The 144,179-nt window shown below is 41.1% G+C and overlaps 1 protein-coding gene across 1 annotated transcript; it reads right to left on the bottom strand.

Moving 5' to 3' along the window:
• Nucleotides 1-29,917: 29,917 nt before the first annotated feature.
• Nucleotides 29,918-125,523, bottom strand: LOC121878414 (nephrin-like). Its single transcript, XM_042384640.1, has 17 exons — nt 125,440-125,523; nt 124,653-125,052; nt 68,297-68,429; nt 54,462-54,670; nt 53,961-54,071; nt 49,628-49,831; nt 48,658-48,809; nt 48,208-48,352; nt 47,828-47,958; nt 47,003-47,162; nt 46,748-46,856; nt 46,387-46,574; nt 44,635-44,973; nt 44,144-44,380; nt 41,320-41,717; nt 31,785-32,425; nt 29,918-30,929 (listed from the first exon to the last, which is right to left on the bottom strand). Exons 2-16 carry the CDS (start codon nt 124,735-124,737, stop codon nt 31,838-31,840), a joined length of 3,189 nt encoding a protein of 1,062 aa, XP_042240574.1. The 5' UTR covers nt 124,738-125,052; nt 125,440-125,523; the 3' UTR covers nt 29,918-30,929; nt 31,785-31,837.
• Nucleotides 125,524-144,179: the final 18,656 nt, after the last annotated feature.

Genomic DNA, 144,179 nt, shown 5'->3' with positions numbered 1-144,179 from the left:
GCTAAGTCGTGATAGATTAATTTGTTATATGAGCTTACAACACACAAACCCACCTGCAGTTACTTCTTCTGCAACAAAGGAAGTCTCACAACAGGAACCACCAAGACCTAACGCGAAAACTTTGCTTAAAAATCCACAGTTTCCGTCGGACTTGGTAACAGACTCACCGACACAACCACATAATTATAAATGCTCCCAAAACTTAACATGAATTTTTTTTTTCTTTTCAAGTTATGTGGTGTAGGGGGACGTACTTGGCTGAAATATTCGATTGAGAAAGATGCGTGCTTGTGTTGTGCACGTTGTAAATTTCTATAGTTCAGTGAGAGAGATCATGTGTTCCATATTACTTGTTGTCAGAAGCCTCAAGAAAGGAGATCGCAAGTCATTGTGCTTCTAAGTCACATCTGACCGTCATGGAACTTTGGACTAACTGCAAGTGAATTATACCAAACAAAATCATTGAGTAATCATTCTCCACAGACCAGATTCGTCGTGACAAGTATTACCCTTAAAAAATTAATGACATTGTTAAGTTGTTGAAAGTTAATGAGTTGCTATATAAAGGTGATGAACTAGCAAAGAAAATAATGTGGTGAAGTGGTGGAATTATTAATTGTGGCAGCGACTGGGCAACAAAGTGCGACCCAGAAAGAGCTTCATTATTGTGGGGAAATCATGTATGAGTTTCAGAGTCTCCTTAAGGCACCTGATAAAATATTACAGTCAATTTTTAGGAGATAATGTCTAAGATGGAAGGATGCCAGACACGACAAGCGCCTAAGAACACCAACTATATGATTACTTGTCGACTCAACAAACTGGCTACCGCCACCTCGTTGATCAACCATTCTTGTCCAATTACAACGAAATTGTTAACATCACTTCAGAATTGGAAGCTGATTTTATGAATATATTGCCTCCCTTATGAAAATCATTGTGTAGTTTATTGCCTTCATCAGAGAATTTTCGGGAATTTTGAGCAGTCACTTTCAATATGTTCGATGATTGGAAAGACGGGAGCGACGCACCATAAATCACTGCTGTGTCACGAGCTTCTTGCATAATAACACTATATTGTCAAAATTACCAGACGAGCCACAGTTTGTTGAACAATGTACACAGCTGGAGGGATTTGTGGAATGGTTCGACAAATATCAGTTAGCCTTCCGTGACGTTTATCCTCCACACTGATCTCCTGTGACCATTGGTGCTACGAATGCAACGGACGAGGAAGGCTTCTCAACAGTTACCTGGCTACAGTACGAACACCCTGGTATATATAGTGTATGGGCCACTGGGGCAGATCAGAAAATACCAAACTGTTCAACCAAGAGAAAACCGCAGCTGTCACTAGAGGATATCCCACCAGGATCTTCAACACAAACATGGAAACTAATAATTTGTTGTGTTTGTGTGTATTTTGTTTTTGTTTGATGCTGCTACTGTTTTTGTTGTTGTTGTTGTTGTTGTTGTTGTTTTTCTAAGATGCCCCAGGTAAATATTTATATATACATATATATATATATTTGAACATTGTACATGCTACATTGTTCATTAAACATTTCTGTCATTTTCTCTCATTCATTCTTTTCCATTCGCTTTTTTGTTACTTCATCGTCTAATCCAAACGTCAGGAGGCCTCACTAACCCTTCCTGGTGATGGTTCAGTCTAGGACAGATGGGAGCTAGCAAACGATCATAGCCATAGTCTCCGGCAATTAATCAGCGCGTGTGTTATGCTCTAGTGTGTGCTGCCATTGTTCAGGTTGATTGATTGTTTGATATATCTATATTGGATAGTTCTATCAGATATGATTAACTGGTACCCCTAGAGGTCCAGTGCGGCCATCCTCCATTTGTCCAGCGTCAGAACAAAAGAAAATCGGCTTTATACAGTAAAGTCACAATAGCCTTTCACATCCAGCTTAAGCGGGTATCGAATCCGAGTCAGCGTGAGAGATGAGCGGACTACTGCTGCACTGACACCTCATAATTACTGACACCCTAAATATAATCATAACTGTATTTATACTATAATTACTTAGTCTCACACAGAGGATGCCAATGAGAAGTGTACTTAACTAAAAATTTGACACGTAACTGACAGTGATTTACATAATCAACTTATTTAAAATATCAGCGCCAGTTACCTAGAGTTTCGTTGCCGTTATAATCAAACTTCTCAAACACCATGTAATTCCTGCCACTAGTTCCCCCCACCACTGGTTCCCTCCACCACTGGTTCCCTCCACCACTGGTTCCCTCCACCACTGGTTCCCTCCACCACTGGTTCCCTCCACCAAGATTTTAGTTCATTTATCGTAGTTTTGTTCTTATTTATACATAGAATTGAAATGTACAAATACTTAATTTACATTATTTTTTTCTTTAATACCCAATAAAAAGTAATGTATTGTGTATCAAAGTTATTACTTATTTGCGGAAACAACATGAAATAACCATTATCCCATAAATAAAAGTGTTTATCTTGACTTATAGCCTGGATATATTACCTTTGGTTTACTATTGTGTTTCCCAATTATAGTAAGAAAACACATAACCCGATTATCTGATTTACGTAAAGAATATATATTACGGATTATGTTTATATACTATCCAGATTTAACACATTACATTAGAAGTTTTCTCTCATTTACAGTATTGTTTACACAGCTTCCTCGTACACAGGTGTTGGCAGACCTGGTTTGGAAAATGAGTGTGTGAAGTGTGAGTGTGAGAGTGTGAGTGTGAGGGTAAAGCATGTGAGAGAGTGAGTATGAGGAGAGTTGTGAGAGGTGAGTGAGGGAGGGGTGAGGAAAATGGAGATGGAGTGTGTGTGTGCGTGTGTGTGTGTGTGTGTGTGTGTGTGCATGTGTGAGGGAGAGAGAGAGAGATGGAGTGTATCACATAGTGTTTATTTTCTCTCTTCAAAGTGAGGGAAGATGTAACGTAGATAGACAGACAGACAGACAGATAGACAGATACATAGAGAGAAGAGATCAAATGAGAGGGGAAGGGGAGACAGAAACATTCAGACAGAAAGATGGGAAAAAAACGATAAGATAGACAGAGACGCTGAGAGAGATTTGATGTTTACAAGCCATTCAACATCAGAGGAACTTCGTGATGTTGTTTTCTTCTCTCATCAATGGAGCCTTTTCATGTAAACTTCCTACCTACCTGCAGGCTGGAAGACAAGATTATTCCATAGATGAAAATGGTCAAATTCTGATGGTAAAACGAAAATCCAGACTTTTCTCAATCCCCCTCCCCACCTGAATCGCCCTCTATACCCCTTCCCCCTTAAATTCCCCTTCCCTCCTTAATCGTTCCCTATACCCCTTTCCCCTCAACCACCCCTCAACCACCCCTCAACCCCCCTCTCCCCCTTCAATCCCTCCTCTCCCCCTCAATCCCACTCCCCTCTCAAACCCCCTCTCTCTCCTCGAGAGAGAGAGAGAGAGAGAGAGAGAGAGAGAGAGAGAGAGATTCGTCAATATTGTAGGAAATGGTTCAGGAGATGGTCAAGACTTTCCCTACTACTGCTACTACTATTGCTACTACTACTGCTACTCCCTCACATGCATACATACATCAGTGGAAATCTGTTACAATGTGAGACAATTACTCATCGTCACAGTGGGGTAACTCTCTTAATATTTAAATTACACAAATACCATCACGACAGAGCCATTGCAAATTTCTTTTTTAATCATTGTTTCTATTTTTTTTTCGATGAAGACAATAGGATATTATTCTTACAGCAGAAGCTTAGTAGACCATCACCGCCAACCACTTCACTATGGGGGCGCCACTTTTAACATTTTATTTGGGTAACGATAGACGATTTTATTCAGCACAAAGTTACGATATATTTTCTCTAGAGGTTTTGGCATAGAAGAATCTTCATCATGCCGAACGAAGAGAGGATTTAAGGCTCCACTTTTTCTCTCGGTTAAAAAAAAGAAAGAAAATACAGCAACGTTCCGACAAAAGGCAAACGGTTTCAATCAACTCTACATGAAATACACATTTAAGTTGTACTGCACGTGGTCTATCACCATAACAAAGACACGGTGATTGTTTTGTCTCATCTGTTGTTGTTTTTCTCTGTAAGAATAAAATACAGAAAATGAGATACAGAAGCTGAAATTTCTCTATCAGATTTTATTGAAATTCATGACTACAACCTAAATGTATTTTTTAAGATGAAAAAAAAAAAACTGGTCTACAAATGTTATAATTTCCCATTCTTCAATAACAAGGAAAAGTAAACCACAAAAACAAAACGTTCCTTGTAGACCCAAACATTTTTTTAGATGAACTTTTACTGAAGTTCAATAGAGCGAGAAACAAACATCATTGTGCCGCACACTAGAATATTCATATATGTAAATTCCTGGTACAGGTAGCGGCCATATTGACAATTATTCCAGACGCCATACATGGACACTCTCGCCTCTGACTCATCAACCCTGTATAGGAATCTCTGCAGTTGTTGTTTATAATATCTTAAGACGTAGTTTGTGTGTGTGTGTGTGTGTGTGTGTGTGTGTGTGTGTGTGCCATGGCCAGTGCTAGACGGCCAGCAGCAGGGCCATCAACTACCTGATGCCCTCAACGCTGAAAGTTACAATTTACAGCAAACTTTCACCCCCACTGGTAGTTTTACTGTAGCAGTATTTCCAGGGTACTACAGCCAGCATCACTATCACTGTGTTTACCGGCAATTACCTGTGATAAATGCCACAGCCCAGGCGGCCGTGCCTCACTCCAACACCACAAAGCTAAACAAACATTCATCCTTTTTATCGGTATTGTGTCAATGCCTGATTCCTGCCTCCCTCTCTTTCCCCTGCCATTCATTCACTCCCACAGTGTGGTGGGCAGGGGGAACTTAGTTGACATTTTGTTGGTGTAAAGTTTAGTATGTTTTGACTGACGGTGCTGACGCTGAGGCTGTGTGACTTATGCCTTGTCATCGTCACACCTAAAACATGACTCAACATACAATAATAAAACAAAATTAATATGACAAATAAAATTAAATACAACACAGAACATCAAAACATTGAATTAGACAATTAATTGCTAAAAGTTACGACATTACATCTACAGAACAACATGACGAAGAGTAGTGTAAGCTTCGAACCTCATATAACGTTCATTGCTTTTTGAGGCTTAATTGGTGATTATTTAGCGTGACATCTATATAAATATATATATGTATATGTTTACCAATATCGGATGTCACTAGTGTATTATGGGTAATCAAGTTACTGAATCGCGGTATTTTAGTATTTTTTATTGTAGGGATCGTCAGTAAAAACTTAATCAAAAGGTCACTTAGAGAATAGGTACCCAAGCCTATTTTGCACTAACGTTAACCTAACCTAACCTAACCTAACCTAACCTAACCTAACCTAACCTAACCTAACCTAACCTAACCTAACCTAACCTAACCTAACCTAACCCCCATCCTCTTTCAGGTAGAACAAAGGTGTTTAATCATCTGGCCAATAAAATAAACTTAAATGCCTAATCGTCACATTCTCTCATCAAAAACGCTGGATGTTTTTGTTACACACTCGGGAAGTTTCACCAGACATATAGCGCACTCATTCTCCTTCACCAACATTCATTAAAAGGTTTTAGCGGCGGTGACAGTAGCTGAACCATCTATCAGCCTCCTGTCAGGTCCACACCATAAATTATAACCCCTATCTTTACTTGGTCAATAGACCATATGTTTGACCCCTGAAAGTCATTGTCTGTCTGTCTGTGGTGGGGTATAATTTTGTATTTTTTTTGCTGCGAGTTGTATTGATTTCACTAAAAAAATTAACTACCTGGAGAGAGAGAGAGAGAGAGAGAGAGAGAGAGAGAGAGAGAGAGAGAGAGAGAGAGAGAGAGAGAGAGAGAGAGCGCATCATTTACATATTTGTCAAATTTTACAAGCTCTCATCCCCCCTGTCCTCTGACTAGTCTCCATAGCGATTGTCAGTTAATTATGAGAAGGACCATACACATCCTTACCACAACCTAGAGACAGTGAGCAATGTTCAGTTGGGTGGTACAGTCGATGAAAAAAAAAGTTTTATCAGTCCTTCACCCCATCCATGAACCACTATAGAAACTCATGAACCTGTGAATCCGAGACGTCACTCAATACGCCATCTATGGGAACCAACAATGTGATGTGGTTGATGTCTCGGATTCAAAGGTTCACGAGTCTCTACAGTGGTTCATGGATGGAATGAAGGAATGACAGAATATTTGTTTCCTTGACATGTGGAGCTTTATTCCCTACGTGAAGTCTTGAATAACACGTCAATCTCTCCTTACTGTTTGTAGGTGGAGTCTAAGTTACTAGCCACATAAAGTCTTACTACAGTACTTGTGGCTGAAGTCCCTCACTCCTCGCTCTCTCTTGATCTCTCTGCGGTTTTCCACCATTGTGAAGACAGATGTGGACACAGTGTGGCTGAAAAAGTCAGGATTGTACACACAAAAAAAAATTAAGATTGTGAATGGTATGGATCCCTCGAGAGAAGTATTCCAAATATTCCCAGTTATGGTCACTGTTATTTTCACCTCAACGATCTAATATTGATCATATGTCTGGTATGACTGTCTACTCGGCAATTCCAGTATTGATTACCTATAGACGAGAGCTGCGGTAAGGTGTACAGGGCCGGGTGTAGTGAGGTGTGTTACGTCATTACACTCAATAACATTCATTATCTGGGTGTATTAGTAGTGAAGCCATTATATATGTGTGTGACGTCAATGATCACAGTTATGCTTGATTTAATGATAGTTTATGTCTAGTGATTCCTTATTAGTTTCCTGTAAGTTAACGTACATTTTATTCTGTACACAGTATATATTAGTTTGTATATCTGCACGGTCATAAAACTGAAAACATGTTAGAATATACAACTACTGTGTGTGTGTGTGTGTGTGTGTGTGTGTGTGTGTATAATTGTAAACTAACGTACAGTACAATCCAGCACAGCACATAAAGGGGAATCTTCAAGAAAGCTTCATCTAAAATAACATCATATACGGTACACTTACTGAGGAATGAAGTCGGAAATTTAGTTCAATAAATAGCGAGAACAATAAATTGAGAGAAAACTGCGGGTGGCAACATGACTCAGTAAATAACAAGGACAGTAAAATCGCAGTAAAGAGTAAGTGGGGAATAAATACCAGGAATTTTCGCTGTAGCTCTTTGAGGGATTTTAACCATTGTGGTGCACACGCTGTTGACTCAGACTGATCCCCCCCCCCCTTATTGTACAAACTATGTGTTCTGTTCCGATTGTTTTTACTCTTATATTTTTTGCTTTGTTTTTGTACTTAGTGAATTTTCCTCGTTGGTTTAATGTTGTGTTCTGCTGACCCCCATTGACTTGTGGGCTTGTTATTTGTCTTACCCTATCATGGAATACTCATTATTAAACATGTCTCCGTAGTGTCCACATTGTTCAGTTTTAATCTGCATATTATAGATTTCTCTCTTCATATAATCCGTGAGATGACAGTTTTACGTCTATCATAACCTTGATATAACGGACATTCATCTCCACATACTCCATTAAATAGAGGTTTCACTGTTTAAAAAAAAAATCACAAATCTTCATCCTAGATAGACACTTAACTTTTTGTTGAACATACACAAAACTTCAAGAATAAATGAAGTTCTAACAAATATTCTACAGTCATTAATCAATCGTTTCATTTGTTCGCAGAAGAAAGTATAACATTATCCAGGTATATGTTTTTTTTTTTGCAATTAACTTACTATCCAGTGACTAGTTAAGGTTAAGGACAGAAGTGAGTGGAAGTTGTTGTTCTCTGAGGCGTCACATTATCTATTCAGTCTATGTGTATTATATTTTGTTTCTTTGGTGGATGAATGAAACGTCCGTCCTTCAGAGAACCTCCTCTTATAGACACATCACTCACTTTAATTTACTCACTCCCTCTAGTGTCTATACCTTCCTCTTATGACCAATTGATTCTAGTGATCTGTTTACTTGACTAACAACATTACTCCCGTGACCACATTAGTGACTGTATTATTCCCGTGACCACATCAATGACCCTATTATTTCCGTGACCACATCATTGACCATATTATTCCCGTGACCACATCAATGACCATATTATTCCCGTGACCACATCATTGACCATATCATTCCCGTGACCACATCAGTCACCAATATTATTCCCGTGACCACATCAGTGACTATATTGCTCCAGAGAAAATTTAACCTATACTGACCATCATTCGCAGTTAATAAGAATGGGAGAAACTAGAAGCAAATAAATTGTAGTCACGAGTAGTCAGAGGTCAGGGTCAAGGTTACCAACATTTGCTAACGAAGATTAATATTTCTCCAAGAATCATCTCATAACCGACAGCCACTTTTTCCCGTTTCCCTCGCGGTGTCACTTGTCAGTCCATTCATCACGCTGACGGCTACTGCTGTGTGGATTGTGACCAGCAACAACAACCGAGAGATTTACAGTAAAGATCAGGCACAGTGTGAATACGAGAAGTACTGTGGGTATGGATCACACTTCTCTAAGGTCACAGAGTCACGGTTAGTCTAGAAGGTTTGGCGTCAGTGTCCCTCTTAGCCCAGGACTATATGTCACTCTCTTTACCAGCGGGCCTGAGGGTGATACTGCCTGGGCCATCCATCAATGTGTACATCAACAAGTGTGTGTGTGTGTGTGTGTGTGTGTGTGTGTGTGTGTGTGTGCCTCTGAAAAGTGCCCAAGACAATAGTTATGATTTCAATACATTATATATCTGTCCTCATTGTCACTGGTGGTTGATTGGCCAGGCTGACAATGAGGTTTAATATTATAATGATTTTATAAACAATGACACAACATTTGAGCTACTCATTCCTTCTGCTTCTATGAACGAGACTCACGATATAAATGCCCAATGCCTTACAGTCACACCAGAAACACTGATGTTTACGAAAATTCTTTTGCCTCAGAATCATACGATTTATTTACCGGTGTAACTGATATGAGCCACTGGGCTATTTTAGTCAGAGATGAACTTTTATTGAGATTCTGTCCAGTCTGACGTCTAGCAGAGTCAGAAATGTTGCAGTGGTGGAGGAGCGGCCGCTGTCAGCCTCAGACCCACACGGAATGTAAATATTCACCGTTGGCCCAAAACGCTCGGCTTGGCTGGGGAAGATCTCACGAAAATGCTGATTCCTCGCGCTGTTTTCTCAAGTGTTTTTCACTGTGATTTATTGTGACGAATTTGTTTTCTTGGTGCAATCCTTCAAGACACATGAACTTGGTGGCTTTACCAGGATTGACTCAAAACTGTATTTTTCCTGTATATTTGTGTTGGATTAGTGATGTAATTTTTTTCTGAGGGTTTTATCAGGACTGTATTATTTTGTATATTTCTCACCAGGACTCCTTAATGTTGTATAATTCTCACCAGGACTCCTTAATGTTGTATATTTCTCACCAGGACTCCTTAATGTTGAATATTTCTCATCAGGACTCCTTAATGTTGTATATTTCTCACCAAAACTCTTTAATGGTATATATATCTCACCAGGACTCCTTAATGTTGTATATTGCTCACCAGAACTGCTTAATGTTATATATTTCTCACCTGGACTCAAACGTCATATTTTTCTTACCATTGTTGGCTTACCATTATATTACTCTCATCAAGACTGGCTTAGGACTGCATCTTTCCCCTTCTCCAGAGTGGTAATCCCCTCTTGCTTCTCACCTACACTGGCTTCGTGCTGTATTTGTCTGGAAATTCTCACTAGCAGAGCCTTAGGTCTTTATCCTCTTCCTCAGTGCTGGCTTCTCACTGTATTCTTTCAATAACTTTCACTGGGGTTACCTTAGAACTGTATTTTACCTGTAGTTCTCATCATGACTGGCTTAGCACTGTATTTTACCTAGTTCTCGTTAGGAATGGCTTAGAATTATAATATTTTTGGTGTTACCCAGATTGGCATATTCTCTGCTTTTTACCAACATTGGTTTAGTGCTGATTTTTTTTCTTCTGAACTGTACGTTGAGGCAGGTTTCGCTCCTTTTCTCTTTCAGACCGTTACACTGTAGGTGGATCATCTCTCTCTCTCTCTCTCTCTCTCTCTCTCTCTCTCTCCAAGCCCTACACAGCTTCCCATCGACCACTATTGTGCGGTGCGTCATGTCAGCCCAATATATCCCTACCCAACAGCACAATTTTTCTCCTGTGACTCTCCGGGTTTTTTTTTTTTTTTTAGCTTCCCTTCGTTGGTGTCCAAACACAATACTGCCGCAGGGGAGAGAATCAATGATCTGTGAGACTCTTCCACTGGTAAACCTTGAGGCAATATATATGTAAAATCTCCACCACCGTCACTTTGCCGCTCTCCTGGGCGTCCCGGGCTGGGAGTCTCAAAGTCTCGTAACTTATTTTTGTTCCCCCTGCCGTAGAGTCTGTGTCTAGAATTTTTATATCATTTAAATAGTAAATCACCTTTTTATTGCTTAAATCGAGTTATTTAGTTTAATTTTCGTATTTCCCTCAAAAATATAAAAATAATTTGCGAATCATTACATATCCGAGTCCCCGCCTTCACACTCCTCTGTCGTTACTCTGACCATAAGTTTGTTTGGACTACAGAACATCATGGGTCAATGTTATATATTTATAGATTAAGTCACAATCTAGGGGGAAAGCTCTTATGAGACGAAATAATATCCATCTCTGTTTTAAGTTATTGGTGTAGTCTTTTAATGGGAATAGTTTATAGGAGACACGCGGCTAAAATAAGAGTGTCATAGTACCGTTTTAGAACACGTGTTTGATACAAGTACGGTACGTCCGTGTGTATCTCCTACGGTTAATGTAAGAAAAATGAAACTTGAAACATATTTAAACTGGTAACGTAAACCTTATGAAGACTGAAACATTGAATTGTTTTATACCTACACCAGTTACGTATTGATGTGTAAGTAGCGAGCAAGTGTGTGTGTGTGTGTACGTCAGTGAGTGTGTGTGTGTGTGTGTGTGTGTGTGTGTGTGTGTGTGTGTGTGTGTTCTAGCATGCTGTATATCTGTCTGTCTCTGTGAATTCTCTCGCGTACTGTACATCACTTCAACTAAATAAAGTAAACAGAGGAAACACACATAAGTTCTCTGATCCCCTTCAAGAAGTTCATGATAGTTACCTTCAATGGGGAAAGTCATGGGATTAGGTCACTTGGGATTCAGGAGATGTTATGGTGGTAGAGTGTCTGTAGTCAGGTGTGGCCAAGATCGGTGATTATTATGCAAAAGGAAATGCATCCAATACGAAGCGATATCAAGAAAATTCACCATGGAAATCTTACGAGAGATGGAAAGGTGTCTACAAGCTTCTCTTCAGGACAGTTCCCTCACAGACTTTGTTGGCTAGATTTAAAAGTCACTGCTAAGGAATGTGAGTTTCGAAGTCTTGTTAGATCTGGTTTCCTCCAACTTTTATATCTTCCATTGGTTAACAGCTGAGTTTCCTGGAAAAATACTGCCTCGGATGGCGCTGCGGTAAAGAGATTCCTAATGGTGTTCAAAATATACAGCGGTTTCATTATGGGATCACAATAATGGAGGAACAATGAGACAAATGTGTTGAGGTTACCTGAGGCTTTTTCTGTTATAATATTATCAGGCTTCACTTAGATTCCAGTTTGATTCAAAGGAGATTCGGAACTCCATAACCCAGACTGTCGGTCACACCAAGACTCAGTAATCTCAGTAAGAGAGATTGAAAAGTGGATCAACTCAAACAGGGTTAAAGAAGGTAATAACAGAGGCAGGGATGGTATATGAAGCCAGAACAGATTGTCAGTAAAGTTTGAGTTAAACAGAGAAATTGAAGAGAAGAATAGAAAAATAATAATTGAATTGACTCAAAAGAATTGCATTATAAAATAAAAACAAAAATTCAAATACAAAAGAGACATCAAACTGAAAAGGAATAGATTACAAGTTAAGCCCATGTGTACGAGCTCCCGTCTGTGTTGAATAAAATCGTCTGGCGTTAACGACCTACAATATTAAAAGTGGCGTCCCCGTAGCAAAGGAGTTAAAGGAAATTGGCTGAATAAATAAAAGGATATCAAATAAAATGATAAATAGGTATAATCTCCTACAAATACATTTCTTTGTATTACTGATATTTCATAATATCCACCACGCCAAGACTTCATCTGTCTATGTTGTTGTGGAGTTCCCAACACAAATACAGTGCATACAGCACATACAACTTTTTTTAATCGGTAATAATTCCACCAATACATCCAGCAGGCGTACCAAAAGGGAATTACATATTTGAAAAACAGTTCACTGAATGACATTTCAATAGTTTCTATAGATATTTTAGTGTCACCTGGCGGAATAATACTGCAATTGAACTGAACGAAACGAAAAATATATTTTATATCATATCCATATGTTGAATACTAGCTTCCACAGCCTTTATCTTTACAGTATATATATATATATATATATATATATATATATATATATATATATATATATATATATATATATATATATATATATATATATATATATATATATATATATATATATATATATATATATAATCACCTAGCTCAAAAATGTGGATGATAACAGTTTAACAAAGTGGGTAATAATTATGAAGTTAAAGTAATACTCAGTAATGGGAGACTTTCGTAAGAGCTTTCATCAAAACACAATGGAAAATATTTCCAAACTGCTCTTCGACATCGGAAAGATTAATAGGAGCCTGAAGGGGTGCCCGTCAAGGATTTGCATACAGAACGTTTCAAGTTTATCGTGACTGTGGGATAAATGTAACTCAGCAAATGTGACCGACCAAGAGTCAGATATGACACAAAAATAAACAGAAGGTTGTTGAAACGTTTACATGTCTAGATGGACAACAACTCTGTTTTAAATAATCACTAAATATTATTTTGTGTACCAGCATCTTGGCCTCACATGTTGGGAGTTAAACTACACTTTACCGAGTCCTCTAAAACGTGTAAACTAAGGACATATACAAATATCTTTCGGAGAATCATGTGTGGATGTTTATAGTGGGAGTGTACAACTGTAGTAGTGTGTGTGTGTATGGCAAACAATGAACAGTGAAGCCATCAGACTACTAATAACGTTCATAAGCATTATTCTTTATACCCTCAGTATTATAACTTTTTTAAAGTGTACCTTAATATAACTATCTTTATTTTCCATTCATCATCCCCGAGAGAAAGTCGAGATAATGATAATAATAAATGAGGAAGAATTAACTTTGCCATTTCTAGATGATATCAGTGCCCTGGGGTAAGATACTGACTAACATTTTCTCCACATGATAGAGTGTTCATTCTACTACATAATATTATTTGTTAATGAATGTCACCAACAACAGGTTAGGTTAGGTTAGGTTAGGTTAGGTTAGGTTTATACTTAACCGGTGACGAATTGTCCTAGAACTGGTCAGATAATCAGTGTGTTGAAGATAACAGAGTTTGGGGAGTAAATTATCGTATAAGAAGGATTTTTGTTAGCATGTGTCGTGAGTGAATAATGAAGGACCCCAAAAGTGAAAAGATGAAAGTCACCGCCTCAAACTTTATTCTTTCCCAGGAGTTGTGCAACACTTTTACCATTGTGCCAAGACATACTAACTTTGTTACCAATGTTCTCAAGTATGCAAACTCACATTCTCCAGGAGCAAAGTTGGCAGATTCATGAGAACCTAACTTGGGACAGATATTTACATTTTTCACGTAAAAGGTGGAAAAGTTGCTATATTTCAGTTGTCTTCCTGTAATGAGAGGTCCATAGGTCATGACTTTTAAAGAATTATACTAGTGATGAATGATGCCAGAGATCACTATTGTTATTGTATCACTTGGTGAGTTAAAAGGTCAGAGGTCAACATTTATTTTGTATCACTTGACATCGTCCCTATAGTTCAGAGGTCATCACCTTCGCTGTGCCACTGAGTAATGTTGTTGTTTCCAGAGGCCATCGTTGTTTTTGTACCACGATTGATAATGTAGGCCACCAGGTATTTTGTTGCTGTTCCTCGAGGTCATCACTCTTGCTGTACCCCGGGCCGCTGACAGCCCAGGAATAACAGCACTGCATTACCACCGTCTCCTGCGAGGGCTGGAGACCACCAAAGCTTAATGTGTAATTTGTTGATGCCAGGGAGTAATTCAGAGCACCTTCAAGTGTGGGCGTGCTGATGTCGGAATCTAGGAACAGGTGTGGGCGTTTTGACGTGCGGACTAGGACCAGGTGTGGGTGTGGAAATGTGGTTGTTATTACAAGTTTGTGTTGGTGTGGAGACGACGTGGTAGGTGAGGAGTAGGAGTAAGGTTAGTAACGAGGACGAGGATGTGGAAACGTGGGGAATGAGTAACAGGTGTGGCGAGTATTCGTGGGTTGAAGGACAAGTGTGGGCGAGTAAACAAAGGGGGTGAGAGACAGATGTGGACGAGGTAGACATGGGATGAAGAACAGGTGTGGGTAAATAGTCGGGGGAGGTGAAGGGTAGGTGTGGGCGAGGTAGACGTGGGGGTAAGAAACAGGTGTGAACATAGAGACGTGGGACCAAGGCTGGGATAGTGATGCATACGTGACTGATAAATGATGAAGAGCGCCTGTCCTCACCCTCACCTTTGACCTTTAACATCACCTGATAATTAATCTCACCTTGGCGGCTGACGGTATGATAAATTGCTAAAGGGACATTTTCTGGTCCAGGCCGAACAAAAAAATAAAATCTAATCGTTTCAAAGACAACAAAAATATAATATGTATGCATATATATATATATCAGAAACAAATTGACGAAAACCAATTACTGATCAGAGAAAAACATGTCAAAGAAACATTAGCTTTATCACTGTTACTCCTCTCACACCTCCACACACACACACACACACACACACACACACACACACACACACACACATACACTCACGTATATCATCCATATCTCTCACAAGTCACCACAGTATATTCATATGTCCCAGAGATCAGTATAATATATCTTCCATATCTCCAGGACATCTATCCAAAGTACCAATTTCTCATCACCCAGGGATTTATTCAATATCTCCGTTATATCTCCCCACTACTTCCTCAGTATCTCCACACACACTCTATATCTCCTTCAGAACTCTATAATATCTACTCTAGATGTCTCGCTGATTTCTATAATTTTTCCTCCAGAATTTTCACACATTTCTTCCCTCCCTGATCATAGAAACATCTCTGCTCTTGTCTCCCTCAAGTGTCCACAATATGTACAATGCGTCATATTTCGTGCTTCCTCTTTCACGCATTATACAAGTGTGTTCCATAATTACGTCCATCTTCCTCCTCCTGTTCCATATCTTCCTGCTCCTACTCCACATCTTCTTGCTCATGCTCCACATTTTCCTGCCCCTGCTCCACATCTTCCTGCCCCTGCTCCACTTCTTCTTGCCCCTGCTCCACTTCTTCTTGCCCCTGCTCCAATTCTTCCACGTCCTGCGCCACTAGTTGCATCCTAACCTACTACGACTCACCGTGTTCCTCCATCTTCTGCCGCTGCTCTCCTCCCTACCTTTATCAGGTCTTGTTATGGCGTCCAAAATTTGAGGACGTTTCTTTCATCTTCTTGAAGAATTTCTCAGGTTGTTTTTATTCCAAAATGGCTTCCCATATCCAGTCTCTTTTGAATATTTTTCGACTGTTCAACACAAGAAAATATACCAAGACGTATTCCATTCGGACTCAAGTTCACCTTGCTCAAAATTCACCATTTCTGAATACGTAAAGGCAACGAAAGAAATTTGGTAAACAAAACTCTCTAACAGGGAAAGTATAAAGTTCTGTTTATTTTTTTTCAAACAAACCGTCAGTTACATATCAGATTAATTAAAAAAATGTGAAGGAAATTATTAAAAATGTAAATAAATTGAATGAGTTAATTTTAGAGCGAGATACTTGGTTCATTAATATTGTACACAATCCCGAGGCCCAGAGTGTAAACACCCATGGTATTGTAAACAACCAGGTTGTCTATGGTAGTGTAAACAACTAGGCTGTTCTTGGCAGTGTAAACATACACAGGTTGTCCCTGACAGAGGTGTGTTTACCATCTTCAGGAAGGAGGCTACATTGATCATCTTAAAGATAACAGAACTGACTCACAACAGGTGATTGATCTTGAGTTGACACTATTACTAACAGCCATTGTATTTATTGTCAACACCGTCACCACTACCACCACCACTAGCCCACCACCATCATCACCACCACCATCACCACTAGCACCATCACCACCACCACCACCATCACTACCACTACCACCACCACTAATACCATTACCACCACTACCACTAACCTGACCCATATATAACCATTACTACCACCATTACCTCAGCCATACATCACCACCATCATCATCACACCACTACCTTCCTCTCCACTACTATTGGTGGCCCAGCCTTAACCTCACCCCGGACCACTAAGCACTCTGTGTATATTTTAAAGTTAATTAACTCTGTCAAAAGAGAAGATGAGATTAGGTTTGGGGGCTTCACTCGGCGTTAATAAACAGCCTAGCATCAACATACGACCATCCTTGTTGCACTTTAGTATGAAGCTTCAGTGGGGTGGCCAAGGGCTCTAGGTATAACTATATAACTATCTAAACCCAATACAACAACTAACCTAATGACCTCATGAACCTTACAGTAATGACACCATGATATTTATAGTGGCCCTTTGAGGTTAAACCCTGTGGATATTAATGATATAAGATTAACGTCATAACACAATTTATCTTACAATCACAAACCGAGGTGATAACACTAGGTATTTTAGTGTCAACATATAAATTGATAACACTATAGGAATCTTATCTTACAGTCACTAAGCTAAGCTGATGATACCGTGAATTCTTACAGTGACTGGCTACCGTGTTATGACCATTGATCCTCTACTGTAAAACAATAAACACCATGACTAGTACTCTACATAAGGTGTCAGGTATTAACACCATGCATGTAACTTATGGTTTGATATAACGGTGGGAAATTTGTAAGTTTAATAATCACAAAAGTAAGTAAAATAAGAGTAAAATGTCTTGAATGGGGAGGACATGAGTGGGCGACGGGAGGTAAGACGGGGACGAGAGGAGGTAGGAGGGGGTGATGGGGGAGGTTGGAGGGGGTGAGGGTTGAGGCAGGAGCGGGTGAGAGAGCCAGCCCCCAGGCATGAACTAGCAACTCGGCCGTCGTACTTGTTTTGTTGTTGTTCCTGGGTGATGTCCCATTATAAAGTTTCATATAATAAACTCCGATCATAGTTACTTTCTCAAAGTTATTCAGTGATTCAAACATACACCTAGGATGTCATACTACGGGACCTGAATATTGGGTGCCCTCACAGTGAGCGGGGGTGGGCGTGGGCACCTCACGCCAGACCTTGACATCTTGTGATAATCTGATTGGTGTTTGACAGCCCCGGTCTCAGGCAATCTGAACTGACGGAGATAAATCTTTCCCTATAAATTTTAACAGCATGCACTCTCGTGTGGTGATAACACCATGACTCTCGTGTGGTGATGTCCATGACTCTCGTGTGGTGATAACACCATGACTCTCGTGTGGTGATAACACCATGACTCTCGTGTGGTGATAACACCACTGTGTGGTGACACCATGACTCTCGTGTGGTGATAACACCATGACTCTCGTGTGGTGATAACACCATGACTCTCGTGTGGTGATAACACCATGACTCTCGTGTGGTGATAACACCATGACTCTCGTGTGGTGATAACACCATGACTCTCGTGTGGTGATAACACCATGACTCTCGTGTGGTGATAACACCATGACTCTCGTGTGGTGATAACACCATGACTCTCGTGTGGTGATAACACCATGACTCGTGTGGTGATAACACCATGACCCTTGTGTGGTGATAACACCATGACTCTAGTGTGGTGATAACACCATAACCCACGTGTGGTGATAACACCATGACCCTTGCGTGGTGATAACACCATGACTCTAGTGAAGTGATAACACCACAACCCACGTGTGGTGATAACACCATGACCCACGTGTGGTGTGAGGAAATGTCACCATAAATTTTTAGCTTTAGTGTCATTAAATCTGATAATAAGGTTTACATATATTATATATGTGTTGCCACAGTTGCCAGGTCAGTGGAAATTTTTGGGTGAATAATTCGACATAACATTCCTAACATAATGAACCAAGTTTTACTGAGTGTCAAGGTTAGGTTAGGTTAGTCAAAATAGCTTATGGTAATTTAAATTAGGTTAGATTAACGTAAGTTAGGTTATACCGGATATAGGTTAAGTTAGGTTAGGTTTATTTAGCGTTAGGGGTCTTTAAATCTTAAGGTGAAATGTGGTGGGGGTGCTAATCTTCAGGTGAATAATAACCACCAAACAATGACAACAAGTCCATAGTTTACACACCCAGCTTCTGCCAGAGATAAAGGGGTCAAACTCATGCTACCTTGGCGTGTCACTTCTGGGTCCTTCAAGGTTATAATGTGATGATTAATTTCCCTGTCAGCCGAGTAATTCATGCTCTGTGGATAACTCTGACTGTGGATATCTGATTCTGTGGATATCTGACTTTGTGGAAAACTGACTCTGTGGATAACTGACTGTGGATAACTCTGACTGTGTACATTTGACTGTGGATAACTGACTCCGTGGATAACTGACTCCGTGGATAACTGACTCTTTGGATAACTGACTCCGTGGATAATTGACTGTGGATAACTCTGACTTCCTAGATGTTTGTGATTTATCTATTTCTGTTAGTTAGATTCTCAGGAAGTTTCAGCATATAACTAAGACTTAATACATAAAGGGACTAATAATCTTCTATACTTCTTATAATAATGCTCTGTTAGTGTAAGTAGAGTTAAGGAAGATGTAACCCTAAGTTCCTGTTAACATTTCGATAACTTCTCAGTCCTGAATCCATTTTATATATTTTGGGTCACATTATAACACCAACCTTCCATTATCATTTACCTACGACATCTCTATCGGCCTCTATGATTTAATATACACAGGTAATTTGAGTTTAGATTTCGGCTGGGACCACTGACTGACCTTAGAGACAGTGACCAAAAATCACGTGTTGTTGAGGTGTCTGTATAATGATCTAGTGCAGGAAAGAATCGTTAACATCAAATCTCATTATCCAATATACAGGCTGGGGGAGGCAGTATCCAGGTTGAGAGAGGCAGTATACAGGTTGAAAGAGGCAGTATGCAGGCTGAGTGAGGCAGTATACAGGTTGAGAGAGGCAGTAAACAGGCTGGGTGAGGCAGTATACAGGTTGAGAGAAGCAGTAAACAGGCTGGGTGAGGCAGTATACAGGTTGAGAGAAGCAGTAAACAGGCTGGGTGAGGCAGTATACAGGTTGAGAGAAGCAGTAAACAGGCTGGGTGAGGCAGTATACAGGTTGAGAGAGGCAGTATGCAGGCTGAGATTATTCCTTCCCACACTCCAGGTTTATATACATTGGCTAAGTTCCCCAATCTGTGTTATTGCAGTGCCCGGTCGCCATACTAATAGCAAACAGCGAGTAAGTCTACGAATGATACCGAGGAATTAAAGTGATATCCAGCAGTTATTAAGCTTAATGGAATTGGTAAATGTTTCTTCATTGATTACGTGTTATGTTATGTTATGTTATGTTATGTTATGTTATGTTATGTTATATGTTATGTTATGTTATGTTATGTTATGTTATGTTATGTTATGTTATGTTATGTTATGAGGACGATCCAAAATAGAATTCGACCTACTGTACACTTAACACATAATATAAAATGTTGTGGAAAAAAAAGGAGAGATATTGCAAATTCATACAGACAGTTGTTGCAAATTCTTATCTGCAACTTGAACATGAAGTCATAGATTCAGTGTAAATATTTCGTACATAAAAATTGGCACACTTGAAGATTAGGTACGTAGGTTTATTTCACGTAATGATTAAAATCCCTAACGCTAATCTAACCTAACCTAACCTAATCTAACCTAACCTAACCTAACCTAACCTAACCTAACCTAACCTTATACAATCCTTCCTAACTTATCTTAACCCATTCTAAACTAACCTTTCCTAACCTAACTTAACTTAACCTAATTGAACAGAACCTAATCTCCCTACAGATAACGTTAGGAACTTTAATCAACAGGTTAAAAAAAGCAAATGTTGTCTCATGTTCACACGGTCCCAAACATTTACTGAACCACCTGTACCGTACGCTAATGAGAAGACCAGTGCGGACTAAACCACAACGCAGTACGAGCAAAACCTTCCTGGTGGATCCATCACACTGTCAGTTCGCAAAAAAGTCTAAATCAAGAAGACTGATGTTTTCGTTTAAAAGTTTTTAAGTGGGGAAGGAGTGAGTGAGTATGGCTGCACGCTCCCAGTTAAGACACCTCTGATGATATATCTTACCGAGACAACACACACACACGCACACACACACACACACACACACACACACACACACACACACACACAGACACACACACACACACACCGTGGGGAGAGTATCGATGTCTCTACTGATTAGGTGAAATATTTGCCGTTCTTACCTGTCCGTCCAGAGAAAGAGAGAGAGAGAGGCAGACACAGAGATAGAGAGACTGAGAAGAAAAAAACAAAACAATGTAAGTTATTAAAAGTTGCAATTTCTGATGTATTCCAATTAACTTCAAAAGTCAGAAATTAAAAGCTTTATTTTTAATCACCGTCAAAGTTGTGAATAAGAATATAAAACCCGTGAGTGGTGGTGTAGATGAGGCGTCTATCACCCTTTCTCCCCTTTTATTATGCAAACTAAAAAATGCCATTGTCGTGATGAAGTGTATTGAACAACGAGGACTTGTACTTCCTGCGTGACTCCCCGCCAGGTTACCTCTATAATCAGAGAAACTTGAGCTTTCTACTTTGAGGCTTTTAATTTGGACTCCAGTGGTTTGTAATTACCAGCAATATAGAGAAGTCTCATGTGCACTTTGTGGTCACCAGCCCACTGCTTACCCCCTGGCGCGTTTCACTAATGAAATATTGCTTGAAGAGATCCTGATAGTCACTCACCAGTTTTTATCCCATGTGAAATGTTCTTGTTGCTCCTTCCTCGTCTTGTCATTTATCCGAGTTTTCTGTGTGTTTTCTCTGTTAGTTTCCATTATATGTGACCTTCCTTCCATTTGTACATACGATCTCGATTGACGAGAAGTAATATTTTAGTTTTTTTTAATTCCAAGGAGACATCTAACACGGGTAATGGTTAACTGAATGAGATTAAATTTGATGATCAGAATGCCATATGTTGTAAAGACGAAAATACCGGTGTTAATACATTGTTTCAATCTCCCATCACCTAACATGGTCTAAATTATAGTTAATGGTTGATAATAAAAATTATTATCTTTACCAGTTTATGTTTTAGGATAAAGACCTTTGTCGTAGTAAGATTTTTGTTTTAAGTTTACCAATTAAATTTTACTTTAAGAAACTTTTGATTGAATATGATATGATTGACGATGTTGGCAATTCCTCAAGTGGACTAGCAGCCTGTCAAGGAGATGGAATAACATAATAGCTGTTGAATGCTCGTAATCAGACGTTCAGCGCCTGTGCTGCTACTGTGGATCATAGCAGGGAAAAGCTTTTACTGTAGGAAGAGACCCCCGAAGTCACCAGAGCCTCGAGTTACTTGTTTTAGCGACTCAGCATAGTAATACGGCGAAGGAATACTTGCTGAACATTGAGATCTCGTCCCTCTTAGAATTGTGATGTGTGTGTGAATATAAATCACAATAAATAAAAGTGCAAAAAAAATTATATAAGGGAGAATAAAAGACGATATTTACTCTAGAGTTCAGGGAAAATTATGTGTAAAAGAAAATATTTACAAGAGAAAAGATCAAACAACATTATAGAGATTACTAGCAATGAATGTAAACCTTAAACAATTTGAAATTATTAATATTCAAACTTACTCCTTTTTTATCTATTAATTTTATGGATTTTTTTTTAAACCCGCAATTGAATATTTTAACCAATTTCTAAAGTGTTTGGAGGTGTGGCGCTGAGTCACTTATAACATGGGAAGGTCTTAACATGTGTAAAACTATATCTTCCGCTCCTAATCTTGCCCATCCAGTAACACCCCTTCTCTCCTCCCCTCAAGTTGCGGTCATCTGGTGCTTTGCGGTCAGTGGGTGTAGTGCTGGCCTGGCATGTTTTTGTGTCTCCCTGTTTCCTCTCTGTCTTCCAGCAATTTCCAACATTATGCTCCTCTTATGCGCCTCCTCCAACCTCACTCTCCTCCTCCTCCTTCACCTCCTTATTTCTCATTGTATATGTCTATTTTATTTTATTTTATTTGAGAAACACAATAAGGTTTATTTAGAATCACAGGAACAGCGATACTGGTAGGGGGAACTCTGTGACTGGGACCACATTGCACCTATGCTTCCAGTGCAATCTCTCTTCTCCTCACAGATCAGATTCTTTTTTTTATCCCAGTCAATGGTACAATCAACAAATCTCCCACCTACCATTGGACTGAAATTCCCGTGACGTATATAGCAGAAGAGGAAGGAGAGGAGGGAGGTATGACCATTCATTCATAGACTGGCTAGGGATTTTAAGTCCTTAAGCCATTGTTCACATGGGAGCAATCAGACCCTACTACACTCACGGTCCTCTTCTGTAGGAATTCTCCGTCAATAAAGCTCTTTCTTCACCATGGGTTAAGTTCTGTGTGGCTCTACTTCCCTTGGTCAGGCAGTTGCTCCCAAAAATAAAAAATGGGGGGGAGGGGGGTCGGTGTCTTTTTCTCAATGATGCCGGCAGCAGTCTAATTCAGCGTTCTCTCGATGCATTTCTTTTGACAAACACACACACGTTCATTACAGAATGGATTGCTCCAAGAATTATATTATTTTATTATTTACAGTTTGACTATGATAATTTTCATATTACCTGATATATTTCACATAGTTCATAAATATTTTAAGATGGTGTGAGTACAGATTTATATTTATATTTAATTTTCCGTGGATCATCATCGAATGTGCGTTTCCTTCGTGGTTGAGGCCTCCCCATGTAAATATATAATTCTTTGTTTAACCTGCAACTCTAATAAGTCCTCTCGTCTTTCATTTCACCATCTTATCACACACTTGAGAGAGAAAAAAATCGTAACGTATTGTGATGGTTCGTCCTACGTCCAAACGGTCAGCTGACTGATAAACTGGTCTATAAAATACCATCTGTATTCCGTTTATTATCTTTATAATTATGAAACTTAATATAATTCTTACCATATTATAATGAAACTTCTATTTAACGGACCATGTGGAGAGGAAAATGCGTTATATCGATGGTCCGTTAGATGTGAAACCCCCATCTTACGACCTACTGTATATAGAGATGAAAGTCCGTAATATCGAGGTTCCGTTAGATGTGAAACTTCCAACTAATAACCTGTATAGAGATGAAAGTCCGTTATATCGAGGGTCCGTTTGTAAGAATGATCTAAACGACTGAAACTTAGGTGTAGAATGACTTGAGATAAAGGATGTAGAACAGGCGTTAGTGTCACATCCCTCGCCCCGTTCCTCCTCTTCAAGAAATAGTGGTCCTTTGGTATTTAATTTCGGTTATAGAGACAGATTTGTCCAAGGAACAAAGTAACTCAGGAACATTTACTAAACTATCTGTAGTTAAAAAGAATATATTTATAAATGTAGGTTTATGTGATGTTGTTAATAATTTAATTCTTTATTTTTCGGAACATTAATATAACATAAGGTTTTTCATTTCATTACTTTTATTTTCATATTCCAGTTTTCTACTATGATCACAGTGAAAATATGGTGTAACTCCTCTTTACACAGTTCAATATTTGTGTATCTCTCCTCGTGTACGTAGCCACTGTTTGTCTTACCCCCATGATAAATTCTAGCGTTTTTATTCCCATTTCTACTATATTCGATGTCTGCTTCTTGCCTCCCCCCCTCCCCCATGTCACCCACTCACCCATTATTATTTCCATTATCCCCCTCAACAATTCTATAAATGATTTGCATCTTTTTCTTTCATTGTATTTTAAGTTTTCCCTCGAATATGTGAAATGTTTGTATGTATCCTCTTGTGATTTTAGTTTCCCTCACAGCAGTTTTAATGATTTATATATCTTCTCTCTGTTTATGTCATCCTGCTCTCTCCCTCCCTCCATCTCTCTCTTTCTCTCTCTCTCTCTCTCTCTCTCTCTCTCTCTCTCTCTCCAGTATTTCAAGTCTTTTCTTAAATTCTCGGAGTTTACGGCACCCACCCATCAACATATGTGGAGTGAGGGCATGGCGCCAAACGTACACGAGGAAATTAATGTTTGTTTTTCTTCTTTTTGGGGGAGGGGGGTGTTTTCTCTGGTGGCTAGATGTTTCTCTGCCTTCTTGAGATAGGCTCCTTGTTTGAGGTAGACTCCTTGTTTGAGGTAGACTCCTTGCTTGATGAGGAAAGTTGTGGTCAATATGGAAGGTTAAGATTCACTTTATATAAATTGTATACAAGCGGAGGATATTAGAAGATGTTTGTGGAGTGTTAGTTTATCGTCTTATATCTCCGTCCCGTCGCTTCCCTCACGTTTCTCTCACGATTCTTGTTGTCTCATGCTCTCTTGTGGCAGTGGAGGAAAGATTATAGACAGATAAGCAGTAAAGATGAAAATATTAATGTTAACTGAGACAATATTAGTACTGTAGAGTCAGTGTTGTGTGTGGAGGGTACACCTGTAGGGCCAGTGTTGTGTGTGGAGGATACACCTGTAGGGCCAGTGTTGTGTGTGGAGGGTACACCTGTAGGGCCAGTGTTGTGTGTGGAGGGTACACCTGTAGGGCCAGTGTTGTGTGTGGAGGGTACACCTGTAGTGTTGTGTGTGGAGGTACAGGGCCAGTGTTGTGTGTGGAGGGGGTGTACACTGTATGTTGTGTGTGGAGGACCTGTAGGGCCAGTGTTGTGTGTGGAGGGTACACCTGTAGGGCCAGTGTTGTGTGTGGAGGGTACACCTGTAGGGCCAGTGTTGTGTGTGGAGGGTACACCTGTAGAGTCATCTGGATGTACAATATAAGTTACATTGTTTTAGAACACCAATTAAAAATGCATGCATATACAAATTGTCACTTATATTGAAAATTAATAAAACTAAGAACGATTTATGTTGCATTTGTGGATTTAGAAGTCCCTGTACTCCTCTCTCTCTCTCTCTCTCTCTCTCTACACACACACACACACACACACACACACACACACACACACATACACACACACTATACATATGTAACTAGCTAGGGAAAACACACACAACATTTTTCATAGTATTCACATTTCAAGCTTGCCGTCGGTGGCAGGATAGTATAATAGTTTGGGTCCGAACACCAATCAATTTGGGGATCAATTAGTGATATTGGTACGTGGGCTAATTGTTCTGCTTTTACAGGGAAACATTTGTGTAGCGTTGTATATCTGCCACGGAATGACCTACTTGTGCATCTGCCTGCCAATGCCGTGAGTGCGTGCATGTGTGTAGACGTAGGTGTGTGCATGTGTGTAGACGAGAGTGTGTGCATATGTGTAGACGTAGGTGTGTGCATGTGTGTAGACGAGAGTGTGTGCATGTGTGTAGACCAGAGTGTGTGCATGTATGTAGACGTGAGTGTGTGTATGTCTGTAAACGTGAGTGTGTGTATGTGTGTGTAGACGTGAGAGTGTGTATGTTTGTAGACATGAGTGAGTAAGTGTGTGTAGACGTGAGTGTGTTATGTGTGTAAAGGAGAGTGTGCATATGTGTGGACCTGAGTGTGTACATGTGTGTAAAGAGATACATATTGTATAAATCACATTCTGTTTAATACATTATAAAAGGTAATAATGGAATTCCCCAACAGACATCTCCCCTCTCCCACCAAACATTCCCCCACCAAACATTCCCCCACCAAACATTCCTCCACCAAACATTCCCCCACCAAACATTCCCCCACCAAACATTCCCCCACCAAACATTCCCCCAAAGAATTGACAGGTTTGGTTACATATCGTAGTCAGACACAACACAGGCAAGCAATAATGAGATAGGGATTCATCGTGTATGTGGGAAGTTCGTCAGTTAAAACCTTTTCCGCTGTTTTAGAAAAATATATATTTACATCAATGAATATTAACATAAAAAAAGAGAACAATCATTGTGAAAATTGTCGATTGTCTCTATTTTTAGTTACTCTGGCGTAACACTGTTCCCACAATTACTGATCACAGCATAAAGTTTGTATTCACTGGACATCAACTTTAGTACAACTCTTTTTTAACAACGAACAATATAATTTTAGAATAGTTTTATAACTGTAATTTGGACTCATCAGGGACATAAGCTTTTATTTCCCAACATTTTTAATATTAATTTGTATTTGCACTTTTCAGGAAGAGTTCATCAGGATATGCTCTACTCTCAGTATTACTGAGCGTGAAAAAAAAAATTTTAATTGCTGAAGTGAATTGATTCAAGTGAAAACATAACAGATTTTTCATAAAACTCCGCGTGAGCTCATTTTGTGAAGTCGACCAACAGCGAGATATTTGGCACCCCACAGCGTGAAGGTCTGGCACCCCACAGCGTGAAGGTCTGGCACCCCACAGCGTGAAAGTCTGGCACCCAGTAGCAGGAGATCTGGCACCCCCGCAGAGGAAGTACCTGGCAAGAATCCCTGCCTCCCCCCCAGGTATAATAATGGTTGCCCCTCATGTAACGAGGATGGCCGGCCCAAGGGCCACCTAGGCGTGAATTTGTTTAAGCTTTATGTTGAATTCCCTTTACGATTCACTTGCCGTGGCGCGAGGCAAGGACTCGTCAGAGGTGGACCTGTACCGGAGGTCCTGGGTCCGAGTAGTTTCTGGTGCAGACTTCTGTTTTTATGTCATAATTTCTTCAAGGAACATGTTTGTTTGTTACGCCAGGTAAATGAAAATTGAGCTGGCGTGATAAAAAGTGACCCTCGATGATATGGTCTAAATTTTAACACTGTTTTTAAGTTTAAGGGTCTAGCCGTTTTGTATACAGAGAGTGGTTAGCCCAGACTACCATTGTTTGGGCTTAAGGACCCCAAGTAGTGTCTTTTATGTTACTAGACAAGAGACGTCGTGAAATATACGTTCAAACACTTGAATACAAAACACATACAGGTGAACCTTCAGCGTAACCCCCTCGGGCCTAACGTAACGTCACGGTTCACAAACAGTATGGTATGGTAAAGCTTTATTTACTCCTTGTTATTTTGATATATGTGTCTAGAAATAATAAATAATGTTATATATTTTTATTATTTATATATTAAAAACTAAACAAACTAATTATGTCCTTCGCTCATTTGTCTCTGCTTACTCAGGCTCTCATATGTACGCAGTCTCCAAACTCTACTAATATTTACGTGGTACTTATTTCACCCGACACCGGTCCGCCATCCCTGGAATGGCCGTGTTTGCTCAGTTCTGTGTACTCCCTCCACTATGTGGTCATATATCATGACTCGGGGTGAAGGAGGTGTCCGGTGCTGGCCACACTTTTGCCCCGCCACAGCTACTGTGCCAGCGAGGGAGGGAGGGAGTAGTATGTTTGATCAACAAAGCTTGAGAGTCGGTATAGTGCACTTATCCTGTGATGGCCAAAGAAAGTGTACCTTTTAGGAACATGTATTCACCAAGACTATCATTTTACTGCTACCTCTACTATCTTGACTACCACTGTCATAGCTGTCTGTACCTCAATTATCTTATTAGTTTTTTACACAGTATCTCTTAATTATGTCAGTCTCTCCCTTATCTTCTCTCTCTCTCATTTTTTCTCGGTCACGTCGGCAGAAAACCGTGTCTCTCTCTCTCCCCCTCCCCTCTTAACACAACCACCTTCATCTTGTCAAATTGCAGTTGCTTCCGTCCGGCAGCTCCTCTGACGATCTTTATTTCCCACTTTGTCAACTCCCACGCTTCCGCAGCCTTGCATGCCTCAAGGGGTTGCCTGGGCTGGCTGCTCTCCGCTCTACTTTATGATGGCCGTCGTGGCTACCTCGTCTTCCCTTAGAGAGAGCAACTCCCCGCCGTCACTGTTACTCCTTGCTACTGCCTCGACCACTGTGAGAGACATGTCACACACGAGTCACGACACGTTCTTCTTTGTCTTCTTCTACCATTCTTTTAGTCTTTCATACTTTTCCATAGTTCTAGGGAGAATTTTGTTTTATCTTCACTACAGTTGTTGTTCTTTACCAAGGCTATATGAACCTACTTGCATGCCACATCTCCGTTGTTCAACGTACATCAGATACATCAAATCTCACTTGGCCATTTTCCTCAGGGTAACAAAGAGGATTATTGTGTTGGCAAAGATCGCAAAACACATAAATTCTCTCTGTGGTTCCCAAGTGATGATATGTCTTTTGGTTTCTTTGTCTACAGTGTTCCTACTTCCAGAGCCAGGCCCAGCTTTATAATGTACCCATGCATAAATTTTCTTTAAACTGCCTCTATTATGAGCTTTAGGTAAATAGATCTGTTACAGTGTTTTGATATATTTTATATATATTTCTAAGGTAACCCTATTTCGTCTACTTCCCATTAGGTTAGGGTTGGTTTGGTTAGGTTAGGTTAGGTTAGCATTAACTGACAGTTAACTTCTGGGAATATGTGACTTTTCAGAGTAGACGTAATGGGAGTAGACAAAGTGGGCATAATGTAAACCCTTTTTTAATTACTGAACCCAAATATATATGACCTCTCGTGTTCCAGCAGCACCGCTAACCCTACATATGGTCTTTCATGTATGCTTCGGGAGTCACTTGATTGACAAATATTCATGTAACATAAGTGATACAAATATGGTATATAATAACTAGGTGGGGAGAAGGTCATACTACAGGACATTTCAACGTAGTGACAGTGTAAAAACTAAGATGGATTTGGAGTGAACACTGGCTGACTAAGAGTTCTTGATAATTTTTACAATGGTTGGGACTGGGCTGTTCTTATAGCAATCGGTACGTGCTCGTATGGGCTGGATGCGGTTGTAGTATGCTAATCCTACTACATTTGGTAACCGAACATTTATTAATTACGTCGAAATGAATACACATTGCATTACTTTTTTGAGATACTGTACATAGCCCTAAGACGATATGCATTGCCTTAAAATTATTAAACCTGTCCCTGGGTGATTTTGATTGCCCAAGGAAATGATCAGTATTTCAAGATGATGTACATTTCGCCAAGAAACGTACGTTGTTTCAGAACAGAGTATATTGGTTCTGAAACACGTACAGTACTCCAAGAAAATGTTCAGTGTTCCAGAACAAGGTATCAGTATTATTATTATTGTAATTGTCATTATTATTATTATTATTATTATTATTATTATTATTATTATTATTATTATTATTATTATTATTATTATTATTATTATAATTATTATTATTATTATTATTGTCGTTGTCATTATCATTATTATTATTATTATTATTATTATTATTATTATTATTATTATTATTATTATTATTATTATTATTATTATTATTATTATTATTATTATTATTATTATTATTATTATTATTATTATTATTATTATTATTATCATTATCATTATCATTTCATTATTATTATTATTATTATTTTTATTACTTTATTTTTTTATTTTTTTTATTAATTGCATAGACATCCTTTGGTTTCTAAAGGGTAATAACACCAATTCTACTACATTTATCTTTATTCAAGAGCAGACAAGTACTGGATAATGAAGAGAGAAAGACATACAAAAGGAGAGAGAGAGAGAGAGAGAGAGAGAGAGAGAGAGAGAGAGAGAAAACAACAATCAAAAGAGGTTGGCTGGTTGGCAGGCTAGATAGAGTCAGTCAGTCAGTCAGCAACACCATAACAACACCTTGCTCCCTCAGTGCTGATGAAGGATCCTCTACACACCACACATACCCTACCACTGTACAGTAAACCTCGTCACCGCGGAAACTAGTGACGAGCTTCCCTCACTCCCACCCACCCCCCCCTTTTTTTACGCCAAGTTTCCTCTCTAGAAGGAAATGACATATTTCTCCCACGAAAATATTATTTCCTGAACACAAATATCCACATCATTGTCAAGGGGAGATTCTGTGTCCTTTGTCTTTTCTGATATAAAATATTGATGAGACTCACCTTCTTGTTTCTTTCTGAATAGCTAAAAATAAGTCTTTGTAAGGGTGTATCCATCAATGGTCTCTCACAGCAGGAGGATTATATGTCATCGTGATTCTCGCTACTGCACATAGTTATCAGAAAGTTTTTTTTTTTTATTAACATTTACAAATAATTATAAAATGTTTGTTTGTTGTTGTAAGATTTGTGCCGATGCTGTCCTCAGATAGTAATGCAGCTGTTGGCCTGGAGATCTGTGCAGCTGTTGGCTTGGAGATCTGTGAAGCTGTTGGCCTGGAGATCTGTGAAGCTGTTGGTCCTGGAGATCTGTGAAGCTGTTGGCTTGGAGATCTGTGCAGCTGTTGACTTGTATGTTGGTGCACTTGCTGACCCAGGAGATCGGTGCATCTGCTGACCCTGTAGATTGCAGCAACTGCTGACTTTGTAAACCGGTGCAGCTCCTGGCCATGGTAACTGTTGCAGCTGCTGTTTCTGGTGATTACTGCAGCTGCATTTCCGTGATGTTTCAGCTGCAGGCCATGGCTGCTGGTGATGATCTACTTATCTGAGATGATCTGAGCCAAAATGTAAGAAAGGGTAAAGAGAGCCAACATTATAAGGGAACACGGTGTTAATAACCTTCTGAAATAATATTTTTTTTACCTTGCCGGAATGCATATCACAGGTCCACTTTACGCCTTCATCCGAGAGTTGAAGCAAAGTATCTCAGTCACACAAAGTTTATATATTTTGAATTTAAAAAAATCGTCAACATATCAGTGAATCTATAGGGTATGATTTGCTAAGGAAGATCGAGTTGCAAGTAAACTTTAAATGACGTTGTAGTGCTGGTTTAGCCTCGCTGGTTCATTTATCTCTGACACATTCATACTGTCTATATTTCAGTGTAATATCTGTATATTGAAATAGTCATTTTCCGTGTTACAGGTGAAGCCTTCAAGATCTGTACTACGGAACGTTACGGTGTGCCAACACGAATTAGTATTGTAGAACTCTATATTAAATACGTCTCTGTTGTTGAGAGTCAGAGTGCATTCAAAAGGGAATTCAACACAGAGATGTTCCGAGTCATAACACCATTCTCTCCTTCATCAAAATATTTTATGTAGAAGGTAGCGACTGTTCATCTGAGCACGTGAGACGTCGTACAGTGAGAACACAAGAGACAAACACTGCCGTAGCTGCAGGAATTGACCGAAGGAGTGGATCTGTCGCCCCACAGCAGAAAGTGGTGTTGGCACACAAGTCTCGGGCGTGTACACCTCCAGAACCTTCCATGGTCATACAAGTTCCGTGTTGGCACATCATAATGTCCCATAGTTCAGAACTTCAGGGCTTCACCTGTAACGCGGAATAATAGTTATTTTAATATATCTCATAAATGTATATACTCAGGGTACGAGACTCACCTGAATCCTGACTGTTTAAGTCTGAGGACCCGACAGCTCTGACGACTCGGGAACTACACCGAACTCTCCCGCTGACTGGAGTTGATGTCTTCAGCCCTCCCGAGAGGACTGGCCAGCGGGCCGATGGGGAGGGGAGACTCATGGTCGGGGTTGAGGGCCACGGTGGACGCCGACCCGCGTCGTGTAGATGAGAAGGAAGGAGTTACCCGCTCTAAAGACAAAAGGTCGTTCCTGCCCAGGCTAAGACGGTGGTGGGCGTAGGAACGTGAAGGAAGACCCTGAGCATATGATGAGGAGGAGCCCATATCGCGGGAGTAGGACTTGGGAAGTGTTGTAGTAGAGAGGTGATGAGCGTAAGAGAGTGGTAGGAGGGACTGTCCCCGGGGGAAGGAGGGGGGGGTAGGGGTGTAAGACATGTCACGGGGGTAGGTCAGGGGCGCCTGCATGGACGACATATCGTGTGGGTATGACGGGGAGGTGGGTGTGGAAGACATGTCGTGGGGGTAGGTTGGGAGGGCATGACTTGAAGCTAGGTCGTGGGGGTAGGTGGTGGGTTGCATGATGCAGCCCGTGGGCGTGGAAGCCACCAGCGAGCGGCCCAGCAGCAGCAGTGGGTCGCCCTCCCTCGTGGGCAATGAGGCCTGCAACATAAACTCGGGGTCAGAGTCACAAACATGTAGTCAGCAACATAAACTCTTGGTGAGCAGCACAAAGACACGATCACCATTGCAAACACAATTATGTGGTCAGCAACACAAACATCATATTGGAAGCGTATACATATGATCAACAACACAAACACCTGTCATCAACGCAGATATTAGTTATATGCAATACAAACAGTTATGAACTTTTTTACACAGTCGCACGTGTACTCGGATCTCTGCTTAGCTATGCATTAATTGTGGGACGTTACACAGCTGTACGTTCACTGGGGGACGTTACACAGCTGTACGTTCATTGGGGGACGTTACACAGCCGTACGTTCACTTGGGGACGTTACACAGCTGTACGTTCATTGGGGGACGTTACACAGCCGTACGTTCACTGGGGGACGTTACACAGCCATACGTTCACTTGGGGAAGTTACACAGCTGTACGTTCACTGGGGTACGTTACACAGCCGTACGTTCACTGGGGGACGTTACACAGCCATACGTTCACTGGGGTACGTTACACAGCTGTACGTTCACTTGGGGACGTTACACAGCCATACGTTCACTGGGGTACGTTACACAGCCGTACGTTCATTGGGGGACGTTACACAGCCATACGTTCACTTGGGGACGTTACACAGCTATACGATCACTGGGGGACGTTCCAAAACCGTACGTTCACTGGGGGTATTCTACACAGACGTGAACGCACTATTGATTATCGGGAGCTGTGGAGGGAGGGGAAAGACACAGAGCCCCCCTTAAGGAATCTCACAGAAATTATTTGCCCGATAACAGTCGTCGTGGTGACGGATATTACGGTGCGGCCTTCTCGCTCTCAAAGGCTCATAGGCTATTTTTTCCCCAAACTGGAAGTGTGAGAACGCATCTAAAAGTCTTTTTTTAAAAATTGCAATATAAAGTTTATTTTCTCTAGGGTCCAAACGGTATACATTACTTCCTAAGCAAATATGAGAGAACGTATTTTACTACATTACTTAAGTTGCAACACAAAGGTGAATTCTTAAAGGATCGTAACATAAATTTGTTCTTTGTTTGGTGAACCGAGAACACATGTAACTGGTCCATTTCCATTACGGCACAAAAATGACTCTACAACTGCCTTGGGACAATAACGTAGGTGTATGAGTTATCTTATCAGCAGTTAATGTAAACATCTTACTATATGTATCTAAAGTGACGTGAAGTAGTCAGTATGTCAATGTGGCCTTCTTTAGTAGCCATATAGATGTCGTTTCCGGGTTGTATAGTGGTCAGTATCTCTTCTCCGGGTGTGTAATGGTCAGTGTGTCTAGTGCCTCGTGTAATGGTCATTAACTGTGACAATTCAGGTGCAAAACGAGAGTTCCTTAAACATCTTTATATCAAAATGAAAACCGGGGAAGTTAAACTAACAATATCCACAGATAATGACTGAAGTAACATTGATGAAACAGTAGATATTTACACTTACATGTTCATTCCCCTTCACTTTAATACGTCCTTCACCACCATTCTTCCATCTCCTTCTTGGTCTTTCCCTCTCCCTCTCCCTCTACCATCAACTACGTCGAGTATATACATTCTCAACCCATCTTCCACTTCCCATTCTCTTAGTATTTACACACCACCTTAACAAACTCTTATTATCTCTTTGTCCAACATTATTATTTATTTATTTTTCACTCCCTCATCTCCATATTTCTGTATTTAATAACCTGTTCATTCTATTCATCCCATAAATGTCTCTAAACCACATTTATTATTATTATTATCATTATTTTTATTATTATTATTATTGTTTTATTATTATTATTATTATTATTATTATTATTATTATTATTATTATTATTATTATTATTATTATTATTATTATTATTATTATTATTATTATTATTATTATTATTATTATTATTATTATTATTATTATTCTTGGTTTTGATTTACTTCCTCTGATCTTTGTATTATGTAGTTGCTATAGCAGACATCTTACCCTAACCTAACCTTCCACCGTTTGTTAATTTAACCCCGGGCCTCCTGTTCATTACAAGGGGTGGACCTGATGCATACATACACCTTGTTATAAAGCTCAACTATCTAGGGAGTCTTTGTTGGTCTGCTGTCATCCATTTTCTATCTGCCTATATGTATATCTATCTACAGTATCTATCTATCTATTCATCCATTCATCCATCGTTCCATCTATCTATCTATCTATCTATCTATCTATCTATCTATCTATCTATCTATCTATCTACACACACACACACACACTCTGCTATTCACCCACATGTCATAATATTTAACACTTCATTCACTCTCCACACCTGTGTCCTCATTAACCTGGTAAGGTGAGATTGTCAAGACTATTTCACCGTAGCCCCTGCAACTCTCTCTCCCTTTTATATCTCCCCTAATGACCCTATTTCCACTTACTTTACTTTTTTTTTATTTCACTTTCAAGAGCAACAGCTGCGTATGAGAGCCAACGATGTAAAGTCGTTTCTGAAGATCAATCAATCGTCAGTTTAATGTTCCAGTGTAACCTGTTTTAGTCCCTCCACCCCCATCCCCTCTGACTCCCTACATGACTATCCCCTCCTCCCCACATTACTATCGCTTGCCACCCCACACCACTATCCCCGCCTCCCCACACCACTGTCCCCCCCCCACACCACTATCCTCCTACCCACACCACTATCCTCTCCCCACACCCCCCCCCCACACACTATCCCTCCTACCCACACACCAACATCCCCGCCTCCCCACACCACTATCCTCGCCTCCCTACTACCCCTGACAAATGGCCTCACAGTTCACTCCTCCCCACCCCTCCCTTCACTTCACATCACCTGACATCCCCCAGCTGTGTATTGAACAGAACAACAGTGATCCAGGTGTTTCTGAACAGTGAACAACCAACACAGTTTTGCTCTAGTAACACACATACTTCCCTTTAGTCGTCTGTTTTTATCACTTGTGTATTTTCCCATGACCTCAGTCTGCCTCAAGATCTTTACTCACCCTACAGATTCACCATAACCCTTGAGTGCATACCCTTACACACACACACACACTCAATCCGACCTATAAAACTCGCCCACACTCTGTAACAGTATTGAGTGTATCTCCGTATCCACTTAGTTCGCCTCATAACACCCGCTTGATACACTCCATCACTGCTGAGTGTGTGTAGGAACATACACATTCGTCCATACTCTCCATCACTGTTGAGTTTATCTTCGTATACACTCAGTCTGCACCATTACACAAACCCGCACTATCCATCACTGTTGACTGTATCTGCACCGTACACACTCATCTGACGCCATAACACTCGACCACACACTGCATCACTGTTGAGTGTATCTCCACCGTACACACTCGTCTGACGCCATAAAAGTCACACTCATTCCTCATCACATACTTTCACACTCATACACACACACACACACACACACACACACACACACACACACACTGTTCCTCTCAACTTTACCTCTTACGGGAAAAGATCTTCTCAAACCAAACACCATTGTAGAAGTTGTATGATATTTTACACATCAACAGCGGCCAGAGTATTGTGTTTTTCCATTAGGACCCGACCATATATTGTGTGGTATTATTCAACAGATACATTCATATTGTCTCCTTGTGATTCTTGTAACCCAACACACACATACACACACACACACGTCAGTTGAAGGTCCCCTCTCATTCATATGTCAATTGTCTCTCAGGCTGAACTTTCACGGTATATCTAACGCAAGGAAATTATATTATATACGTTACATAACAGCCTTAACTACGCCTCTTGCCACTGTTGTTGACTTTTGATTTTCATTGCATATTCTATAATTTTTTTTGTTTGCTATACTATTTATGTTTGAGCTTCTTATGTAATTTTGTTATTTTATTTCAGTCTTCCTTCACTTTCCCTTTTCTTTTTATCTCTCTCTTCTTCTTCTTCTTCTTCTTCTTCTTCTTCTTCTTCTTTTTCCATCCTCTCCTTTCTTCTCCTTCTCTTCCTCCCTCTTTAAACTCTTGCTCGTCTTCCCCCTCCCTTACTTCTCTTTTCAACCTGTTCCTTTCATGTCCATCTCTTCTCGTTTTCCTCCCTTCCCTTTACCTCTTCTTTCTTTCTGCTTTTTCCTCCCCTCCAACTCCTCTTGACCAGCCACTCTGCCGTCATCTCCCAAATGATCACTCTTTCCCTCTCTTACTCCTGCCTGTCACGTTCTAAGCACCTCCTCCACCTGCAGCTTGCCTCCTCACGACTCAACTTTTGTATAGAATAACTTGATAAGATCCAGACTACTTGATCCGTGGAGCGAGACCCTAGAGAAAAATATTTTGCGGAACAGCTGCTGAACCTTTATTGTTGTCGAGGTTTTAAGAGGTGAGTTCTTACTTAAGCTGGTCATATCTTCTACCTTGGTCCTTGTGTGCCTATAGTGCCAGTAAGTGCCACATCCGGCCAGAACTATAGTAGATGGTTTTTGATGTCATAAGCAAAGGAGTCAACTTTTATGGTCATGGATGTGTGTTATATATTTTTACCGATCTATTGTCTGTGTTTGTCGTCCTTTTCGCTTTAAGTAACGGAGTGAATCATCCAAACAAAACTTGTATTTAATCGTGGGTCTTACTACTGACCGGTCTGTCTTTTCAAAGGATATTAGCATGACCCTTGGGGGTTATATCCTAATGTTATGTACTTTAGTTAATAATGTAATCAGAGCGCAGAGGAACAGAACGCTTAGAAGTAATGAAGACTGGAAGTAGAAATCTGATGAAACACACAACTATTATCGCAAAAAATCGTCTACTACTGAGCAATTTTTATTATAAAAATATTAAATTGGCTTTGTATATAAGTTGAGAGAAGAAAGCCTCCCACCTCACCTGTTTGGAAAGTCTCATAAAATGACTCCGTACTAAATGTAAACAGAGACTAGAACACTTGATAGAGCTGTTCACTCACTTTTTCACGGTTCACTAGTGGCTAAAGTAGGTGATTCCCCCCAGGTGACGCTGGTGGACTGAAGGTCAGCACACTGAAGCCAAATATGTGAATGTTAAGGAAGAAGTGATGTTCTGATTGGTTAATTACACGATATGTCAGAGGGGGATATTTTTACCTCTGTACAGGACGAGTAAATGGTGAAGGATGGTCTGAGAGCCAGCCAGTGGTAACTTTTCTCTACCACCCATTCATGTCTCCTGACCTGAATCCAGTTAGAACTTCTGGCTTAGGACTGAGAGTCTCGGAACATATTAATTGAACATAATCAATCATTCAAATATATGTGTGACCACTCGCCTCGTCAACGCCTTATACAACGTTCTGTGGATCTCATATCAGGGAAGGTGAACACCACAACTGGAACAGGTGGACGCTACACCGAGTACTAAAGTAAAATATATATTTTCTTTATGATAAATGAATAACTTAGGTTTCATAAACACCACCACTCTACCATATCTTCAATCACAGAAGTAGTTCTCTTTATACCAATTACTGTTATTATACCGTTAGCATAAAACTTGAACAACAGTAGTGGAAGGTGTCTCTGAATGCTGGCCCCTACCGAGGACAATCACTGCCCTGCCCGCTGGTGTGTTACCCGACAAGATGTTACCTTAACAATACACATAACAGTATTGTAAGTTTTGATTCATGAAACACTCCAGAAATGGGGAAACTCCAGTAGAATGTCGCAAGTTGATCAAATAATGAGAATGTCACCAATGAACACAACAGCACTAGACGGCCCTATATGATGTGGTTGCCTATTCTTAATTACCATCATGAGCAATATATATTCTTCCCTTTGACTTGATGTTTCCAAGAGGACAACCAACTTTAAGAAGAAGTGAAGAAAATGTCTAAATGTACCAATGTTTTTATCTGCATGATCAGTTGGTAGCCCTGCTGAGGTGTGTATTCTGCTGGACTCCTGTTGCTCCCCCACACTCCCACACACGTTTACACTCCCACACTTCTACTCCCCCCATATTTCTACTCCCCTACACTTCTACTTCCCACACTTCTAATCCCCACACTCCCACATTCCCACAATGCTTCAACACGCCCACACTACCATACTCCCACACTTCCACACTTCTGCACTCACACACTCCCACGTACAAACAATTAGAGAAAAAAAACGATAAAATTTCAAGAAAACACGAAATACCTGATGACATTCAAACAGTCATTACTACATTATGGTACAGGTAATTATCGTGCGGCTGGCAAGGACGGAATGCCATAGCGGTGTGCAGGTGAACCGTGTCTATCTGTTGTCCGAGTTAATCAATTATTCAGTTTTCATCGTCGCGTTTGACTAGCCATTTTGTTGTCCTAACCTGGCTATGGGACTGTATTGATGGCTCTGGGTTAAAAGTACAGAGTATTTTTTTCTTATTTATTACTACTACTACTACCTCTATTTCTACTACTACTACTACTACTACTACTACTACTACTACTACTACTACTACTACTACTACTACTACTACTACTTTTACTCCTTTTTTTCTTTTTTAAAACGTGACCTCCAGCCTCCCCCAATAGCCACACCTAAGCCGCCATTTTAATATCTTAAAATTAAATATCCTAATACAAAAGTAGCTACCCTAGCTGTGTTGAGTTAGTTAAGTCGCAGATCTATGCGGCATTCATTGACTGTTTCCTCAAAATCAATATCTGAGACCGTTGTCAGCTTTGGGGCCGAAGATCTCGTTCCCCTGAGGCAAAGCAATGCAGCCTTTAGCAGAGAGAAGGACAGTTCAACATCTCAACCAGGCTGCAAAGAAACTTCGGGGCTGCTGCTTCTGCTTGGATAACCCCTTAGCCAGTCTTACATAGAAACATCATGCACTTGGTCCCATCCGCCAGAGGTTGTGAACACCAGGGGAGTGAAGCTGCCTTGATGAACATTCTGAATTCTCTCCCCATAACCTCTGTTCTTGTCATTCTCGTCCTCTTGTATGCAGCATCGAGAGATAGATGAAGGTGACATGCGGCCATGGGGTCGAATATCCTGACGTCAAAGAAGGCTCGCTGTCCACGTGTCCAGATTCCTCGAGCTTCGTTGGATGTGTTGGAAGTCTTGTGATGGAGATTCTCACCGCTCAGTGAAAGGAGGGTCGGTTCCACCTTGACGTCGTGACAGATTTCCTTCATCATATTTCCTGTGAGATTTCTTACTTCGTCATGCTTCATGCATACGAAGCCCCCCTTCTTGCACACTATGGCGTGGTCAATATCGTAGGATAAGCCACACAAGCATTGGGAGGGCAAACCTTTTACTAGCCAACCATACCTAAGAGCAATGGCATTTGGAAATTTTTATTTATTAAGGCCTTTTGCCCCTATCGAAGTCCGTCATATGAACGTAACGTTAAGGAGGCTTGTGACAGCTGGCCTTCTTATTGGCGTTATAAAGCATTACTGCGCCTGAACAGCTATAAGGTCTTTAACTCTCGCTGTTAGACCACTCAAGACAGACATAGAGTCCTTTTTAGAGACTAAATTGACGACGCTCTTATTCCTGACGACTTTATCTAAAAAAAAAACATCCTAAATTTATCATCCAAGAACTATACGATTGAATTAACCTGAGCGATAATAAACAGGATAATAAACAATGGTGTCCAGGGTGCCGACATTACCATACATCTTGGTTTGTGTTTCAATTTGCTTCGATCGTTTTTTTTTATCAGCTGTCGAACCAATATCTGATTATACTTGGAACTATAGAGTAGTTTGAAATTTGCATGTATTTAACCCCTTGTGTACGGGATTCCTTCTCTTTTAGTCAAATAAAATATTAAAAAGTGGCGTCCCTGTAGTGATGGTAGTTATGGAAGGCTCAAAGATATAATAACTGCTAATGTTGTAAGTAAAATGAATTATTGTGTTATTCCATTAGTTAAAGTCTGCAATATATAAAACTGAAGTAGCAAAGTTTGCCCCCAAAATTTAATTTGATTTATATTAATTGGCAAATTCCACTGACGGAGCCGACCAAAGAAATTTCTGCTTTTGTTGCAACGGTTGTGTTATACATCACTATTAGTTTATTTCTTTTATGATAGAAATTGTCACAGCACCATTTTAAATATTCAATGACCATTTTCTTTTATTCATGAAGTGAATCCTTATGAACTGGGATGATCACATTGTACAGCCATGGAGAAAAGTTGTCAGTCCTCCGCCCCAACCATGACTCCTGAGACTCGTGTGTGTACCTGTGAATGAGAGACATCACACAGTGTTGGTCTTATATATACCTGTATGTGCAGGGAGAGCCAACCTAGTCATGGCAGTCATCTGTGGGCGCAGGATGGTTATCACACTGGGCTGGCAATCCATTAGTTCCAGTCCAGATTCAAATCCTCACTAAGTCATTATTCGAAGTACAGTTGAGCCATATTATCCCTTCCCTGGCTTGAGGAATATATATATATATATATATATATATATATATATATATATATATATATATATATATATATATATATATATATATATATATATATATATATATATATATATATATATATATATATATATATATATATATATATATATATATATAATGTGTGTGTGTTCTATCTCAACCTGCCTGTAATATCTGAGGCCAGACCCACGTGACACACACTGGTTAATTCGTTCATTCCACAGTGTACCGGACACGTCTAGAGTGATTATGTTCACATTGTCAGGACACAGTCATAATATAACCAACTCTCTCAGTTCATCACATACTAAAGAAAAACAGCTGAAGGACAAAGCTTTAAAATCTGGCCAACTGTGTGTGATGATGTGGGGATAAAATGATAATGCTAGTCAGGTGTGGGTGTCTTACCTGCCGGAGGAGCCTGCTGGGGTTCATGTAGTAGGGCCCGTAAGGCTCTTTCATCATCGGATCGTGTTGCTGCAGGTCGTACTGATGTATATCATGCTGCTGTATTTCACCCTGTGGGTCCCGATGTTGCAGGTTATTCTGAAGGTCGTCCTGCAAGTCACGTTGGTGCACATCATGTTGTTGCAAATCATCCTGCTGGTCACTGTGTTGCAGGTCACTCTGCAGGTCGTTTTGTTTGAAATCGTCCTGTAAATCATTCTGTTGCAGTTCATGTAGTTGCATATCGTGGTGCTGTAGTTCGTGCCGCTGCAGGTGGTGGAGGTGGTCGGGTTCCTGCGGCTGGGTGTCGGTCAGAGCCTCTTCACTGTACTCCTGGGTCGTGTCCTTCATCTGCTGGTCTGTTCAGAGTAAATTAATCTGTGTTATTACCTCTCACTCCACGATTACCTTTATATATTCTCACGGTGTATTGTATTGAAGGTCTAACTTAATCTGCACACTCACAGCAGACAGACAACAGACACACTCACAACAGACAGACAACAGACACACTCACAACAGACACACTCACAACAGACAGACAACAGACACACTCACAACAGACAGACAACAGACACACTCACAACAGACAGACACCAGACACACTCACAACAGACAGACAACAGACACACTCACAACAGAAAGACACCAGACACACTCACAGCAGACAGACACCAGACACACTCACAACAGACAGACAACAGACACACTCACAACAGACAGACAACAGACACACTCACAACAGACAGACAACAGACACACTCACAGCAGACAGACACCAGACACACTCACAACAGACAGACAACAGACACACTCACAACAGACAGACAACAGACACACTCACAACAGAAAGACACCAGACACACTCACAACACACACAGACAATTAAGAGATTGGTGATAATTAAAAAGAGACCAACGGGAAGTGTGGCCAGATCTTAACAGTCGTCTACATTTCATTCTTTGATGAGTTTCACTGAGAGGAGACCACCAGCCTCTTTATGACCCTAATTACTTCACAGGAGCTGACACACGCCTTTGTCTCTCTGTTGTGGCAATTCTCTCTCTCTCTCTCTCTCTCTCTCTCTCTCTCTCTCTCTCTCTCTCTCTCTCTCTCTCTCTCTCTCTCTGTTATTCGCTTTTCACTTGTCTTGTCCCCACAACAGGTAAAGATTTTTATTTTTTCTCCCTTTCATCCCACAGTCGTTTGGTATTCTCATTGTTGTTCGCTACCGAGACACTTTCCTTCAGAGTTTCCTCGACACATCCGCCGGAACTAATGCACTTAAAGATTTTTGTTGTAAAAGTAAAGGTTTTTATTATTTTCTAATGAGGATGAAACAGGTGTTGAAATTAGATGTTCTATAATTCATCATTTTTTTTTTTTTAATATTGTGGAAGTTACTTTGAATATCGTTTGTATTTGTATATGAACATATCAGACGGTTTTCAAGAAATGTGATTTTTTTATGATACCTTATTTACCATTACCTTGCAACAATAGATTTTGTTAATTTATAGACAATTGTTACGTTTGAAAACTTTTATATCATGTTTTCGTCGTTCAGATAATAACCGGAACACCTAATTCGCGGGTGTATTTTTTTTTTTTGGTCAATGAAATCAGTACAAGGAAATCCAGAAAAACACGTCTGTGATGTTATTGAAGGAATGGTTGGTATGTCGTGGCCTCCTCGCTGTTTGTCCTCTGGTGACTTGACAAAAAACATCACTGAGCAATATTTGATTTACTCAGGAACGAACCACTGAGCGATATAATATGTCCTCTATATTGGAATTATTCTGTGGTTCGTTCCTGCTAAAACCAGACGTAGTTCACTAAGAATTTTTGTCAATTCGTCGATGAGCTGAAACGTGAAGGCCACTACCTTTTTCAATGTAAATTAAAAATTCGTTTTTTCCTCGCCCCCACACAATTTGGAGTCAATTAATTGAAATGATATTCCGTGGAAATCCCGAGGAAAATAAACCATTATTAAGGCTGCAGAGTCATTCTCCGTATTTACCGCTATTTTTCTCGAACCTTCACCAACTTTGTGCTAAAGTTGTCTCGAATTTTCAATTTTTCAAGTCTTTTGAAATTTTTACTCCATCATTTCCCTGATATACTTCCTATCCTACCCTGCCATCGACACTGAACAAATTAAGATAGAAGGATAATGGGGAAGTTGTATTACGATATTAGAATATTGCCCGGCCACGCACGTCTTCCAATAATACTATATTGTATATTTTGAAACTGTCACGTAAACTGTTTATATCTCATATTATAATAAATGGATAAATGTTATAAAGAAGATTGATTTGCGACGGAATTATTAATAAAATGAAAAAAAATCTCAAAATGACTGAAAGTCTATGATTTAAAAGAATACATTATTCCTGACACATTTAACGTCAATATTTGATATTTTTTCATCAACAATAAAACTTTATATCTATCGATCTGTTTTGTGTAGCAGTAGTCTGACACTCACTAGATGAAACACTCACTAAATGAAACACTAGATGAAACAAACACTCACTAGATGAAACACTCACAGGATGAAACACTCACCAAATGAAACACTCACAGGACGAAACACTCACTAGATGAAACACTCACTAAATGAAACACTAGATGAAACAAACACTCACTAGATGAAACACTCACAGGATGAAACACTCACCAAATGAAACACTCACAGGACGAAACACTCACTAGATGAAACACTCACAGGATGAAACACTCACAGGACGAAACACTCACTAGATGAAACACTCACCATGGTTGACAGGGATCAGGTCAGGGTTTTGGTCGTCACTGTCTGGGGGTTCCTCTTGGCCCCTGAGCTGTGAGGGGCTACTGGACGCTTTGTCGTACACCATCTTCACCTCAGGCCGGGACACTCGCCGACGACGTGACTTCACCACTACCACTATTACCACACATGTCACCACCACCGATGTCACCACACCCACCACCACACCCACTATAGGCGTCAGGTTCACCATCCCTACACCTGCGAGGATACAACAAAGCACTAAAGTTAGTCGTCATTCACAACAAAGTTAAAAACAAGAAACAAAACAAAAAAATAATTGTTTGTCCCTTCATAATGTACAGCTCTTACATACACAAGAATGGTATTAATTTAACCTCAGTCCTTATGGGTAATTTCAATATGAAACACTAACACTAAAATATTATTCATTTTATACATTATTTGTTTATATCTTGAGTCTCTAACATGCACTGTCTATATCATCACATTACCTGGGCTGGTACGCTTCTCAGCCACATCCTTCAGGGTAAATATAGCCAGTCTGACGGGTTCACTCTGCCCCTTCTTGTTGACACCCAGGATAGTGAGGACATACTCGGTCCCAGCCTGAAGCCCCGCCAAATTAAACTCTGGTCGAGGGGAGGTGGAGGTGTTGGCCAGGACCCGTGGGGCCTTCTTGGTGTCGTGGCCGCGGGTATGAGCGCGGGCGTGACTGACGGAGAGAGTGAAGGTCTGGGTGAGCCCGCCATCCCACCCCGCTTGACACCTCACGCCCACGCTCGTCGAGCTGATGTTCTCTACAGTGCAGTTGTTGACAGGATCAGGGGGCGCTGTGGAGAAAATACCAGGGATCTCACTCTTGGGGAGGTGAGTCGTGGAGGAGGTGAGTCCTGGGAGGGAGGTGAGTCCTGGGAGGGAGGTGAGTCCTAGTAGGGGGTGAGTCCTGGGGGAAGGTGAGTTCAGGGGGAGGTGAGTCCTGGGGAGGTGAGTCCTGGGAGGGAGGTGAGTCCTAGTTGGGGTGAGTCCTGGGGTGAGGTGAGTCCTGCAGGGAGGTGAGTCCTGGGAGGTGAGTCCTAGTAGTGAGTCCTGGGGTGAGGTGAGTCCTGGGAGGAGGTGAGTCCTGGGAGGGAGGTGAGTCCTGGGGGACGGTGAGTCTTAGTAGGGGGTGAGTCCTGGGGGGCGGTGAGTTCTGGGAGAGGTGAGTCCAGGGGGAAGGTTCAGGAAAGCATAGAATAGTCAGGTTGCAGTGAGTCGCGAATGGTAAATCAAGATACAGTGAGGTATGGTACAGTGAGGCATGGTACAGTGAATCATGGTACAGTGAGTCATGGTATAGTGAGTCATGGTACAATGAATCATGGTACAGTGAGTCATGGTACAGTGAATCATGGTACAGTGAATCGTGGTACAGTGAATCATGGTACAGTGAATCATGGTACAGTGAGTCAAAATACAGTGTGTCGCCGGGAAGGTATAGTGAATATTTCCACAGAAATAAACATTGATAATAGGCTTAACTAAATCCCAGAGATAAAATGGTAAGTGGATTGGCTTAGGAAAACTGAGATCAAAGAGACGTGAAAAGTTTGAGAGGCAGTGTGGGAAGAGGTGAGTGTAGCGGCAGTATAGGTTGAGGAGAGGAGCTAGGAGCAGTGTAGGTTGAGAAGAATCTAGAAGCAGTTTAGGTTGAGAGAAGACTAGGAGCAGTGTTGGGTGGAGGAGAAAGGTTGACGAGCGTGTGATGGCTCAAGGCTCAACAGACGGTGATGGCAAAGGCAAAGAGTCAATTGTCTTCGTTGGAATATAGAAAAATAGATTGAAAAGAAATATGACAGAGAGGAGGGTGTTTGTAGAGATGAAAGACTCAAGTGGCTCACTTGGAATGGATAAAAGGTTAAAGAGTATAAGAGTCTATTCTAACAGAGGCTTGTGGTAGAGGAAAGAGGATCAAGAGTTTGTGTTGACAGAAGCAAAGTTCCAGTGTCTTTTTTTGGCAGAGGCAGTGTTCCAAGAGACAGTGTTACCATAGGCAGTGATCCAAGAGACAGTGTTACCATAGGCAGTGATCCTAGAGACAGTGTTACCATAGGCAGTGATCCTAGAGACAGTGTTACCATAGGCAGTGATCCTAGAGACAGTGTTACCATAGGCAGTGATCCTAGAGACAGTGTTATCAGATGCAGTGTCGTCGGAGTCATTCTTGAGATACTGGCAGGTAGTAACGGTGTGTATGACATACTCACAGGCGTGTATGATGTGATAGATGCAAGGTTGGTTCTGTCTGGAGACGTCATTGGTGGCCCAGCAGAGGAGGGATCCGTAGTCCAGGTGTGTGCGAGGTGTATAGGATACCTGGCTGACACCATCACCCAGCACCCACGTTTTACTACCAGGAATCTCCATCACTTCTGACGAGCTGTTGAACGCCCATCTGACACAGAAATTACTGTTAAACATTCAATTAACACAGTAAAACAGTAAACGCTCACCTCACACACACACACACACACACACACACACACACACACACACACACACACACACACACACACACACACACACACATCACTACTGAACGTCTACCTATCACTGAAGGAGGCGTACCTGAAGGTGGTGGGCTCTGGATGGGCCTCGACACTGCAGGTAACATTGAGTTGCTCGTGCTTCCCTGCACCGTACACCACCTTCTGACTCGGCCGACACGTGGGAGCGACTGTTTTTACCAGATAACGGAAATGCTCAAGATCATGTTTATAAAGTTATATTTGTTTGTTGTTCAAAGTATATCCAATAATTTTCACATCATGTAAAAGTAAATAACTTGTGATGGCATCGTCAGAAATAATAGAAAGTACTCACACTTGACACTAAGATGGACGGCGTTGGAGTCCCCAGAACCCTCCAGGTTGGCCGCGGAACAAGTATACTCCCCAGTGGAATCCCGACTGACTCGCTGCAGCACCAAACTCTGGTTACTTTTTATCACTCCCGCTGACACATTGTGGCTCAGCTCCAGGCCCTGGGAAGCACGGGACATACACACATTAGTCATGCCTTCAAAGTGCACCAGGAGTGTGGCGGTCGAATGGATACAGCGCTCGCCTTCTGTTCCATGACTCGGTGGTTTGATCCCCGGGCACTCCTAGTTCACCCAGCTGTAAATGGGTACCTAATTTATAACTTGGTCAAGTGAACACGGTCGAGTGCAGTATTGGCCATGCTGACCTTGTGTACCAAAAGCTTAGTATACAGCGTACTGTATCCACATTGTCCCGAATGGGGAAATGAACTTATGAATGTCAAACAACAGTCATCTCCACAAAAAGACCTCGCCTGCTTAAGTAAGTTGGGTGCACACAGCTTGTCTTCTTTCAATATTTCTAAAACAAATTACTAACTGTATTATTTAACAATAGTAGTACAATTCAACATAAATGTTGAAAACAGCATCATAGTCTCTCAATCGGTATATGAAGGCATCTGGAAAGGCCACTTAGCCATGCTGCTGAAATTACATTCTGCAGAAGCCCTTCCTACCAATCTCTCCTTACATGACGAACAAACATTCTCAGTTTTTATTTCGTGAAAAACAATATTTGGCTCTCCTTCTTTAAATGTCGGTCCTTACTAAAATCTGTTGACTGTTCTCCACTTACTTATCAACCAAGTCTCTCTGTGACTCACGTTATGAAACCACTGGACTTTGTAGACTCTAGGGTTGGCCTGGATACCACACTCGAAGTAAACGTCGTCGCCCTCCTTGATGTCCTCCATGTCCAAGTTCTGTCCAGCCGCCAAGGACAGTCTCGGTTTGTCTGTCCATGAGCAAAAACATTCATATCGACCGTCATCATTCAAAATAAACGATACCATCTGTTAACATGTGAATTATGTTTTAATACAGAAAATAAGTATATATTATGAAAGTATGCATGCAGTGAATATTGTAGGTTATACGTCTAAAAAAAATATATATATATATATATATATATATATATATATATATATATATATATATATATATACATATATATACATATATATAAACAGAGCAGTATACACACAGCGCACGTCAAGCTTGAGGACGTCTTCAATAACTTGAGCTGTCAATAGGGGGTTCTCAGCCCGACACGAAATATAAGTGTCGTGGTCTGCCAGTGTGGGTGTCAGCTGCAGCGTGGACCGGCTCACATTACCTTCTTGGTACACCTGTTGTTGATGAGCGAATAGTGGAAAACTTAATATTATGCCTATACTATATATCTCTCTATCACCCTGTCCACTTCCTATTTCCCATGTCTCTCTAAATCATCATCATTTCGCCTTTTCTAACACTCCTACTTCCACAATCAGTCACATTTTAATTTATGCACTGTGCATGCAAACAGATTACAATATTACATGTAATACAGTAGGAGAATTTATATTCTTTTTCCAATTTCTATTATTTATTTGGCTTAAGTAATCAGGTCAAGTTAGTGTATATGAAGTCTTTACAATAGGACAACATATACCTGCAAAGTGGCGTCTGTCATCAGCATGCCGTCCTTCCACCAAGTGATGTCAGCCTTGGGTCTACTGCCTGACGACTCACACACCATCTTGTACCGTTGACCCTCAGCTAGACTGTCAAGCGGCACCGCGATCTTAACACTGATTGGTGGAACTGTCAACACAAGCAGCATAGTGTCCAGTTAAAGTAGAATTAATCCATTCAACACAATAATAACCACACTATATATTATTTCACATTAACATTTCATTTTTGTTTTTTGTTTTAAGATACTGTAAGCCTTAAAAAGTTTGTTATAGTAATGCATCTTAGATTTGGACACAATATAGATACTTTCCATCACATTTCCGTAGTACTGTACAGGAATTGGTCTTTTTGATGTTAGGTTTATCCAGTTTCTGCTGACTTATTGAGACACCACCGGGCTGAGAGGGTCACATGCCAGTGTAGAGATATTCAAGTGAACCAATTGATGGTCTGAGAGGGGTTGGAATGTGTGTGTGTGTGTGTGTGTGTGTGTGTGTGTGTGTGTGTGTGTGTGTGTCTGTGTCTTAGTGTTGTGTTTGTTATACTGTTGTTGTGTTGTTATGCTATGTTGTTATTGTATTATGTTGTGTTGTGCAGTTATTCTTGTGTCGTGTTGTGTTGTTGTGCAGTTGTTGTGTTGTTATTGTGTTGTGCTGTGTGTGTGTGTGTGTGTGTGTGTGTGTGTGTGTGTGTGTGTGTGTGTGTGTGTGTGTGTGTGTGTGTGTGTGTGTGTGTGTGTGTGTGTGTGTGTGTGTGTGTGTGTGGTAGACTTTTCAATAATGAGCGAGCTGTCTTTGAAACAGGAATTTTATACCTTTTTCTTTTCTTACAATATATTCGTGAAAGTGAGCCAATATGTGAGTGTGTCGCTTGGTGAGTGTAAGTACAGTACATGGTATGATCATTATGAACCTCTACGGAACTCATAAAAAAAAAAGACTCACATGTCATGTCAATAGTGAGGCTCACCGCCATGGGAACCGAGAGCTTGGAGTTGACAGCCTGACAAGTGATAACACGATACAGGTCAGCTCGGGTGAGGGTAGGCAGAGTCAAGGTGTTCAGGATAACATCCCCTCGTCTTTCTTCACTCGAGTCGTCCAGCAGGGTCGTCTTAGTCCACCACGTTACCAAAGGAGGGGGTCGTCCTGAAGGCACCATAGTAGGCAATATGAACAGACACATTATAATATAGTCGGCATCTTTATCACTTTTAACACATGTCATATTCTTAATTTTGTCACCATTTTCAGACCTGTGACAAAAATAGTACTGTATCAATAGTACCATCATTATTAGATAGTGCTGTGATAGAGAGATAGTGCTTGATATACTGTCACCCTAATCAGCACCGTGACAGAGACAACACCACTATCATCAACTACATCGTCATCATCAGCACCATATTGTAAACACCTTAACTGCACTTTGTACCATTATCTATCAGTTACATTACTCCCCCCCCAAAAAAAGCCTAATATTTCACCACTTCCCATGAATATATCCAATAAATTTCAGATATATCTATGAATTATACTCACGAAGCTTGCTGGGCCCCCAGGTACACGAACTCATAAATTTAACTCAATGTAAAGTTCTGCTCCCTCGTTCAGATCTATTGTACCGCATCTGTCAATCGAACGTGACGATATTTTGTTTTTTTCCTGCCGCAGTTATATAGATGTTTTTATTTAACACCACAGAATATTTATGAATAGCGACCAATGTGTGTAAGCTTCCAACGACAACACCTACACTATCACCACACCAACACTATCACCACACCAACACTATCACCACCACCAACACTATCACCACACCAACACTATTACCACACCAACACTATCACCACACCAACACTATTATCACCGCCAACACTATCACCACCACCAACACTATCACCACACCAACACTATCACCACCACCAACACTATCACCACTCCAACACTATTACCACACCAACACTATCACCACACCAACACTATTATCACCGCCAACACTATCACCACCACCAACACTATCACCACACCATTACCACACCAACACTATCACCACACCAACACATTATCACCGCCAACACTATCACCACCACCAACACTATCACCACACCAACACCATCACCACCACCACTCACCACTTTACCACACCAACACTATCACCACACCAACACCACATCACCGCCAACACCATCACCACCACCAACACTATCACCACACCAACACCATCACCACCACCAACACTATCACCACACACCAACACCATTATCACCGCCAACACTCCATCACCACCACCAACACTATCACCACAATCAACACCATCACCAACACCAACACCATCACCACTCCAACACCATTATCACCGCCAACACTATCACCACCACCAACACTATCACCACCACACCAACACCATCGCCTCACACCAACACTATCACCACACCAACACTATTACCACCACCAACACTATCAACAATACCACACCAACACCATCACCACCACCAACACCATCACCACACCAACACCATCACCACCACCAACACCATCACTCACCACCAACACCATCACCACCCACCAACACCATCACCTCAAACCAACACTCCATCACCACACCAACACCATCACTCACACCAACACCATCACCACCCAACACCATTACCACCCCAACACTAGTCACCCAACACTATCACCACACCAACACTATCACCACACCAACACTATCACCACCACCAACACTATCACCACACCAACACTATCACCACACCAACACTATCACCACACCAACACTATCACCACACCAACACTATCACCACACCAACACTATTACCACCACCAACACTATCACCACATCAACACTATCACCACACCAACACTATCACCACACCAACACTATTACCACCACCAACACTATCACCACACCAACACTATCAAACAATCTCTAAGTGAGCAACTTATAAATAATGTAATGATACAAAAGTCAGTTTAAAAGGTCAAGATTCAGTGATTCAAGATTTAAGCCAAGGGGCCATCAAGAGGTCACCAAGCCACCTTCGGTCACAGTGGACTTCTCTAGACATAACAGTGGTGAGCCAGTTGACCAAACGCCTCGCACCAGCTGTATACATCTCGACAGTCACCACCCTGTGTGTACATTAGCGGTTCACACGAGTCATCCCCCTGACGAGAGACGCCATTTTGGAATTCGCCTTTCCTACAAACAATTAATGGGTCTACAGTCTCTCGACAGTATCTCTCGGACATCACAAGTTGTCGGAGGTGACTGCAGCTGAGACAACGAATTTTACCACGTTAAAGGAGCAGCCCTTCGGGAGGAGCAGCAGCGACCCAGTAACGAGACATAACCGATCAGCTTTACGGGATTTACACCAAAGTTCGTCTCTTGAGAGTAGTTTAGTCACGAAGAAACATTATTTTTTAAGACGACATAAATACAATGAAAATTAAAAAAAAAGCCTTGACGCCGATGGTCATGATAAAGTTAACAAATGCAGACCATGAGAGAGAACAATTAGTAGGAACTCCTCCCGCTAAGGGGCCCCACCTACTTCACTTAGACAAATTGCAAGCACAACTGCTTAGCTATGCACACATCCTGGTAACATGGTCAGGAACATGTAGGTTAATAACTGTGAGGGCTGGGTAAGGTGGTGCCGGAGCAGTGTTATAGCATCATTATGTATGTACAACAAACACCTTTATATACTACTTAACACCCCCCTCTCTCACAGATAGACTGGTTACGGTGGAGAACACGTAATCATCTCTCTCGCGGCAGCAAAATTACAGCTCCTGTAAATACTGTACGCATATATCTGTTAACATATATATTACCACAGATAAAGAGCAAACACTCAGCTGTAGTTCAACCAACTCCTTGACACATAAAGTGTCTTCAAATATTTGAGTGACTAATTATACAAGTCGCCATAAATACTAGGTGTTACAACTGACTTATCTTGTGGCATTTTTATATTCAATTAACCTAGTATATAAGTCGCCCCCTGTCTGAACAAACATACTTTGTTCACAAACACAACACAGTATGATGTAAACACCAGGTTGTCCTCTCCTTAATATGTGGTGAACGTTAACAAGGTTTTTAAAAACATAAGACATAATTTGAGAACTTAAAACCTAATAATGACCGCAGTTAGCCGCCTGGTCACGTCACTTGACGCCCCCTAAGAAACCTTCCTCTGTAATTGTCTTGACCACAGTGCAGAAGAGGACCGTAGGTTACAGGTGAAATATACTGTGTTCTTGTCGATCTACTTTCACTGAGACAAAGAACTACCAAATAAATGCCCTTTAAATGTCTCCCACGGAAGTAATGAAGTAAAAATACTTGGTTCTATAAGTTTCACAGATACAATCGTTCCGGTGAAGCCATATAACTTTCCAGTAATTTCCTGGCTGGACGAGACACCATCGTGATAGCAGTAAATATTGGCTCGCCAAATGAAGCGAACGCCTTCTCGACAGGCTGATGACAAACTCCGCCACACAAAAGGAAAAACCAATAAAAGACAAAATAAAACTATCTGCGGCGGTTCAGTGTAGCTGACGCTAGCAAACACATCCTGGTGTTGGCACCACTGTCAATCCCATCCAGGGTGACCTGGTGTTGGCACTACTGGCATTACCAGCCAGGGTGACCTGGTGTTGGTACTACTGACATTACCAGCCAGGGTGACCTGGTGTTGGCACTACTGACATTACCAGCCAGGGTGACCTGGTGTTGGCACTACTGACATTACCAGTCGGGTGATCTGTTGTTGGCACTACTGGTATTACAAGCCAATGTGTCCTGGTGTTGGCACTACTGGCACTGCCAGTCAGGGTCACATGGTGCTGGTACTAATGACACTACCAGCAAGGGAGACTGGGCGCTGGTACTGCCAAACGGGGTGAATCCATTTTGGCACTACAGAAGTAATGTTGTAACTATTCTCTACCAGACGGTATGATCTATTGTTAGTGCTCCTGGTACTGCCAGTAAAGGTGATTTTTGCTGGCACTGTGGGTACTGCCAACCATGGTGATTTAGTGCTGGCAATACCAGCCGAGCACAGCCAGGGTGACCTTTTGTTGTTACTCCGGCCACCGCTGACCTGGTTATTACACTGTTGGACAAGATGACCCCTTGATGATAATTGTAGCACTACCATCTACGATGACCCTTTTCGGGTCTCTCTCTCTCTCTCTCTCTCTCTCTCTCTCTCTCTCTCTCTCTCTCTCTCTCTCTCTCTCTCTCTCTACTCACCGTTCTCAGCCCTGCAGTGTAGGGTGAGGGAGGAGTCGACGGGGTAGGGCCCGATGACGCCGCTCACTTCCAGTCCCGCCTCACTCACCACCGTCAACCTCCGCGGCGGCACTGTCCCCCACAGTGAAACACTACATCATTACTCTCATCCAGTACCTTGTAGCCAAAGGACACTTTGTATTTATATTTTACCAATAAGAAAATCCAGAGTGAAACATCACTACAAGACAGGTGCCTATTATTAGACAAATGTCGCTGTATGGCTGTATTGGGGCTGATGTCCCTACATGCTATATTTAACACTGGTAACATATCATGTCTAGCCTCACATAACACAAATCTACACTCGACACCATTTTAATTTATAATTATTCATATTCAGTGTTACTCTGCACCTTTCTCGTTCCATAACATAATTCATTCTTACGGTAATTATGAACAATTTATTTTTCGCCGGTGTGTAAAGAAGAAAATATGAATCATCTGGACATCTGGACTTACCAACAACGCGCAGCTGGACGCGGACATTCCTAGTGGGGTGGGAGCGGTAGTCAACCCGACACCTGTACTGGTCGTGGTCTGAGGCCAGTACTGGTTGAACCACCAGACCGGGAGGACGGGTGGTAAGGTCTAAGTGGGCTCGGTTACCCAGTGCTGCCTCGGACGACCAGTGTTGACCTCCACTAACAGGACCATCACGTCCGTCGATACTAATGAAAAAAAGAAAGTGTTGTGTGGTTAGGGGAGATTCTCAAGCTGACCCGGCAGTAGTACATACCAAGTGGAGGATAACACCTAACCTAACCTAACAAACACCAACTAATGTTCTTTGGTCTACGTCATTATTCTGGTATTAGGATTTTGTCTGAGGGAGCGATTTTGCAATTAATAAACAAAGACAGCGAGTAGTTGTCTTAGTGTGGCCCGAGTATGTTACTGGAGGAGATCATTACAGGAGGCCATTAGAGACCACAGGAGGCCATTAGAGACCATTAGAAGAGACCACTAAAGACCACAGGAGATCATTAGAAGAGCCCACTAAAGACCATTGGAGCAGACCACTGAAGACAATTAGAAAATACCATTAGAGACAACTTGAAGAGACCATTAGAGACCATTAAAAGAGACCATTTGAGACTAATAAAGACCACTTGAAGAGATCACTGAAGACCACTAGAAGAGACCATAAGAGACCACTAGAAGAGACCATAAGAGACCACTAGAAGAGACCATAAGAGACCACTAGAAGAGACCACTAAAGACCAGATACCACTAGAAGAGAGAACACACTGTACAAGAGTAGGCTGATGTAGACATGACTAGATTCAAGAAAAGTGTAAACATGAAGATAGAAAGATGATAAACGAGAAGTTGATAAAATGGGGGGAAAAAATTCACACGATATTTGCCCCAAAACAACAAGACGGGGGAAGGAGGGGAGAGAGGGAGGGTGTAGTTCAGCAGAAAACATAGACGATACATTGATTTAAAAGATCCAAAAAAAAATTGAGAATAAATCTGTGTTACAGGATATATATATTGCCTTGTCACGATAAATCATTGCGTATAACACCTTTATGTTCACAGCTCCTCCCACCATGTATTATTTCTCAAATTTGGTCTACAAGTTTTTTTTAAGACTTTATTCTTGTCTAATTTCCATAAACACAATGAGAATTTAAACACCAAATTACAATAAAATAACAAAAACAACAGAGTTAAATTAACGAAGTAAATATACTTAGCAGTTACGAACACATTTGCGTGAATAAACTAATTATATTATTCTTACAGGAACATATTTATTGGGTAACGTTTATACAATATATATTGTCGTCATCAGACCTAAAACATAGAATAGACTACAATAGCATCATTATCAAAAGCTCTATATGACAAATCAAATTAATTACATCATTGAGTACATTAAGTGACTTACTAAAAATTATCATGCGCTTAACAATATATATAAAAAATCGTAGAAGCATCGACCTCATACCAAAGATGAATACAGAAAGATAAGCAAGTAACTTACACACCAACAAGAACAGCACATACTAGCTGGTGGTAAAGTAAGGAAGCAGAAGAGTCGTGGGTGTCCAGGGCTGGCTGTACTGAGTGAGTGATCCGTGTTATGTCGTCTGAGCAAGTGGTGAGGATGGTAAAACACTGTCTTATTTATAGGGTGATCGTACGCCTGGCTATGGTCTCTGGTTGCTGAATACGACGGGTTTAATATTAGTTGTTGTTGTTTTTTTTCTGAACGAGCATTCCCCGTGTCCGGTAAATCTGACCCTCAGTTATCGTTCAGTTTGACTGACATACGTCACATTACAGCGACTACCCTTGAATAAATAGACAATTGAAATTGCAGTTCATCGGGGACTCGATTAAATGTCAGCAAAGCTATAAATATGACCTATTTCTCAGAGCACGAGATGATTTATTAGTGAGAGGAATATAACCAAGAGAAAGACGGCGGAGACATCAGCGTGCGGTGGACAAACGGCCCTTTACCCTGGCTGTTTACGGGATACTTGGACCGAATCCATGCCCAGGTAGGAAGGACATAACAAAATACAAGCATAATCCACTGTGGGTGAAAAGCTTTATTGGCAGATGTCTGGTCCGGAATATAACCAGGAGTGTGGTGGGGTGTGTGTGTGTGTGGGGTCGCATGTGAACAATGGCTTAACCCACTTGCAATATCTGACAGGTACATGAACGGTCACTTCTTCTCTAACTCCCCCCCCCCTCCTCCTCCTCCTCCATCTCTGCTTGGATGTTCAAGCTTAATCAACCTGTTGACTCCACCATTGACTGAGACCCCGAAGATTCAGATCTATGTGTTCAGCAGAGCAGCCATGTGTTCAGCAAAGGGCCCACATGTTCTAAATTTGTTCTCCCCAGTTATCTTTAACTTCTTATCTTTACAGCTAAGGAACATAACTCTCGCACGAACATAAGGAAGTTCTCTGTTCGTGAGCCAGAGCCACACATGTCCGTTCAGGAGGAATGGACAGCTCTAAACCCGGAGCTATGGTTGGCTAATTCATGTTGGAAGAATGTGGTGGGCTAATATTAAACTCATTATTTTAAGACTACCAGTATTTTGGGATATTTTTATTTAACTAATTTATGCAGGATTTTGTAACATGTGTTTTGTTTCTCATGTGTATAATTCCAGCTTCTTCTTAATTTTATGTGGAAATCTATTCACGACATTAAAGCTCCCGCATTCTTTTATTTTTGTATCTCTGCAGGCCATGTATACAACTTTGGAAATATTTTACGCATCAACACGCATTATTTGGGTATTAATATAGATATATGTACTTATTAATGGTGCTGAAAGTGAGGCAAACTGAAATCTATATAAAAGTCAGTAACGACGGACTAAATCATCGTTAAGAAAAAACAAACAGAAAACAGGCGACTACTAATGGCCCATCACAGGTGAAGTATGTGACCAAAAACAATACTTTTACTATGATGGAAATATCCTCAGTAGTTGAACCACGTAAAAGAAAACACATCACCAACACCAACAACAACATCTTTGTTAAAACAGACAGGTTGTTGTGCTCCCCCGTGGCCGGGTTCCTTCTGTATGAATAAAAAGATTCAGTGAGAAGTATAGCAAGTGTCGCTCACACAGGCCTCTGTCTGTGAGCGCTGTTTCTGTGGAGGAACAGTCTCACACTCGGATGCATTTCCATAGTTTTGAAGATAAAGAACTTAAAGTTAAGAGGAGAGTGCGGGTGGCTAAGAGGATGGTTGCACACTATCATCCGTCCTTCCACCAGGGTGAAGCCGGGTAACTCACCAAGCACACACAGTATTTCAGTAAATTCATGTAATTCTGTTTAACTCAGGGACTTTACTACATTACTGAAATATCGTTATAATTTTTACACGATTTAACTGAATGGCTTTAAGCAATCTGTTGAGTCTACCATATCATTTATGCCGTGCTTCCTAATACACGTATACCTGAAACACCAAGTTGTTGAAGTAAGTGTGACTTGTCTCCTCCCAGTGAGTTTACCTACAGTCTGTATAACACATTAGTACAACACTGAAGTGAATAAGGATAATGTTATATAGTTTGTTTATTACGTTGTTTTGTGGTGATCTGTGTTGGTAGTCCTGCCTGGTGGACGTATTCGAAAGCTTTGGTTAAAAAAAAATTGTTTTCTTGTGTCACTTCTTAACGATTTGTGACTATCTATTATAATTGTGTTTTATCTCAATCTGTGTTTTGTTTATATTTTATACAGTTAATGAACTGATTCAAACAAAATAAAAACAAAATCCTCAAAGTTTCTCCACAGTTGATGACGACAGAGTTTGGAAGTGTTTTTTCAGAGGTTCTTGACCAGCGGTGTTCGTTACAGTGAACTCATTCATATGGGATAATTGTTTTATAATTGGAAAGGTAAAGGTTTCTTATGTGCATATAATAATTTATATTGAAAATAAAGTATTTCGTAAATTCAAAGAGAAAGATACAATCGAAGTCTTCTCACAGTAATGAGACAGTTTCATTCAGTCCCATGAAGCTCCGACACCCGTTTTGAGATGTTTTATGAATAGGTGTCATGACTCAAGACCGTCACGGTCAGTTTAGTTGCCGCGGTTGTCGCGTTAACAGTGACGTGTTAGTGTCATCGTTGTTGGTGGAATACAACATCAAGAGGTAAGTGGAGGTCAATACGAGTTGTATTTATTGAGGTTAATGTGTTAAATATGAGAATGCACAGATAATACAGTCCAGTTGGCTACACGGTGAGGAAGTAGTTGATGTGGGCCGGAGGTGATTCAGCCCATAAGAAAACCAACTGGTAAAACTATACAGTATAACATTACCTTATTTCCCTTCACTATAAACTCTTGCAAATCACTCTGCGAGAAAACAAATAACACTTCGCAAGGACGTACTTTCCAGAATACATAAATATATTACTAAAGTTAAATGGAAAATGAGCAACTTTGCTGCCAGTGTGTTTACATTATGACGTCTCGGTCCACTCTAAGGAATATCCAATAAGGAAGTATAACTCTTCCTTAAAGCCACTATTTTTAAGGAATTGCGACAGGGAGACCGTGGTTCAACTTGATGGCAGAGCAACCAACTATAAAATATGGGCAATTTGAGCTACATTTTTAATCTAAAAATAAAAAGAGGTATTCATGAAGGGCACAGGAGAAGTACTGTATTAAATGGGGTAATATTTTCGTTTCGGTCATCCCCCAATTTGGAAGCTGAAATTATGTATTTCTGAAAAACATAATTTCAAACTCACCTAATCTGCGTAATGCAGCACAGTAACAAACAAACTAACATACAGGAGCTATCTCGGACGGTGGTAACATAAAATCCTAAAATTCTCCGGATGACCAAAACGATAATAATACCTAAAATAGTTTACCTAGACTAATTTAACTGTATTGACCAGTTGTGCTCAACCTTTTTGCGTAAGTGGGCCATATTAGATGAGCAAACGTGTGATGAGGACCACACCTTGACGTTAATGTGAAAGTACATCTGCAGTTTCAGTCCCAACTACTGTTCGATCATAAATATGGGAAAAATTATCGTTTCGGTCATCGCAGCGAATTTTAGGATTTTATGTTTTGGAATCAGTGATTTAGACAATTATAAGACAGTATTCTTCTATAGCGTTTCCGTCGATAAAATTACCAATAATACTATTTGTTTAAAGTGGACAGGACTTTGAAGTAGAGGACAAATGTGTGGTAAAATACGAAAACACTAAAAATCCTAAAATTCGCTGGATAACCTGAACGATAATGCCTAAATTTTTGTTTGTCCCATGGTATTTAGTTTGATTCATACGAATTTGAGCTTCATTTCCGTCGCAAATGAATCGTTTTGTAGTTATCACCCCCCCCCCCCTCTCCATAAAACTTGATCTAACCAACCAAAAAAACCTACCTAACTTCTTAGCCGTCCCTGCAGTATCTGGTCCCAATGAGAGCAACTTGGTTAAAGCACCATGGTGTAAGTTTACATTTTCTTGTGGACGGGAGAGAAGCTGCCTGAAACGAGATCATAAACACACTGAACGGAGGACAAAGTCGCCTTACCGATTTATCGCCGCTTAATACGAAGTAGCGCTGCAGTACGAGCCTAAGGGACGTAAATATCTACCAAACGAAGCAGTTGCCCAAGAAATAAATATCTTATCCAAATTCAGCGATGAAAAGATCCATCAAAACAAAGTAGGGAGTTTTTCTATGATGTAAACAAACACAACTGCCACATCTCACAAAACGTGTCAACTACTGTAACAGGTGGAACTGAGGCTGGCTGTACCTGCCAAAGTCCTGACGGGAGGGGGAAGAATTTAATATTCATGTCTTAAGTCTTCCATTCGTCCTTTTCCATACAATTTCCATGTTAGTGTTGTTTCATCACTATTTTTCCTATCGACTGTGACGCTGGAGGAAGTGCAGGGTGGGGAGAGCCTGTCCTCGCCTGTCAAGAATAGTCGCTGATTTTTTTTTTTAGCTCTCTCTCTTTAGATTTGTCAAGCTTGATAATAAAGTGAAGAAGTTTGTAAATTGTGGCGTTTATCAAGAATACTCTCAGTTTGTGATGGGGGAAAGGCATAGAACCTGTGTCAATTATGTTATGTTAAGTAGAGCGGAAATAATGATGACGATATTACCCACTCGAGGATGTGTGGATGCAGTCTTGGTATCATCCGCTCAAGGGTGTATGGTTGGGGTCCTGATATCATCCAGTCGAGAGTGTGTGTGTGGTTGATGTGTCTGCCAAATAACACGACTTTTCTCCTTGCAAGATTTGAGCCTTGACTCCGTTACAAGGTTTATGATATACCCAGAGTAACTTTTAATACCTGCATACATAGTAAAAACGGTAGAACATTATATACTTAAGGGTAGACACACACAATACGTCATCTTACCTAGGGCGTCTCGCTCCTCCAGGTCGCACCTATCACTACATACCTCGTTTGTCCTCTCTCTTCCTCGTGTCCCTCGCCGTGTTCCTTAATGAAGTGTTCGATTGTTCCCTCTCAGCATGCGGGTGGTCCCCCTCGAGCCAACGCACCACTACATTGCCTCTACACCTCTCTATACTCTCCTCTACTCCTACAGCCTACCCATTTGTCCATACCATCTCAACGACCCTGTCTTCGCTAATTCCACCACTACACAATTTACACCGTCTGCCGTCTCTGCTATTCCAAACAATCCATATATAATTTACCGTTTCCCACTCTATCCTGGTAACGTCAGATGAAGCCGACAGGTAATTCATTTGTGTGAGTTGAATTTTAGACGTGCTGTGTTTTATACCGAGGCCATTTTTCACTGTTTTAAGTTAAGAAATACTATACTATCTCTGGAGTTATTCTTTACCTCTTAAATTACATTTTATTACCTTGATGTTTGTTCACAGGTTTCCTACACTCATCTTCCTCCCGTGTATTGTTCACCTTAATTCCATTCTCCTCTGTATCATTCCTATGTTCCATCACTTCCATATTCCTTCCCTTTACCTATTTTCAGGATTCAAGATAAGACCTCTGTTTATTTCGTAAAAAAAACAAAAAAAAAACACGACTAAACTTGTGTTTTCTCTGTATTCCAGTTGCCTCTTCTCCTGCTCCTCTTCCTTTACTGGTTGATCATCTTCCTGTTAGGTTTTTCTCCACGGTTTTCTCTCTCCCCTGCTGCCACTGTTGCTTCTATTTCTGTGTTCCACCACGTTCCTCCCTTCATTTATTTCTAACTAATCTCTTCCCACAACCAGACTCTACTGCCTCCCGTGTACCATGACTGTTCTCCTCCCGCCACCTTGTTTATGTCCGTGTTGTATTTCTTTTCTTTTACAGCCCCATTTAGCTCCTCCCCAGTCTTGGATATACTCTTGTTTAATCACAATAACCGACGTGAAATGAGTGATGGTGTCATTCTGTCCCTTGCAAGGTTCGTATTCCCGCCTCTCTAAATGGTAGGTGTGGGAGCTACCAGAAGAATCGCTTAAAAAGTAATTAGAAACTGATCTTATCACATAGGAAGGTGACTGAGACTTAATAACTGAGCACAGCAGAGTTTTAGCAAGAGACCTGCAATCACTAGAAGACAAATTAACTTTTAATGACATGTGATTAAAAGTGACGACGGGTCATTTGATGAAACTTTCTCCTCCTGTAATCAGTGACTTTAGTCCAGGTCAACTTCCTCTTTCCTATGTGACGATGACTTTAGGATCAAATAATTTTCAAGCCATTCATTATACAGTTCATATTGCCCTCACCTACCATTCAAGAGGCATTGGTTCGAATCGTGTAAGGGGCAAATTGGCCCTATATATATATTACACCATAAAAATTCAAAATAAAACAAATTTGATTGTTCATCCATCACAAACTTGAACCATTATAATATTTGTTTTTTATCTATCAAAACAACGTTCAAGTGTAATAGAAAACTTAGAAATGCATTGAGAAAAACACAAGATTATGTGAAATATTCCTTAATCCGTGAAGAGGTAAAACGCGGTCATTAGGACAAGTCTTTTTTCAGGGAATTTTAGCAGAACATCTCACAATTACTTTTAAAAGCTTTCTTAATTAGCCAAATGAGATAATGAGGGAGATGAAGCTCTGATGTGGAGAGAACCATAATTTTTAGCTTACTTCTCGTGGACTACCCTAGCGTGTCCTCGTTCTTTAAGGGATGAGAGAACTTTATTCTCTCAGAAATAGTATTTATTGAAAGTGTATTATGTATATTAAGTAGGTACAGTACAACCATGCTTACTTATAAATACACTTAACAAAATTTAGTTAACTTTTAACAGAATTTTAGCGTTTTTGAATGAATTTATGCCACTTTTACTTATTAATTTTTTCTTTTGCTTGCTTTTTTTCCGTTTTTTGCATTTTGCTGTATTTTTTTTTGGGGGGGGGGGGTTGTTTTTCCTTTTATTTTCCTTTTTTAGTTATTTTCTGTTCTTTTCTAATTATTTCATTTTTCTCTTTTTTTTATTTATTTTTTAAGGGCATATGAGGAACGTGACTACCACCATGTATACGAACTACCACGGGACATTTCAGTAAATTTTTCTCAGTTTTTAGTTGTTGGCAGCAAGAGGCGAGTAGATTCACAACCCAGGATGATGATATTCCAAAAGTGATCACAACCCTCACTATCCATTTCGTCTTCATTTATGATTTCACTCCTAGAAAATAGTTGGAGGAGATAGATTGCTTTTGTTGTATTGTTATTGCTGTTCTTTCTTTATTTCTTCTCTCGTGCATTTAAAAATTATTCTTCACTCTTTCAGCTATGAAAAAATTAATTTGAAACATTAGGTGTATAATCTGATCCAATTCATCCGGTTCCGTTTTTATTTTTTATTTTTTTTACTTCTATGATTTATTTTTATTTTTATTTTATTTTACAGAGTTAGAGTAAAATCCTAAAAACGTACTTGTGTGTGTGTGTGTGTGTGTGTGTGTGTGTGTGGTAACTGTATTAATCAACGACAGTGTTTGATTATTCAGAGGATTTTTCCTGACTCGCTTTTCTATGTAATCAAGAAGCCTTTGTACAATTCCTTTCCCATGACACTATTCCCAGTGCCATCGACTTTGTGAATATGAACTTTAATGGATCAGCAAACTGTTTCAAACACTCCTTCAATACCCTCGGGGATATTCTGTCAGCTCACAAGGATTTAGAGACAGATTCAATTTTGGCTACAGTTTGACTTAGTTTTCTTTTAGCTACAGCAGTTTTATCCAACTTTTATTCATCTGTTTTCATCTATCCCTGGAGACTTCATAACCTCATTTGTATATTCTGAATGGAAAATATTATACATATCTTCATATTTTTCCTTCCCTTTACTAAAGTTTTACCTTCATCAGCTCTTCCCTTAGCTGCTGTTCCTTTCTGTATACAGGATCTCGAAAAGAATATATATATGTATATAAATTTTCGGATTAACCTTAAACTTTTATTCACAAGTTGTTCCTCTCACTTTCCCTCCTCTCTTGTAACCTTAACATAATCATTCCTGGTCATAAGTTAATGCATCGGGGGACCATCATAACAAAGTCTCTCTCTCTCCTTTTTCTCTTTACATATCTCATTTAACCTTGATTTATTGTCTCCACTAATCTCATGTGGTATTTCATCTGTACTCCTCGTCTCCTCACAATAATGATAAAACTTAAACACTAATATATAATAACATTCTCCGTTATCTTCATTCAGAACTCTTTCCTATTTTTTATCATTTATAAGTAATTCTATTCTGTATTATCTCGACTATATTGTTACCATTTCCCCCCTTCTTTGAATTGCTTAGTTTATCAACATCCTTTGTTTAGCAGCACAAGTTAATCTCCCCACCACTGTTACCAGATGATCACTCAAAACCTAATGGTGTCGCGTGTAATTCGCTCCAAACAATTATCTCTACGGAGGGGTCCGATGAATTTCAAAATGAACACTGCGACTCCTGTTGTCTAGGTAGGGTTCTCAAAATCCTTCGTCCGTTGTGTCATATTGTCTCGCATAAAATCGTAAGGATACTTTTTTTGGAGCTGGTTTATCTCTGTCTCTTTCTGGTTTGTAAATAAACATCTCTTAAAGTATTTCAAAAAAACATTCTACTTCAGGATCCCTTCCCCATATTTCCTCCATTATAGCTCGTTATTATAGATGCTCTTCCGGATTTTAAACATTTATTATGAAAAACTAACAAAGCTACAGCAAAAGACAGATATATACTAATAAAATACTACAAAAAAGTTTTAATTACAGTTTATACAAGTTCAATATGAGCTCTCTCCACCATCATCATCATCATCATCATCATCACAGATACCTTGTTCATAATTATTTCCATATTAGCTGTGATCTGTTCCCTCGTATCGTTTTTATCGTCTGTATTGAAGTTTCCCCTCACAGCCACACCAAACTACACCCTCCCCTCGTTTCCCTTCCCCTTTGCTTTATCAACCATCTTTTTTTTTTAATCCTTCCCTTCGACCCCTTCACCTGCTGTGCTTTCTCCTCTGGTTCCTGCTTACCTGCTCACCTCCCTTGTGCAGCGTCACCTTTCCTCGCTTTCTCTCTTACTTTCCTCACTCTCTTCCACTTGCCTTGCTTTTTTTTCCCCTCCTTTCCTCACGTTCATTCTTCCTTTCCTCGTTTTCTCTCCTATTTTCATCACTTTCTCTTCTCTTTTCTTCATTCTCTCAACAATATCAACCTCAATTCCCTCTGTTCACTTTACTCTTTATCATTTCTCAACTCTTTAATTCCTCTTAACACTTCAGATGTCATGTGGTCTTTGTTTCCATATGATTTCCGTGAGTCTTTGTATCCGGTTCCATTAGGATCCTCTGTCTTTGTTCTCTTTTATAACACTCGCATCACTCTAATATCTTTCACTTCATTCACAGATAAGTTTTCAAAATCCTTCATTATGTTGCAAATTGTTCTCTGTCTCATTATTTCTACTTAGCTCTTGTTCCCTGTCCCAGATGTCTTCCTTGTTTACCTGTAGTATTGATTATCGTCAGTGATTCAAGGTATATTTCCCTTCTTTACAAAACACTTACACATAATTGGATCTTAGATTTTTTACGATCTAATTATTAAACTGTCATATAAGTATTGTTCTTCAGTTTCCCATGTGCATTGACTGGTAATATCTGACTGTTAACTGTGTGTTTTGCCTTACATCGGACGACAGTAAAAACAGTTGTATGTGTTCTATCCACTCGACTGTCTGGAGATATTGTGTGTGTGTGTGTGTGTGTGTGTGTGTGTGTGTGTGTGTGTGTGTGTGTGTGTGTGTGTGTGAGGGCTTGTATGTGTGGCTGGATGTTTGTTGTTTGTATGTATGAGTGTGGGAGGTAGTGTGGGGTTGGGTGTGGATGTGGGTGTGTGTGGTGTGGGTGTATGTGTTTTTTAACTCTTGAGGTGTACTAGAAGGGTGGGTACAGTGAACTATTAAAAACACAGAACAGCTAACAAGAGATGACGGAGTACGATTTATTTGTGTACTAAGAGGTGAATGTCGGCCTTACAATTACAATGTTATAAATAATATGTAGATGCAAGTGAGATGGTAGAGTTCCGTGGTTAAGAAGGGTTAAAAATGAAGGGTAGGGGGCGGCAGGGGCAGCAGGGGCGGCATAATGAGGAATTTGTTGCTAATGGGGTGTAAAGAAGGGGGCGTCTTGCTCGTACAAATAGCACTAGAAATAGGAAAGTTAAGGGACTATTTCCAACCCAAAAGTGAAGGTGAAAAGGAAACGAAGAAATGATTTTATAGTGAAGTAAACAGCGTTAGATTGTATTTTGGTAAGTAGGTCCATGGTGCACCGCCTCTCCTCATATGCGAAGGATGTAATTGATAAGAACTTAAGCATAAGTAACATATGGACGAGCCTGAACTATTATACTGTATATTGGTTGTATTCTTTGTCGTCGATAGCTGGTGTTAAGGTTGTTATAATCTTCCACACTTAATTTGTGAGAGACAGGCAGAGCTTTTGTCTTGCTGGCAATGAATATAACTTGATCATTTGTGCTACCATTGATAAATATGATGTATGCTTCTTGGTTTTTAGTGTCGTATCCAATACTTGAAAGTTTGCCTACGTTCGGTTTCTCTTTGGGCAGGAAAAGTCGAACTAGTGTGAACAACAGGTTTTTTTTTTCGAAGGTACAGAGCAGAGGACAAAGAATTCCGAACGAAGATGAATAGTCGTGAAATATCTTGGCAAACGTAGGGTGGGATCATGTTGAAGTTCCTGGTTGAGTGGGAGCAAAATTCCCTCAAACCATCCTAGTCATGTCTATTAGAATGCAAGGCGGAGAAATAAAGCAGACGAAGATCAGAAAATAGTATAAGGATTTTTAAGAGGAGTGAAGAGCAACTTTTAGTGTTTGTTTTGACACCCAGATGATCGGGAATTCAGGTGAAGGTCCGTGGCCGGGTGACGTGATAAATAATGGATAGAGGTTTCTACGTGCTCGCCTCGCAAGCGACTGGACCCGGTTTCGATCCACGAACGGGGTGAAACTATAGGCAAGTTTCATTACGCCATTTGCCTCTGTCTACCCAGCATTAAATGGGAACCTGAATGTTAATCGATTTGCGAATCGTGTTCCGGGGTAATGGTGGCCCTAAGACCACCCATCCTCGTTACCATTATTATTATAGTCTGTCTGTCTATAAGAGTGAGTAATTGAGTGAGCTATGTTAGACCATGGACATATATATCACTGAGGAATATAACTACAGTAGAAACAATTAGTGAAAAAAGATGTTTCTAATATGAGTTTTAATAAGTACAAGTGTATAGGGTTGGCTTTGGAGGAACTACATATATAACAGAAACAACGCAAATTGTAGAAACTAGAACAGATAATAACAGGGGAACACAAGATTAAGATGGCGAAAGCTGAAAAGACTAGGAAAGATAAAGACAAGAAGGTCCTCCCTCCCTCTCTACCTCTTATCATAACACAGGGATGAATGTATAGCTAAGAATTATACGGAATTGGGGGTCATTATCTGGGGATACTTATGTGGGTGTTTCTTTTGTTTAATCTACGTATTTCTGTAAGGAAGAGAATATAGGGACATAGTGACTTCACAAAATTAACGAAATATACAACTGGCGACTCTTACATGAAGGCATATATATATAACTACATATAACTAATACATGAGTTATATAATTCTTACCATATAACAAAAAAAAAGATTTATAAGACCTACATATACATAAAAGCTGTTCGACAAAGCCCTTCAAAAAAAAAACACAGATCATTGTATTATATAAACCAAACATAGAAATTATTAAAAGGAAGGTTAGTAAGTAAAGTCTTCCTTAGATGGACTGGCAGAGTGTTCGAAACATCTTATCTGACCTTACGCTAACATTTACTTGATGAAGAGATGGCCACCACGCCTACATTGCCTCGATACACAGCGGAACCTCCATAAAATATTTGATTAGGTTTGAAATTTTTACTTGTATATGGGCGTGTGGGTGAGTATGGGGGAGTTTGGGGGAGTGTGGAGAACTATGGACGTGTGTGGGGGAGTATGGAGGTGTGTGGGGGAGTGAGAGGATGTGTGGGCGTGTGGGGGTATGTGTGGAAGTGGGCGAGACTTGTTTTTACGTCGGCGTGTGGACGTGGAACTTACCTATATGTGGGTGTATAGGTGTAATTTGTAATTAATGTGGATGTATGTGGGTGTGAATCGTAAGTGCATATGAGTGTGTGGGCGTGGGCCTCACCTGTATATGGGCGTACCGAAGGAGCCGCGGTAGAAGAGGACGAGAATAGTGTCGTCTGTGGAGAGGGGCGGCGTGACGTCACAGGGGAGTAGCGCCCGCCCACCCTCCAGCGCCTCCACTTCTGTTAGCGGACCTGTGAGGGAGAGTGAGGTGGGTAATGAGACCTAGGGCAGGTGAGGTATGCTTGTGAGGTAAGGGATGGCCCTGAGGTTATTATAAAAGGGGGGGGGGCTGGTCTCTCTCTCTCTCTCTCTCTCTCTCTCTCTCTCTCATTCATCTATTTTTTCCTTCTGATAAACTGATCCAGAAGTTTGAGAGTTCAGTTATGCTGTGGCCACCCTCCCGGTAATGCCAGAGGCTCTTGTTATGCTGTGGCCACCCTCCCGGTATTGCAGAGGTTCTGTTATGTTGTGGCCACCCTCCCGGTAATGCCAGAGGTTCTATTATGCTGTGGCCACCCTCCCGGTAATGCCAGAGGTTCTATTATGCTGTGTGGCCACCCTCCCGATAATGCCAGAGGCTCTTATTATGCTGCATGGCCACCCTCCCGATAATGCCAGAGGCTCGGTTATGCTGTGATATAATGGATTATGACCCACAAGAAGCGCTATGATTATCCTCCTACGCTTGTCGTTGTTGTTTTTCTCGAATAATTCTGTCAAAGATCCTCCTAATAATTTTCATGAGTTTGAAAACTAAAAGCAACCCTGGCCTGAGTTTTAATTAGTTTCTCAAACGATTTTTTTTCCTTTGAGGAGAGAGACGTGAGTAGATGAGGGTGGGAGGGGAGGTAGAGATAATTGGAGGAGATGAAGAAGAGGAAAATATGTAAGAAATATTATATGTATGATAAAAGAAACTGAGAAGAATGAAAGTATTTATAAAAAATTTAGTAGGAATTAATTTCTAGGAGGGATAATTTTTTTTTTTTAACCCTGTACTGAACAATGTTGTAATATCACTGTCCTGTTGCATGTCACTGTCCTCCACTGTTGCATGTCACTGTTCTCCATTGTTGCATATCACTCTACCTCCACCAAGGTAATGCAAGTTCATGTGATAGTTATTGTTGTATGATACCACCTTAATGACCGCGTGTATTATGGGATTTATTTACCTGTAGTGATGGTTAGGTTAGGTTACGATTGGTTTGGTTTGGTTTGGTTAGGCTTGGTTTGATTTGGTTTGGAATTTGTGAATACTGTTTATTGTGTATTGTAGCGTCTATTAAACGAGCAATATGTTGTGTTTTGGATAAAGAGAATTACTTTACTAGTTTGTTCAAGCTTTTCAATAATACATAAAATAATAGGATAATTCGCACACATTAATACAGTATATGTATCACGTCTGTCAGGAACCATTGTATATACATATATGTGTCATGTACTCTTCATGACAGGTATTTCAAGGTAACTCTTAAGTGGGCCACACATGACACCACCACCACCACTGTTCATATCGCCCAGAATATTTATGTAATGTTTGTTATAACCAGAGAGTTACTGTGAGAGATTGACAGAGAAAATCCAATACAAATAACTCTTAAACAACGATGCGATATTGATACAGGTGAACTCAGGTGCACTTACTAATTAACACAGGTAAACTTACAAATTAACACAAGTAAACTTACTAATTCATGCATTTCCTATCAGCTTATACATTGTGTAACCATTCGTGGCCCTCCAGCAGTTTGTCTACAGTATAAAGATGTTTCATAAAAAAAAAAACGTATAATTAGACCGGAATCAATTTACTGACAGAGGAGATTGATGAGAATACTTGAGTTAGGAGCCGAAGGGAGGCAGTAGCTGAGAGGACTGGGGAGAGGGTGAAGGAGGGGAGGGGGGGGATAAAGGAGCCGAAGGGAGGCAGTAGCTGAGAGGACTGGGGAGAGGGTGAAGGAGGGGAGGGGGGGGATAAAGGAGTGAGGAGGAATGTGTAGGGGGTGGGGGAGTGTGTTGGAGTGGGTCTTGGGATGGGAGAGAGGGGTGAGGGATTATGATGGTAGGGGGGGGTCTGGTGAGAGGAGTGGAGAGGAATGTGTGAGGGGGGCGTGTTGAAGTGGGTCTAGGGAGAGGAGGGAGGAGAAGAGAGATGAGAGGGAGTGTGGTGGTGTGGGTGAGTCAGACATGATGTACGTATCTTAAAAAAAAAGAAACCGACATAAATATAAATGAATGAAAAACGAGAGACATACCACAGTCTGGGTCTTAACTACTACCACAACAAATAAAAGAACTTGTAAACAAAGGATTTACCTGTAGTGATATAGAACATCCTGGAGGATTTGTGAATATTGTTTATTTTGTTATACTTCAATTTTCAACGTCTATTAATCTAGCAATTTTTTTTTTTTTTTGGTGTTGGGGTAAAGATTTGTTTCACTAAATTATTTAAAGTTTCGCCGACAGGGAAAAAAATTACAGAAGTAAATTATTTATCACTTTCATTATCTTATTTATCCATTAAATCTAAAAATCACAAGACATAAAACATAACACAGAAGTTATTTCCTTAATACAATGTAATATTAATGTGTATTTAACTTGATCAGAATATCAGTTTTTTTTTCTCGTCGACAACAAACTCTCTGTCTGTTGATGTATACAAGGGAATAATTCCTTGTCCCCGCCACCACAACAACACAGAAACTACACATGATTGGACAATTTTGGTTCTCATTTAACTTTTCATATAATTTACTTGCGAAAATTTATAGAAAGGGGCTTTAATGAGCCAGGAACAGCAGTGTGTAGAGCACATCATTGTGATATGTGTCTTGCCCTCCCTGACTCCTACCTGCCCTCCCCAGTCCCCCTTACCTGCCCTCCCTGACTCCTACCTGCCCTCCCCAGTCCCCCACCTGCCCTCCCTGACTCCTACCTGCCCTCCCAGTCACCCTTCCCCCTCCCTGACTCCTACCCTCCCAGTCCCCCACCTGCCCTCCCTGACTCTTACCTGCCCTCCTCAAATTTACCTACCCTCCCTACCACTACCTGCCCTTTACTCCTATCTACCTCCCCATTCCTATCTACCCTCCCCATTCCTAACTCCCCTCCCCCATTCCTAACTCCCCTCCCCCATTCCTAACTCCCCTCCCTCATTCCTAACTCCCCTCCCCCATTCCTATATGCCGTGAGAGGCAGCAGAACAGAAGACTCTAAACCTCCCTGGCCAACACAAAGTCGAACATATTTTTCCGATGTATTGAGGAAATTTTGATTCACTGGAACTCTGGGTACAGTTAACCAATATTAGGTTTGGTGATTTATTGTGTAATATCTGTGTTTTGTAGTGCTATTGAGGAAAGGTTTTTTTTGCTGGTGCGGACGTGCAGTGTTCTTGTAAGTCACTCTTATGAATGTCGGGCTGAAATTAATGGTTTACTTGAGATAAATTCTGAAAAGAAAGATTTTTTTTTTTTAATTTGTTCCGGAAATTTATCACTTGACGTTATGAGATGTTGCAATTTATAGTAGAGTATAACTCAATTTTTCATCATAATGGGGAAATTCCTTAACTTCTTGAAGAAAGGGGGGAGAAAAGAGAGAGAGATATGAAAAGAAAGATAAGAAAAAGAGGGAGATAGAGAGATAGACAACGTTAAAGGGGAGAGAGAGAGATAACGGGTGAGAGGGAGGGAGAAATTCATTTGCAGTGTGTATAGCTTGGGGCAAAAATTACACATTTAATCTGTGAGAATGAAAATATTCAGTTTTATTGAAGCTTCAACAATGAAATGGAAAAGTTATGTCATAAAATTATATTTTTTTATGCAGTACAACTTTTGAGTTAGTTTCGTTATAACTTGTGAAATGAATTGAATACATCCTGACTCTTTTATAAACCTTCTATTAGATGCCTATTATAGTCTCAATAGTTTGTAAAAATCTTAAATTATACGAAGACTTTTCACTCTAAAGTATAAATTCTTAAACGTTTTACAGCCCGAGAGAGAAAGAGTCATATTAATGGTATAGTTTTACAATATTCTCTTCTTCATATTTTCGACTTGATGATTATCTCCACCTGAACAATGATTTGCTGTTATCACTTACATTAAAATGAATTAAGTTTTCTACATCCTGGCAGAGGGCTTAAGTCCCCCTGAGCCTCGCCAACACAACATCAACTAGTACATCACTCTTGTTGGAAGATACACATGAAGTCTTCAGGTTAATTAGTGAACATTATCTAGGACTTACCTGGTCAGTTTTAGAAGGTAATGGGGATGTAACAGGAGACTAGAGTAGTTAAAGGTAGAGACTGGACAGTAGTTAAGTAGTAACAGGTAGAGACTGGACAGTAGTTAGGTAGTAACACGTAGAGACTGGACAATGACTGGGAAATGACTAACTAATAACATGGTATTAATTAAGCGATAACTATAGAATAGCTTGGCAGTAATTGGCCAATACAACTGGCTATTATTGGGCAGCAGTAATTGGCCAATAAAAAGAAAATAATCGTGCTGTAACTGGGTACCAATTGGGCAGGAATAAGGTAATAATAGGGCGTTGTTCAGTAATAGGATAATAACTGGGCAATAACAGGATAATAACTGAGCAATAGCAGGATAATAACTGAGCAATGGCAGGATAATAACTGAGCAATAGCAGGATAATAACTGAGCAATGGCAGGATAATAACTGGGCAATAACAGGATAAAAACTGGTCAGTAACAATAATAACAGGTCAATAACAGAATAATAACAGGTCACTAACAGGATAATAACTGGTCAATAACAAGATAATAACAGGAAAATAACTGGTCAATAGCAGGATAATAAGTGGTCACTATCAGGTTAATTGGTCAATAACAAGAAAACTCGTCAATAACAGGAAAATAATAGGTCAATAACAGGAAAATAACAGGTCAATAACAGGACAATAAAAGGTCAATAATTGGAGAGTAACAGAACATTAACTATTGCATGTACAGTATATTTAGCTCTACATACACCGCGAGAAACAATGGAACAATGGCCAGTATCTTTCAGTAAGTGATGAAGGAGGCCACCCTGAACAGTCCCTACCTCGCCATAATACATTACATGTGTTTTATATCTTAACAACAGCAGCGGTGATTGTGACGTTATTGGAAGTCACCCCATGCAAGAGTTCATTATTATTTCTAACACTATAAGCAATTAGTAGTTATTTTGGTAGCCTATGACTCACTATATGACACCATAACTAATTAGTAGTTATTTTAGTAGACTATGACTCGCTATATGACACCTTAGCCAACTAGTAGGCATATTGGTAGCCTATGACTCACTATATGACACCATAACCAATTAGTAATCATTTTGATAGCCTATGACTCACTATGACGGACACCCACAAGTTACATCACGAAAGCATAGAGGATTGTTAGTCTTCCTGAACGATGATATTACCCGCTGCCGAGATGATGAACAGTGACGCTCTTAGTATGTCAGAGTAAAACATATTTAGAAACTGATGCGTCGCTTAGTTGTGCTGTTGGGTATATTGTCGGTGGTTTATGACCGTAAAAAGAGGCTTCACCGGGCCGGTGATGAAGTGATTATTGAGTTATTTCTACATTAGTAAATCGCTGTCTGCCTGCCTGCAAACACTGTATAGTATATACAGTATATCAATATACACCCACCAAAAACTCCGGGATACACTATGCTACACTATGCCAAATTTCCAACATTTTCTTCTCTTCACAAACTGATTCTAACTCGGCGTATTTTTCTCTGGTTGATTCAGTCTGCCAAAAAACGTCATCACTCTATTACTATAAAACGAAAATATGAAATATGAACGCCAGCAGTCGTGAACAACTGGTCGGGGGAGTTTTAATTAAACTTTTGCTAACCCTTGACTCAGCTGAGTGAGCCTCACTGTGTGTACTCATATATAGTTAATAACCTGAGACGCATGTCAAACAGCAGTATTTAGTGGCCCTCACATCGAACTGTGGCTTACTTGGCCTTGGTCCACCGACTACACCTTTGGTCTTGGAGCTTGTCGTTGGCACACTTCGCTGCCCATGGTGTGGGGCTCCAGGTATCACTGCTCTGATGGACGCCTTCTAATGGCTAGGTGAATGGCGGCCAACTTATTATTAGCCATGTGTAAATCATTGTAATGGAGGTCAATTGACTTGTGAATTGTTGCTTGACTGTTGTTCACACGCGAATGATGACAGCTTTTAGGAGTTCTGTACTGGAGCAATAAGTGGACCTGAATCACGTATGACAGTAAGGGTAGAGACCTGAGTTATGTATGACAGTAAGGGCAGGGACCTGAATAATGTATGGCAGTAAGGGCAGGGACCTGAATCATGTATGACAGTAAGGGCAGGAACCTGAATCAGTATGGCAGTAAGGGCAGGGACCTGAATAATGTATGGCAGTAAGGGCAGGGACCTGAATCATGTATGACAGTAAGGGCAGGAACCTGAATCAGTATGGCAGTAAGGGCAGGGACCTGAATCAGTATGGCAGTAAGGGCATGGATAAATTGCGTCAAGGGCAGACATCGGTTCTATGAGCCTGACCCAAAATCATCCCTAATTATGAGAATCTTAAGAAACGTCCTTTCCTCATCCTCACTTACCACCTTCAACAATATTGTTCCTCATAGTCAACATCATCCTAGTCACTCTTGCTAATTAATTTCATCCATGTCATCCCATAAACATAACACTCGTCTTAAATCATCCAGAGTCATCAGGTTCATCATAATCATTCTCAGTCATCACTGTCGTCATCATCACAGCCATCGTGCCTCAGCTGTGTCCTGAGAACGAAATCCTCTCCAACTTTATAGTGTCCTACGAAAAGTTTTCTTCTCTGCAACGCTCGTCATATGGCGCAGTCATATTGAAAAGCGTTCCCAAATATACTAAATGTTCGGTGACAGCTGCAGCTGGGCTCTGCGACAGAGAAAGACAAAGGCAGTCCAGTCACAGACAAAAGAGTGGACAACGCCATCTATGTTGACGCTGAGAAATTGCCTTCATGTTAACAGCGTAGACATTGAGAAGATGTAATGCTTAAGTATTAACCAAGGACGAGTCTCTCTCTCTCTCTCTCTCTCTCTCTCTCTCTCTCTCTCTCTCTCTCTCTCTCTCTCTGAGAATATTTTTGGTTGTTGCTAAAGAGTCGCTTTTTGCATTATCAAAGAGGATTCACTTTTGTAACCTTCTTTTTTCTGTACTGTAGTTGGATTAGTCTTTCTTTTATTTTGCCAAAAGTATGAAGATATTTCTCCAACCTCTACTTTATTACGGAAACAGATGGGCTGAGGACGGCCATGTCCTGACACCAAACACATGACAGTAATAACCTGACATTGATCAATTAAGAATAAACAAGTGACGACAATCTGTGATCAAAACTCCATTGACAACAATCAGTTAAATAGAATCAGCCTGGTGACAGAGGACAAAAAAAAATAACAAAACGTAAGCGATAATAAAGAGGCAGTTAGATGACGAGTGATGAAGGAGATAGGAAGGAACACGCTCACAGCTGACACAGAAACAGAGAGACAAATGACGTCACAGGGACAGAAGGTAACGGCTGGGTTTAACTAAATTAAACAATAAAACAGTGACAGGAGAAAGACGGCTGCCGTTAGTGACCATCACAGTGATAAACGACTCCCTCCCCCTCACCTACAAGTGTTGCCTCGCGGTGACTGGCAGAAAAATTTGTTACCTTAACAAAAAAGATCACCGGTACTGGAGGACGGGTGGCGCTGACGACCTTATTGGTCACTGTAACAGCCTGGCCGTTATAGTGAAGTATTGTGGACCTTGGGCACTATTAATCTGCAGGCGTCATCTGTCTATACACAACATGTACAGGACAGGATATATATACACTTATTCTGCTTTATTCCGGTCATTTCAGTAACCACCATCAGAATAATCCATGATAAACAACAACAATGTGATGACAGGTGACCTTCCCAATTTTAAACATTTATTATGAAAAAACTAAACAATGAATAATTTTAAAGGTAATTTACATATTTAATATTGACAGTAAGGCTACGACATCGTTGACAGCAATTTCCTCATCGATGGATAGGACGAAGGCGAGGGCCACTAAACCTCCTTGACTTTTTCCTCTGACGCTTTATCAAAAAGAGAGTTTTTGCCCCACTAACATCAGCAACGTTGGGAAGTTTGAAGAACAGGATACATAAGGCTGTTGGAAAAATTCAGTACAACACGGTACAAAAGATATGGAGGGAGGCAGAATACTGTATCGCTTTTGATCTCTGCAGACTCACAAAAGCTCTTATTGAACTTGTATAGCTTGAATATAAAACTTTTTCACTTCTTCTTTATTAATATATCTTGCTTTTTCCTGTAGATGTGTCGGGTTTTTTCATAATAATTGTTTAAAACCTGAAAATCATTTTGCAATCACCCGGTGCGTATATGTGTGCGTGTGTGCATGTATGTGTGTACGTTTGTATGTATGTACGTGTGTACTTACGTGTGTGTGTGTACGTGTGCGTGCGTAAGTGTGTTCTGGTCTCGTTGTTGGATTTTCAGTAATACCTCTGTAAAGGAATATAAACACGGCTTGCTGGTGGAGGTAGGAAGAGGGGGAGGGGATGGTAGGGGGTGTTAGGTCAGTGTTGTGCTGAAGGAAACAAAACATAAATATACCTTATGCAAATGTGGCGCTGAAGGTAGTAGTGGTGGTGAATGTGTTGGGGCGAGTAGTGGAGAGTTCCTGTAGGCTTGGGCGAGCTGTGATGGACTGAGGCGAGTAGTGGTGATGGTGAGTTGTGACGAGGAGTTGTTGTAGTAGACTGGAGCCAAGTACAGGATGTGCAGAGGGAACTTATGATGGTTGTGGTGAAGTTGTAGTGAGTAGTGGTGGGCTATGATAAAGTTGTGATGATATAGAACGAGTTGTAGCAGACTGTGACGACGAGTGTTTGCTTGGGACGAGTAGTGCTGGGTTAAGGCGAGTATTGGTGATTTATAGCTAGGTGTTGTGACGGGAGCGAGGGACGTTAAGCTGGGGGTGAATTGAGTTGGACTGGGACGAGATGTTGTGGGCTGGAGTGGGTTATTGTTGACTGGGGTGGGTTTTGGTTGACTGGGGTGGGTTTTGGTTGACTGGGGTGGGTTATAATAAACTTTTGTGAGTTTTGTATGTTGTAAAAGCTTGTTTGTGGTGGTGTACTGTTGAACGTTGTAGTAGGCTGTAGTGGTGTATTGTTACAAGTTATGGTAAGTTGGAATATTATTATGTACTGTTGTTGGTTGTAGCGAGAAACAACATTTTAGCCAGCATAGAAAAATAAACTAAGGCTATACTATACTCATATCCTAATTGAGGTAGATGACATAATCTCTCTCACACGCTAATAATTCAATCGTAAAAATAAAACCTTAATTTATCATGAATTTACAAAAGAGAAAGATATTATGGCATTAAGGGAGACTGAACTAAACCTAAGGCTCATTCCCCATGTCATAGGATGGGGTAGTGGGATAAATTATACCTTCTGTGTTAATTACTCTAAGCGGCTTGAGTTCTATTCCAGTAATTCAGAACTTTCGTATAAAGTCTTCCTGTTTATTGTGTGGGTCAGGGATAAATGCCATTGTGGAGTAAATGAATGTAAAGAATAGTACAACACAGGAGTATGAGAGAGGTGGTGGTGTGGTGGTGGAGTTGTGGTGGTGGTGTGGGGGAGGAGTTGTGGTGGTGGAGTGGGGGAGGAGTTGTGGTGTAGTAGAGTTGTGGTGGTGGTGTGGGGGAGGAGTTGTGGTGTAGTGGAGTTGTGGTGGTGGTGTGGGGAGGTTGTGGTAGTGGAGTTGTGGTGGTGGTGTGGGGAGGAGTTGTGGTGTAGTGGAGGAGTTGTGTGGGGAGGAGTTGTGGTGGTGGTGGTGTGGGGAGGAGTTGTGGTGTAGTGGAGTTGTGGTGGTGGTGTGGGGGAGGAGTTGTGGTGTAGAGGTGGTGGGATGATGGTGTGGATGCAGTGGGAATATATCGAGGTGTTAAGGCAGTGGTGTGATGGCTGTAGTGTGGATGTACAGGCGTGTAAATACGGGTGTGTAGGTACAATTGTGTTGGTACGAGTGTGTGGGTACAGGTATAGGTATGGAAGTTCATGTGTGTAGCTCTGGAGGTGTGGAAGTAGAGGTTTGCAAGAGTATGTATGGAGTTAGAAGTGTGGAGTATGAGTGCGATGTGGAGGCAGAAGTAGGGAGGTGGAGAAATGGAGGTACTATGTTTAAGGAGCTCTGGATGTGGAGTAATGAAGACCTCTTGGAATGTGGAGCTGTAGGTGGTGAGCTGGGAGGTGGAGGTACATCAGTCTGGAGGTGTGGAGGCGTGTGTGTGCGTGTGTGTGAGTGTGTGGAGATTTACGGATGGCGGTGGTGTGGTGGTGCAGTTGTGGAGGTGAGGGTGCGGAGACAGAGATATGGAGGGGGAGGTATAAGGGTGAGGATGGAAGTGTGGAGGTGGAGAGGTGAAGGTGTGGAGTAGGTGGTGAGGAGACGGAGGCGTGGAGGTGTAGAGGTAAAAGTTTTGAGGTGTAACTCTGAAGGTATGAAGGTGTGGATGTGTGGAGGTGTAGGTGTGGAGGTGGAGGTATGCCTGAAGAGTTGTGTGTGTGGAGCTCTGGAGGTAAGGAGGTATAAAAGTAGAGATGTGGAGGTGAAGGTGGGGAGGCTGATGTATGGAGATGGAGGTGTGGAGGCGGAGGTGTGGAGGCGGAGCTTTGATGGAGTGGAAAAGGAGGAGGTGGTGTGGCCGAGTAGAGGTGCTGAGGTGTGGAGGTGTAGGTATGGCGGTGTGGAGGCGGATGTGGAGGTGTATTTGTGTAAAAGTGTGAAGGTAGGTGTGGAGACAGAGGTGTGGAAGCGGAGTAGTGGAGGTGCAGGTGTGGAGGCGGGGGTCGGCCGCGTGCACCTGGGGAAAGGAAGCACACTGTAATGCTTATACGAAACATTCTAATCTAATGAGTTTCTGTTCCCTTTCCATGAAGACTTTAATGCGTTCCCAAAAGTTCTAATACAACAAAATGGTTTCGCTTTTCTCTATATACGAGTTACCGAAACTTTTTTTTTACGATCTCATACGTGATTTTTTTTTACACACCCACATCCATCCCAAAACCCACACCCGCCCCCATAAACCCCAACACCCACATTCGCCCTCACCCACCCATACCCACACTCACCCCCACCCACCCACACCCACATTCACCCCACCCACCCATACCCACATTCACCCCCACCCACCCACACCGCCCCCATCAACCCCAACACCCACATTCACCCCCACCCACCCACCCACCCACACTCACCCCCACCCACCCACCTCACCCCCACCCACCCACACTCACCCCCACCCACCCACCCACCCACACCCACCCACACCCACTCACCCACAATCACCCACACACCCACCCACACACCAACAACTACATAATTACAGTCATCTCTTGCGTATACGAATAAAACGTGTATTTATATGTGATTAACCGTGACAGTATACTCCCACACTTTCATAAAATGGATACAGTAAACATTCTTTTTTCTTTGTAAGTGAACACCTTTTAACGTTTACACACGGACACACAGGTCTCGACACACGACTTTATGATTGTGTTCGTCCCCTGTGTGTATATATACGATCATATACTGGTTACACATATGAGTTTTCTGTGCTCTAAACAGCCAGACAAGCTCCCATACGGCCCTCTCCCCCTCATCCTCTACAGCATAAATCCACATTAAGTTCTTCTAGCCAAGTTTCTCAAGCATCAACGACAGAAGTGCTGGCGTAAGATGCAAGAAGCCGCCACAGTTAGGGTGTATGTATGCATGAGAGCGTGGAGGGTCGTGGGAGGCACGAGACGGGGGTAGAGTATATAGGAATGGACGGAGAGGTACAGGGTTAACTACTGTAGTAGAACATGACGGACGAGACAGCAAGAGAAAGGGAGACTCAGCAAGAAAAGGGAAGAGAGCGAAAGAGAAAATAATGAGGAGAAATTCAGCAAAAGTGGAAGTCAGACAGAGAATGGGAATGAAAAAGAGAGCAAGAAAGAGAGAGAAAAAGGAAGGGAGAGGGAAAGACAGAGGGAGAGAGAAAGAGGAAATAGAGAGAAATACTGAGGGAAGAGAGAGGGAGGGAGGGAGGGGGAGGGGAGGGGCTCACAGCCACCACACAAACTCACTGAGATGAATAATTCTGTGCCCTTTAGCCAGAAAAATTTGGATGCTCTTGTATCCCAGAAATATCTTTACTGCACGATTTACATAATAAGATTATACCCCCGCGGTTGTGGCGGTGTGCTGGGGTTCCCTGCGTCTGTCTATCTTTCTACAAATTATAAATGTCATACAGGAAGGTGAATTAGTAGTGGCGGACTGAGAGTAATTATGGAATCACATACAGCGAATAACTACAACCCTACTCTGGAGCCATTAACAAATTAGCGAGACAAGGCGAGGTAACTTATCATGCTGAAGCCATCCACCTGCCCCTTAACCATGATAAACTGGCTTCTTTATACCGTGGTCCCTGCCTGCTTGATGTGGGGTTCCAGTCTGCCTGATGTGGGGCTCCATCCTGCCTCATTTGGGGCCCCATCCTGCCTCATCTAGGGCTCCATCCTTCCTCATGTATAGCCCAGTCTGCCTGCTGTGTGGCCCCAGCCTGTCTGCTGTAGGGGCCCCATCCTGCTTAGGGTGGAGTTTCATCCTGTGTGGGTTGAGGCCTCACCCTGCGTGAGGTCGAGACTGAGCCTCACCTGAGACGGTAACTCATAGTGCACTGTAACTCCACCACAACCTCTTCCACCTCACTCTTACTCCACCACAACCTCCTCCACCTCACTCTTACTCCACCACAACCTCCTCTATCTCACTTTTACTCCACCACAACCTCCTCTACCTCACTCTTACTCCACCACAACCTCCTCCACCTCACTCTTACTCCACCACAACCACCTCCACTTCACTGTTATCGTCACTATTGCCTTTTCGTCTCCCAGGTAACTGTCAGTACTTCATTACCATTATATTATCCTATTTTGTGTGTTTGTTTGTGTGTGTGTGTAAGGGCGCTTGAGTAATTTTATATGTGTATGAGTGCGTGTGTATGTATATTTATGTGTGCATGCGTAACAGTGTGAGTGAGTGGGTGAGTGAGTGAGTGAGTGAGTATTCTGTACCCAAGATCAGCCGCGTCTGCCGTGTACTATACCATGACTCTAACACCTGCCACGTCAAACTGCTTCAGGCACAACAGCTCTTCACTAGTCAGGATGTTTTATGTTATTTTTCGTACATGTAATCAAGGTAAACTGACATCAGTCTGACTCAGGTAATTACTCCCAGATAGAGTGTCGCGCTCGAGGGACACATTTCCTTGCTTCACTGCCTCTGTTGTTATCGTTCTTGTTCTCTCCCTTGTGTTCTTGTTCTAGTCCTTGTGTTCTTGTTTTGTCTTGTGTTCTTGCTCTGTCTCGTGTTCTTGTTCTGTCCATTATATTCTTGTTCTGTCTCGTGTTCTTGTTCTGTGTTCTTGTTGTCCCTTGTCTTCTTGTTCTATCTCTTGTGTTCTTGTTCTCTCTCCTTTGTTGTTGTTCTTCTTTTTCCTCTTGTGTTTTTGTTCTGTCTCTTTTGTTCTTCTTGCTCTTTTTCTGTCTCTTGTGTCGTTATTCTCGCTCATTTGTTGTTGTTCTTCCTCGTATGTTCTTGTTATCTCTCCTTTGTTATTGTTGTTGTTCTGGGCCGGTCACTCACCTTAACTTCCCTACTACAGTATAAAAGGTTAATTGTGTTACGGAAAAAATTATCTCATATACTGAACTTTATTACATCTGTCTTCTTTGTTTTCCTTGTGTCGTTGTTGTGTTGTTATTGTTGTTGTTGTTGTTCAGGTTGATAATAAAAGAATGTCTTTGAATTTCAGTGATCACTACAGAATTATTTACCATCTTGAAAATGCACCGGAAAGATCCACTAAATAACTGGAGTCAAGGATAGGTTTTCGTTTCTGGGTTTTATTGGTAAAGAAGAGAAGAAAAAACAGATATTGGGGAGTGTAAACATGTGGGGGGGGGGAGAGAGAGATTGATCACATTGGGGGGAAAGTGAAGGGATTGACAGGTGACAGGTGTGTAAGATGGAGTGCGTGTAGCCCTTTGGGAGACCCGGAGGAAAATGAGACTGAAAGCAAGAGACATTATATTATACCTGTGGATCCACTGTACTGTAATACATAAGTTATCTTTTTAAAATAAGAGTACATGATTTTATAAAGAATAGAAGTAAGGTAAATAGGATAGAGATATGAGTGATTAATTATTGTCTGGAAATATATCATTGGTTGAGTCCGTGTTATCAATTATGTGAAAAGTTTTGGACGATGGCCTATTTGATGACATGTTGGTTATAGGGAAGATAGAAAGAAATAAAGGCAAAGTGATGTGGGAAAGAAACGTAGACGAATAATCAAGTAGATTGAAATTTGAAAAAAGTTTGTATGATAACATGATTGAGACTTGAGATTTAAAAAGCAATTTGGTGAAAATATGAATATTATAGATAGATCAAGGATTGAATATAGCTTCTGAAGGGGCTTTAAAGGCATTCATGAAGACTGCCACGCTTGAGTCTGTCACTGTGTATGGCAGCATAAAGAGGCAGTCAGAGGAGAACATGGTTGAAACAAAATAGAAAGCCCATAAAATTTTGAATAAGAAAGTTGAGAAACAGGTAAAAAATACGATACGAAAAATAGATGAGGTCTTAGTATCTAGGTGATTGCAAGAGGAAGGAGGTGCTAGGGATGGAGTTGTTAAGTATAAGGAAGAGGAAAATCTGATAAAAGATGAAGTCAGAAGTGGTGAGAGATTTGATGTAGAAGGAGGATATAAGAGAGGCAGACAGTAATACAACAGGTACAGTCGCCTACACTTATACCTGGTACAGTGACTAGCACGTTTTGTGAAATGTGGCTTCTCTGTGTTTGTTTACATCGTAATAAAAATCCCGGAATGGCCCTGAGGAACCTTGCAGTAATAGCCAGATTAAAGATACTAGATAAGCATTCCAAAGAGTTGCCACATCTCACAAAACGCGCCAGCCACTGTATCAGGTATAACTGCAGACAACTGTACAATAAGACTAGAAATTAAAAAGGAACGAATGAGGTGCAGTGGAGGATAACACACGGTGAAAGAGGAAGTAAACCAGGCGATAAAACAGGTAAGAAATGATAAGTTAGACAATAAAAACATCATGGTAAGGAAAACCATTGAGGGTAAAGACGAAATCATGACTGAATGGATGTGGGTAATGTTTATGGTGGCCTGGAAAAAGCAGCAGAGTTTCAGAGAGTTGGAGGAGAGATTTTTTTTCTTCTTGTTGTGAATTGAGGTCAGGTCAGGTCAGGTCAGGTCAAGTGATATAAGGTAGGAGTAGTAAGAATAAGTATATTTTAGAGGAACTGAGACACGGGGCATTACAAAATATATGGTAGGACACTGACTGACCTTGGGAGGATAATTACAAAGCCGCGCAAATGTGAAGAGTAGAGGGGAAGAGGAAGTAGATAGAAGATTAGAGATGAAAAAAGAGGGAAAAACTCTGCATTTGAGGACTTAGAAAAGCTTATGATGAGGTCAAGAGGGGAGCCTTGTAAGAAATAGTGGTCTTATATTCTTTACAAATCGACTGGGAAGTTAATTGTAGACCATCAAGAGGTTTTTATTTTTGTGTTTTTACGAGGAAAATAACGTGTGTGTGTGTGTGTGTGTGTTTGTGTGAGTAGGAACTAATGCCTAATTAAGTGAGCAACGGCAGAAGTGTGTGTCTGTGTCAGGGATGAATGATCTCACTTTGGTAATTAAGGTTTTTACGGGATAGACAAATACATGAAATGAAGGTAATAACCTTGGGGGTGTTTATGGAATGATTCTGAGAATTATAATGAATGGAAGTTGTCACATGTGAAGTGTGTAGTTTGGCGATATTGTAATGCTGGCAGTTTCTTAATAAGATTTTGAAGAAGTTTTTAGAAGAAGAATGTTTTTGTTTTTTAAAGGTGAAAAGCAGAAGGTTGTGAAATAATTTAGGTGACTAGTAGTAATTGTCAACGGTTATTGAATTAGAATACTCGTAGCTTAAATTGACAACAGAGCAACATAGGGAAGAGGCAGATGAGGAACCCCTGAGAAACACTTAATTGATGGAAACAACCCGAGAGAATATACCGTGTACAATGAGATGACACAAATAAAGCTATATGTATTCTGGCTGCCTGTGTATTTGATGTAAGTGTTGGTGAGTCATGATAGGTCAAAGTTGAGAGCAGGTGAGATGGATAGTCAGTAGAATATTACTGAAGCGGAGAATTAACAAGAGGGAGGGACGATGATGCAAGATGAATGTGACGGGTCCAGAGAGTCGAATGGTTAAGAGAGCAATATAGTGTTATGAGCATAGAGGACCTGGAGCAGATGGAAGACTCTGTTTAGAATGGTTTATGAGAGAGTGAATGGAGGAGGAAATTGACTTGACTATAGAGGTGAATCATTGAGGTCATTCCTATACGCAGTTTGGATGTTATAGAGTTAACAAGTCATGAATGAGCCTGACAGTTCACGTTATTAATATGAATCATTATGAATCGGTAATGGAGATGAGGAATCCCTTTGTGTTTCAGTATACGACAGTTGACGATATGAACAAGTGAGTCTTGCATCACACTATACTGCAGCCTTCCTACACGATAGTAGGTAACAGGTAAAGTTAAAAGACACTTGGATTATTGTTACATTTTTGTGAATATTATTATTATTATTATTATTATTATTATTATTATTATTATTATTATTATTATTATTATTATTATTATTATTATTATTATAACTATTATTATTATAACTATTATTATTATAACTATTATTATTGTTGTTGTTAGTAATGTTATATTTGTTTTCAATATTTTTTTATGGTACAAAATGGCAGTCATAAAAAATATTAAAAATGAGGCACCCAAACAGCACCTCACCCTCCCCGTCACCTTTAGCCAATAGGAAACTAAACTGATCATCTGTAAAGAACTCTCTCATTAACGGGGGCCTGGGGAGAGGAAATAGAATTGCCTTTGGAAGGAGAATATTGCTCCCACGCTAAACGTTATTTCATAGACTAATTCCCCTCGTGCTACTGTAAGCAGTAATAGAATTGCAGAGTTGTCTAGCGTAGCCAAACACACTCAGGGGCTTTGTAATGTACTGTGGCTGGATACATTTATTGTCTCCCATGGTGATTGTATTAGTTCTACGTTTAATGTAAGCTTTACTGTGAGTCCTCAAAATATAACAAACTATAGTGAAGTGTGAGAATACGAAACTAAAGTTCCTTCACTATGTTTCCCCAACACCACACGACACTACACTACACTACACTACACTACACTACACTACACTACACGCTCCGTATCCCACACTCTCCCTGGATATTCGTGTACCTGTACTAAATATATAACTTATAATATGACAACCTCCAGGCACCCAACACCTCCCTGAAACCATTTATTCACAGGACACAATATACCTTCGTCATAAACCCTACTCAGTGTGTATTCAAATTAAAAAATAAAATAAAATAAAAATATATAAAAGTTGTTAGAATAAGAATGTACACATATAATTTGAACTATTTTTTGCACATGTTATATTTACACTTATCAGCAAGGGATAAACGTAAACATCTGATACTTCAACAAATCTCAGAAAAATCCAAAGACGCTTACGTGATTATATGGAACGAAGTGTGAAAATTTTGTGTGAGTTTTCATTTTGACATCCAGGTATACACTCTCTCTCTCTCTCTCTCTCTCTCTCTCTCTCTCTCTCTCTCTCTCTCTCTCACACAGACCCTAGCTAGAGGATGTAATACCAGCAGCCGAGGCATCAAAATAACTTATAAGAAGATTGTGTCGCTAGGCGTCAGGCTCCCCCGCTACAGCCTGTTACACTCCTTTTCATAAATTCATAAAGACATATGATGCTACGCTGGCGGGAGTGGTGAAACAAGCTGTGTGTTGTGTTAGCAAGTAAGATGGGGGATCCTCTTCTGGCCTGGTGACGAAAATTTGGAGCACTCTGAAGTGTATAATATTGCCACGTACTAAAACGAAACTCGAGATGAGTTTTACATATTTATTCTGATTATTTCCTTTACTTTTGAGAATTACGAAAGAAGTTATTGTGATATTTTGTCTGATTCTTTGTATATAAATATTTGTTAAAGATATAAAGGTACCTATGCCATATTATACTTTAGTTAATTACAGTTTACACACGTGAGATGTAATAATATAAACAGCAGGAATCCAGACACTGACAGAGATGGATATTTCTCAGTCTATTATATACAGTATATGTAATATACATACTAAATCATGGTAAGAGCAACATGACACCGGGGTTGTGGAGGCCAGCTAACAGGGTGTGTTTACTACCTCGCTGCTGCTGCCCTCGACACATGTTTTCCTTCACCACCTCACTAATGTCGTAACTCCAAACGTAATGGAAGCGTTGCGCAGCTTAACATAATTACATTTAATAACTCTAGTAATTACTTGACATTAATAATAATAATTTAACAAGTCAAACAATAATAGTAGTATATATAATAATAATATTTGTAAAGTAAAAGCTTGGTACATCAACATAAACAAGTGAAGCTATATGAGGCACTCGAGTCATGGAGGTAAAAGAAACTAGTCGAAGAACATATGTGAGGTGAATTTTATAGATGTTCTCCGGGAAAAAGAGAAGCGGGTCTGGAAGTAAGTTGTGGGAAGACAGATTTATCGAAGCAGGGGAGGTTGAAGAAGATTTGTGAGAACGCGACCGTCAGGATGGGAGCCAAGCGTAAGGTGTTGAGAGATTGTTACCGGGATTATTTGTATATGAAGTGTTTATTATTATTATTATTATTATTATTATTATTATTATTATTATTATTATTATTATTATTATTATTATTATTATTATTATTATTATTATTATTATTATTGCTGCTGTTTTTGCTATCGTTAAAGTTGTCATTGTTGTTATCGTTGATGTTATTGTTGGTGTTATTGTTGGTGTTATTGTTGTTGCTATTGTTATTGTCATTAGTAGTAGCAGTAGGAGTAGTATTTTTATCATATTTTAAATTATTCAGCAGAAAAATATATATATATAGATATACAGAAATTCATTTAAACCACCTGTGTCATGGTTTAAAGGGGGTGTTTTGATGACTTTATGTGATGGCGGAAATTCTTTAGGTTCTTAAATAATGTGATAATCTCAGCATTTTAATTAGCGAAGAAAATCTGGTATCTTGTTACACACAGCTTATACTAAGTGATCTTAAAATATTCAGTAATTCCATACTTGCTGCCTCTCAGTCGCGTTATTTCGCAAATCTTCCCCATGCGATCTTGAAATATAATCATTCCGTGTAACAAAATGAGTCTTAGTCACCCAGGAATATTTTATGATTCCGCTCTGCAAGTTGAAGCTCAAATTAATCTTGGAATCTGTGTTGACCCCATCAGAGAGGCAAGGCCCTTATAAAGTCTTTACTCATGACAGCGAGATTGATTAGCCAGGAATGTCATTTGCTTCCACCTGTGAGATGAAGCTCTTGAAACTTTTACTTTTCCTACATGTAGCAAGATGAAGCTGCAGTTGACATAGGAAAGTCTCTCTTCCAGGCATCGGGTAGAAGGTTTTAGCTGCTCTGAAATGTCTCATGGTCTCAGCAGCGAGTGAAACGAATCTCTTGTTGATCTTGGAGTCTCACCTTGATGAACTCGGAACGTCAATACTCCAGGTAATGAAAGGAAGCTTTTGATGATACTGGAATGTTACTACTGAAGGTAATGAAATGAAGCTTTTGGTGATCCTGAAATATTTATTTCAGCCTGAGGGAATTACAATTCTTCGTGAGCCTGAAACATCAAAATTCCAGTATTTCAGTCAGCTGAAGGAAGAAGTCTTTGATCATTCTGGAAAGACTTATGATATGAGCCTGTGAGGTGAAGCCCTTACTGATTTGAGAATCTTGGAACGTCTTTATTCCAGGCAGCAAGATGAAGCTCTTGATCGTCGTGGAATGTCTCATAATTCCTGGCATCGAGGGGAAGGACTTGGGGTGGGAAGGAGATGCTATTAAACAGATGCCGTAAACACTCCAAGTCGTCTTAGCTGCAGGGTTGTGTTGTGACTTTCTGCTAATAATATATGTGAGAGTTACCCCCATGTGATTTTTCTCTCTCTCTCTCTCTCTCTCTCTCTCTCTCTCTCTCTCTCTCTCTCTCTCTCTCTCTCTCTCTCTCTCTCTCTCTCTCTCTCTCTCTTCTTCTTCTTCTTCTTCTTCTTCTTCTTCTCTTCTCTCTCTCTCTCTTTCTCTTTTCCCTTTTCTCTCCCTTTCTCCTTCTCAATCTCTCTTTCTCATCTCCTTCTCTCCATTTCCATCTCCCTCTTCTCTCTTTTCCCATTCCTTCAAGGTGTAAATAATAAAAAAAATTATATTAATAATGTCGGTAGGATGATAATCATACGTTTGCAGGAAGATAAAGAAGCAAGTGAAAATGTACACGAGGCAATAGAAGCAGGAAATTGTACTGTGGAAATGAAATCCTGGTATCAACAGTGGATCGTAGCCGCCCAGGAAGTGAAGATAATGCAGAGGATTTACGACCACGAGATGAGAGGGGCGAGGTGGTGAAAGGTGTGAGGTGCAGTGAGGTGAGAGGGGGAAAATAAGTGAAGTGAGAGGGGGAAAATAGGTGAGGTGAGAGGGCGAGGCAAGGGGTGTGAGACGCAGTGAGGTGAGAGGGCGAGGCAAGGGGTGTGAGACGCAGTGAGGTGAGAGGGCGAGGCAAGGGGTGTGAGACGCAGTGAGGCGAGAGTGCGAGGTGAAAGGTGTGAGGCGCGAGGTGTGAGACGCAGCAGGGTGATGTGAAATGAGAGAGCGAGACACGTCGTGAAGTGAGAGGACTCGGCGTAGTGAGAAAAGACGGAGAGGTGCAGTGAGCTAAGAGAGCGAGGAGAGAGAGAGAGACAGTGAAGTAAGAGGGAGAGAGGCAGTGAAGTAAGAGGGAGAGAGGCAGTGAAGTAAGAGGGAGAGACGGAGTGAGGTAAGAAGGATAGACGCAGTGAAGTAAGAACGATAGGCGGAGTAAGTCGAGAGAGCTAGGCGCAGTGAAGGGAATATAAGACATGTTAGAGGAGGGAAGGCGACCGTTTACCCACTGGCTGTAGGATGAATCCATTTTAAAGTAGTCTCCCCCGTACACCATATTACACCATAAAGAAACTTGAGATTTTGAGATTTTGTCCACTTAGTTCACTTAATTTTTTTTTTTAATTTTTACTTATTTTTTTTTACCTTATCAGGGGATTTTACCTCGCTGGAAGTTATGTCCTACGAGATTTTTTCTTTTTGGGGGGGGGGAGGGGGAATTTTTTTCTTGGGAATTTGTTTTGTGGGATTTTATCTGGTTGAATATCACTCTCTGTTTGGGCTTTTGCTTACTGAGGAAATTATATGTTGGGGTTGTATCAAACTGTATTTATATAATGTTTTAGTGTGATAAGGTTTGTTTACTCATTATAATTTTTTATTTCAGTCAGGGATTTTGTCTATTTCGATTTTCTCTGATACGATTTTTTTTTTCCGGGTGGATTTTGTTGGTCCATCAGCCACATAAACACTATCAAAAGACAACGTAAAGAACGGTCAAATGGAGGAAGGGAAGGTCCAGTCAGCTGTTGGTGATGTAGGTAATTCAACTTAGCCTGTTTTTATAGTCCATAAACTGTGCAGACCAGCAGTGTAGCTTCCTGGAGGAGTGAGAAGGTTTATTGCCTGTTTATAACCTCATCTCTCATCCCTGTATTATAGATGGCATTGGTTATCTCAAGTACTATTGGATAATTATAAAAAAATTGGTTGGCGATGCCCTGGATATACGAGTAAGGCCAAGTTGATAAATGTTAAAAGATTAAGGTAACAGACGAGCTAAGATCCACTGTAACAAGCTGGAATCCTGGACTCGAAGGTTAGGGAATGGTTGTGCTTAGAGTTGGGATTCAGGAACAAGTTGGTAACCAGGAGAAAACTTGGCTCTGTAGACGCTGGGAGACTGTGGCAAGGTGGAGTCATGGAACGAGCTGAGACCGTGGAATAAGCTGAAATCATGGAACAAGCTGGGATCATGGAACAAGCTGGGATGATGGAACAAACTAGGATCATGGAACAAGTTGGGATCATGAAACAAACTGAGATCATGGAACAAATTGAGATTATGGGATAAACTGGGAATATGGAACAAACTAGGACCCTGGCAAAAACTGGAATTCTGGAACAAACTTGAAATATTAACTCCCTCGTCATTACTTTGAAGTTGTACAACATTTCGCTCAAGTCTTCAGGTGCCATATTTACATAAAAGAATCAAACCGCATAAAAGAACTGGAAATTGAGAACCCTGAAGCTTGTTAAGTTTCCAGTCTAGTGTCTAGGTCTTGAAAAAAAGGTCTATTGGAAGCTAATTATGACGATTTTCAGGTGATGTTTATATTCTGACTATTGATACATCTCTAAAAATGGCTGGAAGTAGAATGTTGAATATAGTTATTGAGGATGTGTATGTTAAACGAGTTTTTGTTGATGGTCTCTCTCTCTCTCTCTCTCTCTCTCTCTCTCTCTCACACACACGTATGGAATTTAATATCAATCTGAATCTAATTATCTTTTTTCTTTCTTTTTTCTAATTTTATATCTTCTTTTCTTCTTCATACTCTCACCTGATCAAACGACCACCTCCTGTATGTGAGTAGTGAAAACCCTCCCTAAATACAGGTATCAGGTGAATCATATTATGTAAATTGCAGACAAAGAGATTGGGTGATTACATACAAAATATATTTATAGTCGGTGCTTTAATACACCCCCAATTATGTCTTATTTATAGGTAAATTGCTCGACATTAGGATTTTGCTAAAAGCGAAAATATCTTGAAGAAAATTTGCACGCGAGACCATAACTTAGGTGGCTCGATTATCGTTGAACGCAGCCCAGCGCGGGAAAATTTCTTAACATAAAGTCAATAATCACTTGTCAGTAAGAGTGGCTCCTGGGCCCGCCTTACCTGTGACGTGCTAATTCAACATAAACTCCCAAATTACCTCTACTTCACCGTTGTTATTATATGATAATTATAACGCGTAGCTGCAGCATAAGTAGGGAGGAGTGGTGTCTTGTGAGGGTCGTGTGTGGTGAGAGTCGTGTGTGGTGAGGGTCGTGTGTGATGAGGGTCGTGTGTGGTGAGGGTCGTGTGTGGTGAGGGTCGTGTGTGGTGAGGGTCGTGTGTGTGAGGTCGTGTGGTGAGGTCGTGTGTGATGAGGGTCGTGTGTGGTGAGGTCGTGTGGTGAGGGTCGTGTGTGGTGAGGGTCGTGTGTGGTGAGGGTCGTGTGTGGTGAGGGTCGTGTGTGGTGAGGGTCGTGTGTGATAGTACTAGCACTAGACAAGGGTTATAATGTGTAGTGAGAATAACAACAGTGACTTATAGTGATAGTGGTACCGTAAGCATACTATGTTGTTCAGGTGGATGATTGACGTTGATGAATGAGAAGAAGGAAGAGAGATAATTAAGGTAAAACAATAGAGGGAGAGATACAATGTGGTCTCTGTATATTCTTTCTTGTCTCAGTAAGGTAAACATGCAACTGTCAGTCGTTACAATTCTTGTCCTTAGACCTCAAGTGTATTAAGAGAGTCCAAAAAGATTTGTGACCTCCACACATAACATTACACACTTTAACACTTCTACATGAAAGAAGACGAAATACACGGGGTGACTAACTCACCTAGTACTTAAAACATTTATGATGCAGCTCACGGCCTGGGCACAAGTGGTGCTGGTGTTTCATGTCACCCACATGTTGAGGCGTACTACAGATATTTCACAAATTCTGTTTAGATATTTATAAACCATTCTGAATTCTATAACCAGCAGGTGGACATATTTGGGCTATACGTCCCACTAAATATATGGTTATCCTGTTATTCTTAATTCGCACAAGATATTAAGCACACACTTCAGGCACTTTGTTAGTTCATTATGATAATCATCCACGCACAGGATCACACCTCTCCTTGGCACCAAATCCTATTACATTTTCGTATAATCCAAGGCAGGGAGGAAGGATCTCTCAGCGTCTTACTCGTCTTTTAAAGGACCAGATTTATCTCATCTTTACAGCCATACCTCAGCGTAGTCCAGTGACAAGTTGACGACAGGGACGGCAAGCATGAACGTCATCTGTGCGTCTTACTCGACTTTTAGAATGCTGACTCTTTCCTCGTTCCTGTGATGTTACCTCAGCGATATTCAGTGAGTGACGTCTTCGACGACAGGAAAATCTTTCCAATCTGGAAGCGGTGTGTGTGTGTGCGTGTGCGTGTGTGCGTGTGCGTGCGTGTGCGTGTGCGTGTGTGTGTGCGTGTGTGTGTGTGCGTGTGCCTATGCATTCGTGCGCGCGTGTGAACGACACCTTTGCGAGCTTAGTGATATATCGACATAATGGTTATTTTTACTTCAGCGTCACCTACTCTGTGATCCTAAACATGCATGACATCGGTGATCAATGCCGTAAGAGAGAGAGAGAGTGTGTGTGTGTGTGTGTGTGTGTGTGTGTGTGTGTGTGTGTGTGTGTGTGTGTGTGTGTGTGTGTGTGTGCTAGTCGTGACGCTGAGTGTTCGCGACAGAGCTATGTGAGGGGGTTAGGGGGATTGTATTTTAATCCTAACTGAGGCTCTGTCAGTCCCAGGAGGTGTGGGACTGGCAGCCTTGATCAATCCTCCCTCTTTCATCTCTCCTTACTCCCTAACACTCTACACTCAGTACGAAGTAGGGCAAAGGAAGCTCCTGGTGTTTATTTTTAACAGTTTTAATTCCTGTTGTAAAAGTTTGGCATTACGAGTCGTGGTGATGAAGACAACAGCGAGCGAAGGGGTACACGCTGCTCATTTGGCGGGGAGATGATGTGTGGGGCTAGTCTAGGTAACAGGAGATGCTTGTTAGGTGAGAGAGAGAGAAGGGGGAGCCAGAGAGAGAGAGAGAGAGAGGAATAGAAGTCTTGGCAGGTGAGAGAAAAAATCGAGAGGAGTAATTTATGGAGGAGGGGAGGAAGAGGAAATATTGCAGAAGGAAGCGGAGGTGAATGAGTTTCCTGGCAGAGTAATAAGTGTAGGGAGGCGGTGAGGCCGGGAGAGGGAGGACGGGTCACCAGTGCTTGTGGAAAGAGGGCGTGGTGTTGAAAGGAGGCGTGGTGTTGGAAAGAGAGCGTAGAGTTAGAAAGAGAGCGTGGTGTTGGAAAGAGAGCGTGGTATTGAAAAGAGAGCGTAGTGTTAGAAAGAGAGCGTAGTGTTAGAAAGAGGGCCTGGTGTTGAAAGGAGGCGTGGTGTTGAAAAGAGAGCGTAGTGTTAGAAAGAGAGCGTGGCGTTGGAAGGAGGGCGTGGTGTTGGAAGGAAATTGAGGTGGTGGTGGTAGTAGTAGTACAGTAGTATGTGTTCATGTTGGCAGGAGATCATTGTACTGTAGGTAGTAGGTATTGGTGAGGGAAGGAGGGGGTTATAGGTAGAGTACTGACTGACTATGAGGTTTTACGAGAGTGCTAGTAGAGGCGCCAAGGTAATCATTGTTTGGGAATGGTTGACTTGATGCCCACAAAACGTATAACACAGTTCATGGTGACTGAACTACTTGGTGTAGATGAGGTTGTGTGTGTGTGTGTTACTGGAGAAGGTTACTTGGTTGTGACTTGTGTTACTGATGCGTCCGATGTCTGTTGTATTCTCAGTCAGGAATGGTTTTGTCATTATCTTAACATTAAAATCCCTGCTAATGCGAGTTAAAGACGCGATCGTGACTGCTGATATAAATACACACTGAGGATTATTCAGTTCATTAATAAGCCAGATTGTGATTTTAGTTCAGACAGCTTAGTCGTTATAAAAGATTGTTTATTATTGATAATAGTTTTAAGTGGATTATTTCTGAGTGCAGTAAAGATTCTATTATTGACAACTGGGAGATTTTGATAATTCTCACTCGGATAATTCCAGCTTCATAACTTACTTTACTGGAAAATATCTCAAACCTCGCTCTTGCCTTAAGAATACCAAACTTGAGTCATTATGTTTGATAAATGTCAAAACTGGGTCATTCTAAAGCCATAAGCAAGATTTAGAACTTGCTACATCTTTCATAAGGCTAAAAAAAAAATCTTAAAGTATCAATTCCGGAAGAGTGTTTTCATATCACGTCAGTATTACCGTAACAGTATTAAAAAAAAAACGTAAAATAAAGTGGTGTCTTCCGCAAGTCTTATCACGTGACCTTCTTGACCTTGTCGAAGTGACGTGTAAAGATTAAGACCTGACAAAACACAGCTGGAGTCTCAACAGTCTCCTCCTTTCCACTGTACACACAACTTCACTGTACACACAACTTCACTGTACACACAACTTCAAGGTACACACAACTTCACTGTACACACAACTTCCCCTGCGAGTCAAACCGGATGTTGCTGGTAACTTCCATAACGTGAGTGATATGAGTGACAGACGGACGGACGAACGGAAAGACATCTCACGCAAGAAATGAAAACATAACTCACAAATAATATACTGGGTGTCCCATATTTAGATACCCAATTCTATTTCTTGAATTTAACTAACATTCACAACTTTCTAGATGAGATTTAATGGCGAGAATTTACTTTAATACTCAACATATCCGACTTTTCCTTCAACACACGTCCGAACAAGTTAAACGACATTGTCCATTACCTTCAGCGGACCTGGTAGTGAGATACAGTATGTCCTGAACAACATTAGTGATGTGATATAGAACTTCATCCGAGGAGTGTGAGCGCGAGATATAAACTGTCCTACATGAGAACCTCCCCACCCCATCTCCCCACCGCCATCTCCCCACCGCCATCTCCCCACCGCCATCCCCCACCTCATTTCTCCACCCCATCCCCCACTTCTACTCCCCATTAAACATCCCTGTGGATAAAAAAAGAGTTGTTAAAGCTTCCTTCAAGGGTTTATTCCTTCTCCTCGAGTGTAGATTTTCTCTTAAGGGAAAACCCTACTTTACATGATAAAAAAAGGAGGAGCTAGAGGAATCGAAACCCCAGTTCAATCGCTCGAGCCTGACACATTTAACGAGTCGACCCACGGAGTCAGCCACCCAGGCCAGGCTTATGTATCACAGGCCAGTTGAGATAGGATAGACACGTCTCCCCATTTTCCAGTCTGGATATTTGTGAAAGAGAGGGAGAGTTTTACGACTACCAGGAGATGAAATGGTTATACTATTAAGTAACTGCTGGGAAGGCTGTCGTTATATTCATAGATAGTTATACTACCAGTGCTAACATTGTAACTCAGTGGGAGATAGTTATACTACCCGAACTAACATTATAACTCAGAGGACACAGATATACTCCTGCCTCTTCTGTAATGATGGATATATGTGAGGACAAACATGGGTTGTGAGGCGCAGGACGGTAGATCAGGCTGGATTATTCATGCTCAGATCACCTTGAGTTTTACTATTTATTTTCATGTGGGTGTGGTGTGTATTGTATGTGTACATGTGTTGGTGCATTTTTGTGTTTGTGAAAGTATGTTGGTGTATCTCTGTGAGTGTGTATATGTGCACGTATATGTGTGTCTGTGTGTGTATCTACGTGTGTGCTTGTATTTGCACGGTGCCTCAGACGTCGTTTGATCCTGACGCTCAGTAAATATTTTTCCAGTGATATTTTCGGTGCCAAACACCTGGTGAATATTGCGCCACGACTCTTCCGTCCACACCGCCTCACAGCCGCCGAGTCTCAGCACCGCTCGTATAGCTGCAATTTACCCAAATAGTTAAACTCATTTGTGGAATATATATATATAGTGTAGTGGTGGTACTGGTTGGTGTGGATGTGGTACTGGTAGGTGTGGAGGTGGTACTGGTGGGTGTTGAGGTGGTACTGGTAGGTGTGGAGGTGGTACTGGTAGGTGTGGAGGTGGTACTGGTAGGTGTGGAGGTGGTACTGGTAGGTGTGGAGGTGGTACTGGTAGGTGTGGAGGTGGTACTGGTAGGTGTGGAGGTGGTACTGGTAGGTGTGGGTGGCGGTGGTGGTGTGGTGCTGGTAGGTGGTAGGTGTGCTGATGTGGTACTGGTAGGTGGACTGGTAGGTGGCTGGTGGTCTGGTTGGTGTGGAGGTGGTACTGGTAGGTGTGGAGGTGGTACTGGTAGGTGTGGAGGTGGTACTGGTAGGTGTGGAGGTGGTACTGATAGGTGTGGAGGTGGTACTGGTAGGTGTGGAGGTGGTACTGATAGGTGTGGAGGTGGTACTGGTAGGTGTGGAGGTGGCGGTGGTAGTCGCTCCGAGGGTCAATAGTTATAGCAGGTTCATGACCAGGCATGAGGTGGACATTAGCAGGTACGAGTCAGCCACCATCATCACAGCTTGGTACAGTTAATGGTATTGATTATCTACAGCAGGTGTGTTAGTTCCTGGCACTGCTGATTGTATGTCTGTAACACCAGCGGAAGTAACACTATGAGAGAGGTATATGTGTGGTCTACTGCAGTTAATATAATTTGACAAAACTATTCACTCGTTGTGGAATTCGCTGTCTTATAGTCTTAACTTTCTCAAAAAAAAACTTTGCTTTATGCCAACTATTTCTGGTAAAGAGCAACTGTGTAGTGAAGTTAGTCTCCTACGGTACATAAGGTTATTAGAACTATGCCAAACATATTAAAAAAGCGCAAAAATATTTCCTCCACATAAGCACATTTTCTTTCTTCTCAGTTTACAAATGGCAAGTGTTTTTAGTTCACATCCAAGTCGTTTGACAACATCTATATTCTCCGTTATCCGTCTTGATCTGCCAACACCCACCACAACCCGAGGTAAAATCAATATGCTGGGTTCTCTTTTTGCTCCAAATTCAACTCTTTATCCTGGTAACAATGTCCCCCAAGTACCTCCATCAGTCTCCAAATCCCCAACAGCCACCTAAATTTTATACGTGTTGTCTGTTCTTTCCAATTTAGACCCAAACATTCCCCGAGGGGCTGCAGGTAACCCTTCTTTTATCTTCAAGAAAATACGCCCCTGAATTTGCTCTTGTCCTTCCTAAGCTATTTAATTACCCCACCCGCACCTGTAGGACAAGTTTTTGTTTTATTTCCTGACCGTGTGTTTCGCTGTCTGTGTGTTCATAAAGTAACTCGAGAACGAATTGGCGGATGTACAAAACTTCGCAGGTTTGATCAACATACAACATGGTCCCCACATAATAAACAAATCATGCAAAACTAATTAAGCGTTACCATGGTAAGGGTTCACACAATAATAAGAACACACAAGGTTTCTCAAGGGTTAAATAAAGTGATGGCATGAGAGAGTCTCCAGGGGTGGATACATTAATTTACAGTATATAACAGCGTCAAGGTAACGGTTCGCGGGCAGGGTTTTTGCACTCGTTCGGATTATTGTGTATTTTCAGTTTATTTAATTCCATCAACTGGTAATCAGTCGACACATTGTTCTTTCCGCAGTCGTCTGTAAAATCTTAGGATCTGTTACACCTCAATGATCTTAAACAACTCTAGGTCATTAAGTCTTCAGGTCTTAGGTTACTATGTCACCAAGTTACAGTTCACCAGTTCATTACGCTGTAGGTCAACATGTCTTCAGAGAGAGAGAGAGTGAGCCAGGTTGTTGTGAAGGTGAATTAATAGTTCAATTTCCTGAAGGAATTTTCAGTTTGGTAAAGTTCTCAGATTCATTACTCTTAAGACCCCGGGATCAGCCCAAGTTAGGCGCATATATTGTCAGTCACGTTACCTGAGACTGGGTCCAGGAAGGCTCTCAAAGTTCTGGTTGGGTGTGTTGTGTCTAACGTAGTCAAGTTCTGCCATGCACTCGAGTTCCGTAATACACTCAAGTTGTCAGGGTCATCAAAGTCCTGCAATGGACCAAGTTGTCATGCAGTCAAGTTATGTAATACACTCAAGTTGTCAGGGCCTTCAAGACTCGTAATAAACTCAGGTTGCCATGTACTCAAGTTCTAATATTCAAATCTTGTCGTTCTTTCTAATCCTGTACTAAACTATTGTCGGCATGCACTCAAATTCTGTAATATATTTAAGTTATCAAACACTGAAGTTCTATTTTTACTACTGTCTCTCCTACTCTTACATCCGTTCCATCATTCTAGTTCTTCTTGCTTGCTTTTCCCTTACACTTTTCTTTAATTTCTCTTCTCCTCTTTCTGTTTTTCTTCCTTTTCTATTTTTCCGGCTTTATTACAGTCTTTCTGCTTCTATTTCACCTCCATCTAACTGTTTTCCCTCACAACCTGTCACTTTCCATCTCATACAACCCCTCCAACTAACTAACACACACACACACACACACACACACTCTCTCTCTCTCTCTCTCTCTCTCTCTCTCTCTCTCTCTCTCTCTCTCTCTCTCTCTCTCGTATATAGAGGACATAAACTCCCCCAAGTCGACAGTGTTCCCTCAGGCAAACAGACAACACACTAAACCCGGTAATTCCTACTTCTCGCTACCGTCTCGGGTCCTGTACGAGCGTCGGTCTCCCCTCCTTATTCTCAAGATTTGTAGTATGTAATTCCTGGGCTCTGAGACGCACAAAAAAAAAAACCCCAGTTCTCCTGAGTTGCCAAGTTGCCATGATATTCTTCCGAGAGAGAGACACACACACACACACACGTCAGGGACACCGACACAGGGTACTAAATATATACGAAGATTGAGTATATAGTTCCCATCGGGGTTTTTTTTATATGGGAGGATGATCATCTGTTGTCCATATTTACCCACAGGTTAGGTTAGGTTAGGATAGGGTAGGTTGGCTCATTAGCATTCAACACCTGTCCCCAACAATTCTTTTAATTCCCAATGTATTGATGCAGTGAAGTATCGAATATGTAAATAACTAAATACTGACGAATATGGTAAATAAACCTACACTGATTTTAAGACCAGAGTAACGTACAACTGCCTGACTATGACAAAAGGTATGAAAAAAAATTGATTCGTAAATAATAAATAAATATATATAATAAACCCCAAAACACTATTGAAAGAAATATAATTTACTCTCCCGCGTAAAATTTTAACATGTAATTCGACCAAATGTTTTCTGTCATTATTTTTATGGTTATTTTATGATTTTTATATGAGAGGTGTGTGTGATTTGTCTGTAGAGAGATAAAAAGAAAAATGATATGCATTTTATTTTCAGAGTTCATGTCAAGTGCTAAAAGTTTGTATGATTCTGAATTTGAAACGTACAAGTGTATGTGTGTGTGTGTGTGTGCTCGCGTGTGTGTGTGTTTGTGTGCTCATGTGTGTGTTAGTGACAGGTCTCTAGTGTGTCTTTAGACTTAAGTGTCATTGTAATTTCACACCCCAAATTTAATTATATGCAAAAGTTCATGTGTGCTTTTTACACACACACACACACACACACACACACACACACATACATACATACACACACACACACACACACACACACACACACACACACACACACACACACACACACACATACACACCCACACACACACACACACACACACACACACACACACAGCCAAACACACACACACATACACACCCACACACACACACACACACAAGAGTATCATAACTATTTCGGGCCCTTGATATAATCCCTTAATATATATGAGAGCTCAAAACGCCAAGCCAAATTTCAATACATTGTGTTTACTTTCCCAGAAGAGTAATAAATCAAATATTGGCTCAAAAGTTGATTTGTAAATAGAAAAATTCCACAGCGGCGAATAACTCTACGGACTCTGCCAATCACATTTCAGTATCATGTACAGGTTTCAATTTTTCCTTTGCATTTGATTGTAACACCCAGGTTACAAGACAATATTATATGTATATTAATGATGCATGGAAAGGCATATATGAACACACATACATATACATGCTGAAACATGTACACCCATATATATATATATACATATATATATAAACACGCACATATAGAAGTATTTAAACACCCGTACTCTATAATTATACAAGTACATACACACCCACATATACACACCCATATATATATATATATATATATATATATATATATATATATATATATATATATATATATATATATATATATATATATATATATATATATATATATATATATATATATATATATATATATATATATATATATATATATATATATATATATATATATATATATACTCTACATACACCCACACAGTCATACAACCATACACCCACATATACTTGCACCCAGACACCCACATATACATGCACCCATACACCTACACATACATACACACTCACACACACAACACACCCAGTACACACGGCATCAACCAGCACCCGACTTTGTCTCTGGTGGACGTAATCCATTACAAAATTGGCAATTAAGGCGACGGTGCGTCACAAAGGTAATTGGGGAGAGAGACACGACAGCCGCATCTCATCTAACTGTCAGGTCTCGCTAACTGGCACAGGTAATTGGCCAATAACCAGTTACTACCCAGTTCTCTCTAAGTCATTTTCGGAGTCTAAATTTATTTTGAAAATGGGTGAGAAAAGGGCGGATTAGGAGAGAGAGAGAGGTGGAAGTAGGTTGGCACCAGGTGGTTGGTAGAGATACAGGCCAGGAGGTGGAGATACAGGCCAGGCCCAGTGGTGGAGAGATACAGGCAGGCCAGGGAGTGGTGGAGAGATACAGGCCAGGGGAGTGGTGGAGATACAGGCCAGGGAGTGGAGAGATACAGGCCAGGGGTGGTGGAGAGATACAGGCCAGTGGTGGAGATACAGGCCAGGGGGTGGTGGAGAGATACAGGCCAGGGAGTGGTGGAGAGATACAGGCCCGGTGATCCACTGATAAATCGACTCATCATAACATTCTTATCTCCAGCTTGCCAGTAGTCACCTTTGAAGCAGCCACTACCTGTTCACTTGAGTGTGTGTGTGTGTGTGTGTGTGTGTGTGTGTGTGTGTGTGATCTTTCTTCATAAGTCACTACCACTCACTACAACCATCTAACATTATAATACCTCTCACTACAACCATCTAACATTATAATACCTCTCACTACAACCATCTAACATTATAATACCTCTCACTACAACCATCTAGCATTATAATCCCTCACACTACAACCATATAGTGATAACAATCCCAACAGTCTAAATTACAACACACAACGGCAACACAAGCACTCTAAAGCTTCCTGCCTCATTCTCTATTCCACAATGGCACTCTTAACAAACCTGCGGCAGACGAAGGTGTCACCCCCCTCCTCTCCCCTCCCTCGACTGCCTGTGTTGGTGCTGTTGTCCATTGATATGTAGACTAAAACTTACTTGTTGTAACCTTCTATACTGTCACCTACATGTCCCTAACCATACCAAACATAGTGTACATTAGTATTCTGTGGTGTGAGTCAAATTATAAGAACATAGTCTAGGTACAGGTTGTGAGGTGTAGTGAACAACGCCCAGCACTGGTGTGGGTCATATATAGCCCAGGTACACAAAGTTGAGTGTAATAATTAGGCAGGAGAGACATACATTCAGTTTAATGGACATTCCATTGTAGTTTATGGCAAGACAAGTGGATGGTGCCGGTGTTCATTACGTGGTACAAGGCCGTTATGCGTGTGCTAATTACACCAGTAACATCATGCTAAATAACTGTATCTATTTTGTCGTCCAAAATTATATGTTTTGTCGATTAATAAACGTTGACATCCCTTAACAAATGAAGGTAGACGGCTGACTCAACTCCACGACTCAAGAAGACTCAGCATAAGGCTTCTAACTGACTCAACTTGATTTAATAAGCTAACTCAACTTGACTCTCATCATTTGACCGAATTTGACTTTATTAGCCGACTAAACATGAGTCTTATCAGCTGACTCAATCTGACTCTGTTAGCTGACTCAACTGGACTCATATCAGCTGACTTAGCTTGACTTTTATCAGCTGAATCAACTTGCTCTTATCAGTTGACCCAGCTTAACTCTTATGAACTGACTCAACGTGACTAAGTCAGCTAACTCATCCTGACTATCAGCTGACACAAATTGATGCTTTCAGGTTAATGCTTATGAGGGTTTAAGCTGACCTTACATTATGATTACAGCTGACTCATTATGATCTCAAACGATTCAACAAGGGGTTTCCATCTGAGTCCTTATGAAGCATCCAGTTGACTTAATTTCGGAAGCTTCTAGTTCAGGTGACACGAGAATTTAGGTTCACTCTAAATAAAGCTTCCAATTTAGTCGAGGCTTCAAGCTGCCTGTACATGAGAGCATCACCTGAATAAACATGACCCTCCCAAAGGCTTCAGTATGAGATGCCAGCTGACTAAACATGAGGCTTCGCAATTACTCAATATGAACCTCCCACCTGCCTCAAAATGAGATTCCCAGATGGTTTAAGATGAAGTCTCCACACACACACACACACACATGCACACATACACACATTTATACACATTTGCACACATATACAAATACACAAATACACACACACACACACACACACACACACACATTCGTATATACATATATACAAACATACATACACACACGCATAAACACATGAACAAATACACACACGCGCACACACACACATACATACACATATATACACACGCATAAGCACATGAGTAAATACACACATATACACATAAACACACACATTAACACACACACACACACACACATAAACACATGAACAAACGCACACACGCACGCACGCATGCACACGTATATATATTTTAGTTTCCTCAGCGAACTTTGTAAAAGGAAAATATATCCATTAAAATAAACCTTCTTGAACAATTTATGGAACAATTTGTCGCCCGACGCTCTATCACACGCCTCACACACCTCCATTAAGTTCTGATGTAGAGATTTGCGTGACATAGTACCGCGGTAAATGGCACTAATGGGTCGTTTGCTGTACCACTAGTTTATGTGTTGTCACCACTTCGTTTACATCCATTTTTCCCCCACACGCGCTACTCTTAATACCATTTGCTTGCTAATACCTGTTTCTTGCTCCAATAGTCCAGTTATTGTCCCGTGTGTACTTTGATATATTTACAGGACGTTCTAAATACACTTCCTTTATGGTGTCAAGATATCGTACTCAAGGGGTTTTAAGAAATTCGACTGGATAAGAACCTAATGAAACTATTTGGTGAAGAAGATTATTTGTTACAGATGATGGTCAGCTGGTAGTGAGATGGAGAAGGAAGGATGGAGACGGGGTGTGTGCATGGGAGGTAAACAAAGTCAATAGGGCTATCGTGGTATATGGGCCCTGCGTCCCTCGGCTCCTGAACAAGAGACTCTACACCACACGCTATGTTTTACCCAGGAAGGTAAGCCACTGGTTGTGTCTAACTCTACCCATGATTTTCCACAACCAAATTAGAAGTATTACCTGTACACCTAAGAAACACATGCACACACATACACACATATATACACTCGCCCACATATATACATTCATACACATATACACTCATACATGCATACATACTGTTACCAATGTACACACAAACATACAGACACAAGCACTGATACACATATAAAATAATTCAAGCGCCCTCAAACACACACACACACACACATACACACACACACACACACACACACACACACACGCGCGCGCGCGCACGAGCACATGATTGAGGTCGCCGCTAATACCTGCCCAAGTGTTGCATTGCTGTGACAAAGGAGAGAGATTAAACCGGGTCCGTCGGCTACTGAAAATGACAAGGAGAAAAACTGTCATAAAGACCCCGAGTGTTCAAGAGAGTCCAGAGGTAAAGGTTCCCTCAGGAGCCTCCCTGGCCATTACCCTTGATGGTGTACGAGATGAGTGGTGGTGTTGATTGTGTAAGGCAGGCTACTTGGTGGTGTTTGTAGTTTGAGGCAGGCTACTGGTGGTGTTGATTGTGTAAGGCAGGCTACTTGGTGGTGTTGGTAGTGTGAGGCAGGCTACTTGGTGGTGTTGGTAGTGTGAGGCAGGCTACTGGTGGTGTTGAGAGTGTGAGGTAGGCTACTGGTGGTGTTGATCGTGTAAAGGCTACTGGTGTGGTGTTGATTGTGTAAGGCAGGCTACTTGGTGGTGTTTGTAGTTTGAGGCAGGCTACTGGTGGTGTTGATTGTGTAAGGCAGGCTACTTGGTGGTGTTGGTAGTGTGAGGCAGGCTACTTGGTGGTGTTGGTAGTGTGAGGCAGGCTACTGGTGGTGTTGAGAGTGTGAGGTAGGCTACTGGTGGTGTTGGTACAGTGTGAGGGTGGAAACACTGGTGGTGTTGGTAGTGTGGGGAGGCTACTGGTGAGGTGTTGATTTGTGAGGCAGGCTAATGGTGGTGTTGGTAGTGTGAGGTAGGCTACTGGTGGTGTTTGTGTGAGGCAGGCTAATGGTGGTGTTGGTAGTGTGAGGTAGGCTACTGGTGGTGTTGGTTGTGTGAGGTAGGCTACTGGTGGTGTTGGTTGTGTGAGGTAGGCTACTGGTGGTGTTGGTTGTGTGAGGTAGGCTACTGGTGTTTTTTGTGTGAAGTAGTGTTATCATAACAAAGATCACACCTTCAGTACATCATCTACTTCGCGTGTTGTTGTAAGTTTTAGTCGGTAAATTTACATGTGTTTTGTTCCCCAGATATTGGCCCTCTTCCCCTTGTTTTTGTAGCCAGACTCGTTTGTTATTTTTCCTTCAGAGTGGTAGTTCCCTGTACCTGCTGTTGTTGTTACTGGAATTTACAATCAACGTTGGCCTTTGTAACTCCGCGTACAATGGGCTAATTTTATCAGAAATGTTTGTTTATCTAATGATCCATTTTGATATTCATGTTTGTATTTCATTACGATCTTACCACCTCCACCATAACACACTCTTAAATATTTTAACCACTTAAGCAATCCCATTAACTTCCATCGACATCATCACAGACACACACACTCACACACTCTCACATACTCATCTCAGAAACTATACTACAACATGGATTATAAAAAAAATCTTCACTTCTTCACTAAATATACAATCACACTACATCCACCACCACTCCCATCCTCTAACATACCTACCTCACAAGGAATACCACTCCCTTCCTACACCAACACACACTCATCTCATAGGTAATATCATCATCTCCATCACCATCACACACTCTAATATACTCACTTCACAAACAATGCCACTACCTACACCACCACCACCACATACTCTCACATACTTACCTCACAAACAACACACTTTGTGAGGTGATTTAGGCAAAATTACATACTAACTTTGGATACACGCGGGTGATTTTTGTTCCGACCTACAATAAAATTTCGTATTAAGTGAACAGAGAGTGGATAGTGTACCGCCTGTGTGTGTGTGTGTGTGTGTGTGTGTGGGTGTGTGTGTGTGTGTGTGTGTGTGTGTGTGTGTGTGTGTGTGTGTGTGTGTCTCTAAATGTTGTGTCTCTTTCTCCATAATAAGACGGGTAGTGAAACCTGGGGTGACATTTCCGTGGACTTATTTGTAACCAGACTTCACGTTTTTATTATCTAGCCTTTCTATCTAGCTCTGTCTGTTTGTCTGTCTGTCTCTCTGTCTGTCTTTCTGAGCGTGTGTGTATTGTTTGGTTTGTGTTATTGTTTGTATTTCCGGGTTACCTTGAGAGTTTTACGAGTTTGCGTTTGTATACAGGTGTTTTAAGGGCTGCTTTTTTTAATATATTTTTGTCTGTTTGCCTGTTTTGTTTATGTTGTGTACGTTATAATATATGTGTGTGTGTGTGTGTGAGTGTGTGTGTGTTTGTGTGCGTGTACGTGCGTGTGTGTATGTATGTGTGTGTGTGTGTGTGTGTCTACATGCTGTGTCTCTTTCTTCACTCTGTTCTTAACGCAAACTGAGGCAGGTAGTGAAATCCGGTGTGTGATGTCCATAGACTTTATTAGCATATGGGCTTGACATATCTTTGTGTATGGGTCTCTCTCTCTATCTAGTCTGTCTGCCTACCTGTCTGTCTGTCTGTCTGTCTGTCTGTCTGTCTGTCTGTCTGTCTGTCTACTTGCAAATAATAATAATAAACAGTTTCTTAGCAAATACGGCATTCATAAGCTGAACATATACAAATGACATAAGTGGTACATATATAATGCATAATGATACAGGGGGATGAGGGGCATTTAACAAGGAATTCAGCACATAGTAAAACAAAAAGTGAGATTGGCGAAGGAGTGAACACACAAGTTATCTAAGAGTTGTTGATGTGTGTGTGTGTGTGTGTGTGTGTGTGTGTATGTGTGTGTGTGTGTGTGCGTGTGTGTGTGTGTGTGCGTGTGTGTGTGCGTGTGTGTGTGTGTGTGTGTGTGTGCGTGTGTGTGTGTGTGTGTGCGCGCATTAGGTCGTGCTAATGTGTTTTACACTCATGTGCACAACGCATACCACACACACACACACACACACACACACACACACACACACACACACACACACACACACACACACACACACACACACACACACACACACACACACACACACACACACACAGAAGGATGTAAAATACTCGCACTATTATCCCGCCTTGGTTTATAAATACAACATCATTATCCCATCCTACTACAAAGTTTGAAATCTAACTAGAGAAACATAAAAAATAATAAGGAGAATTAAGTATACGACTAATAAACCCTCTACTGCTCTTTGATCCACCAATTATCGTCATCAGTGAAAGGAAAAATGGTCTTCACATAGAGGATGAAATAGGGGTGTTATTGTTTCTATGTCAATTAAAAACCGGAGCTACTCTGACGGGTGTATTATGCTCAGACCTCCACCAACAATGACAACATTCATCAAAGGAGTCTTGAAAGATGTACATGGTCGTCTTGGGCTGTATATTACCCTAAAGTAGTGCTATACATTATTTAGTGTATGTTGGCTCTCACCGGCTATTTCCGTGTTATGTGTCAGGTCTTTTTTTAACTGGATCTCACCGACTCTGTGTGTGTGTGTGTGTGTGTGTGTGTGTGTGTGTGTGTGTGTGTGATGTTTTTGGTAAGTATGTCTGTTTCAGTGTGTATATGTGTGTATTTCTCTACATGCCGTGTCACTTTCTTCACTCTGTTCTTAACACATACTATGACAGGTAGTGAAATCTGAAGGGTCAAAACCGTAGACCTATTAGCACCCGTCATTAACTTGTTTTTATGTATGTCCCTTTCTCTATCTAGTATGTCTGTCTGTCTGTCTATATGTCGGTCTCTGTGTCAATATCGTTCTCTCTGTCTGCCTCTGTGTGTCTCTGCCATGTCTGTCCGTCTCTCTGTCTCCATCTACATAATAGCTACACACCGGCAACAAAACATAGCTCCCTCCTCCTCCTCCAACTTCCCTCATTGCGTCCGCGGATGTGAAATCTAATTCCAATTTAAGTTTTGCTCTTGAAACAATTGGAGCGGAATACTTCTTCTGAGCCTGACGGTGTAGTGGCAGAGCTGGACCGTTCCTTGGGTGAGATTCTGGCCTTAAGGTTTTCAAAAAAAAAATAAAAAATTTACTTTTAGTTAAAACAAAAGAATATATCAAATTGACTCACTCACGTAATAACAAATCTTGCTAAGACACTTTATGACCAGTTTACTATGAACCTAACCTAACCTAATCATAGTTTCATCTCCTCCAAAATAAAGACATTATCTAAATTTAATCAGTAACAAGGTATTCAGCAGACCAGTGACGAATCGCCTGCCTGCCATAACAAAGACTCTACACTTAGTCTCTCCCGTAACTATATAATATCATGTTTCTCTATAGTTACACGGGTGATATTTTTGACATTCTCATTCCTTATAAATATGGTTCGTGACCTAAGACTATGAGAAGGAACAGCTAGCAATAAATATAATCGTGGAAATTAATCACTCTCTGTCTGTCTGTCTGTCTGTCTGTCCAATGTGTGTGCGTATGAGAGAGAGAGAGAGAGAGTGTGTGTGTGTGTGTGTGTGTGTGTGTGTGTGTGTGTGTGTGTGTGTGTGTGCCAAACGTAATACCTCGTGTTCTTATATACATAATCCCTCAGAGGCGGCTGGAAGCCATGGGATATAGCCAGGTGGTCCAGCTCACAATGAACACCACCTCACCTGCTCGCTTGACTCCCTTATTAATACCATAGTGGTCATGTGTTCCATTAACGTGTTCCATCACGACCCACGTGTTCTCTTACTGTGTTCAATCACGACCCAGGTGTTCCATCAATGGCCAGGTGTTCCTCACTACACAGGTGTTCCCTCACTACCCAGGTGTTCTCTCATTACCCAGGTGTTCCCTCACTACCCAGGTCTTCCCTCACTACCCAGGTGTTCCCTTGCTATATAGGTGTCCCCTCACTACCCAGGTGTTCCCTCACTACCCAGGTGTTCCCTCACTACCCAGGTGTTCCTTCATAAACCAGGTAATATCTCACTTGGCTCGTTTCTCACTCTACAAGTATTCCCTCAGTGGCCAAACGTTCCATTTATTTTCTCTTCATTAATCAGCACAGGTAATCAAGTACAAAAAAAAACTAAGAATAGCCATTACTAATTAATTTTATCACGCGTAAAAATCATTGTAATATCCCTGGGGCATCCTACCTGCTAATTACACTCATTAACTTTGTCCACCAAATGAATTGAAAATCAGTTAGTAGTAAATAAGAGTTAAAGGCATTATTATAATTAATGTGATCATCTAAGGTGATATCTTACTGTAGGTTTCTATATTGTACGTTTTAGTTGGTTAAGTTACCTGTGTTTAAGATTATTATGGTACTGTCTGGCGGGGGTGTATGTGTGGGGGGTTGTATGTGTGTGTCGGGGGTGCATGTGTGAGGGGAGTTTGTGTGTATGGGGGGGTGTATGTGAGGAGTTTGTGTGTATGTGTGTGTGGGGAGTTTGTGTATGAGGGGGTGTATGTGTGGGGGGTTGTATGTGTGTGTAGGGTGTGTATGTGTGAGGGGGTTTGTGTGTATGGGGGTGGGTGTGGGGGGTTGTATGTGTGTGTCGGGGTGTGTGTGTGAGGGAGTTTGTGTGGGGGGTGTAGGGAGTTTGTGTGTATGGGGGTGTATGTGGGGGTTATGTGTGTGTAGGGGTGTGTGTGTGAGAGTTTGTGTGTGGGGGGGTGTATGTGTGTGTGGGGGAATGTATTTGTTTGAGGGGAGTATGTGAGTGTGTGTATGTGCGCGCGCGCGTGGTATGATTACTTTTGTCACAGGTGCTGTTTTATTATTATTATTATTATTAGTAGTAGTAGTAGTAGTAGTAGTAGTAGTAGTAGTAGTAGTAGTAGTAGAAGTAGCAGATAGATTTAGCAATACCCAAAATAATCAAATATTCGTAATAGGATGAATTAAACTCGAGATTGGAGACAGAGGGAGAAATATATATCGACTTGAATGGAGATATAAAATATAAACAAAAAAGAGTAATAAATAACCAGGAGTTTGTTGGATAATTAATGGAATGACTGACGAACTGAAACATTCTAGAATTACAAGTGACAGGTTGTAATTAATGCTTTGAGTGCTGTATACAAAGGAAGAACCGTATCAAAGGATGTAGGGGAAGGGAAGGTACAGAATTTTTGACCTTGGTGTGATTTTGGGGAAATTTTTGGTGTAAGAGTAATATAGAAATAGAGAAAAAATAATATGTTTTAAGAGTAATATATATAAAATAAATAAGAGGGATATTATTATACAAGAGTAGGGACGGGAGATTTGGCAGTGTGGATATTTTTTAGTGGATAAGGATAGAAGGTGAAGAGATGAAGGATAGGGAGAGAGATGCAAGAGATGGGTAGGAGGTGGGGTGAGCCAAGAGGTGATATGTGCTGCTGCGTATATCATCAGTGCAGGTGACGTCAAGGGATTTTTTGATGATGGGAGCGGCAGGTGTTGTTCAAATGTGTCTGTTGGTGTCTGTGAGTTGTTGGTGCTTGTGTTGTTGCTGGTGTGTGTGTGTGTGTTTGTTGCTGGTGCGTGAGTGTGTTGCTGGTGTATGTTGCAAAAGTGTTACTATTGAAATGTCACCGGCGTGTATTGGTGCTAAATTTTTACTAATGTGTTTTGCAGTCGTGTGTGTTTATGTGTGTGTGTGTGTGGGTGTGTGTGTGTGTGTGTGTGTGTGTGTGTGTGTGTGTGTATGTGTGTGTGTGTGTGGGTGGTACTGAGGTGTTGCAGGTGTGTCTTAATGCTGTGTGTGTTACTGCTGAAATGTTACTTGTATATGTTGCAGTCGTGTATTGCTAAGACTTATATACGAGACAATATAGATCTACTGCAACAAGGTCCCCCGCTTATATTTCTTCAGGCCTTAAGAGAAGAGCGTAACAGAATACCTCGTGTAAGGCGGCCAGAGGGAACTAATTACTGCCGAAAAGGGAAAGTCAGGAGTACTTATTTTTTGGGGGGCTCTTCTGCCCTATATTGGAAAAAAAATCATAGTAATAGAAAATATTTATTATAGTTTTTCTAGTTATAAATATTGTTGTTGTTTTTCCTTTGTTTTTATTGCTGTTATTATTATTATTATTATTATTATTATTATTATTATTATTATTATCATTATAATTTTTAGTCGTAGTCCTAACGTCAGTCGTATGCTTCACAATAAGACTCATAACTAATTCTTTTGTTCGTTTAAAGTTTATAGTATTTTCGTTGTTAATATAATCTGTTTTCCCCGATGATTCAAAGACTGAGGTAGTGTTGAGCTGCTCGGGTTCCTGGTGTTCACAGTCACACAGTCTAACATAATGTTCTCATAAGCTAAGTCTCGAACCTTGTTAGCCATGATTGAATTTTGGCTCAAAGATACTGGAATATTTTGGGGGGTTTCTCTTCATAAATTGATTCTGTTAGTACTGCCGGAGTCTTATGTGCTTAAATGAGCAGAAGTAAAGTGACACACAACCTCCTATTGTTATACCCGAGGAGACACTGATCCATCATGGCCCAGGTGACCTTCTTAAGCCCACATTGTTTACTCCTGTTAGTTGAGTTGCCAAACGAGGAATTATTTGATTGATATAAAGATAGAACAAACATTATCTGCCATTTAATATGTATTGTACTGAAAATATTAAATGTATTTGGAAATCATGACACTGCTTATGTTTTGAATACTATTTGAGATTATAAAGAGTTTAGAGAATTTGGGGAACACTTCGCAACTTATCGTCTTTCGTCATGAATGTGGATGCAGGAAGTTGCCATTATGGAACTTTGTCTCGTATTTGGGGTTGAATTTTCCAGGAACTATCAATAAGACTATTGGAGGGAAATCCTGTGAACAGATGCATTAAATTCAGCACACGTTTGTCACTGAAGTCATAAAAGTGAACATAAGCAGATAAACCTTTAATAAAACTGAAGAGAAACAAAGGCTTTTAAAACTCGGATTTTAAGTAATATGCTAAAGTGGGGCTGACATGTGGGTAGCCAACACACCTGTCCGGCACGATTGGGTGGCCAATACACCGTTAGTGATAGCCACACACCTGCCCTCACACGAGTGGATGGCCAACACAGCTGTCCTGGCACGTGTGGGTAGCCATCACACCTGGTCTGAAACGAGTGGGTGGCCAACACTCCTGTCCTGGCACGAGTGAGTGACCAACACTCTTACTGATAGCCACTAGCCTGACCTAACACGTGTGGGTAGCCAACACACCCTAAGTGATGGCCACACACCTGGCCTGACATGTGTGGGTGGCCAACGCAGTCTTAGTAACGGCCACACACCTATAAAGAGACGCTTCAGAAGGTGTTATTGCCAAACTGCAATCATTTATTCATCACTGAAAAAGTTGTTGTAAGACATTCTTTTTGTCGTGCGTGTTACTTTACAATGTCTGGTACATGTGGTCTGCTCAATACGATTGATTATGACCTCATTGTTGTTTAAAAAACTTATCACCCGCTGGTCACTGCTACTGCTGATGAAGTAACCACAAAACATACATATATATATATATATATATATATATATATATATATATATATATATATATATATATATATATATATATATATATATATATATATATATATATATATATATATATATATATATATATATCCAAAATGACAACCCATTAAATACTGAAACTCATGAGCATTTGTCTTTGTGTCTCGTGTTAATTACGGGTCACATTAAGTGTTATTACACTCTGTGAAGCACTAAATTTGTTACAACAAAACCAATATATTTTTTATTATGTAAGTTTTCTATGTGTTTTATATTAATTACAATCCAACTAATATGTCTGGAATTTCATTGGAAATTAATTGAAAAATAATAGTCGCCAGGTCGGGTCAGCTTGCATTAATATTATTTTTTCAACAACTATTATAATTTTTCAGCGCTCCTGCCCGACTAAAGTAAATACGGTGGAAGTCCAACAAACAGTGCGGGATATTTCAGCTTCAAAATGATTCACACAGTTTGCGAGAGATGTAGATTTTTTTTTTCAAATCCAAATTTATTTTTCACGAACAATATATAGTTTGGGATAGACATGAAAAGAAAACCTATTTAATTGTCTTCATATATTATATCGAACGTACGATTAGTAACAGTTTAAAGGAATGATGAAAACGGATATATTTTTATATATCCCAATATATCCCTGAGACAAGACCATAACACAACAGAAATATAAAAAAAAGATCATCTCCAAAATATACTACAGTGTCATTAAACTTTCCAAAGGTTAAAGGATCAATAGAGAGTGAAGAGAAATAGACTGATTAATCTCTTAACTATTGAGCTAAGATTAAACTCCTCTTCAAGTTTTCATCGGTACACGTCACCGTTCTGGACCACCGTATTGTAGGCTCTCAGGGTCCGTGTGTCAAGTTTGGCCCGGTAGCGGAGGATGATAGGAGACATTCACTTAACAGTAAAGAGTCGCACTGCAATCTCGATACCATTTATTCCGTCATGTTTGTGTGACAACTTTTAAGAGTGAAGTGTTCAGGTGTTGTATATACTATGATAAATATTCAACATAGAAATCTTTGAGAACCTTAACCTGTTACATAGTGGTATTATAAAAGTTATGTTGTAGTGTATGTTATTTAGTTTACCGCAGACAGACAGACGAAACAATTAGATTTATTATAATATTAAATGTATTGGTAGTTATGGTAATAATGGCTAAATGACTATGATAAAAGTTCCAATAATAATAACAATAATAATAATAATAAAACTAACAACTGTGATATTTTTTTTAAACTCCTTCACTTTTTTCTCACTAAAAAATAAAATAAAATAACCCCACCCGCTAACCTTTTTTCGCTAACACAAATCAGCTTCAGGAAAAAGTCACACACACACACACACACACACACACACACACACACACACACACACACACACACACACACACACCCAACTGCCCCCACCGAGTTTAAGCTTCTCTAAGCAGTTTTGAACGTGCTTAGTCGATAGGTGAGGGTCTTACTGCTCTCAGGGCTGACAAATGATACTCTGACCTTGGTGTTGATAAAGGGAATAAAACAGATATTCATTGACATATTAAATTGGATAAAGATTGTATGTGAGGAGTAAGACCCAACGATATACATGGTGATAACAGATAACACCTGATAATAACAGATACATGATAATAACAGATAACACGTAATAACAACATATAACACCTAATAATAACAGATAACACGTAATAATAATAACAACACATGATAACAGATAACACGTAATAATAATAACAACACATGATAACAGATAACACGTAATAACAACATATAACACCTAATAATAACAGATAACACGTAATAATAATAACAACATATGATAACAACAGATAACACGTAATAACATATAACACCTAATAATAACAGATAACACGTAATAATAATAACAACATATGATAACAACAGATAACACGTAATAACAACATATAACACCTAATAATAACAGATAACACGTAATAATAATAACACATGATAACAGATAACACGTAATAACAACATATAACACCTAATAACAACAGATAACACGTAATAATAATAACAACACATGATAACAACAGATAACACGTAATAACAACATATAACACCTAATAATAACATATAACACGTAATAATAATAACACCTAATAACAACATATAACACCTAATAATAACATATAACACGTAATAATAATAACACCTAATAACAACATATAACACCTAATAATAACATATAACACATTATAACAGTTGGTTCTCTGTTTCCGTTTCCTTGTCATCGAACTTTTCATTTATCAGTTTTTCCGTCTACAATTAAAGTTTTGTTTTGGTCTTTGTGTAACCTTTCAGTCTTCATCGGAACTAATTAAGCCTTATATTTGTATCATCGGTAAGTCTCTTAAGTCTATATATCTATCGTTAATATAGTAATGGTGTGAGGATTAAGCCATGGAGTTCCCCCACTTGTATAACGTTTCCCGGTAATCGATTTTGACTACATTAATACTGACCCTCTTATTTCCTGTCCATTGACCATGCCCTAATCCAATATAGAATTTCCTCCCCTATATAGTGTGATCCTACTTTCAATGTCAACCCCTACCAAAGGTTTTATTAGAATTGTGGTAAATAACATAGTCTTTATACCCTTAACGAGAGATTCGAAACGCAAATGTTATTATGTCTCAGTGAAAAATTCCTTGTACAGTAACTCCAAAACACACAATACTTCTCATTGCACATTACTAAGGTATGTGTACGTTTACTGTGAGGAAAATTGGTTAGAGTTGTCGAGATATTGTCCGGAAATTGTGATCTTAGTTTTAACACTTGTAGGAACTTTAACCATAAGGAGTCATTGACTGCTCAAGCAAAAGCTGCCATCTTCATTCTGCTAACTTACTTGATATATTGGAATAAGTTTGAATTTCTTGTCATATATGCTCGTGGAGGAAGACCTTCAGATGACCTTTGGTACGCAAGTGGGGAGTTAGTTCCTAGTTACTCAAATGCTTTTAAGATGCCAGTCATCATGTGTATTAACCTACCAAGCTTTAAATGTAATCTAATCATCACAGTAGGTTTGACAAACAATATTAATACTATACTCACAATACTATTTTTTTTTTCAAACAATTATTTTAGAGTAACAGATTCAAAAAATAGCCGCCGAAAAATTGAGTCAGATTAAAAAATGGCCGCCGAAAAATTGAGTCAGATACAAAATGGCCGCCGAAAATTTTGAGTCATTAAACTAAGCTCATAACGATTTCCTTTTTTTTCTCTCTCTCTCTCTCCTACGATCATATTGGTAAAGTTCGTCATTACTTCAGTTCAATTTGTTCATTGGTTACGGAGGTTATAGCTAATACATAACCTTAACGACACCACCCAATATTACTGCCAGAAGTTTCAATTCATCATAAGTTATAAATCTGCGGCAATTCACGTTATTTGTGTGTCTGTGTGTGTGGCTGCTTGTGTGACTGTGTGTGTGGTTGCTTGTGTGACTGTGTGTGTGGTTGCTTGTGTGACTGTATGTGTGACTGTATGTGTGGTTGTTTATGTGACTGTAAGTTAGGCTGTTTGTGTGTATGTGTGTGTGTCGTGAATATTCTCTCAGACTATTTTGCGTTGACCTTGACAGCTTTGCCTTGACACTTATGGGCCCATGACATGCTTTAGAGCCAAGCTGTCACGCAGTATCACCACTAGAGTCAACATCTCAATAATCCTCAGAAAACGCGACCTCACACCTGTTATGAGCACTAACCCCTCCATCACGGTGTACCTGCTGGGGTAAATATATGTTTCCACCTGTAATCTCTGCCAGGTCCCAGGTCCCAGGTCCCAGGTCCACAGGGTATAAGGTACTGTGTCCTTTTCATATTTGGTAGAGGTTCGGTTGTGTTATTGTCTCTGTCGAAAGTTTTAATCATCGCGATATTGGCAAAGAGTGATATTTGACTCTCTCTCTCTCTCTCTCTCTCTCTCTCTCTCTCTCAGTTCATTTGTTTACTCAGTTATCAGTGTAAGGAAACTAGTGTCCCTTATATAACAACACACAGTTCTACAAGGTCTGACAGTAATGTGCAATACCAACTAGTGTATGAGAGGTTTTCACTTCATGTTTCTTGTAATTGACTGATCATGTAAACTTTATTGTGATGATAATAATAATAATAATAATAATAATACGTTTTCATATCAACATTAAAGTTAGTTATACATTTATTCTTATCACACCATTAAATTCCATATCAAGTAAAGTTAGAAATTCATATTCCCTTACCAGTGTAGAGAAAGACTCATTCTATGTAAGTTAAACACACACTGTAGAACATAACAGAGGCATTGTATTACCCTGGCCTTTTATGTTAAGCATGAAACTTATCCACTAAAATGACCTCTAAAAAAAAAAAAAAAACTAGTCTCTTTAAAACTGAACTATAAAATTGCATTCTATATTTTCGATTTCATTCGTTAGAACCATTAAGGACATCATTTTGTGAAAGGTATGATGACAAGTGTATTATTTTGATTCCTGGTTATAATATAGACACGAAGCTCTGTTATACTAGCTACTTCATGTGTTCCGGGTTAGGTTAGGTTACTCGAGTCTCACTATAGTTGTGTTGTGTTATTGGTGTTGAGGACTTAACTATTCATATGTTTGGGCATGTATTATTTTGTGTTGACACATGTATTTCTTTATTTTATATCTTGATCTATTTACCTATTTGTGTAACTTAGCCTTATCTCTTTAGGTATGTATAGTATTTTCATACATAATTTACATAATTGATTTATACTGTCAGAATATAAAGTGCTTTATAAACTCGATAAACAATAACACGCAACTTTTCTTAATAAGAATAATGTATTAAAAAAAATATATATATATATATATATATATATATATATATATATATATATATATATATATATATATATATATATATATATATATATATATATATATATATATATATATATATATATACAGAAAGGTTTAATTAAGAACAGCATATTTCGTTATATAAAACCTGTAGAGAATTATTTTTATTCAACTGTACATTTTGTTTTTATATACACCGTTTAGTTGTAATATTTTCAATGTAATGATACTTATTTATTTACTTTGTGTGTTCAGGAGCTTTTGTTACGCATGGTGACATTTGACGTCCTCTCTCTCTCTCTCTCTCTTTCTCTCTCTCTCAGCATGACCTCAAGTCACCTACCCGCGGTAAACTGCTTCCCAACTTTCCTCCTCACTTCGTATTTAACTTTCTCACTTTTCCTCCCCCAGACCACACTAGTCACACACCCCCCTACCCAACCACAAGTATGTTTTCTCTAACCCAATTAAAGCTTGTATTTTCCCTAACACTTAAGCTATATTCCACTTTAACTCATTATAATGGAACGCTTTTAAGTAACAAAAGAATCACAATGCAATTTACATGTCAATTCCGGCCTCTCCCCTACCTCATCCTCTTCACTTCGGAGAAAAATGGTTAAAATATGTGGATGATATGAAAAGACACCCCCTACCCTACCCTACCCTACCCTACCCTACCCTACCCTACCCTACCCTAACTTAATCTAATCCCCCAGGTAGCGTCAGGAGGATTAATCTTCAGGTGAAATAAGTAGGACGAATCTTCAGGTGATTTCATAATACAGTATAAACCTTTGATATTATTAATCCTGACGTCAGATTATCAGTAATTCAGTAATGGCGAGAGATGAAGATGACGACAACAACAAAATGGCGTCTTAATTCTACTGAGACTCTTTTCGTCTACTTGACTGCCATGGTGTTTTATACTCGTTTATAGGACAGGTAGAAAAAACTAATTAACCTATAGTCTGTGGTTCATAGTTTGGGTTGAGTATAATATGAAAGAGGAAAGTTGTGGGGAAGTTATGATATAGACGCGTTTAATTCTCTTTCACTCCCTCCCTTCTCTCCTCCCTTTACACCTCTCCTCTCCTCCTCTTACACCTCCCTTCCCTCCCCTTACACCTCTCCTTCCTTCCCCTTACACTCCCCTTCCCCTTACACCCCTCCGCCAACAAGGAGAAGTTGGTAAGTGAACATAGAGCTCGTGATGTTGAGATGACCGACATTCATAATTAAACTGTACCAAGAGATGTCTGCTCTCATCCTTGCCTATTCCTCTTCTCTCCCTCCCTATTTCCCTCCCTCCCCACTTCCCTCCCTCCCGTCCCACCCTATCCCCTCCCCTCTTCTAGCCTTTCCTCCTTCTCGTCCTTTTTCCCTGCCTTCCTCCATCCGTCCCTCCCTACATCCCTTTCTCCTACCCCTTCCTTCCTTCCTTCCTTCCTTCTTCCACTTTTGTTTTTTATATACATTCTTCACATATCTCTCTGTTTTACATCTTTCCCTTTCCTCTTTCTTCCTTTCCCGTGCCTTTCTACCGTCACCACCGCTTTATGGTAACCCATCCTGTATTTTTCGAATCTCTCTCTCCTGGTTCTGTGTTTACCTGACATGAAAGTTAAACATACACACGACTACCACACACGTAACGTATGAGTGAGTGAGGTGACATGCAGCGCTCTATGTCTCGGGCTTACCCAGGGTATCAAGATTTCCTCAGTGTTATTAAAAGTTTCTCAGCACCATTGTCCCTTAGCTTTACTTAAAACAGCTCAAAAGTTTCTCAGGGACGCTCAGGACAACTCAAAGCTCTCTCAGGGTCACTCAGGGCACATCAAAGTCACTCAAAGTCACTCAGGAGACTTTAGAATCTCTTAAGGTCACTCAAGACAGCTGAAAAGTCTCTCAGGGTCACTCGGGGCACATCAGAGTATTTCAGAGTCACTCAGGACATAACAAAGTCTCTGTGCCTCGCACCAAAGTCTCTCAGGAGTCACTCAGACACACCAAAGTCTCTCAGGGTTACTCAGTACACATCAAAGTCTATCAGTGCCACTCAGAACACACCAAAGTCTCTCAGAGTCACTAGCACACACAAAGTCTCTCAGGGTCACTCAGGACATATCAAAATCTCTCTGAGGTATTCAGTGCCACCCGTCCATTATGTCGATACCAGGTGGCGGGTGGGCACCAATAACACTGTACTACCTCCTTAACGACATATCTAATAACACACACACACACACACACACACACACACACACACACACACACTTCAAATATTTCTGGATATAGATCATAACTCCCAATGACTTGTTGTGAATGTAAGTACAGTAATTCTTGGTAACCAATTTGTGTTTATTTCCTTATACTGGCCTGCACTCTCTTATACTGACCTGCACTCTCTTATACTGGCCTGCACTCTCTTATACTGACCTTCGCTCCTTATACTATTCTTCACTCTCCAACACTGTACCTCACACTCCAGCACTGTACCTCACTCCCCAACACCTCACTGTACCTCTCACTCCAACACTGTACTCACTCCAACACTGTCCCTCACTCCCCAACACTGTCCTCACTCCCAAACACTGTACCCTCACACTCCAACACTGTACCTCACACCCAGCACTGCCTCACACACTCCAGCACTGTACTTCAATCACTGTACCCCACTCCCAACACTGTACTCACTTCCAACACTGCCTCACTCCCCAACACTGTACCTCACTCCAACACTGCTCACACTCCAACACTGTACCTCACACTCCAGCACTGTACCTACCCCCAACACTGTCCTCACTCCCCAGCACTGTACCTCACACCCAACACTGTACCTGACTCACACTGCACTCACACTCCAACACTGTACCTCACTCTCCAGCACTGTACCTCCACCCAACACTGTCCTCACTCCCCAACACTGCACCTCACTCCCAACACTGTCCTCACTCCCAGCACTGTACCTCACTCCCCCAACACTGTACCTCACTCCCCAACACTGTCTCTCACTCCCAACACTTTCACTCCCCAACACTGTACCTCACACTCCAACACTGTCCTCACTCCCCAACACTGTACCTCACACTCCACTGTCCCACACCAACACTGTACCACACTCCCAACACTGTACCTCACTCCCCAACACTGTACCTCACACTCCAACACTGTCCTCACTCCCAACACTGTACCTCACACCCAACACTGTCCTCACACTCCAACACTGTACCTCACTCCAGCACTGTACCACTCCCCAACACTGTCCTCCTCCCCAGCACTGTACCTCACACTCCAACACTGTACCTGACTCCCAACACTGTACCTCCTCCAACACTGTGCCTCAATTCTCCAGCACTTACCTCACCTCCAGCACTGCCTCCTCCCCAACACTGTACCTACTCCCCAACACTGTACCTCACTCAACACTGTCCCTCACTCCCCAACACTGTCCCTCACTCCCCAACACTGTACCTCACCTCCAACACTGTGCCTCACCCCAGCACTGTCCACCTCCCACACTCTCCAGCACTGTGCTTCAATCACTGTACCTCCTCCCCAACACTGCCTCACTCCTCCAACACTGCCTCCTCCCCAACACTGCCTCCCTCCAACACTGTCCCTCACCTCCCACTGTACCTCTCCAGCACTGTCACCTCACTCCCCACTGTCCCTCCTCCCCAGCACTGTGCCTCCCTCCAACACTGTGCCTGACTCCCAACACTGTGCCTCACCTCCAACACTGTACCTCCACTCTCCAGCACTGTACCTCACCTCCAACACTGTCCCTCACTCCCCCAACACTGTACCTCACTCCCCAACACTGTCCCTCCTCCCCAACACTGTACCTCACTCCCAACCATGCCTCACTCCAACACTGTCCCCTCCCCAACACTGTCCTCCTCCCCAACACTGTCCTCACCTCCTTGCCTCCCTCCTCCCAACCTGTACCTCCACCTCCAACACTGTCCTCACACCTCCAACACTGTACCACACTCCCCTTGCCTCCTCCAACCTGTCCTCCACACTCCAACACTGTCCCTCCTCCCCCAACACTGCCTCACACTCCAACACTGTCCCTCTCACACTCCAACCTGTGCCTCACTCCCAACACTGTCCCTCCTCCCAGCCTGTGCCTCACACTCCAACACTCCTGACTCCCCAACACTGCCTCCTCCAACACTGTCCCCTCAGTTCTCCACTGTACCTCACACTCCAACACTGTCCCTCCTCCCCCAACACTGTTCCACTCCTAACCTGTCCCTCACTCCTACACTGTCCTCATCCCCAACACTGTGCCTCACTCTCCCACTGTCCTCACTCCCCAACACTGTCCCTCACTCCCCAACACTGTACCTCCTCCAACACTGTCCCTCCTCCCAACACTGTGCCTCCTCCCCAACATTGTCCCTCCTCCTAACCTGTCCCTCACTCCCCAACCTGTGCCTCCCTCCCAACACTGTCCCCTCTCCTCAACCTGTCCTGCTCCCCTTTCTCTCCCCAACACTGTCCTCCCACTTCCTCCTCCCCAACACTGTACCTCACACTCCAAACTGTCCTCACTCCCCAACACTGTCCCTCACTCCCCAACACTGTCCCTCCTCCCCAACACTGTCCCTCACCTCCACACTCCCCAACACTGTCCCTCACTCCCCAGCACCTCCCAACACTCCTCCAACCTGTGCCTCCTCCCCAACACTGTGCCTCCTCCCCAACACTGTCCCTCACTCCAACACTGCCTCCTCCCAACACTGTCCCTCACCTCCAACACTGTCCCTCACACTCAACTCTGTCCCTCACTCCCAACACTGTCCCTCACCTCCCAGCACTGTGCCTCCTCCCCAACACTGTGCCTCCCTCCCAACACTGTCCCTTACATAACCTGTCCCTCACCTCCAACACTGTCCCCTCACCTCCAACACTGTACCTCACTCCCCAATGTGCCTCCTCCCCAACACTGTCCTCCTCCCCAACACTGTCCCTCACCTCCAACCACTGTACCTCACACTCAACACTGTACCTCCCCTCCCCAACACTGTCCCTCACCTCCCAACACTGTACCTCCCCTCCCAACACTGTCCCTCACTCCCCAACACTGTCCCTCACTCCCCAACACTGTCCTCCTCCCCCAACACTGTGCCTCACCTCCCAACACTGTACCTCACTCCCCAACACTGTCCCTCCCCAACACTGTCCCTCACCTCCCAACACTGTGCCTCACACTCAACACTGTCCCTCACACCAACACTGCCTCCACCTCCCACTGTCCCTCACTCCCCAACACTGTCCCTCCCTCCAACACTGTGCCTCCCCCTCCAACACTGCCTCCCTCCAACACTGTCCTCCCCTCCAACCTCCTCCTCTCCCCCGACTCTTCGTCTCACACCACACACACACACACACACACACACACATACACACACACACACACACTTCCCCTGAGGGCTCAACCAATCCCAGCCGTAATGAAGAAATGAAACTTTGATAACGCGTCTATGATGTGTTGGAGTAGCCATTGACAACACTACATGTGTGTGTGTGTGTGTGTGTGTGTGATATATATGTGTACCTTTGCATTTTCTGCATTGTATAATTTTAAACAATTACATCAAACAACTATGATAGAAATTAAAATGTCCTCAGATAAAAAAAAATTAAACATCTGACTTTGGAAAATACTGTGTACTTTTCTGAAGCTACTAAACATTATTACGTTCGCGTACTAATGTAACAAACACACACTTACAAACTGCTAATAATAATAATAACATATTACTAACCACAACTGTCACACACCTCTTAACCATACAGTCGCATCACTAATACCACAAATAAGCACAGTCACGCACTTACTAACCAAACAAACGCTGCTATGATACAAGCACCGTCTCACGAACATACAAACTGGGCTTCAGAAACACATACGAATCACCTCACAAACACTCAAACATCGACTTTTAAACACACAAACATTGCCTCATAAATACACAAACATCGCCTCATAAATACACAAACATCGCCTCATAAATACACAAACATCGCCTTATTAACACAAGTATGTCATATTCAACATCGAATTGAATTGCGCTTTAAACCAAAACATCGTAACATAAACACAAAACATCGCAACATTAATTCAGAACATTGTAACATGAACACAAAACATGGCAACATAAACCAAAACATCACGACATATATTCAAAACATCTCGACATAAACTTAAACCTCGCGAAATAACACAAAACACCGCAACATAAACTCAAAACACCGCAACATAAACTCAAAACATCGCAACATAAACTCAAAACATCGCGACAAACTCAAAACATCGCAACATAAACTCAAAACATAGCGACAGACTCACAATTTCCAGGCCGTCACTTCTATACAAAACGCAACATCGTCTTATAGCTTTTCAACAACATCACATCAAAACAACTTTCCTCTAAACATTACACAAACATCGTGACGTAAACATTAACAAAGTGACAAACATCATAACATCAACTCATAGATATCACCTAAAGATTAACCCCTCCCTCCCATAACAGTTTATTTCACCTGAGAATTGTGACCTAACGCCTATGGGTGGGGTAGGTTAGGTTAAGTTTGGTTAGGTTTACGTCAGGTTAAGTTTGACTAGGTTAATCGAGGTTAGTGGTAGGGTGGTTTGGTGAGATTAGCTGAAGTTAGAATAGGCTGAACAACGTATGGGTAGGTTAAGTTGGGTTAGGTTAAGGTGGTGTTATTGCGGTATGGTGATTAAAGTGGTGGTTGTAGCGTGAGGTTGATTAGGTTAAAGCTGTGACGGTGGTTTGATTGGTGGTTAGACTGAACGTAAGATGAAATTGATTAGGTGGTGAGTGGTTGAATATTAAGTGCGGTGGGGTGGTTAGGTTAGCTTAAATTAGCGGTAGGGTGGTTAGGTTAGCTTAAATTAGCGGTAGGGTGGTTAGATTAGGTTAAGATAGCTGTAGGGTGGTTAGATTAGGTTAAGATAGCTGTAGGGTGGTTAGGTTAGCTTAAGTTAGCGGTAGGGTGGTTAGGTTAGCTTAAATTAGCGGTAGGGTGGTTAGGTTAGCTTAAGTTAGCGGTAGGGTGGTTAGGTTAGCTTAAGTTAGCGGTAGGGTGGTAATCTTCAGGTGATTCCCTCCTTACACCACAATACCCATCCCCCCAACATCAAATACCGAGGTGAAAAGATGAGTATCTACTTACTTGACTCGAGTCCCTTCTTTGGCTGTATGATCTTGGCGTGGGTGAGTGTGGTGGCGAGGAGCAGCAGCAGCCACACACCTGTCATAGCGAGGTGGTGCTCGGCTACACCTCCAGGTATATCACTGGTACCAGATATGGGGCCCACACTCACTAATCTACATACACAGTCATATTTCTGTACTTAAGTTACATTTCTTTTTTTTTTCTGTATTTCCTTCGTCGGTAATAGTATGATCCGCACTATGGAAACAGCAGCGTTAGCACTAGCATTCACGAATGCCTGACATTAGCCTCCATTCTGTAATGACACGCTTATGGAAACTACGCAAGACCAGCGTTTGCCCGCTTTCTACCTACAGTGGCACCTGTTTTGTAAATTCGGGACTCGCTTTTACGGACACTGAAACATTTTACAGACATACATCATTAAATTATACTTTCTTTCCGTAGTACAGTAATTCTACCAACGGTGTGAGCGGCAGGCAGAGTATTAAAGAGCTCTAAGCTGTCATTGTGACGAGCACTGTATGTAAAAGCCTACCTAAGCTCGTATTATACTTGATGTTAATATAGTATTTCCTGCACTAGCTGTTGGGAGTAATATTCTTTAACTTTCATGGACTGACAATATTATTCTTTCCTCAAATGTACACAGCAATATATCCTTATATTTTTATTAACTCATGAAGTTGACATTTCTTTTCTTTTACTTTGAGCAACACTGAACGACACAGAATCCTTAAAGAAAATATTGGATGATTTGATATTGATAGACGTGAGTAGTTACATGTAGGTGACACAATACGGAGAACACCAGCGGCGGGTTGTATGAGAAGCAGCAGTGTGAGCCTTCACACAGAGCGGCCAGGAGGTGACTGAGGACTCGCCGGAACGGGGACCTGGGTTGTCCGGCCTCGCGCAGGTGATGGCGAACTCTTCCTACTGATTGGTTGATGGAGAGGAGGTCATGACACCTAGCTCTTCTCACTGATTGGTTGATGGAGAGAAGGTCATGACAGCCAGCTCTCCTAACTGATAAGGAGATGGAGAGGTCATGACAGCTTTCTTTACTAGTCGGTTGATGGAGCGACGGTCCATACAGCCGCCCTCACTGATTGGTTGGTGGAGAAGACTTAATGGGGCAGTCTTGTCTCTGTTCTTAATCTGTTGGTAAGAGGGAGATAATCTTCGTGTGTTGAGGATGTAAACAAGGTATTAGTGAGGCTTTAGTCATCGCAGAGGTGGTGCTGACAAGTTACTGTAGTTATACTGCCTACTGTGTGTATGTGTGTGTGTGTGTGTGTGTGTGTGTGTGTGTGTGTGTGTGTGTGTTTTCATTGGTGGATTCCGAAAGTTTAAGCCGATTGACCTAATAATGTTGAATTATCATGTTCTCTAGATGTGGCTGTTGATGTATAACGGGGCGAGCGAGCGTATGGAAAAAGTTTATTGGGGCAGACTAAGTTATAGCCACTGAGGAAAAGCTGTAAACACGAACCTGCTGATTATTTCAACATTTGACAAGACCTCGGATAGCTGTTCAGTGTTAAATTAAGATAATCGTAGAGAAATTATATCATAAACGTATACCTGCCGTGGCCCTCTCCAGTCCAGCTGTGACTTTCTGTTTACCGTATAAAGTTTATAAAGAATGCATATCACAACCCCTCAATTCCCTCATTGGCTCTTACTTATTAAATAACGGAGAGAATTGTTACAAGCTCACACGTTAGCAAAGAAAAGCCTATTTGTGAGTTGGAGCAGCTTACTAGTAACTTTTACGTGTTTAAATGAAAGGTGAGGACAATGGGCTAACGTGTATTGTACTTTAGTTCAGTTCATCTTTTTATGTAAATACAGTGGATAGTTATTTGTTTATGTGTCAAGCCTCGTCTCCCATACTCTATTGAACGAGTACAATACACGTTAGCCCATTGTCCTCATCTTGTTCAGTACGTGATAATGTGATTCCTGTATACAGAGAGCAATTACTTATCCTCTCCTCCCCACCACCCGTTGCCTCTCTCCTACACCACTACCTGTCACCTCTATCCTCCCCCACTACCTGTCACCTCTATACTCCACACTACCTGTCACCTCTATACTCCACACTACCTGTCACCTCTATCCCCCCCCACTACCCGTCACCTCTCTCCTCCATCCCCATGCACACGATCACCCCTATTCCATCACCCCTCCTAGCACCCCCATCACCCCCACATTTAACCCCCTCCACTCCTACGTACCCTTCCCCCCCCCCTCCCCCTCCTTACATTATTTGGAAGAGGAAGACAAGTTTGGTGAGTCATTTGTCAGGGCTTGTCTCATAGGCCGCCCAGCGTGTTCAATAAAGGCCACATTAACTTGAACATAGAGTGACGAGGACCACACCAGCACTCCTTCCTCTCAGCAGTGAACAGTGACAGAGGACCACACCAGCACTCCTTCCTCTCAGCAGTGAACAGTGACGAGGACCACCTCACTCCTTCCTTAGCAGTGAACAGTGACAGGACCACACCATCCTCCCTTCCTCGGCAGTGAACAGTGACGAGGACCACACCAACACTCCTTCCTCTCAGCAGTGAACAGTGACGAGGACCACACCAGCACTCCTTCCTCTCAGCAGTGAACAGTGACGAGGACCACACCAGCACTCCTTCCTCTCCAGCAGTGAACAGTGACGGGACCACACCAGCCTCCTTCCTCTCAGCAGTGAACAGTGACGAGGACCACACCACTCCCTTCCTCTCAGCAGTGAACAGTGACGAGGACCACACCAGCACTCCTTCCTTAGCAGTGAACAGTGACGAGGACCACACCAGCACTCAGTGACGAGGACCACACCAGCACTCCTTCCTCAGCAGTGAACAGTGACGAGGACCACACCAGCACTCCTTCCTTAGCAGTGAACAGTGACAAGGACCACACCAGCACTCCTCCCTTAGCAGTGAACAGTGACGAGGATCACACCAGCACTCCTCCCTTAGCAGTGAACAGTGACGAGGATCACACCAGCACTCCTCCCTTAGCAGTGAACAGTGACGAGGATCACACCAGCACTCCTTCCTTAGCAGTGAACAATGACGCAGACTCCACCATCACTCCCTTCCTCGGCAGTGAATAATGATAGACTTCTGTTACTCAATTACGCTTTGGGTGAACCCGCTAGTAAGTCTCTACTCCGACCTTTATTTAACACAAAGAAGTTAGAACAAGTAGCAGAAAGTGAGACAATATACGAGTAAGATTATTGATCTTCTTACATAGTCTCTTGATTACTATTAACTTTATCTTTGTCTTCTGTAAGTTCTACCTTCATTTATATTGTCACTTGAAAATCGTATTACCTGTACTTATTTCTATACTTCAGCAATATATATATTTTTTTATACTTAAGGTAAGATAATTGGGATGAAATATAGACTCAGGGGTTATCGAGCAGAGAAAATAGGATTTAGATAAGCTTTGTATTCTTCAAAGAGGAGACGATTCTGGGTTTGAGTACTTATTATTTTTTTTGTCCCATTAGCATCTTTATTAAACTGAATTAAATGTATCTAGATGTTTATGCTGCTTTATTTCTCCGGTCATCAAGATCCTTCCTTTAGTTCCTATAAAGTGTCCCTCTCCTTGATCCCAGGCCAGATCCTCTGTTCATGTCGCTTTCAATCAGGCTATTTCCTGGATTCCAAGATTCTCCTAAATACAAGTATCGGCAGCTCTCTCCAAATTACCACTTCACTCGACACTGGGATCTTCTGCCTCGTTTATCCAGGATCTTTCTTCCATCTTGTCCAAATATTCTTCAATCCGTCCCTTTCCTCAAGATCGTATGAAGACACTTGTGTTAGACCAATGAAACCTCCTTCGGCGGATTTTGCTCTTGATATCTTCCGGTGTGCTACTTCAAGACTCTCAAGCATCATGGCTATTCTTCACTTTCACTCCAGAGACATGTTGCTGTCCAAGAGATTTTTCTGTTTGCTAATGCGGGTTTATTTTTCTATTGGTTTTTCAAAATTCATATTGGGTTATTAAGAAGTGTAACTTATTGTTTTCTTCGGGCAATTTCTATACTCAGATGTGTTCCGGGACTCTAAGTGGTCATTCTCTTGTATGACCCAGCCTTCTTGTCTGTTCCATTATCCAGTCCTATTTTCTGTTCCAGGAATCATTTCTTCTCCACTTTCAGAACTCGTGTCTCTGAACTGTTGAAAGACCCAACTCTCTGATCTATTCTCTGGTGTAGCCCTTTAGTCTAAACCCTCTGATCCGTTCCAGAACTCGGCCCCTTAATCTGGTCTATGGTCTGTTCCAAGATTCATTATTCCGGCCTGTTAAAAGATTTGTTCCAAAAATCTGGTCTATTAGAAGACGTCCTGGTCTTTTAGCTTGTTCCAGGGTCCAGTTCTCTTACCTCTTTAAAAAATTCAGTTCTCTGGCTTGTTTCAACTCCCAGTACTTCTGTTTGTTGAATGTCCCCTTCCTCACCACCCGTCACCTGTCTCCTACCCACCACCCGTCACCTGTCCTCCCCACCACCCGTCACCTGTCCTCCCCACCACCCGTCACCTGTCCTCCCCACCACCCGTCACCTGTCCTCCCCACCACCCGTCACCTGTCTTCCCCACCACCCGTCACCTGTCCTCCCCACCACCCCTTCACTTGTCCTCCCACCTCACCTGTCCTCCCCACCACCCGTCACCTGTCCTCCCCACCACCCGTCACCTGTCCTCCCCACCACCCGTCACCTGTCCTCCCCACCACCCCTTCACTTGTCCTCCTCCCCAACCTCATTATTCAAGTCTGTTTCAAAACCTATTTCTTAAGTTTGTCATAGATTTAGCTCTGAGACTTATTCAGCAAGTCTATTAAATTTATATTCCTGGTCAGCTTCAGAACACAAACGTAAGGTTATTTTTAGACACCAAACACCAGCCCAACCAAACCGTAATTCTGTCCGGGACTTGACTTTCCACTGTCCTATCCTGTACAGTGCCTCCTGTACTCCAGCATTAATGGACGTTACGGGACCAATAGTTTAGTTCCATGATTCAGCCTTTTTTGTTGTTGTTGTTTACGTCTGTTCTAAAGACTGTTCCTCTGACTGGTTCCTTGGCTTCTCTTAAAGGTCTGTCTCTACATCTTAACCCCAGTCTCCTAAGAACTGGCCTACTGTACCCTTTCCTACCAAGATTTTCTCTACGATTTTGTTTTTAATTTGTGTCCGTTTCTTCTATCTGTGTCCCGTGTGCCGGTCTTCACGTTACAAATTGTCTGTATTTTTTCTGATAACTTTGTGGTACTTACTCACGTCGGTCTCTGCATTAGAATCGCTTCCCAATATCATGGTTCTGTGGCTCGTCTATTCCACACGGTAAAAATCTGTTCCAGGAGTCCCAGAGCGACTACATTCCATTGAGTCCTGACCAACTATTTTTCCTTGTCAGTTCCTTCCCCCTTTTTGGAAGTTTCTTGCTGCCCATCTCGGGATCCTTTTGCTGAACATTTCACAAGTTCCTGATCCTATCCAAGTTTATCTTCAGCTGTATCCTGTGAGGGAACTATTCAAATACTCCTAAGGAAACCTTAGCTAACGGTGAGGAAGGACCGAGGGGTCGTTGAGAGGAATAGGATAAAAAGTTGTCTGTCGTGGACGTGGTCGCGACACACGTGATATATTGCCGTCGTTTTACTATACGCGGTCGCCGGGTTAATGTAAATCCATAAGACAGCCACCATTCCCAGGGCGGTATATCCCGGCGATCATCATAGGAGCAACGACCTAACAGAGTGTAGCAAGGGAGTAAAGTGGATACACGGCAGACACCGCAAAGACTCCGATTTTCCTTCTGGAGGTGAGCCAAGGCAGAGAATCTGCAGCCACTGAATGCTGCCAGTGACAACAGAAGCAACCAGAGAACATACACTAAGTCACCCCCGTGTGATACAAGGACCAACTTGTTACATTTACCGTGTGTATTTCTGTTTATACGTTGGTTTGAGAACAAAATACCTCAAAACTGGTGAACCGATCTTAACGAAACTTGACTGGTAGTTTGGATATTAATCGAGGACAATTATAATCTTATGAAGACGTTGGGTATATGGTCAATGTCACTAGAGCAGCTAGAGTTCTTAATACTACTTGAACAAAAACAGTTAACCGAACCTCGACAGATGGGATGGACTTTAGCCAAGACAAAATCGATTACTGTCAACAATCATGCACTGTATTGTACGCGCAAGGCAAGTGAGTGTGAGGTACGATGTAGACGTACTGCACTGCACTGTACTGTACTGTACTGTACCTTTGGGCCGCGTCTCGATTCGTCAAAATCAAACGGCGAACAACCGATTCACGGATGTACACAATATAATGTTTGTTGACTATTTGGTCTCTCGCTACTACGCCTATCGTAACTTTAACTACAGCTACATCTTTTTTTACGAGGCTTGTATGTCACTGATAACTTTGCGCCGAACGTGACGTGGCTGGAGTTGATGTCGGGAGAAACCATTGTCGTGTCGGCGCTTATTAAATGATACTTCTCTGTGTATGATACTGGCGGCAAGTTGACCCTGACCGCGTGTATCAAGACGTTGGCAATGCTGCGTTTTAATAGCCGCCGTGGTAGTACAACACTCTAAACTTGTGAGTGCAACCTGTTTCATCAGTTAGCTACAGGGGAGGTACACTATCTCAACACTCTAAGTAAAACTACTGACAAACTTGGTGATTCGATGAGTCCAACAAATCTGATCTTGGATAAACTTAACATTTGAAACGGTTAAAGCCAAATTACTGCTCTTCTGTTTTGCCGGAATCTGTGGGAACAATTAGCCTGAATGACTCTGTTTGTCCCGATTTTGAGGGTGCTGTTGTCCCTCCCCTCCTCGCCCCTCCTCCTGTACTCAATACTTTTTTACATATCTATGGATCCTGGAGAGGGAATCTAACCCGCTGATCCTCCATTTTTCTAAAAGGAAAGTTAATTGAAAAATAATTGGAGTTAATCAATTGGGAACATTTCCATTAACTTAAGTGAAGCCGTGTTTTGAAAATTAACTTGTTAAGTTAATTAATTAACTTACCGGTTAATAAACAAAACGTTGATTAACTTATTCGATTCAATCCTTATATATATATATATATATATATATATATATATATATATATATATATATATATATATATATATATATATATATATATATATATATATATATATATATATATATATTTATTTATTTATTTTTTCTGGGCTCAAGGAACACACTGCTTTACCTAAGTCAACAAATTCATACCTGACAGAAGGAAAAATTCTTTGCCACAAACTTAACGTCTAGACGCCACCTACAGCACACGCCAGCGACTAATAGATAAATGTGCGTGTGTAGGAGTTCGTAAATATGAAGATAAAAAGAAAATTCACTCGATTTTGGTAAATAGCTTAGCGGTGCCGTCACACACACCCACCACCACCAAAAACTCTCTCTGCCGCCCATGTTGAATTTCGCTACATGGAAAAGGATTCTCTCTCGTTTTTTGTCGAACACTCTTCACTGTTTTAGGAGCGGCCATGATGGTGGCTTGTACCCTCTTGATGTGGTAGAATGCGTGTTAAGGGATGGTAGGATATTATCTTCAGGGGTTCTTCAAATGAGTTCATGTTTTGTCAAATATCCCTCAAGTTAACACATTACTTTTTTGGGCGTTTTGAAGACACCTAATCACATACAGTACAGTACATACAGCAGGTTTATACTTAAATACACTTAAACTTAAATACACTTAAACGCAAATCTGGGTAATTTTATATTACATGCATAATTAAACATACTAGAGTATATGTATATACAAATATAAATGGTTGCATGCATACAGTCATTTGCGTACCTACCAAACATACATACAAGCCCGCAAAAATATTATATTCAAATGTTCATAAATAAATGCACATATGACGCATCAGTACACCTAAATATTCTCATACATACATTTCGGTGTAAGTATCTACGTGCAGGCTTATGTAAATTATGGTTTACAATTTAATAAACAAAAATATTCATATAAATATGCATACAGAATGGTCAGGGCCCCCAGAAAAGGGAGGGGGGGGGGGCAATTTGCACCGGGCCACCCGCTCTGAGGGGCCCCTGATTTACCAAACAATGATGCACACACACACACACACACACACACACACACACACACACACACACACACACACACACACACACACACGATGGAAGTTTTTGGTAATGTTTCAAAACATTCAATGGTGCATATATTCATTTACAGTATTTTAGCTTAAATAAGCAGCTTTCATAAATATAATGAGCAAATAACTGTATGACGAATGTTAACATGTAATATACACAAGTAATAATTGTTTTCATCAATTAGGTAATTTATATAAATTAAATAGAATGTATATGAAAAATTCTTTGATGAAAACTCATATTTAATTCATATATAATCCCCATTAGGATACATAAATATATATATCATATTCTTTCAAGGTGGATAATGCCATAAACTAAGGCTATAACTGCCCTTTGACCACCTGGGTGTGAATTTGTTTAAGGTGTAGAAGGTGTCGCCAACACAACAGCTACACCCTAAGTAAACGAGCTGCTTGACCCAGTGGCAAGGAATAATCCAAGAAGACCGGACAACTTGCCAACGCCATTTGCCAACAGAGGCAAATGGCGTACACATACACACACATACATACATACATACATACATACATACATACATACATACATTACATACTCATCATTAACAATAACTTAAAAAGCCTGGAGTATTAATATTGAAACCTGCAGTGTTGTGTGATGTTGCCTGCTGAACCACCCCAGTGTTGTGTGGTGCTGCCTGCAGAAGGTGATGCCTGCAAGACCCCTCAGTGTTCAGTACAGTTAACATGAGATGTGCGTCCAGGCGGTGGTGAGTGTCTTGCCAAATTGTAATGTGAGAGAGGCAGCCTAGTGGCCACTCATGTTGACTCCGGCTCTCATACACCACAGTTATATATCTTGGCTCTTGTCCAAAATGAGATTACATACTTCAGTTTTCTGGCTCACCTGAAGATTAGACACTCCAGTTGATTTCACCTGATTATTAAACACCTGAATGATTTTCTAGGGGTGTTAGATTAGGTTAGGTTAGGTTAGCATTTGGGTGGTTAATCATCAGGTGATATGTAATAAGGTGTTTATTCTTTAGGTGATATAGGCTAGGGTGTTAAATCTCCACGTTATCCGATTGCCCTAATTCATCGATAATAGTACAGGTAGATTATTAAGAATAGGTAGACAGATACATTATATACAATTGATACTCTGGGTTAGTATATACCTGTACCAGAGGGCATCGGCAACCCTGAATTAGTTTTCATTTTTTAATATTCGACAAAGAGTTTTCGTACATCCTCTTGGACGATGAAGCCTTTAAGTTTTTTTATGTTGGTAAGGCATTTCTCAGCTTTGGTGAAGACGTTGTACTGAAGAGAGGAAAAAAATCGAGAAATAGACAAGAGGGAAAATAGAAGACATCACTGTACAATATCTTATACTTCTGCCATCTAGTGAATTAAACTTGGACTATTAAAGTTTACGGTTTCACTCTACAGATGGCACAAGAGGCCAAATAAGGAAAACAGGCATACCAACACAAAACTTAGAGTCGTAGCTTATGAAATTGTATCAGATTTCTTGGTCCAGTGTTTCATAATGGAAGCCAGTGCACAGATCCAAATACTTCACAGTTTCCTCGTTCTTTATTAAGTAAAATTGATCATGTATGCAGTGCCTTAGAAAGAGAGACATACATTTTTTTTAAAGTCATATTAAATATTCACATAATTTGATTATTTCTGCGGTGATTCATGTGATCGATCTACCCAAGAGTGGCATAATATGTGGTGGGTGTTAGATGGCTAGGGTAGGTTGTGGGTGGGTCTCCTATCCAAGTCAGCGTGTAGGAGCACGTCTCGCTACTTTGTCTAGCATGTTGAGATGGATGGTGTGCTGGTATACATGTTGACGATGCTTAATTCAGGTTTTGGCAAAGGTCTCTCTCTCTCTCTCTCTCTCTCTCTCTCTCTCTCTCTCTCTCTCTCTCTGATTTACCTAATTATCTTTAACGCACTTGTATTTAATTACCTCTGACGTGCCGTTAACTATTTATCTCTCACGAGTCATTTAAACATTACATTCAGCAGTTAGTGTCAAGCAGCTTATTACGACACCTGTTCATACAGTATTTGCAGGGCTCGGGACATTACCCTGATGAAATGAATGTTTATCAGGGCAGAGGAAGCGATCTGAGTAAGCTTATTGAATATAAAGCTTGTTTTTCATATGTAAGTAGAGCATCCATGCTTACAGTCAAAGCTAGAATTCTCAAAATATTCTTAAGTTGCATATTTTTCCCCTGAGGACGAGAGAATGCATGAAGTTGTGGACGATTTTCCAGAGTTACTTGAATTCTTTCTTTTCATTTATCTTTGTTTTAAGTTTTCATCAAAGTTGCTTGTTCTTTTAATTTGGTTTTCGCACAATTCTACGTCTTCCTTTGTAATGTTTAATTTAGTGTTGAATTTATGTAAATAGAAGAAAAATATGGTTATTTTCAGAGAATTATTCACTCGGGAAGAATTATAGCAGTGGTAAATTTCAAACTTAACTTAACCTAACGTAATTTAAACTAACCTCACCAAAATAACCTGATCTAATTTAACCAAGCCGAACCTAATTTAACCTAAGGTAACCAAATTTAGCTTAAACTAATTTAACTTAACCTAAAATAGCCTAACTTAATCTAGCGTAACCTAACTTAACCTAATTTAACTCACTCCAGGTATGATTAAGAGACTGACTCACTCCAGGTATAATTAAGAGACTGACTCACTCCAGGTATAATTACGAGACTGACTCACTCCAGGTATAATTAAGAGACTGACTCACTCCAGGTATAATTAAGAGACTGACCCACTCCAGGTATAATTACGAGACTGACTCACTCCAGGTATAATTAAGAGACTGACTCACTCCCTGCTAGCGTTATACTCCACCACTTTGCTAATGATGTGCAAAATAATTCATGTGTTCAGAAATTATTTCACCCCGTGCTGATTGGCCGTTTATATAAGGAGGTTTGTAAACGTAGTGCTGAAGTGTGTGGTAGTGTGGCGCTGAAGTGTGTGGTAGTGTGGTGCTGAAGTGTGTGGTGTGGATGGCTGAAGTGTGATATAGATGAATGGTGTGTGATGTGGATGGCAGGTGTAGTGTGAAGATTTGATGGTGTGTGGTGTGGATGGCAGGTATGTGTTAAGGATGGCAGGTGTGTGGTGAGGATGACAGGTGTGTGGGTGAGGATGACAGGTGTGTAATGAGGATGGCAGATGTGTAGTGTGGATAGCCGGTATGTGGTGAGGTAGGGTGCTGGCGGTAACTACACACACACACACCCTGCAAGAATCCCCGTATCGACATCTGGGTTGGCGGGTGAGGTTGTGGAAGCCAAGGTAACGCTTCAGGTGCTTGTAGCGAGTCGTAATAGTAGTGGTGATGGTGGTAGTGGTGATGGAGTGTGGGTGAGAGTACCTGAGTGGTGGTGATAGTGAGTTGGTGAGAATACCTGATGGTGATGATGATGGTGATGGTGGTGGTCTTGGTCTGTTTTTGCACTTCAGTCATCAAATTTGAGAGTCCAGTGATCATAACCTGATAATATAATCCTACCCCCTTGTAATCACAGCTACTCGACTATATTTATACCCCCCCCCCCCCTCCAGTCTCTACTATTTACAATATCACTTGAGTACATTAAGCATCAATACTACTGTGAGTATTAATACACACTGTAATAACTGCAACTACAAGTTCATAATGCACACGAAAATTTGAACGCTAAAACGAAAAAAAATGCTTGGTTTTCTGTCGTGTGTGTGTGTGTGTGTGTGTGTGTGTGTGTGTGTGTGTGTGTGTGTGAATTGATCTAAGTACAGGAATAATTAATGGAGTTAATCTAGACATCAACACACTGTATTAAAATATTTCGGTGAAGAGAAAAAAAAACACGTTATATCACTCTTGTACAATCACTCTGTAAAATAATAAATAAAACAAGTACTGAACTCGTTTAAAACAAGAACCGTTACCATTTTCCTTTCTCATAACATCGTAAACCGGTGACAAAGTTTCAGAAAACCACCTCATATAACTTTCCCTCCAAACAATGTTGGTCTTTGATATTGTTATTGCATAGTTTTGTACATATTATCAAGAACAGTTTGATCATACAGCGGCCCCATGATGTATTTTATAGGCAGAGATGTGACCTCTACACAGCTCAAAATCTTCGTTATGTATTGTTTTATGATTTATTTCTCACACATCCTCTTTGTGTAAGCCTCACATAGTCTCCTCAGATTATGTACATCTCAGAAATTCATCAGAGTTTGTGACAGCCTTAGTGTTGGTGATGGTATGTGTGGAGGAGTACCTTAGTGTTGGTGATGGTATGTGTTGGTGGAGTATCTTAGTGTTGGTGTTGGTATGTGTTGGAGGAATACCTTAGTGTTGGTGATGATATGTGTTGGAGGAGTACCTTAGTGTTGGTGGTGGTATGTGTGGTATGCTTTCCCCACAAACATAAACAACAGTGTCCTGTTTTCCTTGAGTAAGTGGCCTAATGCCCAGTGGGTGGCACTCTCCTTGTGGCACTGGACCTCGTATGTTTGTTTTTCTTTCTAATTTATAATTTCTTCCATTGTGAAGCAAATCTGTCTTTTGTAAGTGACGAGAATAAAAACAAAATTATGCCCAATTGCCATAATTATGCATAAACATGAAATGATCAATAATTATCAACAATATCGAAATCTCTTACGGTTGGTTTTGTACACTCTTACAGTAATTCATACTTACTTATTTACTTTGACACCGAAAACATCAATTCCAACATTACAATTATATTTGTATCATCAATAGAAGCCGAGATATCTTTCACTTATTTTGGCGGTCATCTTGTCCGCCATCTTAGATTTCGAGCTTCCGGTTGGAGACTCAGCTCAGCAAAAATCATTTATATATCATCGGGGTCGAATTAGTAGAAAAAGTTGTATTACCAAATTTGAACATGACTTACAGTTTACATTGCATTTTATTTTTTTTGTGCCTATACTATTAGTGGTTGAAGAGCAGTAATAGAATTATAACGTCAACGATCAATGGTGTGTGTGTGTGTGTGTGTGTGTGTGTGTGTGTGTGTGTGTGTGTGTGAAAGAGAGAGAGACAGTGGCAGTGTGTATGTAAGTACTTTAGTGCTGATGGAAGTAATAGTAGTAGTAGTACTATGAGTACTTCAGTGAGGAAGGTGACTCTCTTTCACTATTCTGGATAATTTTGGTCTTCGGTTCTAATTAAGTTGGAAATACCTTCGCCCGGGAGGTTGAGAGTAAGAGAGGATAATGCGATGACTAAAATAAACCCGAACCGAATTTCATTGAACTGAGAGAAAGAGCAAAAGAGAGTTCCCCCTCTCCCCCTTCCCCCCTGCCACCTGCCCTCTCCTCACCCGACTGAACTCCCAAGACTCTTGAAAATTACCCCTGAAAGTTCTCAAGGGGTAGTAATGAAATATTCACCCTTGATTGTAGGACGTCAAGTAATACGGTAGAGGCACGCCACCCTGCTGCCCTCACCCAGTGTTCATTTTGGTCCAGAATAGGCAAGGAACCCCAAGCTCGCTCACCCGTTATTTCTTCCTCGTAAATCGCGCATTTTACATCTCTTTCTCTGAGATATATTAAACGATATATTATCACTACTCCCTAATTGGCCTTGCTACCTCGTCACAGGAACCAGCAATTCACTCTCGGCTGATAGATGCTTTGTCAAAAATAGCTTTCCAGGTGGCAGTTGCCAATCAGTGGAGGCAAGTGTGATCCAGCAGACTGTGACATACGCTCCCTGGTGCCTCGTGACGCTCGTTGTTGATGTGCTGCAAGGGTCTGTACAGTTACTGTGAATTCCTCTCTTAACAAATGCTTTGGTACAATGCTGCACCTCGCCCTTATTGTGGACGCGACAAAAAACCCTTCTCCCATCGTCGGGTCTTCAGTTTGTTTCAGTATCTACTTTGGTCCCTCGGTGATATGCGACACAACTCATACACAAACATAAAACGACTACAATGTTCTTTTACCCCTCCTGGAGGTTAGGGTAAGTATTTTATGAGTAAAAATTTAAGATACACACCGCTTGTACCCCTAGCCTGGATATATGCAGGGTAGTGCACACTGTAGCAGGACATAGTGTTCATACACAAACTGAAGTTTGTAGAATAGATACACATGTTATACACACAGTCTGGAACACATGTAAACTACTTGCAGTGAGATATACACACTAGGGTATACACTTAGTGCGGCACCCACTTAGGGATACACGGAGTGTAATTGACAGGCAGCTGGGGCCCCGAACACTTATCATATAGTGTAGTGGTCGGGGAACACCACGCAATGTAGTGGCCAATCAACATACTGTAGTTACCGTGCACACACAGCCATACAATATAGTGTCCATACAACAGGGGCCCCGTGCACCACCACACACTGTAGTAGCCGTACAACAGGGTCCCGTGCACCACCACACACTGTAGTAGCCGTACAGCAGGGCCCCGTGCACCACCACACACTTTAGTAGCCATACAGCAGGGGCCCCGTGCACCACCACACACTTTAGTAGCCGTACAGCAGGGCCCCGTGCACCACACACACTTTAGTAGCCATACAGCAGGGGCCCCGTGCACCACCACACACTTTAGTAGCCGTACAGCAGGGGCCCCGTGCACCACCACACACTTTAGTAGCCGTACAGCAGGGGCCCCGTGCACCACCACACACTTTAGTAGCCGTAGAGGAGGGCCCCGTGCACCACCACACACTTTAGTAGCCATACAGCAGGGGCCCCGTGCACCACCGTCTCAATGGCTCTCACTAATGGTGGGCAACAACCCGCTCCTCCAAGACGCTTTCCTTTCATGTATTCAGGACGACGTGTGTTTTTATACATTTAATTGAAAAGACACGCGCCCAACACTGAATTGGAAAATGTGAAATAGAGCAGCAGAAAGTTTTAATGAATAAAATGACGTTCACGTCAGAAATATTGTATTGAAAAATATTGCTTCTTTACGTAATTCATATTTTCAATTATTTTTGTTTGGATATTGTGGAAGAGAATTAATAAAGCGTGCACTTTTCTTTGTAAATTTGGGGCCAGGGGAGGGGAGATGGGCATTAACCACTAATAGGACGATAGACATTAACCAGGATCAGGATTATAGATATTAACCAGAAGACGATAGACATTAACCAGGATCAGGACGATAGACATTAACCAGGAGACGATAGACATTAACCAGGAAACGATATACATTAACCAGGAGACGATAGACATTAACCAGGAGACGATAGACATTAACCAGGACCAGGACGAAAGACATTAACCAGGAGCAGAACAATAGACTATCAATAGCAAATCTACGGACTTGGCGCACCCTCATTCAACTACCACATCAACCAAGAGCAGGGACTATGGATATTAACCAGAGTGAAAAAAATAAACATGACAGACACGAAACCTTAACCATCTGGCAGTAGGTCCTACACTCAGAGACAGACTCCAAGAGGATACGTCGACAAATTTACCACCTCGACAACTCGATACCATCTAGGCTGACGTGTTTTCTGCCCCCTCTCTTCACCCCACACCTTATGTTAACACTTTTGTTGTCCCACTCACTCCTCTTCCCCCTAATCCTTCATCCTTCTCACACCACCTGACGCTGACGGCACGTGTTATCCCTCCAAGCTACACGTCGCGGTAAAGGTCCAGTTTTCAAGTTGAGAGGCTGCCCAGCAAATATTCAAATTCAGATTCACAAATCTTTTATGTAGGAGGAACAGTGTGTGTATACGCAGAGATATAAGCCCGGGTGTAGGAAGTGCGAGTCTTAGGTGCAGGTACTAGAGAAAATATAGTCAGGTTCTTGTCTCTACCACACAATAATACAGTACTTAATGGTATCAAAGGCTTTATACCATCCTCTACAACGACCACAGCAGCTTCATATATTTTGTGTCACTGTGTGAACCTACAGTGTCCTCGCTAGCGTATTCTGCGTATATATTACACACACACACACACACACACACACTACTACTACTACTACTTTGCTGTCACTCGAAATCGAGTATGACGATATTCCAGCTATGATACCATATGAGTTGTTAAGAATGTCACCTTCGTTGGTGAGTTTTGTGGTGACTAAAGAGGCCGATACGGGGCCGGCAGTGTCGTCCACAGATGTTGTACGTGAGGAGGGCTGCATCTATTGCGGTACCGTCTTTCCGGCGTTGGCGCTTGTCTGCCCCGGTATGCAGTCGGGCTAACACACACACACACACACACACACACACACACACACACTCACTCACAAAAGGGAAATATTAAACTGTAATTCCTTGTATAATTCTGGTCCTTTTCTCTGTTTTCTCAGGGTCTCGAACCTTTACACTAAAAAGTTGTAGGACAAACTCACACCTGTGCTAATAGGTATTACGACTTAAGAATTACACTGGTTGTTTTGTGTTTACCTTAATATAGCGGAGATGGGATCTTTGTTCGTAGCTCGGAGCGTCTGGTAAACAAACGAAAACATTTTAAATAGTTTAAAACAAGATTATTAAACACTCAGATACAAACATGTTGATTACGTTTTAAGATCACGTGAAATTTAGCCCTCAGTTTATTTTATGTTATGATTAACCACCTAAACGCTAACTTAACCTAATCCAACCTAACATCACATAACCTAACCTAACTCTCCCAGGTAACGTTATGTGAAGTAGGCTGGGAGGTTAATCTTCATGTGATCTAAATTTCAATTAATTGAACAATATAATTTTCCTTGTAAACTGTAATACTTTCACAACAATAAATATGACAATAACATAGTGTTGATAACTTTGTCGAATGCCTCTATTTATAACCTCACCTGGGGAGATGGTGAGGCAGGTAATTCATTTCCTTAGTGACGAGGAAAGTTTTGGTGTCATAAAACCTTGATTTTTATTTCATTTGTTTTTATTTTAGTAATAAATGGTAGAGGTAAGCTGTGGGTTAAGCTTTACCTCTTGAAGCTTATAGAAGTCAACGACCGAGAGAGTGGCGCCAGGTAGCACAGCCAGGAAAAACAGGTAGTAGACTAGTTAAATTAATGTGTTGGTAATCTGTGATGGGGGGGGGGAATAATAATTTATCCTATACTACAACCACCGCGCTCCTGTGAGACTTAACGAGGGTTTAAGATATCATAAAAATTTCACAGCTCACTGGCACACACAAACACGCACATTCATTCATAACAATATTACAACAACCAGTTCGACTACAACCACTTCTATTATTTTCACCACTGGATGGGAGATATGTGTGTACGTGCTTCAGAGACCGACACGCGTTTACTCACTCAGAAGTGTTTGACGATTTGCTATACAAGAGTCGTTCATAAGTTCCTTGTACGCCCCACCATGAATATATTCCTTAATTGGAGACAAGAAGGACCTACAAATTACAGGAGAATGTCAGTGTAATTTCGTCATTACTTAAGAGTCCTAGACTATCATTTTTGTGTTGTTACTGAAGTGTGATAGTGAGATACGTCCTACCACGTCTAGTAAAGGTGGATGTCTAAATACAGGTGTTTGAGAATCCATGTCCAGCTACAGTAGTGGTTAGTAGTGATGTAGTATCCTGACACGACTTTTGTTTGTTGTTGGACATTCTTGGTCAGTGTGTGGTGTGGTGGTTGTTGTTGTGGACATTCTTGGTCAGTGTGTGGTAGTTGTTGTTGTGGACATTCTTTGTCAGTGTGTGGTGGTTGTTGTTATGGACATTCTTGGTCAGTGTGGTGTGGTGGTTGTTGTTGTGGACATTCTTGGTCAGTGTGTGGGAGTTGTTGTTGTGGACATTCTTGGTCAGTGTGGTGTGGTGGTTGTTGTTGTGGACATTCTTGGTCAGTGTGGTGTGGTGGTTGTTGTTGTGGACATTCTTGGTCAGTGTGTTTTCCACCTTTCTGGTCACGGCGGCTGTTATGGACGTACAGTACTTCACCTCTCAACGTCTTGAAATTTAATATCCAGTTGTTTTTAGCCGAGTTTATGGTTACTGGATACTATCTCATGAGAAAAATTATCAAATCAAAAAATATACTAAAAAGAATTCGCTGATGGTTATACATATGTCTGAAATTTATTCTAAGAACTCAGTATATATAGAATGTAATTGTAAATAGAATGAGCGCGTGTGTTTGTTACGTGGAAAGCGCAGTTTGATAATATAGAGGACCACCAGAGAAATTACAATGTACGAGTGTGAGTCATGTGATGAGTAGGTTGAGTGGATGTTACAATGACTGTATGTGTTGAATGGTTACCTGGTACACAAGACAGGGTTACACCAGGTAGGGTTCACCGTGCATAAGAGAGGTCAACATCTCCACTTAGTAATGAATATCGATGTAGAATTCAGTATCGACGATTGGAAGTGAGAGTTAAGTGGGGTTCATAGGCCTGAGTGCGGATATAGAATACTGTAAAATTAGATACACAGGTAACGTGGCCAGCGGAGGATTGCACCACCTTCACTTATCTAAATATAAGATAAGTACCCATTTACACCTGGGTGGACTTGAGGCCGGCCCAACCTGAAGACAAGAGGTGGGAGCTGCATCTAGAATCTACCGCACCCCGAGAAGAAAGAAGAAGAAAAAGATAAAAGCAAGAAGACGGGAGAGAAAGATAAACAAGAAGAGACAACGCCCACGCTTACCTACCTCTCACGCCCACCATCATGACTCCTTCCTCGGGTTGTGTCTCCTGCCCTCTGGTGGTGGTGAAGGGATATATACAAGGTACAGGAGGATAATAAAGTTATGTAAAGTCATCACTTCGAAAAATTACGATATTATGAGTTTTTATTATCATAACAGAAAATGGGAATGTTAAATTACTAATTCATATTGATCCTGATTATTAAAGGTTTTGTTATTGTAGTAAACATTTTATTACTATGGAATTACGTAGTTTTAAGTGTCAGTGATAACGATAAAAATCCAAATATTAATGTGAGAATACTGGAGGTCGCTCAGGCAGGCGACATCAGCCAATAATTCTGAAATAAAAGTTTAATTTAATCTGTGGTCGTGCCACTGGCTGGATAATCCTCTGTCATATGTTCCTGATAAAAGAGGTCATATTCTCTTTGATTCCCGACCTTTGACCCCGTGGCGGGTCACGCCACTTTTATCACATGAGGATCACAGCTGTTTTGGCTGTTATGTAGGATTTGCTGTGAATTTCAAGGGAAAAAGTCCAATCATATAAAATTTCTGTAATTTTTTTAGGTCTTGTGGTAATCAGTCACTGCTTTTTGCTTATTGCTGGT

The sequence above is a fragment of the Homarus americanus genome, unplaced genomic scaffold, assembly GCF_018991925.1.
Source record: "Homarus americanus isolate GMGI-L3 unplaced genomic scaffold, GMGI_Hamer_2.0 scaffold41027, whole genome shotgun sequence".
In the NCBI taxonomy this organism is placed as follows: domain Eukaryota; kingdom Metazoa; phylum Arthropoda; class Malacostraca; order Decapoda; family Nephropidae; genus Homarus; species Homarus americanus.
Note: the sequence above shows the minus strand (reverse complement) of the source record. Positions and strands in the feature narration are given on the sequence as shown.

Bases quoted from the DNA above. Each gene is read 5' to 3' on its own strand.
- LOC121878414 (XM_042384640.1), bottom strand. From the start codon at position 124,737: ATGACAGGTGTGTGGCTGCTGCTGCTCCTCGCCACCACACTCACCCAC. The intron at 46,857-47,002 runs GTGAGTACTTTC...TGGTAAAAACAG, and splicing joins CGTCCATCTTAGTGTCAAGT to TCGCTCCCACGTGTCGGCCG. The intron at 44,974-46,386 runs GTGAGTATGTCA...TTTTCTCCACAG, and splicing joins CTATCACATCATACACGCCT to CGCCCCCTGATCCTGTCAAC.